The 144179-nt window shown below is 35.4% G+C and overlaps 2 protein-coding genes, 1 long non-coding RNA gene and 1 pseudogene across 3 annotated transcripts in view; 1 reads left to right on the plus strand and 3 right to left on the minus strand.

The window, feature by feature from the left end:
• Positions 1-13036, minus strand: part of LOC144364870 (ankyrin repeat domain-containing protein 26-like) — a 20277-nt gene extending 7241 nt beyond the window's left edge. The window contains exons 1-4 of the mRNA XM_078014898.1: positions 12840-13036; positions 10762-10945; positions 5831-6652; positions 1-168 (exon numbers count right to left, since the gene is read on the minus strand). The exon at positions 1-168 is cut by the window's left edge and continues 105 nt beyond it. Coding sequence (XP_077871024.1) covers positions 1-168; positions 5831-6652; positions 10762-10902 — 1131 coding nt within the window. The 5' untranslated portion in view covers positions 10903-10945; positions 12840-13036. The remainder of the gene's footprint in view (positions 169-5830; positions 6653-10761; positions 10946-12839) is intronic.
• Positions 13037-13645: 609 nt separating this feature from the next.
• On the minus strand, positions 13646-17232 carry LOC144366724 (uncharacterized). Its single transcript, XR_013425831.1, has 3 exons — positions 17175-17232; positions 15336-15409; positions 13646-13739 (listed from the first exon to the last, which is right to left on the minus strand). It is a non-coding gene; the product is annotated as an uncharacterized LOC144366724 (long non-coding RNA).
• A 3190-nt stretch (positions 17233-20422) lies between these two features.
• LOC144367355 (uncharacterized) lies at positions 20423-76067 on the minus strand. Its single transcript, XM_078023317.1, has 14 exons — positions 75823-76067; positions 64129-64243; positions 63800-63973; positions 60354-60460; positions 59172-59309; positions 56677-56741; positions 35275-35308; positions 32635-32707; positions 27340-27421; positions 25143-25241; positions 24517-24548; positions 24348-24420; positions 21985-22058; positions 20423-20560 (listed from the first exon to the last, which is right to left on the minus strand). Exons 1-14 carry the CDS (start codon positions 76014-76016, stop codon positions 20423-20425), a joined length of 1398 nt encoding a protein of 465 aa, XP_077879443.1. The 5' UTR covers positions 76017-76067.
• LOC144366725 (CDGSH iron-sulfur domain-containing protein 2 pseudogene) lies at positions 38543-39291 on the plus strand (annotated as a pseudogene).
• Positions 76068-144179: the final 68112 nt, after the last annotated feature.

Genomic DNA, 144179 nt, shown 5'->3' on the forward strand with positions numbered 1-144179 from the left:
AAAGTTTACTACATTTTCTTCCAACTTCTTTTGATTCCTTTCTATTTTTTCAAATGTATCTTGTATACTTTTTATAAAAAACAAGTTCTGCATAAAACATTCATAGTATGTTCTCAAATGTAAGTGCTTTGAAGATGCATTTTTCATCTTTGCAGTGAGATCATCCATCTGCATGAATAAAAGAAGTATGAAAAAACAATATGAAAATAAGATACTGAAAATACTCGACACAAACTCAACAAATTTTACATAAATTCAACTGCAACAAAACATAATCTATACCAGCATTATGAAGAGTAGATTGAGTTTCTATAACAAGGTATATTAGCTTTTCAGTTGGTAAGGATTTCACATCTATAAATCCCAATTCTGGCTACATAATAAATGTTGAGGAAATCTATATAGAAGATGATTTTTCCCATACTGAATTTACTATTGGGTTAAGTGAATTTAATTTTATATTTTGTCACTGAAATATAGTTAGAATAAAATCTTAATAGGCCTATCTACTAACAAAAAATATTGATTGATATCAAATAGTAATTTTGTTAAAACAACTATTAGGCATTAATATTTTCCATTCATTCTAGAATAGGTGTGGATATCAGATATTACTCTCACCTTGGGAGAATTTATATCTCAACAAGATAATCACCATGCAAACACTGTTGGTGACAGAAAAGTCAGAGAAAGTGCATGAAAAATAAAAATTCATTTTATGTGATCTCTGAATAAACATGATCAAGTGAATAAAAACAGACAAGTCAGAAAGTACAGCATGAATAAGACAGAGATATGGTACAATCGGCACAATTCATGAAGACCACAAAGAGGCAGGGTAATAAAAGCATGTCGAAATATTAACTTGTAAATAGATGCCCCTAGTCATGTAGTACTGGAGTTGTCAAGAGGTGGAAGCATTTTATGGTTTAGCAACTGATAACTGGCTAAGTGATATGGTCATAAAACAAAATTCTACTAGACAACAGAAAGAAATAAAATAGTGATGCTTGCTACAACACAGAGGATCCCTGAAAAAAGTATTCTAAGTCAATGAAACTGGTAAAAAACAAAAGACCTACTGTTGTATAAATTCACTTGTATGAAATATCCATTACAGAGTAATTTTAGAGTTAGAACTATAAGCCAACTTCCAAACAAGATTTCCAAAAACCAAAAGTTAATATCAAGAATCAGAAAATGGTGGCTGGTAGTTCAGTGGTAGAGTGCTTGCTTAGCATGTGTGCAGCTATGGTTTGATCCTCAGCACCACACATGAATAAATAAAGATAATGTGTCCATCTACAAATAAAAATGTTTTTTAAAAGCATCAATATGGGGCTGGGGCTGGGGCTGTAGCTCAGTGGTAGAGTGCTTGCCTTCCATGTGTGAGGCATTGTGTTTGATCCTCACCACCACATAAAAATAAAGATATTGTGGTCTATGTACAACTGTTTTAAAAAAAATCAATAAATGGGTTGGTATCAAACTAAAAAACTTTCACAGCAAAGGAAACCATCAAGAATTATGAACAGAGAATCTTCAAAACGTGAAAAAATCTTTGCCATGTGCACCTCCAATAGAACATAAATCACCAGGATGTACAAATAATTCAAATTTTTTAACACCAAAAGAACACCAACCAATAATCCAATCAATAAATGGGCAAAGGAACTGAAAAGGCACTTCCCAGAAGAACATATGCAAATGGTCAGAAAATATATGAAAAAAATTCAATTAGAGAAATGCAAATGCCACACTGCGATTCCATCTCACTCGGGTCAGAATGGCAACTGAAAAGAATAAAATAATGATAGATGTTGGTGGCAGTGTGGGGAAAATGTTCACTTACACATTGCTGATGGGACTGCAAATTGGTGCAATCATTCTGGAAAGCAGTATGGAGAGTCCTCAGAAATCTTGGAATGTAACTGCCATTTGACCCACTTATCCCACTCCTTGATTTACACACAAAATCCTTAAAATCATCATACTACAGTGACACAGCCACAACAATGTCTAAAGTGGCTCAAATCACAATATTCAAGCTATGAAACCTTCAATAGATGAACAGATTTTAAAAATGTCATGTACACAGGATGGAATATTAATAAGCTGTGAGAAAGAATGAAATTATGGCATTTGCCAGTAAATGGATGGAACTGGAGATTATCATCCTAAGTGAAATAAGCCAATTCTCCAAATCCAAAGGCTGGAAGTTCTCTTTCATAAGTGAATGCTAACACAGAGTAAGGAATGTGGGAAAAAAGAATAGAAGTTCACTGAATTAAGACAAAAGGAATGGGAATGACAATGGAAACAGAAAAGACAGTAGAATAAATCTGAAACAACTTTCCTATATTCACATGTGAATACATGACCAGTGTAACTCCACATTATGTACAAATATAAAAATGTGAAGTTATAATCTATGATGTAAATATTCAAATACAGTCTACTATCATATATATCTAAAAAGAACAATAAAGAAACAGTGTACTACAGGGACATAGCCACATTAATGTTTATCGCAGCACAATTCACAATAGCTAGACTGTGGAGCCAACCTAGATGCCCTTCAATGGATGAATGAATAAAAACATGTAGCATATATACTCAGCACTAAAAATAATGAGACCATGGCATTTGCAGGGAAATGAATGGCATTAGAGCAGATTATGCTAAGTGAAGTTAACCAATCCCAAGAAAAACAAATGCCGAGTGTCTTCTCTGATATAAGGGGGGTGACTCAAAATGGGGAAGAGAGGAAGAGCATGGGAAGAAGATTATATCTACACAGGGAAGAGGGGTGGGAGGAAAAAGGAGGGAGAAAGGGAATTTCAAGGATGGTGGAAAGAGACCTTCATTGTCATACAAAATACATGTATGAAGATGTGAGAAAAAAAATAATAGTGTTACCTTAGATTAGGTAGAGAGAAGTGATGGGAAGGGAGGGGGAGGCTGGGGAGATAGGAAGGATAGTAGAATAAAACGAACATTATTATTACCATGTGTATATATGTGAATGCATGACCAATGTGATTCTGCAACCTGTATACTCAGAAAAATGAGATATTTTATCCCATGTGATTCAAATGTATGATATATCAAGGTCATTGTATTGTCATGGGTAACTAATTAAAACAAATTTAAAAATCACATAAAAATAAAATAGAGTCTTGCCTAAAGTTAAAAAATAAATAAGTAAATAAAAAGTACTATGGTTTACATTTGTAAATTACTAAAATAATATATTGGTAGTTTTCTAGGACTTTGGATGTGTAGGGATTAGAAAACTGACAGCTAAGAGGTTCCAGGTTTCTTTTCAAGAACATGAAAATGTTCTAAAATTGACTATGTAAATGGTTACATAACTCTGTTAATGTACTAAGAGACACTGTATTTTACATCTTATATGGGTGAATTCGATGTCAGGTGCATTACATATATCATAAAAATGCCTTTTAAGAGAGGTACTGAAAAAAAAAACTTAGCTAACATTTTTCATTGTCTAGTTTGGATAACAGTCCAGACATAATACAAATATTTATATGCTTCATAATATATCTAAATAAATGAAAAAATAAAGAAATAGCCTATGTTTTTCAATAATTAAACTAAAACCTAAACATATCTGTATTTTGAGAAAAGCATAAAAAAATTTGTACACATTTTTAAAGTCAATTTAGTAATTACTTTCAGATTTTGAATCGATGCACAAAAATGAAGTAAAAATAAAAAAATTTTCCTGAAACATTCTATTAAATAGTACCTCTATTTAGTTTTCCTTGTTGTAGAGACAGCATGAAAAGCTGCTGGGTTATAGAAAAAAGTCTCAGCTTTTCTCAGACTAGATATTTTAATGAAAGATGCTGATTTTGTAAGAGAAAAATTCTAAAAGAAAATTTTAAGTGTAAGAAATAAGTGCAGTATAAAGATGCCCAAATATAATAAAATCAATTATAATGAAAATATAAAGAAAGCTGTTCATTGAAATTAGTATCCCAGAATAACTTTTATTACTTAAGCAGGTGTTGATTTACAGACGACATGTTCAATTTTCTACATACTTGACTTGTCATTTGTCTTAGTTTCTTCATTAAATCCTGTCTTTATATTTTAAATTTATGTGAAAATGTGCTAAATCTTCTAGAGAAGCCTCTGATACACATTGTAGTTTCAGGGTACCAGCTGGCTGTTTTTCAAGACATCTTGCAACTACCTGATATTTCTGTTAATGATTTTGTTACTCAGCTCACTTTAAAATTTTATTATTATTATTGTTATTATTATTATTATTACTATTGTTATTACTATTATTATTATATAATGATGTTTACTCTGAAAAAATATCACTACATACAACAGTAAGCTGCTGTTTATTTCTGAATTCCCTTAAGAAAATAGAAGATTGTGTACTCCTGCTTAGTCACTATCACATTCCTTACACAAAAGGGTGAGCCCTGTATCTCTACATACTGCCCTTGATAAAGTTGCAATGTTTAACAAACTACTGAAATCTCAATCAAAAATGGTTACACAGGTCTCATTGGTAGTGGTGAATTCTATAGAGGTTATTATCCTTCTCTTATTAGAGACTCAAGTTAATACTCCACATCCTCACATCTTTAAAGCTTTGCTAAAATAATTCCAATATACTTTCACAAAGAATAAAGGAGATGCTAAGTAACCTGGTCTCCACCTCACTGCCTGTCCACATCTCTTAGATTTCTCACTGGTCTTCACACCACTCCTGCTTTACATAAACCCTGCCACCCTCATTAGTCTGGACATGGGGGTTCAGTGCCAAATTAATGGCTACAATTATCTTTGTCACTATATAATAGGAATTAGGCCATGAAATGAAGAAAACTATTAGCAAGTTATCATGAATATATGCATCAAATTACAGATGAAATCAACTGTGGTTTTGCTGCAATTCATCACATTAGTCCCAATTTATGATAATGACAAATAGATGCTTTTAAAGAGGTGGACAAGACATGAATGAAAACAAAAAAAATATATCAGGACAGTTATTTTCAGATTTATGATAAACTTAAATGACTAAAAATAAATTTACCAACTAGAAATATACAAAAATATACTGAAGAAAGTCTATTACAAAATACACCATCTACATTTCAGTTCAACTGTAAAATCTGGAATAAACTGTAAAAGTAACTAATTTATTTGAAACTAGGTATGAGCATTTCCATTATGTGTTTCATTGTGATCTTCAAGTATAGCAACAAGAAGACATTAAAATTGTTATTCAGTAATGGGATGTAGCTCATTGGTAGAACATGTGTTTAGCATGTGCAAACTTTGGGTTGAATTAATAGCACCAAAATTAGATATTGTTTCAGCATTATTGAGACCATATTACTAATGTCAGCATATAAACCTACAAAAAAATCTTAACTCAACCTCTTAAATCTTTATAAGAAACAATTTCTTAAATTGAAGGGTCAGGCCCAAGTTTTAAAAATTTCCTCCTTTTTAAATATTAAAATACATTTTAACTAAGTCTTTTGTGTTTAGTTGACACATGAGTATCTATAGTTATTTTAAAATATGTACACAGTGTGTAAGAATCAGAGCAGGGAAATTGGAATACTCAGCACTTCAAACACAGATTGGTTGTGCTGCAAATGAGGTCTAAGTTATTTTGGCTGGACAACAGGTTGTAGTTCTGTGTTGATACAGAAACACATTCATAATATCTACATTTTTATATTCATCAAGATTCAACATTTAGCCATAAGCAGATATCAATTTGAGTATTCCTTTGAAGACTCTTTATAAAGATATCTTGCTTGATACTTACTTCTTCTGCTTTCTCCTTTCCATATTGATCCAGTTGTTCTTTTAAATGATTAGTTTCATTGATTAATTCCAAATATTTGTTTTCCAGCACGAGACGATATCTGTCATTCCGAGCTTGAAGATTTTTTATAACATCATAAAATTGGGTTTGGACATTAATAATTCCATCTATTTTATTTTCACCTTTGTTCTGATACTCATGCAACTGGTCTTCATGCAATGTACTTTCTCTTTGTAGTTTAGATACCTTCTCTTTAGAAGCTTCCTGCTTTCTGAGACGTTCATTCCTTATTCTTTCTTCATTTTGATACCTGTGTTCCATCTCCTTCAGTTGGCACTGTCTTTGCGTTAGGTGTCTGTTTACTTGATCTGTAGCCAAAGTCATTACTCTTGTCTGATGCAGCTCGTTTTCTAGGTCACTAGTTTTTACTTCAGACTTTGCAATCTGTTGGGAAGGAATCTCACTACTACCGTTTAGGTTAGATACATCAATATTCTTTTTTTCCTGTAAACTATCTGTTTCTGGTCTTTCTGTGCTTTGTTTTTCACTCTCAGGTGTGAAATTTTCCAATGTATTCTCAACTTTACAAATATCCAACTGTTCATTGTCCTGAAATATTTCCATAAGTGTTTCCTCATTCAATTTTTGTGTCCATGGAAGGCTGGTATTCTTTTCTCTTAAAATTTCAGTATTCTCAAAGCACTTCTTTTCCTGGTTCTGATATTTTACTGTGTCCATTCCCAATCTCTTCATAGAGACCTCATCCTTCTTCTTGTGATATTTATGCAATAGCTTTTTCTCTGTCCCATCACTAGGAGAAACCTAAATAAAACCAAGGATACATTTAGCTAGCACTCAATAAAATGATGTTTCATAATTTTCACTGAAATTAAAGAAAAACCTGTTTATTTATATGGTGAAAGGGTTTCAATAAATAGATAACCACAGAAGAAAAATTAGATGCAAACTTCTGAGATTATAAAAATATGAATTCCCAAGAGTTCAAAAGTTAACTCAAGAAGATGGATCTATGAGAGTAAAAGAAAATTATAACTTAAAGAATGTAAGAACTGCCAGGTTCAGGGGCTCATGCTTGTAATACCAGTGTCTCAGGATACTGAGGCAGGAGGATCACAGGTTCAAAGCCAGTCTTCAGCAATTCAGTGAGACCCTGACTCATTCATAAATAAATAAATAAATAAATGGCTGGGATGCATCTCAGTGGTTGAGCACCCTGGTTCAATTCCTGGTTATATAAAAAAGAAAAAAAATAAAGATTGAAAAAATCTGCATTATACCAGAATGAAAGAACAGATTAAGTGATTAGTTAGTTTGCCAATGTAAAAAGAAAAAAAAACTTTGCAGAAGAGAAGCAACAGAGAAAACCTCACACATGTAGTTATCTAATACTAGACAAACACACTATAAAACATGCATTGGGGAAAGGATAGGTTCCTCAACCAATTGTGCTGGGAAAACTGAAAACCCATATGTCGTAGGAGAAATTTAACCCCTATTTCTCAAAAACAAAGTGGATCAAGAACCTACACAATAGATAAAAGACCCTAGACCTATTACAAGATTATACAGGCCCAGCACTCCATCTTGTCAGTGTAGGAACTGAATTCCTCAAAAAGTCACTTAAAGCACAAGAAGTAAAATAAAGAATCAATAAATGGGGTGGTATCTTTACAGCAAAGGAAACCATCAAGAATGTGAGTAGACAGCATATAGAATTGGAGAAAATCTTTGTCACTGACATGTCAGATAGAGCATTAATCTCCAGAATATATAAACAACTCGAAAAATAACTCACAAACAAAAAATAACCCAATCAATAAATGAACAAAAAACTGAGCAAGCACTTCAAAAAAAAATATGTACAAACAGTTAACAAGTATATGAAAAAAAATGTTCAACATCTTTAGCGATTAGAAAAATGAAAATTAAAACTACACTGAGATATAAAGAATGCAAGTAACAATAAATGTTGGTGAGAATGTGGGGAAAAGACTGACTCATACATTGCACCAAGCAATTTTTCAGGAAAGCAGTATATAGATTTCTCACAAAACCTGGAATGGAACGACCATTTGACCCAGTTATTCTGCTCCTCAGTGTATACTCCAATGATACTATAGTGACACAGCCACATAAATATTTATAGCAGCTCTTCACAAAAGTTAAGCTGTGGAACCAACCTAGGTGCCTTTCAACACATGGAAGGATAAAGACAATGTGTTATATATACACAATGGATTCAGCCATGAAGAATGAAATTATGGCATTTGCTGGCAAATGAATGGAACTGGACACTGTCATGCCAAGTGAAATAATCCAGTCCTCCAAATCCAAAGTCTGAATATTCTCCTTAACATGTAGTTGGTAACACACATAAGGGTGGAGGATAAAAGAACAGAAGTTTGTTGGTTAGACAAAAGTGAATAAAGGGCTGAGAGGGGAGGGGATATAGTAGAATGAATCTGACATTACATTCCTATGTTCACATATGAATTCATGACCAGAAAAACTCTACATAGAAGAAGTTATATGCTATGTATGTGTAACACACCAAAAGAACTCTATTGTAATGTATACCTAAAAACAATAAATAAAAATTAGAATTCACTACTTCTTTGTTGATCCACTTTTAGGATCATATGATCTATCCTTTAAACAGTTAAAAATTCCAAATATTTTATTATGTACCTATCTGTTGGGATGGCTTCAGTGGCAAATAAAAGGACACTTAACTTTAAGAAGAATAAGTTTGCAATCTGACACCTCATGTATTCAACCAGTCCATAGTAAGAGCCTTAGCTCTACATCTACTGAGACATAACAAAAGTTCTCCAAGGTCTTTTCCTAAAAATATTCCTAGCATATTCTGTTTTCTAACATTTTGTAGCTGTGAATGAGAATTGCATCTATTGATAAATTATAAATGTAGGAACAGCATTAAACACATGATCTATATCAATGAACAATGTATCACAATTCTGAAAAGGAGCACAAGGCTAAAAACATAGGCAAATTGCATGATTTTTCTCCAAGTCTTTTGTCTCTGCTTCTAGTGCTCATCCACAAAGCCAGTTACTTCTGTCCTATGAATGGATAAACACCAAAGAAGGCCTGTGTTTCAAAATACAAATGACAAATAAGGCAAAATGTGTAAGGCTCTACTCAGAAAATCCTGAGATTTATACTCAGTAGCATTTGTTTCATCTCAGTGAACATTGAAACATGAGTCAATATAAAATAAAGGAAATAAACAGATCTTATGTATTAGGAACAAATACTTACCAGTAATTTATTTCTAAGAACATATTATGGTATGCCATTTTTTCCAAAGGTGTTTTGTACTGAAGTAGGAGATTACTTGAAGCAAAGTGTTTGTTTCTCTTCTTAAAAGTGAGAAAATGATTTACAAAACCAGAGTATTTGCTGGCCCCACTTTTCCTCCTTACTTAACAGTGGAAGTAGTAATGCACATTAATACAACAAGATAGCAAAGTCACTTCCCCAAACTAGAAGATCTACTATTAGAAGCAAGGGTTTTGAGATCATAGAAAAATCAACTATTCCTCTGGAAAATATTAAAAGTCTTTTCTCTTTATAAGGCTACTCTGAAAGTCATCATGGAACTGCTGCGGAGAAATATAGTTGAATTAAGAACATTACTTAATTCAATGGGACAAAAATTGCACCCCTCACCTCCAAAATATGTACATTATGGTTATAAATATATGGATTTAAAACCCTCTATACTTTCCCATAATTAATAGATTTACTGTTTAACTATATTACACACACACTCTCTCTCAATCATTTGAAAACAGAAGAAAATAATTCAGGAAACATTTCCTTTTTGTTTGCAAAAAAATGTGTTACTGAAATTTCATATTGTAAATTCTGGCATTATGGTCTCATGGAAATTGTAGGTTTCATTTTGTTCTGCTAAAATCTACAAATTTATTTCAGCAAGGTTTTGGCTGTATATCAGCAGGTGACAGAAGTCTAAAAGATTAATTTAAGAGTGGGACCTTCAAGATTAAAAAATAATTCCAAAAGATAGATTTATTCTTTATGAGTAAATGTCTTACATTTCACTTGCACAAATGACAGATAAATTTGGGTGAGTGAAAACATTTCTTGGGGTGGGGATGTGGCTCAAGTGGTAGCGTGCTCGCCTGGCATGCGTGCAGCCCAGGTTCAATCCTCAGCACCACATACAAACAAAGATGTTGCGTCCGCCGAAAACTAAAAAATAAATATTAAAATTCTCTCTATCTATCTTTAAAAAAATTTAAAAATTAAAAAAAACCATTTCTTAAATGCAGACAGAAATGTAATTGTCAAACATTTTTTTTAAAAAATGATTTAAATAGGTGCATAGATATTTAGTTTGTATTTTAACATAAAACACCTAAATTTATATTTATGTCAGTGATTAAACTAAACTTCTTCATTCAGAAAACAAATGCTGAACAACTACCAGATGCAAAGTTTTGCTGTAACTAGTTTTGTCATAAATATCATCATTTAATTTAAGAGTCAGATAACATTGTGGTATTTTTTTCTGGTTTGTTAGATCTTTTTTTAATTTTTTTTATTGCCAAATAATGAACATTGTGTTTTAAATCAAAATAGTAGTTCACACCCCACATACCCATGCTTTGGGAAACAGCAGACTGCATATAAATGGAGGTCCTATAAATCTGTGTTTCCTGACATTGTGGGAGATGTCTGAAGTGTGTAAAAGTACACACACATGATGACTGCATGTTGGTGAAATTGCCAAACAGCACATTCCTCAGACCACATTGCCATCATTAAGTGAAACATGGCCACATAAATAAGTTAAAGGGATTTTATAAATAATTCAAATGAAATACAGTAAAAATTTGAAACTTTACTGAACGTTCATTTACCTGATTAAAATGATTTCTTGCAGTCTCCAATTCTGTATCTATTGTACAAACAGAGATTTCAGCTTGCTTTCTCACTTGATCCTCTTTGTTAAATTCTGTTTCTTTTTCTTTTAGTGGGTTCTTATTTTTTTCATGTAACATATCATCATTTTTTCTCTTCACCTCATCTTCTTTTAAGGTATATCTGAAGGTAATATGGATGCCTTTTAATTGATTTTTGCCAAAAACCAAAAATGTCTTTTTATGTTCTGGCTCTTTGTATGCTGATTTAGTATCTTAATAAAAATTTTATGTTCTCTGAAGCTTTTCTAGTTTAACATTTTAAATTTCTCCTTTAATATTGTGTAAAACATACATAATTGAAAGTCAATAATAAAAGATTGTTTTGTTATTTGATAAGTTTCTGTTACTAGCAAATCTTTTAGATACCACGGAAAAGTAAATTAGAAATGATTTGGTAAATTGACAAGTTTAAGGTAATTTTTTTTTGCACAATCATAGGTCCTCCCCAGTTAAAAAGATAATTTCATGTCAAATAAGTTTTAAAGTCATTGTTTATATACAAACTTATGAATTCAGTAGTAATATCATTTATCTTCATAAAATATGTCAGACATACCTATAATTGGCTTACAATGTAACAGCATATTCAGACATTCTTTTTTCAATATGTGTCTTTTGGGGCTGGGGCTGTAGCACAGTGGTAGAGTGTTTGCCTAGCATGAGTAAGGTGCTGGGTTTGATCCTTAGCACCATATATAAATAAAATAAAGATATAAAAAATATGTATCTTTTGTATTACTATAACTCCGAACTGGAATAAATAATCTAATACCTGTTATTATGCTTTTTATGTTTCTTTTATGGTAACACTCTCAACTTACCTTTTTGATCATTATGTATTTTACAAAAAACTCAAAATCCATTTTTGAACAAGATGGGACCTAATATTTAAGACAATAATGAAGAGTAATGTTCTTCAACAGATGAAGGGATAAAAAAAATATGTGTGTGTGCACACACACAATGGAATATAAGACATAACAAAAATAAATTTATGTCAACATATAGTCTACTGTCATGTATACCTAAAAAACATAAAAAGTATATGTCCTTTCAATACAGAAATATGAACAAATTTATGAATGAGAATGAATTTGAATAAAAAAATAATCTGTTTTCATTTCATTTATTAATGAATGTTAATGTTAGAAGTGTAGCCTAGTATCTAGCTCAGCACTAGCACATCACACTAGTAACACAAAACCCTGAGTTTGATCCCCAAAATCAACCTAAAAACTATAAATGTATAACATGTTTCAGGGCAGTGAAAAATGCCTCGCTGGTGGAATACAAACTTTCTTGAGAGAAATTTAAAAATCCTGTCATCTTTTTAAAGTTTCCCAACTTTAACCAAATAACTCTATATTGAAATTTTTTTCAAAAGTAAACAGAAATATAGAAAGTTATTTTTTTTTCTTTTCTTCTCATCCCCAAATTTGGTACCAGAGATTGAACCCCCAGAAGCTAAATCCCTTAGATACATCCCAAGGTCTTTTTCATTACTTTTTGTTGTTGTTGTTGTTGTTGTTGGAGACAGGGTCTCATTAATTTGCTTAGGACATTGCTGCCCATGTTAATGAGAAATATTTCGAACTTTTGATCCTCCTATCTTTGTCTCCCAAGCTGCTGGAATTATAGGCACATGCTATGGTATCTGAGTAGGAAATGATTTTTTTATAAATGATATTTTTTGAAATATTAACTGTAATAAAAAGTTAAAAATATAAACAAATAACAATCCCAAATTATGCTTGTTAAATAAATAGATTACTAGCAGATGGGGTTCCATAGAGACATTAAAATTGTGATGGGGAAAAATATGAACTTAGTTTTTAGAAGTAATCATATTTAATAATATGCTATCATATTTGTAAGAATTTTATAATTTATTCACGTTTTCTCCTTTGCAAAGTGCTAACAGATGAGGCAGTAGTTAAAAAAAAATTTTGTCCTTTTTTATTTTACTGAATTAAAGGAAAAGATTCCACTCCTTCTTTCAACCTAGGAAATAATACCTCAAATTGTGGAGTTGTTGTTTCAATTCTATATTTTCTTGCTTAAACTCTGATACACTCTTTTTTAGCTCATGAATCTCATTTTCCAGTTGTGCATTTTTTTCAAAATGTAGTGAACACTGTGTGCAGTGACTTTTTTTGCTTTTTATTATTCTTTGAAGTAATAAAACTGCTTTCTGGATTTTCGAAAGGCTAACAGAATCTGTTAGAAAAAAGAAGATAGAAATAAAATATGTGACTAATTTAAATATATGAATGCTGTATATTTCACATGCATTATTTATATACTAAAACAATGAGTGCATAAAACACGTGACACAATATGCTGAACTCTGAAGATTATAGCAGATGAGATTAGACCCCTATTGTTCTTTAGCTTAAAATCTAATGGAGAAGACAGACACAAAAAAGATCATTATAATTTTAGACAGATATTAGAAAGAAGGTTTGTGATCTAATACATAAATCTGATCTTTAGAAAAGATTCCCTGAAGAAAATAAAAATACACTGAGAAATGAACAGAAATCAGGTAGAATGTGAAGATCATTATTCTTTCAAACATAAAAATTCAAGTTTTCCAACTCCCCTGTGGTCTATACTTGTCTTGTACAGAAACTAAGAGGGACACTCCCACTGTAACCTGCTGCTGGACTTTGGTCTTGAGAGAGACAACTCTTTATCTTTCTTGCTTTTTCTTTATTCCCTGTTTACTAGGTTCATTTCTCCAAGTATTAGAATATATCAGCACTCATGTTATAAATAAATATTCTATCCAAAAGAACTGTGTAGAATATGTTGTTCTTACCATGGACATGTCCATCTTCTTTCTCTTTTGCTTTATGATGTTTCTCTCCAGATGAGTGAGAAACACACATCTGTGGAGAATCCTCAGAAAATACCTGCAAAATAAAGGACCCCAATGAGCTGCATGACGACTTCACCATCACTCTTTTAGACATCACCCAAATTTTGGTCTTGAAAGCAGCTAACTAACATGTAGATAACTGCAGACTGAGCAGTCATACTTTCCATAGCGTGTCTTAGCATTGTGCTCCAGATGAAGCTGAACACTTATCTTCCAATGGCTCCTGATTTGGTAAAAGCAGGGAGGATGTCATAGAAAAGACATTCCTTGACAACATGCTAACAAAGGTGTATACACCCCAAAGGACGGGAGGAATGATATTCATTGTAACTCATCCGACTTTGCATTCACCATCAAATGTGAGAAGGCTTTCAAGTCTTATTTTAAAGAATTTTGAGGAGTATGTTTCATATTAAATAGGATTACACTTTTTAAACAATGAACTAACAAAGTTTTTGTTTGAAAATATGAGACTTAGGTGTTCAGTTGGGGATTTGACACTGAGATATGGCTCCTGCCCAGGATACACCCCAAAGGGAAAGCTGTAAACCCAAGGACCTACATATGCCAGCCAAATAAAATAAATCTAGATGTGTGCTAAATCTCACACCAGGAATGTTGGCAATGTGAGAAAAAAGATGAGATAGCATCTCTAAATTCCATCATCCCCCCATTAATGCACACAAATACATTTCTTTAATATACTAAGACATTTTGATAAAATTATTCAACATATTGACTGAATTTTCTGCAAGGATGAGAAACAAAATGAAAAGGTCACCACAGAAAAATTGTTTAATACATGTAAGAAGACAGAAATTGCGTCAACATACTTTATACACAAACAGAGATATAAAAAATGTGCTATATATGTGTAATAAGAATTATAATGCAGGGCTGGGGATGTGGCTCAAGCGGTAGCGTGCTCGCCTGGCATGCGTGCGGCCCGGGTTCGATCCTCAGCACCACATACCAACAAAGATGTTGTGTCCGCTGAGAACTAAAACATAAATATTAAAAATTCTCTCTCTCTCTCTCTCTCTCTCTCTCTCTCTCTCTCTCTCTCTCTCCTCTCTCACTCTCTTTTTTTTAAAAAAAGAATTATAATGCATTCTGCTGTCATTTATTTTTTAAAAAATCAATAAAAAATAAACAAAAAATAACAAATAAACATTAACCAGGATTTAAAGTTTATAAATATATATATATTTCAACTTGTAGCAAATAACTACTGATTTTCACTAGAATTTTGAGCCTTTGACAACATCACCCTTTCACATGAATGCAGTCAGTGACCATTATTACCATTCATAACCCAGGTGGTTATTCGTCAGTCTCAAATTTAATCTCAACTTTTTATTTTTCAAAATGTTTATGCAAGTGGAAGCACAAGCAACATTTAGAATTTTTTTGCCTCCATTACATAGTAAATTTAGCTATAAGTTGACAGGACTACTAATGCTATTTTCAGATTCTAACCAGTTCAGAGTGGTTTTAGATGTAATTAGTAATATATAATGCCTGGATTCCAAAAGACTATTTAAAAGGTATTTTCATTTGGCCTCCTTTACTTTCCTCAAGAAAGAAAAACAAGAAGGAACAGGAAGAAATGCTTTATATGTTGACAAACCTGAGACTGGGTGCATTGAGCGTCATCAGAACTTTTGTGCTCTTCTTCTGAAGTCATGTCAAAATGGGTCTCTGCTGATAAATGAATACATTTACTCACATTCCTTAGAACTGCATTAGAAAGCGTGAACATCAATCCAAATAGAAAAGGATGATTGTAACACCAAAACAACTTAATATTCCCAAATGTGATTTCCAATTAAGTTTAATGTTTGGTAAATAATTACTGGTTTCAACTTTCCACAGTTTTTCTTTTTTCTTTTTCTTTCTTTGTGTATACACCTTGGGAGTGGACCCACAAACTTATGCATTCTTGTCAAATACTCTAACATTTAGTTCTATCCCATGGACACTTTAATTGGCAACTGGAGTCCTCTGAGTGGACTGAATACAGCCATCCTTCAAGGCTTCGACTTCCAAGTAGTTGTGAATAAAGATGTACCCATTTGCACCCAACAAACATTGAGTTCTCAGGGAGTATTTTTTCTTGATCCAAATCCTCAACACACATCTTATAGAGACATACAGGATACAAGGTTCAGTGCAAACCATATTGCCAAGATTTGTCTACTCAAGATCAATGAAATTTGCTCAGAAACAAGCTTGAAAATACACATGGAAAGAAGGGCTGATTCTGGGAAAATGTTAGTATAGAGTAAGCTGCATTCTAAGCTGCACTATTGCATGGAGACCAAAGAGTTGGTGAAGAGCTTCTCAGCAAAGTGAGTGAAAGAGGGATTTAGTCCTGAGATTCAGTAAAATGTGTACCATAAACAAAAAAAGCCTACAACCTGCATGCAGATCTGCCTCAGACAAAGGGGGAGAGAGAAGAGGAAGTTGCATTCTAAGTTGTACCATGATGTGCCCTGCTAAGGAGAAACCTGAGATCAAAAATATTGCCTTAACTGATCTGACCAAAAGGTGCACTATGCACTGGTGCTTAAAAAGCATGCTCTTCTCTCAATGAGTGATGGGAGTGCTGAAGCCATAGCCATCCTCGGAAAGAGTGCAACAGTAATTTCTTTGATTCAGTTCCTCTAAACAACACACACACACACACACACACACACACACACACACACACACATGCACACGCACATGAGGATCCTGGAAGTGCCTATCAAGGGACCTAGGTTGTGCCTCATGGAAGGTAGAAAAAACTGGTGCAGGCTAGACTATATCCATGTGACTCCAGTGAGAAGGGCAAAGGGGAACCTATGTGTCTGGAAGCTAATGTGACCAGCTGAAGTGTCAGAGAAAATGACCTAAGAAGGAAGAGAAAATGTGCCCCCAGGGATGGTGTTTTTTCTGGCTACTCACCCCTCAAAAAGACAGGTGAGAGGTGAGTAGCCAGAGAGCAGGAGATGGCGAGAGCATGAAATTCTGTAGGCCCACACAGAGAAAAGTATGAAATAGGTCAGGATTTGTCTCAGAATAAAGGGATAGGTGAGGCCTAATGCCAGAGGACAGTTGAGGCAGAAGAAAGGTATAAAGATACAGAATGAGGCTTGGCTTATGTCAGGAAATATTTCTAAGAAATTTCAGAAGGTTGACCTTTCACATTCTAAAGAGATGCTTATGGTGACATTTGCATGGTAGCTAGTTCACTCCAAAGGCTGGAAATAGGGAGAATGTAATAGTATGATATGTAGGGGAAACAACTCAGAATTGAGGGGATATTCCCAGAAACAGAGGAGAGATCATTTTCTATGACTACTGATGACATTGTGAGGAAAATCCTCCCACCTCTTTGGGAAAACCACCTTACATGTGAGAACACTGGTAGCATTTCAAGTGTTTTAACATTGTGTTCCCTGGAGTGTTGTAATGTAAAACTTACCCAATTCGACTGTCTTTTCTTTCACCTTGCCTAATCCTTTCCCTGGAAGCGCCTTTTTTATTGTGATGGGATCGGTGCGCTTAGAAAGAAGATAGTACATAAAGAGTGTATTTTTCATTGACTACAAAGTTAATAATTTAGAATAAATATAGAAATTTCATTACCTTTCTGAAATCAGATGAATCCCTAGAGGCTGAAAAACAAAAGGGGTATATAATCAAGCAAAGTTGAAGAGGACAAAACAACTCATACATTACAGATGCCTCCACATACATCTGAGGTCCATGGTTCAGCTGTGCTGAAAATTATGCTATCTCCTGGGTTTCTGTGCTGGCTGGTTTGTCTGACAACAATCATGTGACTAAAGGAATTTTGTGAATAGGTTTTGTGAAACATGCTGTTCATTTCACAAACCTGAGATTATTTGTCCAAGGACCATAAATAAAACAGACAAGGAAACATATACCAATGCAGAGATACAGATTGATGGAGAATCCAACAATCCTCTAGTGGAGAAGCAAAGAAGGTCCCTAAGAGCATCAATGGCAAAGGTGAAGTCAAAACAAAAACAAGCCATAGAACCTATCTTACTGAAATACTATTGAAAAGATTTAATCTTTATAATTTTAAGTATGTATATTTTTACTGCCTTTGTCCTTTCATTTTTGCTTAGTAAGGCCAAAGCTGTGTTCAGATCCCAGGGAAATGTTAGGTTCATTTCTCAACAAAGATATCTGAAGGAGTCAGTTGATATACATATTTTGACACTGAAAGCTATGACATCTATTATTTGTTTCTTATATTCAGGTGGGATGCTGGTTCCTCTTGTGCATCCTCTATTCCTGTATTCTCTGGTTTAAACAGATTAGATTTTCATGATCCCCTTGTGTGAGAACAGATAGTTTCTACATCTAAGAAATAAGGGTTAATTGGTTTAAACTTTTGAGACATAAAAATTTAAAGGGAAAGTTGAAATGGAAGAGCACAGCTTTATCTGATAACAATAATATATTATTACACACACAAACACACTCATATATGACAAAGATTTTGGGTATTCAAAGAGGAAACTGTATAAAGAGTTCTGTTTGCAAATGAATTTGGTTTGGTGTGACTTGCCAGTGTTTTAAGTGTATTCACAAAAAGCCAGGCCTATATAATATATAATTATATATATATAATTATAATTAGCTTTTGAAGGATGAGGATGTAGCTCAGTAATGAAGTGAATTTCTAGAATGCCCATGATCAAAATTTTATTTTCAGGCAAATAGGAAAGAAATACAGAAAGTAATTATGTAAGGAAAAAAGAGAGGGAGGTAAGGGAGAAGGAAGGAAGGAAGGAAGGAAGGAAGGAAGGAAGGAAGGAGAGAGGGAGGGAGGGAAGGAAGGAAAGAAGGAAGGAAGGAAAAAAGGAAGGAAGGAAGGAAGGAAGGAAGAGAGAAAAGAAGAGAAAGAGTAGAGCTGTCATTAAAAATCACTAATGATTCTGAAATGTAATTTTGCTCCTCAGAATGACTCAATTTAAACCACAGCAAGCAGTATGTCTGAGAGGTATGGAGAAAAGATGGTCATGGCTGGAATCTTTCCCCAACTTACAAGCCCCTCATGATTCAAATGATGGACAAGTTACAGTCTCTCACATATTGTGAAAGATAGATATACTGATAGCCCCTGAATTGCAAGCTCTCAGTTTCCCCTTCATTCCCTCCAAGATTACCCAGCTAACTTATTTTGTTTCTTCCACATTTCTCCTTCCCAGGCACTTTTCAAATGCAACATCTTGATCTCTGGTCTTGATTCTTTATATTTTCCATTTTGTCAATGAATTATCCCCACTCTTTCTTTTTCTTTACTTTTTTTTTTTTAGTTGAGGATGGACACAATGTCTTCATTTTATTTATCTATCTATCTATCTATCTATCTATCTATCTATCTATCTATCTATCTATTTATTTATTTATTTATTTATATGTGTTGCTGAGGATAAACCCAGTGCCTCAGGCATGCAAGGCAAGCACTCTACCACTGAACTACAACCCAAGTCCACCACTCTTTCTTAATTCCCAATTTAAGGATTAGACCTAAGAAATATAAATTCTATACTTTGAGTTCTTATCACTTGCCAAGAGACAAGATCAGAATAAAAACTAGATGTATGCAATAACTTTATTATATTTGATGTTCCAGTGGCTCTGCATTTAGTTTTGCTAAAAGGAAATCCTCTCCTGGCCTCTTTACATGGTGGCCAGCAGATAGTGATCATTGGAATCACCTTACATGAAAGAAAACATAGATGTGCAGGCCAGGTAAGTCAGAGTATACATTTTGAATAGGGATCACCACAGATGATCTATTAGAGTCTGAGAGTCTGGGTCTGCACTTAGTCTGCTTCTCATTTCCCTGCCTTCAAATGCCTTACAGTAATACAGCCAGTTTTCCACCCAATGATGTTCCCAAACCTGAACGATGAGAAGAAGTCCTTTCTCCTTCATTTACTCACTGTATTCTCTCTGCTTTTCTCAGTGTCTATTCTCCCTTCTCCTTTCCAAATTGTCCAAAGAATATTTTAAAAACCTATGAATTTAGGTGTCAGTCCATAACAATTTGCACATTTTTCCACTTCCCATACTTCTGTGTCTGCCATCTGTGCTTCATCCCAGGTAGTGGCAAGAATGTCTATGATACAGGTATTTTTATTTTTTATTTGTTTTAATTACAATATTGTTTTACATAAATTTATGACCAGACACATGGATTTATGAACATTTCACTTAAACAGAAAAAAACCTTCCTTTCTTCATGATCAGTTCTTCACATGTCAATTGCTTTCTAATGACAACTCAGAAATGAGTGGTGAGAAAAAATATTCTCACCTTGAGTCATTTGCACAACTGGAAACTCTCACTTTCCTTCCACATTTTGAACAGGTGGTCTTTTTATTCTGGTACATGACTGAAATTTAGCAGCCTTCATGGCTTCTTTTTCCTTCATTTACTCACTGCACTCACTCTCTCTGCCTTTCTCAATGTGTATTCACCCTTATCCTCTCTACTTCACAATTGCCAACTCCCCTATGATCTATGCCTGTCTTGTATAGAAACTAAGAGGGACACTCCCACTATAACCTGCTGCTGGACTTTGGTCTTAAGAGAGACAACTCATTATCTTTCTTACTTTTTCATTATTACCTGTTTACTAGGTTCATTTTTCCAAGTATTAGAATAAATTAGCACTCATGTTAGAAATCAATATTCTGTCCAACGAACTGTGTAGAGTATGTAGTTCTTACCATGGACATGTCCATCTGCTTTCTCTTTTGCTATATAATGTTTCTCTCCAGATGAGTGAGAAATGCACATGTGTGGACCACCCTCAGAAAATACCTGCAAAATAAAGGACCCCAATGAGCTACATGAAAACTTCACTATCACTCTTTTAGACATCACCCAAATTTTGGTCTTGAAAGCAGCTAACTAAAATGTAGATAAGTACAGTCATATTTTCCACAGGGAAACCTAGAATTTGTACTTCAGATGAAGCTGAACTCGTGTCTTCCAATGGCTCCTGATTTGGTAAAGCAGGATGGATATCATAGAAAAGGTATTCCCTGAAAATTTAATAACATAAATGCATGTATTCTAAGAGTTTAAACAACCATGTATCACAACCACACAAGATGAGAATGCACTAAATACTTAATTAAACATTATTGAGAATATAATTAATATTATGTTGCATTACATGTTTTAAATAACAGACTTATGAGACTCAGTGTGATAAAGAGATTTGGAATTATGTGATGTTGAGCAGGAATAAGACTTTATTGGACTTGCCTCATTTTGGTCATCAGAGTCTCACAGGATCTAAAGAGCTTATAGTAAGTGTTTCACTGAGAGAAAATTCAGTTTAATAAAATAATAAAGTAGGGTGAAGAAATGTTTCTATGGTACTGTTAGAAAGCAACACACAGGATCTGGGTAGATTAAACAACATGTTCCTCTGAGAGAGAACTAAAAAGTACACCAATGAAGAAAAATGGCAGCACAAAAATGTACAGCACTTCCTGACTATTTTTCAGAGCTTGAGTCATATTGGCTCCTGTATGCATTCTGGATAAAAAAAAAAAGAGCAGCTATGGAAAAAAGAAAACCTGGAGAGGCACTGTAGAGAGCCTCAGACCAAATGAAACCCAGAATTTTGGCTTTTAGAATAGTAAATGAATTCAAGGATTTCACCAGCCATCCATGGGCTGGGTGTGTGAGCTATGCACATTTGAGTGTATGAGAAAAACTGGTCTGAAATTACTGTCTGATTAGGATCTGCATGGATGTGTGTCTTTTCACTCACTCTGCCTGTGATACCCACAGAGCACCTGAGATGGGTGTGATTTTCCATGTTTATATGTAACAAACTGAGCCACTGGGAAGGACCATCTTTTACCATAAATGTACTCAATGACCATCACCACTATATATGTTCATTAATTAAAATGGTTATTAGCAAAACCACTAATTTTAACTTCTTCATCATTTTCAGGGGTTAAAAATACAGAAACCCAAATAATATTCAGAAAAAAAATCTGCCCGAATCACAAGGATAATATTTATCTATATGTTATCCTGAATTTTAATGCTATTTTCAGATTCATAACCAGTTAAATTCTATTAGGTTTCAATATTAAATTATCATCTTTAGATTTCAAACCACTGTTATGAAAGGTAATCAAATTTGTCCATATTGACTTTCTTAAAACAAGGAATACAGTAAGAAATCAGAAGTTTTAAAAAATATATCTGAGTGAACACACCTGTGGCTGCTTATTTTTGGTGTCATCAAGACCTTCCTCCTCTTCTTCAGATGATGAGAACCAAAGTGGTTCAGCTGAAAAATGTATGTAGATTTACGTAAACAACTTAGAACATTTAGAGAGAATGATAGTCTGCCAAAAATAAAAAGTAATAATAAGCTTGAATTTTAGGTGCTATTACCTCTTTAACTGTTTATTGGTGGGGTATACTTCTGTGTACTCAGTGATTTAAAACTAGAACATTGCAACATTGGCAAGAGCTCTGCCAGAGTTGTATATTTGTTTATTTTTGGAAACTGGGTCTCTCTAAAGTGTTTGTTTTGGCCTGAGACTGCCATTCTCTTGTCTCAGTCTCCCAATAGCTGTGTTTAGAGGTGATCCACTGTACCCAGCAGAGAATTTTTTTCAGGGAATGTTTTTAGTGGTATAAAACTTCAATAGTCTACCTGAGGAGACACTATGTATCACCAGGTTTAAGAAACCAGAATATCTCAAAGGTATATTCACTCAAGATGAATGAAAATTTGCCAGAATTAAATTTTAAGAACACTAAAGAAATGTGGGGATACACACAATTTGGTATTCTCTTCCCCATAACAGTAACTTTTAAAAACAACTATTCATCAATAGTCATTTCCACAGTGACTTAGACTCTACTGTTATCAATGAACATCTTGCATATGAAATATTTTTCTACATTACTCTAAACAAATGTGTTCTTCTGTAAGATTTAGTCTGTTCAGTCCTGCATGATTATCAATCTCCTTGTCATAAACTGCTTTTTACCCCCTTGAGGTGTCTCAGCATTTCAGCCACTGTTCAACTGGATAGCTACCAGTTAACTTGTAAATTACTCCTTCCCCTGTCTAGCCCTTTGGCTCCTGAACTTGAGAAGACCTCTTTTATATCACCTTAGCATCAACAGTTTATTTGAACCGAGAATTATTATGTTCCCTATGAGAATAGAGTAAAAAGGTGCCAGGAATAATGGCTTTCCTAGAGCTAGGATTCAGCAGAGACTAAAGGAATGAGGTTACCAGTAAGAGGCAGAAAATGGGGAAAGCTTAAAAGGCTGTAGCTAGATACAGAGTGAAGCATTAAATGGGTCAGTATTTGTCTGAAAATATAGGGATTGGTGAGGAGCCATCAAGATGACAGTAAAATTAAGGGAAAGGATAAAGTGTTAGGCTGAACGCATGAAAGATTTCTGGGTAATTTTAAAATCTGGCCTTTTATCTTCTAGAGAGGTTCATAGTCACATTTGCGTTGTAGCTAGATGGCTCCAAATGCTGACAATAGGATGAGTGTGGAGAGCATATGCATGAGCAGAAATGAATAAGAAGGTGGCAGGAATGCCAAATAGAGGGAAGTAGGCCAGAATGGAAAAAAATGTTCCATGAAAAATAGAGGATATATCATTTTCTGGGACCAGTGTAGAATGAAGTTCCATTAAGTAATAAAGGACAAAGCTGGGTCTCTGGAATAAGAGGCTCTGTACTGTTACACAAGGTTTCAAATGGCATGTAGAATAAAACACACCAACTGTTTAAGTTCTTCGGGTTTAGCATGTAATATTTGAATTTCTCATTTTTGTATGTTAAGGGACTCATTTTAGTGCTTGGGGGTCAGTTTCCTGAATCTTGGATTTACCCAGCCTTCCAATGAATAAGAGAAAAAGCTTTGTGGCAGAGCCACTGCTTAGCATGCCAAAGTATCTGTGTTCAGTCCCCACCATTGAAAAGTAAACTAAAACAAAAGCAAACAAAAAAAGAAAGAAAAGCATGAAGAGGGAATATATAAAGTGGTTTGTGTAAGTAGTTTTGAATTTACAACTCTGGGTCAATAAAAATCATAAAAGAGTAATTTCCTAAAAATACTCTATTAGTTTTACAGAAAATGAATAATATAAAGAATACACAATAATACGTATGGTTTAATACAGAGATAATCACAACTGATGAAGGACATAGAATCCACAGCTGCATAAAGTACAATGTAATTGTTCAATAAAGTGGGTATTATATTAGAATTGAAATTAAATTTTGATTGGGTCTTGTTTCACACACTATACTTAATCTCTGGGTTCAGACACATATTTTTATGTTCATCTCCCAAGATTTGGAAATTATTGGCAGCTATGCAATAAGTTTTTATAAAATTTTGGAGGAAAATAGAGCCTCATAATTCACCTAACAGGTATAAGAATTCCGGGAAATTTAATTTTAAAAATGTCTGAGATAAAGATTTTTTTAGAAATCATTTTGTTGTGACTTTAAATATACAATTTTAAACTTGTATGCCAATATAGACACTGGAATGTGTATGTATGTGTGTATGTATGTATATGTATATATATTTTTTACCTGATTTGCATATCCTTTCTTCTGTTGTCCCCACTGTATTCTTTTGAAGAAAATACCTCCTGTCTAAGATAGGCTGTATGGGTTTGGAAAGTAGATATTAAATATGTGTTGTACATTTTATACTATACACGGTTAATAATTCAAGACCAACATAGAAGTTTATAATTACCTGCACAACAGGATGTGTGAAATTCTGGAATACTGAAAAGCAAAGGGGATACACAATTCACAAAACATGAATATGACAAAATCACCCACACCTTCCTGCTGAATTGACATGGAGTCAAGTTCCAAGGGTTAGCTTTGATAAATAATATTTTAACATTTGGACTTCTGTGTTTGCTGGTTTTTGTTGAGTACAGCAGCATGATTCAAATATATTGAAGAGAAACATCCAATATTAGTTTAATTAAGCATAGAGTTAAGTTTTCAAAAGTGAGATTACATTTCCGATTACCACAAATATAATAGGGAATGCACACATGCCAAGTAAAGGTGCGGATTGATTGAGGGAATGAGGATATCTAATCAGAGGAGCAAAGGAGAAACTTTGGGGCATAAATATATAAAATAAAGAAAATAATTTAACAGCAGGTATGTTTAATGTAGCCTATCACAATCATTTCGTTAACTTTATTACAGGTATGTATCCTGTTCCTCCATTTGTCCTACAATATAGTAAGTCCAAAGTTGTGATAACCATCAAGTGGAAAGTATAATTCATTTGCATTGAGGAAAGTTCTGAGAAATGATCAGCTTTGGTATACACTTATTAAAATAATCATTTTTCCATACCCATGGAGGACAGTGGTGTATCTTCTTTTAATATATCCTCTGGTCTGACCCACTGAAAGTTTCTTGATTCATTCATTTGAGAAGACATAGGAACTGTATCTAATAAATAATTTTAATAATCATAAAATATTAATATATGGTAATCCAAAGGGGAAAAGTGAACTGAAATGCAGAAGAATTATCAGACATGAAAAACCTTTTATATTTCAAATTCATTAGCATATATACAAAAAATAACAGCTTTGGTATTCAACAAATTAACCTAAAGAGTCTGCTGTTTACAAAATGAGCCTTGTTTGATATAACTTCTTAGACTTTCAAAGATTTTCATAAAATATCTGTCATATCAGAATACTAGCTATTTAGAGAAAAGGACTTGGCAGAGTAATTGAGTGCATTCCTAGCATGCCTAAAGCCATGGTTTCATTAAAGAAAAAAACTGTCTTTTTAAATGCCCCATATTTCTTAAATGCTATGTTTCTGATCTCAAATACTGATATCAATACATCCCTATACTTGGTGGTTATGCAGCAAAGGAATTAAAGTGTCTGGTTGCCCCAATTCTAACAGTTTCCCCTGCTTAAAACCATCTCTGGACTAGTAATTCTCACTTTTGTTTGAAGGCAAATATAGTGAAACCAGCTGAAATGCATTACCTCAGTCTCTTTATTATTACCTTCAAAATTACCTACCTAATTTTATTCCCTCCTCACTACCCCCTCCCTTTGATTTTCAAAAGCTATCTCTAGACCTCTAGTCTTGATTCTTTTTTGGTTGTTGTTGTTTAGATTATTCCCACTACTTTTTCTTCCCAATGCAGTAACTGTATCTTAAAAATACAATTTCTAGGAGCTGGGTTTTGGCTCAGTCTTAGGGCGCTTGTCTAACACATGTGAAGTACTGGGTTGAATCCTCAGCACTATATAAAATAAATAATATAAAGGTATTGTGTCAATTTACAACTCAAAAAATCTTTAAAAAAATACAATTTGGGGGCTTGGGTTATGGCTCAGCGGTAGAGTGTTTGCCTTGCATGTGCAAGGCTCTGGGTTCGATCCTCAGCACCACATAAAAATAAATAAATAAATAAATAAATAAATAAATAAATAAATAAATAAATAAATAAATAAATAAATAAATAAATAGAGTTATTGTGTACAACTACAAAAAATATTTTAAAAAATACAATTTCTATGTTTCATCCATTTGTTCTTCCCCTTTGCCAACAGACATAATCAAAAACAAAGCAAGATTTATTCTCTAATTTAATATAGTTATGCCATGAACTAAGACACAATGGCTCTTAATTTAGATTTTCTAAAGGGCAATTCATTCAACTGCTCTTGCAAATCAGAATGTAGTCTGAGAATCAAGGAGCATTGGAAGCATCTTTGAATGTATTCAGGAGGTAGAACCAAAGACCTGCTGAGTCAGAACATACATTTTGTACATGGTCCCCAACATATGATTCAATAAAATTTGAGAGCTCTTAGGCATGCTTAATCTTCTACCAATTCCTCTAAATTAACATGCCTATTTGATGTTTCTTTTTGCTTTGTTATTTTGTTATTGGTACTGGGGATTGAACCCATGGGTGTCTAACTACTGAGCAACATCCATATCCCTTTTTATATTTTATTTAGAGAAAAGGTTTTGCTGAATATCTGAGGGCCTCATTCAGTTACTGAGCTGGCTTTAAAATAAAAATTATTTCTCCGTCTTCAGCCTCCAGAGCCACTGGGAATAGAGGCATGCACCATGTGCCTGGCCATTTATTTCACCTATTTAAAATTCTCCCTATTTTGTACTCTAATTTATAGATGTATTAGAAGTCATAATCTTTCCAAGGAATGTTTCATCAGGCCATCATCAATGTGCATCTGCTTATTTTTTCTTTTTCTTTCTTTCTTTTTTCTTTTGGTTGTTGTTGTCTATAGTCTTTTCTCATTCTTCATTTCCGAATTCTTCTCTCCCCTTTCTTATGTCCCAACTTTTCTCTAATTTCAGCAGGTCTGGACTTAATAACTCAGCTCCTCTAGGACCACTCCAACTTACCCTGTGGTTGCAACTTGATAAGATACACTATTTCAACTCCCATACTATTTATTATTTTCATTTCTTCCACTATTAAATCATACTAGTGCTCATGTTTTAAACATGCATTATATCCAATGATTTTATAATGAGTGGTTCTTACCTTCTGTATGTCCATTTATACCATCTTTTTCTCTTTGATGTGCATCACCAAATGAATGACCAACATTATTCTGAGGAAGAATCTGAGAGAGAGTCGTCTGGTAAAATTAAACAACTAATGAATTATATGAAGATTGCCTAATCAGTATTCTAAGGAGACACCTAATTTTCCAGATTTGAAATAAATTAGATGAAAAACTAGAGAAGTACACATTAAAAATTGGAATATTTTATATCACAGTGTTATATATACTCTGCAAATCAGCCAAATATTATATTCATTTGTCTACTAACTCTATAAAACCAGGATAGAAGGACAATAGAGAACTATCAACACGAGGGCTAGGGTTGTGGAATATATATATATATATATATATATATATATATATAATAATGGGGTTCATTATAACTTATACAGAAATGCATATAACATATTTAGACAAATCTTACTGCCCAGTACATTTTCTAACCCTTCAGATATCTCTCCACTAATCCACCAAAAGCAGTTGTACGAGGACAGTTTATACTAAGGGCTACCTCCATTTGAAAATCTAAGATATTTCAATTTAAAAACCTCATAATGCATCCCAAGGTCTAAGAAAAACCTCAGTAAATGAATTCTAAAACCAATACAAGAAAAGAATTCATTAAAGTCAGAGCCAAAATTATAAAAGATAATTTTTTTAAAAAAAACATAGTAATAATGGAACAAATAGTTTGTTTTTAAAATGGTAAATAAACTTGATAAACCCTTGGCCAAGAGAACTAAAAGAAAAAAGGAGATACAGATGAATAAAGCTAGAAACAAAAAGTGAAATATTAAAACAGATACCACTGAAATCCAGAAGATCTCTAGAGACTACTAGAGAACTTATTCAATGAATGGGAAAAAATTTAGACTATTTTAAAGAATAAAATCGAAAGATAAATAAATCTAAGTGATATTAATGAAATATGTCATAAAATGTTGAATCAAATAGATAGAGAATACCGTAGCTCAATAACAAGCAATTAGGTTGAAGCAATAATAAAAAGCCTTATGGATCAGAGGTTCAGAGGTGAATACATGGCTAAATTTTATCAGATATTTAAAGAAGAACTGATATTAATCCCCCATTACATTTAAGAGCAAAGGAAAGATGCTTCCAAAGCAATTTCCTGAGTGGAAAAGTGAAGATTGGACAGAACAAGAAAAAACTAGATATCAATATCCTTGAGGAACATAGTATAAAAATTCTCATAAAATCTTTGCAAACCACATTCAACAACACATTACAAAATAACATACATATCAGGCATAGTGCTGTAGGTCTATACTCTCAGAAAAGCATCAGGTTGTTTGAGGAACACGGTAATTTCAAAGCCAGCCTGGGAAATTTAGTGAGACCTGTTATCAAAGTGAACAATAAAAGGTGCTGGGGATGTGGTTCCTTCGTACCATGCTCCTGGTATGAGACTCTAGTCACATACAAAAAAAAATCCATAAAAGCTGATTTTGATCCAGGATGATTCAATACATGCAAATCAATAAAACTAATACATCACATATAGAATCAAGACAAAATTACATGATCTTTTAAGAAGCAGCAGGAAAAGCCTTTGACAAATTCAATGGCCCTCATGACAAAGCCCTGAGAGATTAGAAATAGGAGAATTTTATTAAAATAAAGACCAAGTATACCAAATCCAAAGCCAATAGTAAAATGAAGAAGAATATTTTCTCTAAAATCAGGAAATACACAAGGATGTTCATTGCTGCCAATCTCACTAATCACAGTACTTAAAATTTTAGAAAAAGTGGGGCTGGGGATGTGGCTCAAGCGGTAGCGCGCTCGTCGGGCGTGCGTGCGGCCCGGGTTCGATCCTCAGCACCACATACCAACAACGATGTTGTGTCCGCCAATAACTAAAAAATAAATATTAAAAAATTCTCTCTCTCTCTCCCTCTATCACTCTCTCTTTAAAAAAAAATTTAGAAAAAGAAAAAGAAATAAAAGGGATTCAAATAGGAAAGTTAAAATGTTAAATTATTTCTATATGCAGATGATTTAGTCCTATTCTTAGAAGAACATAAATAATATATTATGAAAATTCTACTTTGATGAATGAATTCATCAGAGTAACAGGATACAAAATAAACATATAAAAATAAACTGTTTGTCTATATACCATAGCAAACCTAGAGAGAATAAAGCAAGAGTAATAGCTCATTCAAATAACTTTAAAAATAGCTAGGAATAACCCTAAACAAGAAAGTGAATGACCTCTTCAAGAAAAATTACACATTGAAGAAAAAAATAAGAAAACAATAGGAAGTAAAAAGATCTGCTATGTTCATAGAGAAGCAGAATTAATATTGTGAAAATGGGCATAGTACCATAAATGAATTATAGATTCCATGTATTCCCATTCAAATTCAAATGATACTGTTTGCAGAAATGGGGGGAAAATAACTACTTCTAAATTTGTATGGAGGAAAAACAAACAAAAAAATACTTAGACAAAGTGATATTGATCATAAGAGAAACAATGGATAAACCACAATGCTCAATTTCAAAATATAAAACAGAGCCATAGTAATAAAAAACATGGTCCTGGTGTAAAGAAAGACCCATAGACCAATGGATAGAAAAGAAGTCAGAGAGCAAACCCAGGGGTACAGTCATGTGATACTAGGCAAAGACACCAAAAACATATTTTGGAGAAAAGACAAACAACATTTTAGAAATAGTGTTGGAAAAATTAGATATCTATATGTAAAAGAAGAAACCTAGATGCCTATTTTCTAACACTGTACAAGAGTTTATTCAGAAAGGACTAAAGACATATGTACCAGACTAGAAGGTTTACAAATACTAAAAGAAAATATATGGAAAACACTTCAGTATGTAGGCAATAACTTCCTGAATAGAGCCCCCTACAGCTCAGAAAATAAGAGCAACAATGGATAAGAGAGGGTGCATCAGAGATCCTCATTGTTATACAAAATTACATACAAGAGGTTGTGAGGGGAATGGGATAATAAACAAGGAGGGAAATGAATTACAGTGGATGGGGTAGAGAGAGAAGATGGGAGGGGAAGGGAGGGGGGATAGTAGAGGATAGGAAAGGTAGCAGAATACAACAGTCACTAATATGGCAGTATGTAACAATGTGAATGTGTAACCGATGTGATTCTGCAATCTGTATTTGGGGTAAAAATGGGAGTTCATAACCCACTTGATTCTAATGTATGAAATATGTCAAGAGCTTTGTAATGTTGTGAACAACCAATAAAAAAAAGAGAGGGTGCATCAAACTGAAAAATTCCTGCATAGTAAGTGAAACACAAAACAGTAAGAAATGGGAGCCTCCAGAAATGGAGAAAAGCTTTGCCAGCTATTCTTCTGACAGAGGATTAATATCCTAAAAATATTAATGCAAATATCTTCCTACCAGAAAAACAAAAACCTTTTCAATAAATGAGCAAATGCACAGCTAGTTCTCAAAATAAGAGATACAATGGCCAACACTTCAGGGGAAAAAATAAAAACCATAACATCTTTATCAATTGGGAATATGCAAATCAGAACAACATCAAGCTCCCATTTTCCACCATTCAAAAAAGCAATCATTAAGAAGGCAAATAATACTGGGAAGATGAGGAGAAAAATCTCTTACATGTGAATGGCAGGAACATAAATTACTATATCACTATGGAAATTCATATGAAGGCTACTCAAAAACTGAACATAGAACTACTTTATTATTCAAATATACTACTCAGTACTTACCAGAAAATATTAAAGTCAGCTTATTTTAGAAATATACATATGCCCATCTTGCCATGACACTATTAATTAATAGGCAAGTTATAGAATCAGGCTAGATGCTAGTTAATAAAAGAATGGATAAAGAAAATGTGGTATATATAAACAAGGAAGATTTCTATGCATAGAGAACAACAAAACTAAGTTAATTTTAGGAAAATGAATAAAACAGGGAAGCATAATGTTAAATAATATAAGCCAGACTCAGGAAACAAATATCATATATTTCTCTCACATGGAAAACTAGAGGTGGAAATGTTCAACATAAAAATAGATGAATAATAAATTTTATCCATTAGCTCTTCATAACTGAAATAAAATTAAAGTAATTTCAAAAACAAAAGATATCGTTTACATTTAACCTTATTTTAGCTTCTTCAGGATATTTGCAAATATATTTCCTAACCTGGAATAGATCATAAAAATAGTAGTGTTTTACAATAAACATTAAAGTAAGTAAATACAGAAACATCTAAAATTTGAAATTTCAAAATTTGACATAGAATCTATATATTTTAAGAAACTATAATGGAAAAACAACAATTCTGAAAATAAAGTATTACCATACAATTATTGAGTGTTTCTGCTTCTAGAACTGGTTATTACTTTGCACACACCATTTATTCTTTGATTAGATGAAGAGTAAATTTTTAGAAAATTTCATTACCTCAAATTTCTTTAGAATTTTTATTGGTTCTTTTCAGTTATACGTCAAAATAGAAGTTATATACTAGAATATAATTATAAAAGCATAGAATATAATTTGTTCTAATTCAGGACCTAGTACTTCCTTCTGTTCTTCTAATCTTTCTGCTATTTACTTAGAGTTTTTTTTTTAATTACTGTCACTTTTAGTGGAAAGACTCAAAGTATGGATATGCAAGCCATTTTAATACAAGTATTAAGATACAGATTCTAGATTTCTAGGTTGCCATAATTCCCAATATTACTTTAGTATAAATATGAAGCCACGGAAAGAAATAGAGAATATAGGTCTCCTCAAATGCTATGATACCAAAATATCAAGGGTCCAAGTAAAAAAAGAAGTTATGTGCAATGTATATTATATATTCCAAACTAAAGGCACCAGGGAAATTCCACAATTTTGTAAAAATTAATTTAGGCATGAGTATTGTAAGTCATGTAAGAATGATTTAAAAACCACAGTAATGAAAACTGATACAAAAAATCCTTGAATAAATATTATGTTTCCTCTACAGTTAGAAAGCTGTTTCTAATGCAATTTTTCTTTCACTATGCATTTCACAGCCCATTGTTACTTCCAGCCCCCACGATCCCCAAGTACTTGAGAGAACAGTGATACAAAAAGCATTTTTTAAAAAAATCAACATAATTCTTTAAAATGGATTCTTAGCAAATATTCATATAAAATATAAGAAAAAATATAGCTAAATTTTCAGCATTAACATCTTAAAACACAAAATTCAGAGCAAGAACATGAGATTTTTTACAAAAAATCACTTTACCTTAATAGGAGCTTCATAGCTGTCCTGAACCATTGCAAACAAGGAATCATCTGAGTGTGATTTTTTGATAGATCTTTAAAGCAAAAATGTATAACAAAAATGGTGAATAGTTTTATTTTTAAAATAAACTCTGTTTAATTTAAGGTATAACTTATTAAATGGTGTTTCTTGATTGATTACTTAAAATATGACCTCCAATCAATAAAATAGCTTGTGTTCACCTCTTTCTGACTCTACTGCTGTGAATCTATAAAATATTCAATATAGATATTAAGGCACTCTTAGTTCCAATTCAGAGCAATATCCAGTACATGAGCAGAAACAGATAATAATTTGTTCTTGCAAATTGCCTGTCTTGAAGGCTGAATTTAAAAACCCAATTAATGGCTGACTTTTTTTTTCCACTTGAACTGAAACAAACCTCTGGAAACACAAGACAAGATAACAAGAGGCACAGTTCTCTCTCGTGAATATCCGGGAGTCAAATACTAAGCAATATTGTTCTTCAGCATAGAAATCACCAATAATAATACACTATTTATTCCCTCTACCCATAAATAATGCACAGAGTTCTCTGGAACTTTAAAAATTATTGAAAGTTAAAAAGTGAATATATGTTATTTAGAATACCTTTGTCAGAAACATTGAAATAAATTATAAAATTGATTTTTCCTGTACAGGTCTCACTTTATTCAGGTCCTCATAAACTAGCAAGCCCTTTAAAACCTTTACAAGCACTCAGACACCCAGGGGAAAAGACTGCCAGAAAAGCAGAGTCTTGGTATTTGTACCTCTGTTTCCCTAGCAATTATGTAAATACCCTCCTTCCTCTGGGAATCCATTTCCCAGTCACTCATCTGTAAAACTCAGTGGCAGTCTCTAAACTTGAAATCTACATCCCTTGAATATTCAGATTTCTGACACAAGGTTAAACTAAATGGAGTCTCAATCATTGGCCTGTCTGAATACCTTTCCAACTACTCAACTGAAGCTTTATAATAACTTTCCCTGCCAATCACTCCTTTGCCCAGCACTACATGTACATTTTAAGGACATCAGCAATTTGGAAAGAAAGTGAAGGTGAATGAAAACCTGTTTTGTGCCACAGATTCATGTATTCTAACAATTTCCACAGTCTGTTTCACTAGTCTCTAATCCATTCTTGCATCGCAGAGATGAAAACAGGCAAAATACAAGCTATTAAGACTTCCTCTAAATTTTGTATTAATATGCCTTTATAGAGAGCTTTTAATATTCTGTGTCCTTCATTCCTGTTTTGTGCTCATCAAACTAATCATAAACCCTAAGATTTTGGTCTCTTTTTTAAAATGCTTATTCCTACCCAACACAGTGTTGTTACTCTGGGTGAATACTTTTATAGCCCTTTCCTTCACTAGTTAAATTTTGATCCTCTACCACTGTGTTCACTTAAAAATTCTAGTCTTGTCCTCTTTAGTTGGGTTCCTATAGTCAATCTTCAATCTATTATTTAAAAAAAATCACCTTAAAAATGATAACCAGAAAATGTACTGAGCTCAGAATTAAGAAACTGGAGTTTAAATCTCATTGTTGTCATTGTTTGTACCCAGAAAACTCCCTTTAATATATTTAAGTTCCAGGTACATCCTCAAAACTATCATTTGGCTGGCATGTAGAACACATGCTGAAAGACTAGAAGGTTTCTAAAATTCCTTAAAATTCTGAAATTTCTAAACTTTTGATCTGTCAAAAGAAAAAAAAATATTCAATTGACAAAATAAAGCAGAAACTCAAAAGAGAACAAAACAGAAAATACAAATAGAAATTAAATAAAAGGTTATAGTCATAAAAAAGGAAAAAAACATAAAAGTAAAAGTCTTCATAAAATTGTTATGGGTAGTAATTGAAGAGAAACTAACTGGAAAATCAGGAAGTAGAGAAATTAGAATGTCCTCTAAGGATTAATATAAGTAATACAACATTGTCTAAATAATGTTATTCATAACTTTCAGTAAAATAATTTCTCTACAACACTTGCCTGATATTCTTGTTTATTAGAAACCATGAGGCCATAGCTCTGTGAGATTTTCCATAAACGCTTTTGATACATTAAGAAAAAATCCTGATTACTAGTGGAACTGTCAATATCAGGACAAAATCTTGAACTACAACCTGGCTTATCAGGTAAAATATAAATCAGAATTAACACACAACTGCCTTTGACTTTCTAAATTGATGATACACAATATGAAAGTTAAAATGTGAATATATATGTTATTTAGAATACATTTGTCAGACACATTGAAATAAATTATAAAATTGATTTTTTCCTGTATAGGTCCCACTTGGTATCAACCTGTACAGTGGAACAACACAATGGAGTAGTCAGCCAGGTAAGACTACAGTCTAAACACAGGCCTGAAACTTATTAATTATACAAATATGGGACAAAGAGTCAACCTCTATGAATAACAGCTCTTATTCATAATTAACAGATTATAATAGCACAGATACTTTCAAAGTGCTTATAAGATACCTTTAGGAAACAAGTGTTAACTGAATGTGGTGTCTATCCCACACTAGAATACTCAACAAATCCTTCTACCTTAACTCTCCACTTAGTTAATAGACATTTTTTATTTAAAATCTATAAATTCATACCTTCTTAATGAGTCATCTTTAGGACTTTCTTTCACTATTAAATAAAACAGTAAAATATATAATTAATCAAAACAGAAATATAAAATTTTATGACTCTGATGTTTTGTTATAAAATGTTCCTCCAAACCCATACTCGGAGACATTTTTAGAATTCATATTAATTGTATTTATGACAGGTAAGTAATGAATGCATTAACAACTCCTATGTTTCCCACTTTGTACTTATCAAATGCAAGGAAGAAACAACAGGAATTATAAAAGTTTGATACTTAAAAGTAAATCATTGGTCCCATAATCAAAATCCTTATTAAAAGTTGTAAAAATGAAAGAAAACCTTATCATTGTCAAATAAAGTAGCATAAATATATAAGTGTCAAACAAGGGGAGACATGATGGTGAATTAGCAGGAAGTGGATTTTCTCACAGCTCCACCATATGGGACTCAGAGAGTGAGAAAACTGCTTCTCTGTGAGGCGGGAGATAAAAGCATGCCACTGATTCTCAATATTGGACAGAGACCTTGAAAACTGGGGAATTTGGGGTATATCAGACAAAGATGAGAAACAGAGCTGGAGCTTAGGATCTGATGTGATTGGGGGAAATCAGTGCATTAGGACAAAAAAAAAGACTGAAAAGTGATGCAGACAAGGGGCTAGGGTTGTGGCTCAGTGGTAGAGTGTTTGCCTAGCATGCATGAGGCATTGGTTTCAATCCATGTAAAATAAAATAAAGATACTGTGTCTACCTATATATGAAAAGTGCAGCAGACAGTCTTGAAATGCAGAATGTGGGACCACAGGGTCAAGCTATTCTACTCATTAAACTGTGGCAGGAAAGTCACCACCAGTCTGCCTGGAATGTACACAGAGTTGAAGCTGGAGACATATTTAAACATGTGCACTGCAATAGCACCAACTCAGACTGGGAATTTATATCCATGTGTTGGGGCTCAGTCCGATATATAAATCTGGCAGACACCATCCACAAGACATAAACTGAGCCTAGCAAATCAGGAGAATTTCTGGCATGGACAGTATTTCTCCTGGGGGTAACACTAGTCAGAGAGGCCAAAGAGAGCCTGTCCTCCTCTCCTCCCTTGACACAGCTGTGCCCAAGACCAGTGGCAGTTACTTCAAAATCTCAATGAGCAGGAGTGATGAACCTTGGTGCTTGAGGGCAGACCTAAGGAGGTAAGAAAGAACAGTACCCTGAAAAAACAGAACTGGTAAAGGACTGGCATCCCTGTCCCATGAATGTAGCCCTGAGGAGAAGAGTAAAGTAGAGTCCTAGGTGTGCACTGATTTATTTATGCCCAGTAACTCCCCATGAAGTGAAACATCTGGGGCAAAGACAGGACCTCACTGCCTCCCCTGAGAACATATTGTACAACCTAGCATGACCTATTCCCTGGGGGTGGAGCTGACAGCACCTTTCACAGCTCCCCATACCATCCCATGGAGAATGGAAACTGAGAGATGGAAAGACACTTTGGAAGAGACAGAAAGCACATACTCTCAGTAACAATCCTTTTTGTTTTTCTTTTTAGTTTTTGTATGTGTAGTGATAGATACATGAAGGACATTCATACACCTGTACATACTTGTTTATGCTTTCTCATTTGTACTATTCTAAAACATAGTTATTTTTCCTTACTCTGTTGTTAAGGGTTAAAGTTTTCAATTAGCCTATTTTGGATTGCATTTGTGTTCTGTTTCAAACCTTTTATTTCTTTTGTTTCTATTTCTTTTCTCTTACAAACAGTCAAATTCCATTATTCTCACTTTACTCTTTATTTCTTTTACTTGTTTTTCCTTCTTCCTCATAAACAATACATCGTATATCACTTTGCTTCTGCCCTACTCATATCTTGAAACTGCTAATCCTTTTCTATCACCATTGCTTTTTTCTTCATAGTGAACTCTATTTTTAATTTCTCCCAGAACTCTTGGTTTATAAAACTCCACACACCACCACTAATGCTAAAGCAACAATTAATACAATTGAAGCTATAGAAAACACCTATTCTTTTATTTTATGAAAGATATAACTCATGATTACTTACTGTCGTTACTGATATAAGTTGATACATTTCTGTTTATTGTGCCAACTAACTTTGTGTGAAAATAAAAATTAAGTATGCAATTTAGTTCTATGTTTTTATACACATTTGGGTTGCAATTACTTGGCTCCCCGCCTCCCGCAATCTGTGAGCCACAATTTATCTACAGGATCACTAGAAATGCACAGAATAGAAGTTCTGTTGTTAGAGATCCATTTTGACACATGAATAGACACACAAACAATATGAACAAGCAAGGGAACAAAGCATGCCAAACAAACCAGAATGACTCAAAAGCAGATTCCACAAAAACCACAGTGAAGAAAATATCAGAGAAGGAATTTTGAAAGTTTATATTTCAACTGATCTATGAGATAAAAGATAATGTAAAAAGTAAAATCACAGAGAAGACACAAGGAGTAAAAAATCAATAAGGAAATAGAAGTTCTAAAGAAAAATCAATCAGGAATTTTCAAAATTCAGAAATCAATAAACCAAATTAAAAATGCAATGCAAAGCATCACCAATACACTAGATGACTTAAAGAACAAATATTCAGGTAATAAAGAAGTAGTGCATAATCTTGAAAATAAAGTTCATCATGGAGAAAAGATGTTACCAGACCATGAACAGAATTGAAAAAAATATATATATGGGATAATAAGAAAAGGCCAAATTTAAGATACACTGTGATAGATGAAGGTATTGAATTTCAAAACAAAAAATGAACAATCTTTTCAATGAAATAACTGAAAATTTCCAAAATCTTAAGGATGAAATGAAAAATTAAACACAGGAGGTATATACAACTCCAAATATATAGAATTACAACACTCCTAGCCACAATAGTATGAAAATGCCTAACATACAGAATAAGTATAGAATTTTACTTATAATAGAATTTTAAAACCTGATAGTGAAAAATGATTAGTCATTTTCAGAGACAAACCGATCCAGATCTCAGCTGATTTTTCAAAGACCCTAAAAGCTAGGAGGTCTTGAAATAATATATACTAAGCTCTGAAAGAAAACGGATTCTGCATAGAATACTAAATTATATCAGATTTTAATATGAGATAATAACATCCATAATAAACAAAAGTTAAAAAAATCACAACTAGAAAGCTGTCATTATAAAACACACTCAATAAATATTTTATTAAGAAAAAATAGGCAGGCGCGGCAGCCCAGCCGGAGTGCGGAGGGGGCTCGGAGAGGAGCTGATGCCGCTGGCCAGGATGGTACTTGAGAGCGTGGCCCCCATTGTGAAGGTGCAGCTCCCGGCTTATCTTAAGCGGCTCCCAGTCCCAGAGAGCATTACCGGTTTCGCCCGGCTCACAGTTTCAGAATGGCTTCGGTTATTGCCTTTCCTTGGTGTACTTGCACTACTTGGCTACCTTGCAGTCCGTCCATTCTTCCCGAAGAAAAAACAACAGAAGGATAGCTTGATAAATCTTAAAATACAAAAGGAAAACCCTAAAGTGGTGAATGAAATAAACATTGAAGATTTGTGTCTTACTAAAGCAGCTTATTGTAGGTGTTGGCGTTCAAAGACGTTTCCTGCCTGTGATGGTTCCCACAATAAACATAATGAATTGACAGGAGATAATGTGGGTCCACTCATACTGAAGAAGAAAGAAGTGTAATAGTAATGATTTAGGATTGTCAATTGTGTGCTGTAAAATCTTCCAACAACATTTTCTCATTCTTTGTGTATAGAAAATCTTTGAAATGGTGGTTTTAATTATTACCACTGGCTGAATAATTATTTCTGCCAATTTATTTTCTTGCTACACTACTGTTTATATTTGATATTTAGTATATTCAAAGTCATTTATGTAGAAGTTATCTGTCAAGCCTCATTCTGACTTCAAGGAATTAATGTATATTTCGGCAATAAAATCCATACTTCTGGTTTTAATTAATTTAGAAATTAAAATTTTGGCAATGTGTCCAAACTGTTTCTTTTGATGATTAATAATTCAACAGAATCTGTACTTTAAAATTTCACTACACTGTTAAATATTTTTTATATTGCTTTGTTTTGATCCTTTGAAATGATTTTATCTTCCTTTGGCCTTCACACTCTGATTTTTTAGGTGAATTAAGAAAAATATTACCATCAAGAATTACTTAAGGTTACAGAGATAAGCTTTTTTGCTTTATAGAAATTGTTGTTTCATTAATACCCCAATTTCAAAAAAGAAGTAAACTGGATATAAAAAGTTCCAATGAGGAATAGTTATTTACATTATAAAAGATTTGTTTACAAAAGGCACGTTGTGTGTGTATGTATTGTGTGTCTGAGCTAGTGACAGCTGGGGGTAGGGTGGCAAGAACATTTAATATCTAAATGTACCTGCTGCTGCAATTTGAGGTCAGTTAGAAATAAAAGCATATCTGAATTCAGATTAAAATGTTAAGTAGTTCAAACATTTTTCTCTTAATAGTATAAATCATTAAAACAAAACATTAAAATATTTTCAAAATAAATTTAATGAACAATCTTCAAAATATTTACAAATATTTTCTTTTTAACATACACTGAGCCATATTCCCAGCCCTTTTTTGTATTTTATTTAGAGACAGGGTCTCACTAAATTGCCGAGGCTGGCTTTCAACTAGCGATCCTCTCGCCTTAGCTTCCCAATCTGCCAGGATTACAGGCAGTACCAGCATGTACAGTACAGTTCTTATAATAATAGCTGCTTAAGTTAGGCTTTTTCTTTTCTTTTTGGTATTGGGAATTGAACTTAGGGGTGCTTTACCGTTGAGCTACATCCCCAGCCCTTTTCATTTTTATTTTGAGAAAGGTTTCACTAAGTTGCTTACTACCTTGTTGTGTTATTGAGGCTGGCTTCAGACTTGTGATCCTTCTGCCTCAGCCTCCCAAGTAGTTAGGATTATAGGCGTGTGTCTGTTTATTAAAGGTACAATCCATTCAGTTCACTGTTTTCTTTTTTATATGTAGAGGTGCCAGGAGTCAGGCATTTAATTCTTCCAGTAATAAATCTAATAATTATTGAGCATTTATATGTATCTGACACTTCACTAACATGGTACTTGGATTTTGAATTACATGTAATGTCAAAAGGCTGTACTGCCTGATCTTAACTTTCTTGTGATTAATAGCAAAAATTTTAGTTAGAAATCTAGTCTGTAGTTTCTAAGAAGTCCAAAATTATTGTTCTTTCCTCTTCCTATTTATCAGTGAAGGAAAAATACAACATTGCTCTTTTTTTTTTCCCTGTGACTTTTATTCAATACCCTTAAGGGCTTCACTGTCAAGACTAATCAATTATTTTTTCTAAGGTTGGTCCCAAGACTTGGAGAAAGTCCTCCTTACCAAAAGTTTATATATTCTTGTCTGTGTTTGTGGTCATGAAATGTTGGGTTTTTTTTATTTTTTTTTGGTAAACCCATTCACTGTAACTCAGCAACATGTCTCTAAACATGTTCTAGTGTTTTCCATACTTAGATTTCACAGAAGATAAATTTTCTGAGAATATGTAGTCTAAAATGAAATTGTCAACTTTTAATTTTGTCAAATAAATAAGAGCACTTAAAATATTTGAAAGTGAATTCTGTCATAGAAAGGTAATTCTAATGCACAAAAAGTAAAATGGTTAAACTCTCACAATAAAGGGTTTCTCCCCCTCCACATTTTCCATTTTAAAAATATGTTTAAAGAGCTATGCCAAATATTTTCCTGCCTGTGAAAATTTTTCAGAAGCCTGAACTGGTAGCAAGCTGTTATTTTCATAATTCTTTTACATAAGTAGTATTGTCAGTTGCCACCACTTCCCAGAATACTGCTATGTGAATCTTAAGAAACAGACATTAAATGCCTCTGAGTTGATACAATAAAAGTAACTTAGCTCTTGAAAAAAAAAATAAAAAATAAAATATGCAAATAAAAACATACAGAAACTAAAACTAAAAGAGTAGTTAATCAAAGTAGAATCTATTTCAACTTGATAACTAGAAATGAACCAAAATAACAGGAAGCATAAATCATCTCTCAATAATAACACTGAATGTTAATGGACTCAAGTCATCAACACAAATACACTGGCAGATTGATTTGGGAAAAAAAGAACCCAACAATAGCCTGTCTCCAAAAGACTCACCTCTTAGACAAATATATACACAGACTAACTGTGAAAGGATGAGAAAAACATATCATTCGCATGGATCTTATAAACAAGGTTATCAATTTTAATATCTGATATAATGGACTTTGAGCAAAAGTTCATCAGAACAGATAAAAAATTCCATTTTCATACTGCTTAGTAGAGTAATACAACAGAAAGAAATAATAGTGGTAAATATATATGCTCCAAACTATGAAGCATCTAAGTAATCAAAGAGCTCCTTCTCAATATAGAGAATCAAACAGATCACAACACAATAATATTGGGAACTTTAAGATGTGTCTCTCATCACTAGAAAGATCATACCAACAAGAGTTAAATATAAAATTAAAATTACAATAAATAATTTAGACTTAACAGAAATGCATAGAATATATTACTCGTCAATGACTGAATACATCTTCTTCTTAGCTGCACAGGGAACATTTTCCAAAATAGACCATATTTTAGTACATAAAGCAACATTTCACAAATACCAAAAATAGAGCTAATACCTTAAACTCTGTCAGACCATAATGGAATAAAACTAGAAATCAACAAGATGAAAATTAAAAAAAAAAAAAACTAACACTAGGAGACTAAATTCACTATTGAATAATGAACAGATAGATGAACAAATCAGAGTTTAAATAAAAAATTAAATGTAAATGAGAAGAGTGATACAATATATAAAAACCTTTGGGACACTATGAAGGTAGTTCTAAGAGAAATGTTTATAGCATTGAGCCCATACATTAAAAGAATAGAAAGTTACTGAGTAAAATAATCTAACATTATATCTTAAAGACCTAGAGAAAAACACTAAAATAAGCAAAATAAAGGAAAAAATAAAAATCAAAGATGAAATTGATAAAATCAAGATGTAAAAACTGAAAAAGAAATGAATCCAAAATTTTTTAAATGAACAAAATATATAAAAATTAACCAAGCTATCAGAGAAAAATGAAAAGTACCAAAACCTATGGTGAAAATGGAAATATCAGCACAGAGCATAAATTGAAGCTATTTTTTCAAAATCTATACTCCAATAAGGTAGAAAATCTAAAAGACATCAATAAATTCCAGGAGACATGAGCTACCCAAATTTAACCAGAAGTATATAGAAAATTTAAAGAGATTAATTTCAAATAATGAGAATAAAAAAGTCATCAAGACTCTACCAACAAAAAAAAGCCTAGGGTCAGATGGATGCTCAGCCAATTTCTACCAAACCTTTAAATTCTTTCATGAAATTGAAAAAGAGGGAATTCTTCAAATTCATTAAATGAAGCCTATCTCACACTGATACTAAGTCCAGACAAAGATACATCAAGAAAGGAAAAATTCAGACTAATATCCTTGATGAACATAGATGCAAAAATCCTCAATAAAATACTGCTAAATCTCATACAAAAATAGATTTTAAAAAATAGTGCACATGACCAAGTGGTTTCATCCCAGGAATGCAACACTGATTCAACAAATGGAAATCAATAAATGTAATTCATCACACAAATAGATACAGAGATGAGAACACTTGATTATCAAAATAGATGCAGCATCTATTTTTTGCATAAAACCCCATCTTTTCATGCTTTAAACACTAGAAAAAATAGGAATGAAGGAATCATACCTCAACATTGTAAAAGCTATACATGACACACCCAAGGACAACATAATTATGAAGGGAGAACAACTACAGAATTTCTTCTAAAAATTGTAATGAGACAGGGATACCCACTTTCATGACTTCTATTAGTACACAATGCAACTCTTAGCAAATACAAAATGTAGAGATAATACTCTGCAATTTATCAGATCATAAGTGAATAAAACACCAGAAGACCAAATTCACAACTGAATGATAGAGAGCTGAACAAATCAGGTCCTTTTATCTCTTGCCAGAGCAATTTGGCAAAGGAATGTAATTAAAGGGATATGAATAGGAAAGGAAGGGCTAAAACGAGCACTGTTTGAAGAAAACGTGATTCTATATTAAGAAGATCCCCTCAAAAAAAATACTCACTAGAAAGCTTCTAGAACACAAATGAATTCATCAAATTTCAGGATACAAAAGTAACATTCATAAATCAACTTTGTTTCTAAACTCCACTAAAAGATGAGGTAAACGAGAAATTAGGAAAATTATCCTATACAAAACAGCATAAAAAAACACTTGGGAAACAATCTAACAAAAAAGGTAATAGATCTCTACAATGAAAATTACAGAACACTCAAGAAATAAATTGAGGAAGGTTCTAGGAATGGAAAGACTTCCCATGTTCTTGGATAGGCAGAATTAATATCATCAAAATTACCCTACTACCAAAAGTGCTATAAAATTTCAATGCAACTCCCTTCCAGAGCCCACAGAAAGAGATAAACAAGAGACTCAGAATACCCAAAACAATACCTAGCAAGAAAAATGAAGCAGGAGGTATCACAATATCAGACTTCAAATTACACTACAGAGCTATAAAGACAAAACCAGTATGGTATTGGCAACAAAACAGGTAAGACCACCAATGAAACAGAAGACAGAGACAAACCCACATAAATACAATTACCTCATTCTAGACAAAGGCACAAATATCATATACTGGTGCAAAGATAGCCTCTTCTACAAATGGTGCTGAGAAAATTTGAAATCAATATGTAGTAGAATTAAACTGAACCCTAATCCTCCCACCATGCACAAAAACTCAACTCAAAGTGGATCAATTACTTAGGTATTAGACCAGAATCCCTGCACTGGATAGAAGAATACTTAGGCCCAAAACTCCAACATATCAGCTCAGGAACTGACTTATTAATAAAATCTCTAAAGCAAAAGAAGTTGTTGGTTGGCCTGACCTTGGATCTACATGGAGGAATGCTCATCTTTCTCATTGTGCAGCAGGGATGTCCTAACATACAACACTATGTTTTGGCATAAAGTGTTGTCAGAACACTGGCAAGTACCATTTACCTGCTCCTTTGACAAGAAATTACTCCCCAGTTGGTACAAGGCAGTTGCTAGACTCTTGGTGGCAGGACTCCCATAATATTATATGTTGTGTATCCCCTCTGGCCTCTCATGACTGCTATATGTAAATTGGAACATAGCCACTATGAAAGCTAGTTTTGCTGCATAATATAGCAAAAGCAATTATCTGAATCTGTTTTTGGAGGGGTTTCTGTATGCCCTCAAGCTCCCAAGAGTAGATGCTGAAAGGGCAGGCCCCTCAACACAAAGTGAAATCAATTTTAAATAAATGGTGCTCCATCAAATTAAGAAGCTTCTTCACAGCAAAGACAAAAAACCAGAACATGAAAAGTGAGCCAACACAATAGGAAAAAATACCTTTGCCACCTGCACCTCAGAAAATGCATTAACTTCCAGGATAAATAATAATAATAATAATAATAATAATAATAATAATAATAATAATAATAAGCTTAAAACTAATAATAACACCATCACCCATCTCTACCCATTTAATAAATGAGCAAAGAAATTCAACAGGCACTTCACAGAAGAAATACAGATGGTCAACAAATGTATGGAAAAAAACATCTACAGAAATTAGAGAAAAGCAGTAAACAGATCAGGAACAGAAAGCTTACGAAGACATTCCAGTGTAGGAGACAGCAAATATGCTCATCTCTTACTTCCAGCTACTTTTTCTATCTTATGTGTGGTACAAACAAAACTTTACTTCCCCTAGGGACAAAAGTGTTGAAAGATAACAACCTTCAGAGTTTATACACTCTTATCTATCCATACCACATGGTCATAGGGAAATACAGAAAGAAGCACTACAGAGGTAGCAGCAAGTTGTTATGTAGTAATAGTTGATATTTAAATAGGCTATGAACTCACTCATCTTTCAGAATGAGCCAAACACTGTTTCTCCATATAGAACAAATTCTTTCCCACTTCATTAAAACTATAAAACAAAACAACAACAACAAACGAATAAGACATTTACTCTGTGAGAATCTACTGGTAGGGCAGAGGAAAGAGCTAAGTGGTAATGTATTGCATAGAATGAAGGAGCTCTGGCTTCAATCTCAACAGTGAAATAAATAATGATGATGATGCTGACAATGATGGTGATGATGTGAAGGAGGAGGAGTAAAAAAGACTTGTACTATTAAAACTATATAAACTGAGTTTATATTCACCACTCAAAAGGAGTATTTCATTTCATGCATGCTATTCACATTCTAGTCTTATTTCACATGGCAAGGTAGATGTAAAAGACCATTTGATGACAATTTTATAAACTATAACTTTTTTAAAAAATATTTTTTAGTTGTAGTTGGACACAATTTCTTTATTTTATTTATTTTTATGTGGTGCTGAGGATCGAATCCAGTGTTTATCATGTGCTAAGTGAGCATTATACTACTGAGTCACAACCCCAGCCCAAACTATGATTTTTTGAGACTTTTAAATTCCATAACGAAGAGTTTATCTGGTCCCAGGGGAGCGGGATGGTCCATTTAGTACTGTGTTATACAATATGATGTCAATTTTCTCAATCCTCCTCATAAGTGGAAGATGTTTATAGACTTCACACTTCTTCAGCATGCAATCTATATGTCCTCATGTCCTATACTGATGTAAAAAAGTACTGAAAGTGGAAGACAACAGCTTTAAATGTAGCCCACTCACAGAGAATGTGCCTCAATTTCATGATGTTATGGGTTCAATCACTGGCACCACAAAAGCACTGAGATCTATTTTTTTTTTGAAATATATTTTTCCCTTTCCTGTTTAATTGTTACCTGAATGATTCATGGACATTTATACATATTCATAATTCTTTTTCTCATTTGTAGTTTTTTTTTTTTGGTACTGGGGATTGAACTTGGGGATATTCAACAACTGAGCCACATCCCATCCCTGCTTTGTATTTTATTAAGAGAAAGGGTCTCACTGTGTTGATTAGCACCTAGCCATTGCTGAGGCTGGCTTTGAACTCACAATTCTCCTGTCTCAGCCACCCAAGCTGCTGGAATTATAGGTTTGTACCACTGAACCCAGAGATTTCTAGCATTATTGAAGCAACTTATTTTTAATAGATCGATATTTTGACCTACCAATAAAGAAAAGTCCACAACTAGATAAATTCTCTGGCAATTCCTACGAAACCCTTAAAGAAGAACTAACACCAATACTCCTAAAATTATTCCATGAAATAGAAAACGAAATAGAAAAGGATGAAACCAAGGAAGAAAAGGAGTACAAACAATGCGGGACAGCCTAAATATTCAGGAGGACCTAGAGGCATCAGAAAAATGGTCAAATAAAGAACTCAAAAAATACCTTAGACAGATGGAATAGAACCTTAAAGAGGATATGAGACAGCAAATGCAAACAGTAAAAGAACACATTGAAAATGAATTACATAAAGAGATAAAAGAAGAAATTAAGCATCTTTATCAGGAGATAGAGATTATAAAGAAAATCAAACAATAATTCTAGAAGTGAAGGAAACTATAAACCAAATTAAAAACTGAAATGAGAGTATCACTAACAGAGTGGAGCAAGTAGAAGCCAGAACATCAGATAATGAAGACAAAATATATCGTCTTGAAAAGAGTCTAGCCAACTCAGAAAGGCTGGTAAAAAAATCACGAGAAAAACATCCAAGTGATATGGGATAACATAAAAAAACCAAACTTAAGAGTCATCAGAATAGAGGAAGGTATAGAGGTTCAAACCAAGGGAATGAGCAATCTGCTGGAGGAAATAATTATAGAAAACTTTCCAGAAATAAAAAAGGAAATGGATATACAAATTGTAGATGCATACAGGACACCGAGCATACAAAATCACAGTACACCAATGCCAAGACACATTGTTATGAAGATATCCAATATACAGAACAAAGAGAAAATATTAAAAGCTAGAAGAGAATGGAGGCAGATTAAATTCAGGGGTAAAGCAATAAGGTTAACAATAGATTTGTTCATAACAGATGCTGAAAGCGAGAAGATCCTGGAACAACATATTTCAAACGCTGAAAGACAATGGATGACAACCAAGAATTTTGTATCCAGCAAAATTAAGCTTCAGGTATGACAACGAAATAAAAATCTTTCATGATAAACAAAAGTTAAAAGAATTTGCAGCCAGAAAACCAGCATTGCAAAGCATCTTGAGCAAAACACTACACAAGGAAGAAATGAAAAACAATAACCAAAACCAACAGTGGGAAGTGCCTCAGTAAAGACAGAGGGCAGGGGAAAGCTTATCATGGAGAAACAAACTAAATTTTTAAAAAAAGACAAATAATCAAACATGGCTAGAAGTACAAACCATATATCACTAGTAACTCTAAACGTTAATGGCTTAAACTCTCCAATAAAGCGACATAGGCTGGTAACATGGATTTAAAAAAACAAATCCAACAATATGCTGCCTCCAGGAAACACAGCTTATTGGAAAAGACACACACAGGCTGAAGGTGAAAGGTTGGGAAAAAATATATAACGCACACGGTCCTTATAAGCAAGCAGGGGTGGCCATCCTCATATCGAATAAAATTGACTTCAAGATTAAGTTAATCAAAAGGGATAAGGAAGGACATTACATACTGTTAAAAGGAACCATTCGCCACAAGATATAACAATTATCAATATTTATGCACCAAATAATGGTGCTGCGACGTTCATAAAACAAATTCTCCTCAAGTTCAAGAATCAAATAGACCACAAAACAAAAATTATGGGTGACTTCAACACACCTCTCTCACCATTGGACAGATCCTTGGGAATCAACCTAACAAAAGAGGTGAAAATACTTGGGAATCAACCTAACAAAAGAGGTGAAAGATTTATACAATGAAAACTACAGAACTCTAAAGAGAGAAATAAAAGAAGATCTTAGAAGATGTAAAAATATACCCTGTTCATGGATAGGCAGAACTAACATCATCAAAATGGTGATATTACCCAATGTTCTCTATAGGTTTAATGCAATGCCAATCAAAATCCCAATGGCATTTCTTGTACAAATAGATAAAGCAATCATGAAATTCATATGGAAAAATAAAAGACCTAGAATAGCAAAAGCAACTCTAAGCAGGAAGTGTGAATCAGGTGGTATAGCGATACCAGATTTCAAACTATATTACAGAGCAATAGTAACAAAAACAGCATGGTACTGGTACCAAAACAGGCCGGTGACCAATGGTACAGAATAGAGGACCCAGAGACTAATCCATAAAGTTATAACTATCTTATATTTGATAAAGGGGATAAAAGCATGCAATGGGGGAAGGATAGCATCTTCAACAAATGGTGCTGGGAAAACTGGAAATCCATATGCAACAAAATGAAACTGAATCCCCTCCTCTCGCCATGCACAAAAGTTAACTCAAAATGGATCAAGAAGCTTGATATCAAATCAGAGACTCTACGTCTGATAGAAGAAAAAGTTGGCTCTGATCTACATATTGTGGGGTCCGGCTCCAAATTCCTTAATAGGACACCCATAGCACAAGAGTTAATAACAAGAATCAACAAATGGGACTTACTTAAACTAAAAAGTTTTTTTCTCATCAAGAGAAACAATAACAGAGGTAAATAGGGAGCCTACATCCTGGGAACAAATTTTTACTCCTCACACTTCAGATAGAGCCCTAATATCCAGAATGTACAAAGAACTCAAAAAATTAAACAATAAGATAATAACCCAATCAACAAATGGGCCAAGGACCTGAACAGACACTTCTCAGAGGAGGACATATAATCAATCAACAAGTACATGAAAAAATGCTCACCATCTCTAGCAGTCAGAGAAATGCAAATCAAAACCACCCTAAGATACCATCTCACTCCAGTAAGATTGGCAGCCATTATGAAGTCAAACAACAACAAGTGCTGGTGAGGATGTGGGGAAAAGGGTACTCTTGTACATTGCTGGTGGGACTGCAATTTGGTGCGGCCAATTTGGAAAGCCGTATGGAGATTCCTGGGAAAGCTGGGAATGGAACTACCATTTGACCCAGCTATTGCCCTTCTCGGACTATTCACTGAAGACCTTAAAAGAGCATACTACAGGGATACTGCCACATCAATGTTCATAGCAGCACAATTCACAATAGCTAGACTGTGGAACCAACCCAGATGCCCTTCAATAGATGAATGGATAAAAAAAATGAGGCATTTATACACAATGGAGTATTATGCAGCACAAAAATTACAAAATCATGGAATGTGCAGGGAAATGGATGGCACTAGAGAAGATTATGCTATGGGAAGCTAGCCAATCCCTAAGAAACAAATGCCAAATGTCTTCTTTGATATAATGAGAGCAACTAAGAACACAGCAGGGAGGAAGAGCAGGAGGAAAAGATTAACATTTAACAGAGACATGAGGTGGGAAGGAAAGGGAGAGAAAAGGGAAATTGCATGGAAATGGAAGAAGACCCTCATTGTTATAGAAAATTACATATAAGAGGTTGTGAGGGGAATGGGAAAAAAAACAAGGAGAGAAATGAATTACAGTAGATGGGGTAGAGAGAGAAGATGGGAGGGGAGGGGAGAAGGGAGAGTAGAGGATAGGAAAGGTAGCAGAATACAACAATTACTAATATGGCATTATGTAAAAATGTGGATGGTTAAACCTATGGAAATCAACACAGGATTCATTAATAGACTTAAAAACATGACATAATTATCTCAATAGTTGAAGAAAGAGAATTTGACAGAATACAGCATCCATTCATGTTCAAAATGGTAGAAAATATAGGGATAATATGAATGTAACTGAACATTTTAAAAGCTCTATACCAAAAACCCCAAGACTAACATGATTCCAAATGGAAAAAAATGAAACATTCTTTCTAAAAACTAGAAAAAGACAAGGGTGCCCTCTTTCACCACTTCTATTCAACATATGAACTTTGAAATTCTAATCAGAACAGTTTGAAAAGAGAGATTAAAGGGATATGAATATGAAAAGAAGAGCTCAAAATATCCCTATTTGCTGACAACAATATTTTATACGTAGAAGACACAAAACTACACCACAAAATTTTTAAAACTCATAACCACACTCAGCATAGTAGCAGGATATAGAATTAACACTCATAAATCAATTATGATCCTGTACACAAATTGTGCATCAGCTGATGAATCACAATGGATTCAAAACAATTTAAAAAATAAAATAATCAGGAAACAATCTAAGAAGTGAAAGACCTCTATTATGAAAATTACCAAACACTAGAGAAAGAAATTGAAGAAGACTGTAGAAGATGAAATATTTCAAATGTTCATGGATTGGCAGAATTAATGTTACCAAAATTGACATACTACCAAAATGCTATAGTTTTAATGCAACTCCTATTAAAATGTCAATGATATTTCACAAAGAAATAGAAAAAGCAATCATAAAATTCACTTGGAAAAACAAAAAGCCCAGAATATTCAAAACAATCCTTAGTGAAAAAAAGTGAAGGAGACAGCAGACATCACAAGATCTGCTCTCAAATTATACTATAGTGCTACAAAAATGGCATGGGATTGGCACCAAAACAGGCAAAATGTCCAATGGAACAGAAAAGACATCACAAAGACAAAAATCACATACATTCTGTCTTGTTAATCTAGACAAAGGCACCAACAACATACATTAAAAGAAAAGACAGCCTCTTAAACAAATGGTACTGAGAAAACTGGAAATATGCATGTGGCAGAATCAAATTGAACCCCTACCCCTATCCCTGCACAAAACTCAACTCAAAGTACATCAAGGAACTAGGCATTAAACCAGACATCCTGTACCCACTAGAAGAAAACATAGGCCCAACTTTCCATCATCTTGGCTTAGGAACTGACTTCCTCAACAAGACTTCTAAATTGCATCAAATAAAATCAAGAATCGATAAATGGGAAGGAAACAAAGTAAAAAGCTTTCTCACAGGAAAGAAAATTATCAAGAACATGAACAGAGAACCTACAAACTGGGAGAAAATCTTTACCACCTGCACCTCAGAACATTAGTCTTCTGGATATATAAAGAATTCAAAACAAACCAGCACAGGAGGCTGAAAGAGGAGGATCAAGAGTTCAGATCCATCCAGCTTCAGCAATGGTGAGGCACTGAGCAACTCTATGTCTAAATAAAATGCAAAACAGAGCTGGGTATGGGGCTCAGTGTTATAGAACTAGCCTTGCAGGTGTAAGACCCTGTGTTTGATCTTCAGCATTACATAAAAATAAATAAATAAATAATAAACAAGTAAATAAGTAAATTGTGTCCATCTACAACAAAAATAATAAAAATAAAATAAAACACAGGGCTGGGGATGTGGCTCAGTGGTTGAGTGCCCCTGAGTTGAATCCCCACTACTTGCCCCCATGAAAAAAAAATAAAAAAACTTAACACACACACACACAACCCAATATAGTTAATATTCTCTTCTAGTGGTCATAGGATGTCAATAAATGTGCAAAGGATCCGAAACTGGTTGTTCACAGAACAAGAAATACAATTGGTGAGCAAATATATTTTTTAAATGCTCAATACCCAACCAGCAGTGTATGAGGATACCCTTTTCCTGCATACTCACCAGCATTTGTTGTTGTTTGTCTTCATCATGGCTGCCATTCTTACTGAAGTGAGATAGTATCGTAGGGTAGTTTTAATTTCCCTTTCTATGATTGCTAGAGATGGTGAGCATTTTTTCATATATTTATTGATTGATTGTATATCCTCTTCTGCGAAGTGTCTGTTCCGGTCCTTGGCCCATTTGTTGATTGGATTATTTTTGTGTGTGTGTGTGTGTGTGTGTGTGTGTGTGTGTGTGTGTGTGTGTGTTTAGCGTTTTGAGTTCTTTGCATACCCTAGAGATTAGAGCTCTATCTGATGTGTGAGGGGTAAAAATTTGTTCCCAGGATGTAGGCTCCCTATTCACCTCACACATTATTTCTCTTGCTGAGAAAAAACTTTTTAGTTTGAATTCATCCCATTTGTTAATTCTTGGTTTTAACTCTTGTGCTACAGGCATCTTATTAAGGAAGTTGGGGCCTAGCTCCACATGAGGAAGATTAGGGCCTACTTTTTCTTCCATTAGATGCAGAGTCTCTTGTTTAATTCCTAGACCCTTGATCCATTTTGAGTTAACTTTTGTGCATGGTGAGAGAGAGGGATTCAATTTCATTTTGTTGCATATGGATTTCCAGTTTTCCCAACACCATTTGTTGAGGATGCTATATTTTCTCCAGTGCATACTTTTAGTACCTTTGTCTAATATAAGGTAGTTGTACTTTTGTGGGTTAATCTCTGTGTCCTCTATCCTATACCATTGGTCCACCAGCCTGTTTTGGTGCCAGTACCATGCTGTTTTTGTTACTATTGCTCTGTAGTATAGTTTAAGATCTGGTATAGTGACACCATCTGTTTCACTCTTCCTGCTTAGAATTTCTTTTGCTATTCTGGGTCTCTTATATTTCCAGATGAAATTCATAATTGCTTTTTCTATTTATGTGAGGAATGTCATTGGGATTTTGATCAGAATTGCACTGCTGGTGAGATTGTAAATTGGTGCAGCCAATTTGGAAAGCAGTATGGAAATTCCTTGGAAAACTGGGCATGTAACCACCATTTGACCCAGCTATTCCTCTTCTAGAACTATACCCAAAAGACCTAAAAGGAGCATACTACAGGTACTCAGCCACATCAATGATTATATTAGCACAATTCACAATAACTAGACTGTAGAGCAAACCTAGATGCCCTTCAATAGATGAATGGATAAAATTATGTGGCATATATACACAATGGAATATTACTCAGCACTAAAAAATAATAAGATCATGGCATTTGCAGGGAAAAGGATGGCATTAGAGCAGATTATGCTAAGTGAATTTAGCCAGTCCCCAAAAAACAAATGCCAAATGTCTTCTCTGATATAAGGGGGTAACTCAAAATGGGGAAGAGAGAAAAAAGCATGGGAAGAAGATTACCTATACACAGGAAAGAGGGGTGGGAGGAAAGGAAGGAAGAAAGGGAATTGCACGGATGGTGGAAGGAGAGCCTCACTGTTATACAAACCACATGTATGAAGATGTGAGAAAAAAAAGGAATAGTGCTACCTTAGATTAAGAAGAGAGAAGTGATGGGAGGGGAGAGGAATGGTTGGAAAGATTGTAAGGATAGTAGAATGGAATAGACATTATTATTATTGGTGTATATATGTGAATGCATGATCAATGTGAATCTACAACCTGTATACTCAAAAAAATGAGATATTGTATCTCATGTGGTTCAAATGTATGATATGTCAAGGTCATTGTACTGTCATGTGTAACTAACTGAAACAAATAAAAATAAAAAACGAATTGTAGTGCAAAAAAGTACATGTAAAATGGCATAAATTGACATAAACATACTTTATATTCAGAGGTAAAATTGTGCTTTATATGTGTAATAAAGATTGTAGTGCATTCCACTGTTATCGTGCACTTAAAAAATTATAAAATCAATAAAAAGTAGAAAAAATGCTAAATTTCTCTAGAAATTAGAAAATGCAAATCAACACTACATTGATATTCCATTCTTGGTCCAGTCAAAATAGGAATTATCAAGAATACAAGGAACAATAAATGCTGGAGAGAATGTGAGAAAAAAGTTACACTCATACTTTGCTAGTGAAACTGCAAATTGGTGCAAGTACTCTGGAAAACAGTATGGAGATTCCTCTAAGAATTTGGAATGGAAACACCATTCAACGCGTTATCACCCCAGTTGAATCTTGATTTTATTTGTTGCAATTTAGAAGTCTTGTTGAGGAAATCAGTTCCTAAGTTGACATGATGGAGAGTTGGGCATGTATGTATATTATACACACACACACACACACACACACACACACACATATATACACACACATACACACACATATACACACACACACACACATATATATATATCCAAAGGACTTTAAATCAATATACTACAGTGACACAGCCACATCAATGTCTACTGCAGCCCAATTCACAATAGTTAAGCTAAGAAAACAACCTAGGTGAGCTTCAACAGATGAAAGGTTAGAGAAAATGGGGTACATATACACAATGGAGTATTTCTTATCCATAAAGAAGAATGAAATTTATGGCACTTGCTGGTAAATGGATGGAACTTGAGACTATTATACTTAGTGAAATAAGCCAATACCAAAAAAACCAAAGGCCAAAAGTTCTCTCTGATCCTAAATAGAATCAGATGTAGCCCATGTATGTAAAAAATACACTCTACTGTCATATCTAAAAAAATAAAATAAAACCTGGTGCTGAAAAAAATTAAAAATAAGAACAGTGATAAAAAGCTTTAACCTAACACACACATTTAGTAATGGAAAGAGATGACTAAAATTCAGTGGTCTGGACACACTAAAGGAAAACTAGAAATAAATGAAGAAACTCTTACAGAATTTTGCAAGTTTGAGATCTTCATTTATGCAGGTTCTCAGCCTAGGTATCTCCCATATATTTGCAGACACCATATTATTGACAAGTATGGAGGAACCACCACAGAAAATGCATTTCAGATACTCTACTGCCTATATCACTATTTCACTAACATGACTCCACTCTCACAACACTGACAAAGAAAGTTGTTACTTAACAGTGCAAGCTATCACCATTCAGGAGTCACAGATTGGACATAGGAAATTACAACAGAGACACCATTTGGAAAATAATTCAACATCACACATTTAATCAATAGCATAAGACACATCATCCAGGGAAAACAGTTTCCTAAGCAGACACTCAAATAAATGTGGAAAAGATATATATCCTTGAAGATGTACAAATTTCAATATAGAAAAATAAGAAAGATAAAAAGCAAAGTAGCATGACTGTTTTATAGTTAATTACCCTAGAAACTATTTCTAAAGATAATGCAATATAAAAAATGCCAGAATAAAATTCAAAAAAAATGTTAAAATAGTGAATTATTTCAAAGATGAAGCAAAGAAAAACTGAGTAGATTAAGGAAAACAATGCATGGCATGAGAAAACAATTCAATACAGATTCTGAAAAAGAATCAATTAGAAATCTTGAAAATAAAGAGCTCAATACCTCAAATAAATATATCCAGTTGAAGTTAGACCCATAGACTAGATCAAGTGAAAGAAAAAATATCAGAGCTTGAAGTTGATGATGAAATATCACATTCAGACAATATCAACAACAATCAAAATAATTGTAAACAAATTACAAAACCACTAGATACAATTCATAGACTACTTTTATGAATCACTGGTACACATAATGGAGAAGAGGTACAGGCTACAGGCAATGAAAGCTTTCTCAGTGAATAAAAGAAACTATTTCTTATCTCTTGTGAAAGTTATGGACATCCAGGTATAGGATTTTAGAATACCAAATGGACATGGCCCAAAAAGTATTTCTCCAAATCATAGTCTATAAAATTACCAAAGGTAAACTGAAATCTATAATAAGTGCCAAAGCAATTATAAACAGATCAGAAAAATATTAGACTTCTGAGTAGAAATTTTAAGGCTCAGGAAATGGTATATTTCAAACCCCAAATAAAAATGTTAAAAAAGAAACAAAGACAATAATTGTAAAATGGATGGAAAAGGTGATCATCGTGTTAAGGTGAAAAAATCAGAAACAAAACCCCAATTATCACATTCTCTTCCTAACGTGGAATCTGGGAAAAAAATAAGAATGACTAGAAAATGATGGAGGGAACATTAAGGAAGAGGGAAGGTAACTGGGGATGAAAAAGGGAGTAGAGGGGAAAATGGAAGTAAGGAGAGTGATCAGGATTCAAGTATTGTATATGTGTGTATAGAAATATCACTGTGAAATTCACTAATGTAGGCACTCAATAGGAACTGATATTAACAGTTGACATTATAACAAGTCCAATCTGCTATCATGTGACCATATATGAAACAGAATGTATAATTTAAAAATATTCTTACTTCTGCAAAGACATAAAATTTCAGGGTCAAAATTAATGTAAAATTTCTTCAGACAATATCATTTAGATGATAAATTTCTTATAGTTAATTATTAAGATATCCTGGATTCTATATGAGTAAGAAAGATATAAAAATATGAATGGAATTTGAACATTTATTTTTTTCCACTCTTCTTTTGTGATCAAACATTCTTACTCTTATTTACACAGGGCATGAACACCAAGAGTAACTCATTTTTTTAAGTCTTACCTGGATTGAAATTTACTGATGTTCTAGATTGTTCTTTCATGTATTGAAGAATTAAATCCCTGTTTCTGTATTTGAAAAAAGTAATAAAATTGGTATTTTAACACTCATATGAAAACACTAACCAAATATAATTCAATACTTTATAATGTTTTAGATCTAGTATCAGAACTTTTTCATATGCTCTCCTAATCTGTATGCCCTATAAACATTTTGTTAACTTGAAAATTATTTGTACAATGTTTTTTTCTGTTTTGTGAGATGGTATTTCATGATGATGGTCAGGCTGATCTTAAATACCTGGGCTCAAGCAATTGTCCTGCCTCAGGCTCTTAAGTAGCTGGGGTAAATGTATGTGTCACTGCACACACAGCGTGAAGTTAAAGAAGAAAAAAGATGAAATGATCATTAATTGAGAACAGGACAGGTAAATATATTAACTAGTGTAGCTTGAACTCAGAAAATGCCCTGTCTCTGTAAAAAATAGTTTTTTGTTCTTGCACAACTTCTTTCTCTTAGGCTTAAGGCCTTTTAAAAAATAAGGGTAGTATCACTTTAGTTCACCAGGTTGTTATGGAGATTTACTAAGATAATATTGAAACATGTTAAGCAAAATAGTAAAATAATGGCATACTTAACTACTTACAATCTCAGCTAGAACTAATGTGCATTTTTCATAGGTTCTAATATTCAAAAGTTAAAATTATTTTTAAAAATGCTTGTGTCCTAATTTTCATGATCAATTGGGCTTTTCTTTGTGCTTTGTAACTCAAAGCAAATCAACAATTAATTTATAACTATTTATAAATATCTCCTTAAATTAGAGAATATAATCATCCCCTCTGTGAGACTAATCAATAATAACAAAGGCAAGAAATTAACAAATGCCAAAAACTTGGACTACTACTATTTCTTCTCTACCTAGTTGAACAGAATCAGCAGATAAGCGTAGCTACATTTCCATGTTGATCTCCAACTGACTTGGAACACAAAATTTTCTTTAACACAATGGATACTGAGGAGTCATGATGGGGCTCAGCTCTCTTAGATTCAATGAATCTGCTTCATATATTCCTTTTGAGGCAGACCTTAATAAATGCTGAAAACTTTAGGCAGCAATTCCAACAGCTTGGAAATTTCCATTACTTGGGAAAACTACTAGAAGTGCCAATCTAAATTGGCACTCACCATGGAAAACAGTGATGTGGAACCCGCTGCAGTCAAAGGAAATCTATTTCAAGGGATGGAAGGATTTGGGGCACAGATCTGTTAGCCAGGATGACAGAAAACTCTGATTTCTTCCAGAGATTACTTGAAGCTTTACTTGAAGTTTTCTAATAGATTTGAATGATTTTAATTTTATGACAGAAAAGACAAAGTCCTAAAAGGATAATGCACCAGAAAGGGCAAGGCTAATATGGGGATTCCACATAAGGTTCCTAAAAGGGTGAAAGGGTCAGAGTGCTTAGTATTTGTTGGCCAAAGCTAGAGGCCAAGCTGTCAAAGCAGAGTGCTTCTGCTGGAAACAACTGTTGAATAAAAAAGCGTAAGTGCATGAGAAATAAAAAGAGTGTTGAGTCTAAGTGTGGGTTACCATGAAGACTCAGGGATTGGATCAGTCAGGAGATTTTGAAATAAAAGCTCTTCATTACCAGACTGCAGGGCCAGGTCTGGCAGAAACACCACAGCAACAGAACTGACAAAGGAACAATTTAAAAATCTATTTATTCCCCTCCATCTGACTACAGAATTATCTTCCTTACACTTCAAGGATATCATTAGGTCCCTGATAAATTAAAGGGGGATGGTAGAATAGCTAACTTCAGCTAAACAGGGAATTTCAAGACTCAAATAGCAAATTATAAAATCATAGGTGTGATACTATCTCTCCCTGTGAGGAGGGGTTATGCTTGAAATGAATTGGATAATGCTGGAAACCCTAAGGATAAAGGTTTACAAAGTCCTAAGATATTAGCTAGTGGTATATCTCAGTGGTAGGAAAATTTCCCAGCATGCATGAGAAGAAAAAGAAAGGAGAGGGGAAGATAGAGGAGAGAACAAACCTTGAAGGTGACTCATGCACACATCACTACTTATTTTTTTTTAAATAACTAATCCATTTTAATTATGTATATATGACAGTAGAGTGCAATTTGATTCATTGGACACAACTGCAACAACTTTCATTTCTGATTTCACAGGATGTACCATTGTATCATATATGCAGTCATACCTGTACCAAGGTAATAATGTCTATCTCACTCCACCATCTTTCTTGCCTCCATTACCCCTCCCCATCTTTCTCTTTTCCCAATCAAAGTATCATCACTGCTTCTTGGCTAGACTTTGAAGTGTTTCTGACTAATGAACTGTCCTAACTCACTAAGGTTCCATACATAGTAATGCTATGAAATCTCACCTCATATATAAGATGCAACAGGTGTAACTATTGTGTATGTACATCTAATGTTGATTAGTATTGTAATGTAAATACTTACGCAGTATTTCCACTAGCAATGGCATAAGACAAGGCAATCTCTCCACAATTATCTGAAGCAGACACATTAACACCACATTGAAGCAGCAGCTCAGCTATGTATGTTGATTTATGTTCCACAGCCAACATGAGGGCTGTTCTAAAATAAGAGAGATAACTTCAAATTTAGATATTTTAATAAGTTTATTTAAAAAGCCATTGTAATACATTTTACCAATTTGACATCTAGCTTTACATACACTAACAGACATATACATCTTGGAAGATCAAATCTTTATCTTTCTAAATCATTTGTAAATCTAAAAGGAAAACAAACACATAAAAAAATAAATCACGTGTCCCAAAAGGGGAGGGTTACAAACTTAAAATCCTTCAATGAACATTAATTATGATGAGGTCATTCATCTGGAGTTGGCAAAGATTTCAATGAATAAAGCTCCATTTCTTTCTTAGAGTGATGTAATATATTGTAACTCACAGTCAGCCAAAGGTCAAGGAGTAAAAAAGGTATTTGCAGGTATAACATAATAACAGTAGCACTGGTGATACTAATAATAATTGTTGCTTCAGTCATTCACTCTGAGAAGCATATGCCAGGCATTGAAATCAATGCTACATGTATAATCTTGCAACCAGATTTCAAGCATATGTTACACTCTTTTTCATTATAAATGTTCAAAATTTGTTAAGACTAATTAGACGTCACTTAGGAAAAATCTGAAATCAATATTCTACAAATTAAGTAATTTAAAGCAAATAGTCATATAAAGGAAAAAATAATTCTCAATGTCCATCTGTACTCAACACAGCATTTCCAAAAGAAAACTATACCAGAAGATGAAATATTGCAGAGAATTTAAAAAGTTCAATACTGAATAAAAGCACAAACTAAAAGTCTATATTTTACAAAACTAACATGAAAACTCTAGCTAACACAAGATTATGTGATCAACAAAATCAAATAGTAATCATCAGCCAATAATTATAAGGGCATGTGAATCATACTACATACTCTTATTTGTGTTGCTCAGTTTGAATAATTGCTTTTCTCCTTAATTTTAGTGTATGTTCATAAATTTCACTCTATTCCAATGATTATGTCATTCCCATTAATTTAATATTTTTAACTTGAGTGATTTTACTACAATATTAACCTTTTTCCAAAAAATATAAAGTACTATACCTTCCCTTATCATCAACTTCATGTATGTTTGCTTTATTCTTAATAAAAAATTCTACCATCATCTTTCTGTTTTTCTTTATGGCGAGTAAAAGTGGTGTTTGGCCACTCTGAAAAACAACAAATATAGTTTATTCACAAAATTACTATTTTTCAACTGAAGTTAACCTTACAAAATACTGTATGAACATCAGCATATAATAATAATGTAAATTAAGAGTAGCCACTCTCTTCTCTTCCCATTCTGCTTCCATACGTGCTGCTCTTTCATTTTGAGATGCCTCTCCTCTGCCTAGAGTGGCCACATGAACTCCAGCATTTCTAAAACTGCTTCATACATTTACTGTTTCCATGGATCTTTGCTGCTGTCAACCATTCATCCTGGCATCTTGGAGTTATGTAACATGAACCCTCCTCAACCAAGAGCATCTTTAGAACATAAACTGTATTTTATACCCCAATAGACCCATTCCCTAATACATATTAGTAAAGGACATAAGTATTATATTTCACTAACAAGCCAAATTCTCAACTCACTAGTAGGGTGTATAAATCATATTCTGAAGAACGTCTACTTTTCCAGTAATACCAAGCCTCATAGAAAAGATTCCTTGTTTTACTGTTTGAGAAAATTTACACAACTGTGCATTGTATGTTCAGTAGTACAGAAATACCTTTTCCATTGCTTAACACCTACTTGACACTGATTTTTTATTGGAGATATTCACGTGTGAACAATTGAAGTTACAGGAATATATTTCTGAGAGCTTTTCCAGCAACATGGAAGTTTTCTCCATGTTATACAAGTCCACTTGATTCTTTTTTATTTATGAAATCAGAATCCCAGATTCCAATGTAAGGAATTTCTGCTTAAAATTGATAGAGTCTGAGTAAACTATGTTGCTTTTTCATAATTGTTCCTGTGTCTTCTCTTATTATAAGTTGAAAGATATTTATCTTACATGTCAGAAAGTTCAATACAAAAACATATTATTTTTATGCAATTGGAGAAAATTTTTCCAACTAATCCACTGAGAGGGGATTAACAAAAAGAAATAACCAACTCAAAAAAAATTAACACAGAGCTGGGATTATGGCTCAGTGGTAGAGCATTCACCTAGCACATGTGAGGCCCTGGGTTTGATCCTCAGCAGCACATAAAATAAATAAAATCAATGTATTGTCTCCAATAAGAATTAAAATATAAATATTTTTTAAAACTCCAAACAAACAAAAAAACCACCCAGTCAATAACTGAGCAAAAGAACTAAACAGAAATTTCTCAAAAGAAACACAAATGTCCCAACTATATATTAAAAAAAGTCTTCTACATCTCTAGCAATTATGTTAATGCAAATAAAATCTACACTAAGACTTTATCTTACTCCAGCCACAATGGTAATTATCAAGAACACAAACAGTAATATATACTGGTAAGAATGTGGGGCTGGGGATGTGGCTCAAGCGGTAGCACGCTTGCCAGGCATGTGTGTGGCCCAGGTTCGATCCTCAGGACCACATACAAAGATGTTGTGTCTGCTGAAAATGAAAAAATTAATAATAATAAATATATTCTCTCTCTCTTTCTCTCTCTCTCTCTCTCTCTCTCTCTCTCTCTCTCCCCCTCCCTCCCTCCCTCCCTCCCTCTGCCTCTCCTTCTCTCTCTCCCTCTCCCTCTCCCTCTCCCTGGTTAAAAAAAAAAGAATGTGGGGGTAAGGCACACGTTTACACTGTTGGTGGGACTACATACTAGTACAACTACCCTGGAAAACAGTTTGGAGATCTCCCAAAATCTAAGAAGGGAACCACAACATGAAACAGCTATCCCATGACTCAGTATTTTCCCAAAATTAGTAAAACAAAATTTTACGTGTAACTGTATATTAATACAGTCACATGTGTGTTTACAGTAGCACAATTCACAACAGGTAAATTATGAAATTAACCCAAGTACCTGTGAATGGATGAAAGGATTAAGAAATTCTGGTGCACATACATACAATGGAGTTATAACTCAGCCATAAAAATACATTATGTCATTTGTTGGTAAATGAGTTGGTATCCAAGAATATCATGCTAAGTGAAATAAGTCAAATAAGAAACTCAAAGGTAAAATGTTTCATATGTGGAAGCTGGAGTTAATTAAAGAAAAAGAAATGAAGAACAGAATATCAAAAGATGTAAAGAAGATCATTAGTGTAGAAAAAGAAGATTGAGAGACACAGAGATAATGAAAAAGGGAAGGCAATGAAGAAGGAAATCTTTAAAATTCATGTTATATGCATATATAAATATGCCACAGGTAATTGCACCCTTATGTATAAGTAAAAAGAATCAACCAAATATAAATAAATAGACAGGTGAAAGGAGGTCCAGGAGAATAGGAGGGGGAGAATGGAGGAGGAGGGGTAGACAGATGGAAAAGAGGGAATCAATGACTCAACTGGAATTCCATGCATGCAAGATTTGGGGGGAATGAATTTAACTACTATGTAAAACTATAAACTCTAATAAAAATAACATTGAAAATGTATTCTCACTTGTAACGACAATCCTGGTAACATAATGCTTGGTTATCTTCCAAAATTCTTTTTATTCTCATCCACTTTAATTGCTACTTAAAGTTACTTATAATTTTAGGAAAAATTTAATTCAGAAATTTTGTGTATCATCAAGATTAATGCTGATCTACACAGATTACTTGTAGCATCATGAAAGGCACTAAACATTTGCATTTTTAAGGAACAAAGCGGAAGACTGATACATAGTACAGCTGGCAAAATCCATGAGTTATCTACTTCTAGTAATAATTTATCCATTCTAGCAATGAGTGACCTAATCAGCCTTTCAAAAATTCCAATGGGAACATGATTTTTATAGTATATATATAGAGAAAACTATTTAACTTCCAAATTCTAAATTCAAACAATTAATCCCATATGAAAGACATTCATAATATATTATGTAGTCCATATTCTTGTATATCAGTAGAAAACACCATGAAATCTTTATCACACTATATTAAAAAAGAGGAGTTGTAACCTCATTTATAGAGGCAAAGTAGGTGATTGGAGTAAGTGCTGCAGTTGCCAGAAGCAAACTGAAGAACATGTGTGCCCAGCATGTGGGAGGCAAACCCTGTACACCACACCACACCACACAGTACTATGGCTCAAAGGGACCGCATCAGATTCCTTCACAGAAGCTTGAAGTTCAGATTTCTGCATGAGTCTCTTGAATTCTAAGTGTGGATTCAACTGATGGAGGCAAACTAAATACACACATGAGCTACAAAAGGAGGAGGAAGAATATGAGGAGAACTTCCAACATTTGCTAGTATTTTAATAAAAAGAAAATTTGCTTATGATCAGTATTTTTTAACATGCATTACTGTTAATTTTAAGAAAAATTTTAAATATTTTGAAAATAACAGTGATTGATGTATATACCGTGTTTTTGGCTTCAATATCTGCGTTGTATGAAAGCAGTTTTGCTGGTATTAATGTGTTCCTATAAAAGATAACATAGTGGAGCGGAGTTTCACCCTTGTTGTTGTGAACATTTGGATTGGCACCATGTTCTAGAAGAATAATTGCACATTCCTCTTCCTCATATTGTAGAGCCTGTTGGTTTTAACCAAGAAATAGATTGTAAATTTTGGAAATCCAAGAAAAATATTTCACGTTTTATTCATTAGTTATAACTAAATGGCATTAACCAATTTTTCTTCTAAGCATTTCATCAAATTCATTTCCTGCAAAACCACTGGTATATCTACCTTCATCAATGGTGTGTTGCCATCACTGTCACACAAATCGACATTACATTTCCTCTTCACTAGAAGAGCCACCACTGCTGGTCTGCCATAGGCACAGGCATAATGTAGAGGGGTTCTGTGCAAGTAAGAAGCTTTATTAGGAATTCATAAGGTACCTTTTGAAATATACAACTATTAATGCAATTATAAACATTAAGTAGCTCATAATTCCTCTATTTTCTTATGAAGAAGGTACAATATTTAGTAGCTGTCATTACTTATTTTATTAATGAATGATCAGCCTAAGGCACTGACATTTTCTTCTTATTTCTTGTTTCTGATACTGCTGAGGATTGTACCCTGGGTTACTCAACTAATGAGTCATATCCTAAGCACATTTTTATTATATCAACAATTTTGATGCAGGGTCTCACGAAATTGCCCACTGTGGTCTTAAACTTCCAATGCTCTTGCCTCAGCATCCTAAGTCACTGGAATCATGGGTATGTGCGACTGTGCCTGGTTCCATTGAATTTACTTATTTTTGTTTGCTTTGTTTTCATATTGCTGGGGATAGAACCCAGGCCTGAAGCATTCTAGGTAAGGAAGGGCTCTACCACAGAACCACATCCCCAGAGCAGAGCAGCCCACTTGCCTAGAAAGAAGATGGACTTGAGATTTAGCTCATCTTCAGTATGAATTCTACTTTAGACTCTGTGATGTACTAGTTATCCCACAGTCTTACTCTCCCTCAATTTCCTAAAAAAGTAAGGATTAAAATGAGTATCTCCCTGGATACTACCAGGATGCTTAATGGAGAATCTCTGTAAAACATCTGAAGGTTTTGTAGCACCAGCAACAGCTCCATAATTGGTAGCTATTGTAATCAATATTATTGCTTTTTATCAACTAAGAGTATTTCAATTAATAATTAGTAGTATTGTAGTGATTTTTTAAAAATATATATTTAAAAATATGTATTTCAATGAGTCTAAGATGATTTTTTTTCTTATCATTTTAACAAGACTGACAATGGAATCCCACTAATAATTCGGGCTGCATTACAACTATAATTGGCAGCATTTAATTTTTTCTTCATAAACAAAATAAAGAACCATCATAATTCATGGTGCCTTACCTTAAGTGAAATGTGAGACAAACAATAGATTTATGGCAGTTCTCATGACATGGATGGCATTTAAATTCAGTTTTAGAAGTATGATAGGTAAAGTAGGCTGAATAATGACCGTAAAAGGCCAAACCGAAAGCAAACTTAATGCCAAAGGAAAAAGAACCCAAATGAATTAGTATGGTTAAATTAATTCAGTATTTATATATATGGGATTTATATATGAATCAGGCATTTTCAATGTTCAGTATTTAATACTGTCTTAATTTTTCACAAGGGACGTTTACAATTTCTTACCTCCATGAATGCATGATTGAAAAGGAGGAAGAACCGTTTCATTTGAAATTGAGTCCTATCACGTCAGTTTTAATTAACTGGTCACACCTAGAAAGTTTTTATGTAAGAGTTCTCTGAGATAGTAGAATATGTCAAATACAAAATAAGTAGCTGTGCAGTTCTTGCACATTAAAAACGTATTCATTTTATGAGTACAAATGAATAGAATTAAAGAATAATTCTTTAATGCTTTACTTTATAAAAGTTTCACTTAAAAATACTAAAGTTGAGAAGTTTAGTATTTTTATGGGAAACTTTTATAAAGTAAAGCAATATTTTTTAGGAGTAATAATCTTTTATACTTGCTCTCTTCTATTCTCACCAAAACAAAATTATTAACCTATAATTGCATATGTAAAATAAAATATACATATATAAGAAATGTATATATAGTAATATCTACAATAGATGAAATGCACTATAGGACATCTATATAGAAATGTACTAGAAGAAAACATAAATGCTTTCTTCATGTTGGCAAAGGCGTTCTAAGAAATAATGAATTTGAAAGAAGACTTCTTTTTTTTCCTACCTCTCTTTTTAAAATTTATTATGTTGATGATGATGACAATGTTGTTGTTGTTGTTTTGCTGGGGATTGCACCCTTACCCTTTGCTTTGACAGGCAAGAAGTGCTCTAACATTGAGCTACATTTCCAACCTTGGAATTCTAATTTAATCAGATAAAATACTCTAATTTTACAGATGCTCAAGTGACAGTGACATATGAACATAGAAAAAATATTTATGTCCTTGGCAATAGAAGGAATTTAAGTCTAACAAATGAAATAAATTTTGCAGCTACAATATTTTGAAGATGAAGAGTAGTGGTATTGGGCTGTTGATTATGGCTTGAGCTGTTTATTGCTCCTCAAATAGATGATTTACTGACAACTGCTGTGCCACATTTAAAACTGTGCATGCCACTACCTACCAATTCCATTTTACTCTCCCTTCCAGATATTTGAGTATTCTTTTTATCCTGTTCCAGTCACTAATCTTTTGGCCATTGGCAAACAAGTAATTTGTGAAAGTTAATAATGTATTTTGATACACAGAATGGCAAGTCTTTGTTCATTGCAAACATTTTCTTAGTGTCATCATGACCCTAAATGACTGCGTGTGGAACTAAAAAATGTACAGATATTTTATTTGTTTTTTGTGAAACTGATAACCACAGAGAGAGCTCACATTTGGGGTCAGTGAGTATTCTAATGCACAAACCACAAGCAGGGCCTACCTTTGATACTCTTAGTCCCTTCAGAACAGAGTAGGGAAAGCTACAGTAGGGCAGCAGCAGGCAGCACTGTACAGACTAGGCACCCTTTGTGTGCTACTCCCTTGGCCCTGGTGACTGAGAGCTTGCACTGCCTGGATGCTCTCAACCAATGCTCTACTCTTCATGCTTGTACAGATACACAGTAATGGATAACTACAGGAAAGGGTACTGGAACAGTGGAATCAGCAATTTTGGAATTTTGTGCGAGAAGCTTTTGGCAGATGTTTTTTTACTTTAAAGTGATAACAAAATTGAAAAAGCATGCTGTGTTTGGTGTTTTGGAAAGTGTAAATGCTGCCAGTGAACTCTAGTGTCCTCTGTGGAAAGGTAGTTAAAGGTAGTTAACTTCACTAACTGAAGTTAATGAATTATTTGCAGAAAATTCAGGGCTTGTCAACACTGTTGTTATGAAAATGGTTGGATGATCAAGATGACACCAAGTTATCCTAAGAATTTCATAAATTAGTGAGTGAAGCATGTGAGAAATTAGTAAAATCTTATTTTTAGAGGTGGAAGACACACCCCTAATACTAGTGTGAAGGAATTTTAAAAATATAAAAAAGAAGAAATAACATGGAGCCATCTTCCCAATTCAGAGTTCTTGTGAGGCTCTTGAGACACAACAGGTAACAGATTACATCTGAAAATTTTTCAATGCTTTTGAAAATGTGTACATTAAAAGCTGTTGTGTGTATTTATTTAAAAAAAAATCAGTGACCTTATAGGGAAATTTTAAGTTTCTGGGAAACCAGTTAAAAATTTGGTTTGTTTAGCTGCCCATTAGAAGTCCTGGGTACTGAACTTCCAAGGTGTGCAGGTCCTGGATATTGAGGACCCCACAGAATATTAAAGTCAAATATTCTGGTGAAAGGAGAACTGGTATCCTTTCTGCTCTGCTCCCATTGACACAGCCTGGATGGTGCAGGCTTCAATTCCATCAGCCCATTGGTCCCTTACCCCTCAGTCCCTGGCCTCCCAGACCCTATTACCTATTTTTACGATCAATGCGGTTAACATTACATCCACGTCCCAGATAACGCTTAATTCTTCCCAGTTCACCATTTTTGGCAGCCTGGTGGAGCTTATCAAGAGGGTTATATCCGAAAAACTTGATTCCCAGGCTTATATAAATAAACTGTCTCCAGGCTCTATCCATCCTGAATACAATTAGGTAACAACCTCTGTCAAGTGTCCTGCTAAAGCAGGTCTGCCGTTGCCTATCTGCCAACCAACTGGCAAAATAGTCGTTGCCAGGTGACACTGATAAACACAAATGCACATTCCACAATCTGCATGGCCCTAGGTGATTGGCTCCTGGAAGGTCCGCCCCCTGTACTGTGATCAGCGCCTGGCTATTCTGTACAGAACCCACCAAGAACCAGGTGGGACTGCTCTGAGACCCCCCCAAGACCCATACAGTGAGTGAGATGCCCCACCAGAATCAGGTGGGCCTCAATGGCAGGCAGGTGAGAACTCCCCACACCCAGACCTGGGAGGGCAGGACTCATCCTCTCTGCCATTGCACAGCTGCCTATGTCCACAGCAGGAAACAAATACTGCACTCTTCCTATTACTTTATTCAGTAAATGGCAGAAAAGGAGATCCCTGACTTAAGATGTCCATTAAAAAAATCTGGAAAAATTCAGGAATGCATTTAATTTAAAGCAACAGATTAGAAGAAAACAATAGAATCACTGCGCCAAAAGCAATTTTAGTGTCACTCTGCTGCATCAACCACTCCCTGACATAGCTCTGCTCAACACAAAGAGGGAGTAAGCAGCCCATCAGTTCCACTCAAAAGCAAAAGGAGAATACTGTAACAACCATCACCCTAGGCTTTCCAGTGTAGTACCAAAATGTCCTGATTCGGTTTCTCCCGACCCAGATTACTGAGCAGAGAAGAAGAGATGAGCTATTTGGAGATGACCTGAAACAAAGAAGTGGTGCAACACATGGATCAACTTGCAGCCGAAGAAATCATGGTCCCTAGTGGCTACTGTGCCCAGAACCCCCACAACCTCTGCACTGTCTCCTGTAAACAACTCTAGCCTTCATTTCTGGCGTTCCCTCAGGGTTTGCCATTACATACTTCAGGTGCTTGCTCCAAACAGACTGCAGCAGTTTTTGCCACTGAGGAAACCAACAGCCACAGAGAAACCCTGCATCTTTCCCTACTACAAAAAGCCTCAAAGGTGTTTGCATTCACAATCTCCAAGCACCTGTACCACTACCTCTAGATTCTGCCTATCCAAGGTAACCTCAGCTAGAGTTACCACAAATCCAGACTCAAGGTCACCAAACAGCCTTTTCCTGTGCAAGAGAACATGAAGACTGCAGCCCATACTGGAGGCACAATCCCATGTGATGGGTGTACACCTGCAGCCATATCCATGCACACTGCCAGATGTTGGACTGGCAGTTGCACATGCACAATACCACTTCCAACACCTGTCATGAGCCACTGCTCACCATATTTAGCAGCCTCTGAAGTTACATACACATGTGTCACCAGCTCTGTTTCATGGTGTTATTAACATATGTAAGCACCCAGAGTCCCATTAACCATCCCCACCACCATGTAGCTTTGCCTGAAGAGAGTTGTTCTGTGCCACTGCACACGTTTCTCCTCAGTTCCACTCACAAAAAAATAGTGCATGTTTACAGCCATCCTCAACACCTCCATGTCCCTGCCACCATACTTCAATTCACAGATGAGGTTTCTAGCTTTATGCATCCATGATTAGGCCCCAGATCTATAGATACACAGCAGCCAGGCAAAGCTCTACTTCTGGTCCTTCCCTGAAGCCCTATGTGTCTACAATCAGATCTGATCTTACAGTCCTGTGCTTTAACAAACTAGGTCCCACCTCGTAGGAACTCTTTGCCAGCCCTGGTTTCTGTCCTTGGTCCTGGCTTTTCCTTACTACTTCTCTGCCCACAGGTAGCCTGTCTACATTGCACATGCCTGCAGCTGACACTGCACCAAAGTGTGCACACTGCCTGGCCCATATGTCTTTCACCTTTTCTAGTCTTCTCTTCATGGATATAGAGGCACTATCTATGACACAGCTAGTCCTCATAGCAACTCTAGATTTCCCATAGCTCTAGCCACCAATGACCATGAAGGTTCTCATGTTACCAACAGTTGTGCCTGCTAAAAGAGAAGCATCGCATCCTTCAACCTCAGATAACAAAGATGTTGCTCCATGCCACTAGACCAGAGCTATACTAGGTCAGCATGTCCTCCCATACTGCTCTGCAGGAAAAAGCTTTCCCATCCTCAAATAAGTCCTTAAGTCTAGAAGAAGTAACGGTTTCTTCAAATGTGCATGCACCTTTTCAAGCTACTAGGGTCAAGAAGAATCAGAGAAACGTGGTAACTCAAGGAACCAAAAATTCTTCATTAAATGAATGGTCCAACAAAATTAGAGACCTTGATATAATGAAAATGGGAGAACAACATAACAGTTGGGCTAAAACAAAATCAGTTCAATGAAGAAAGTTTATACCAGGAGCCAACCCATGACACCCACCCTGATTCAGGCACAGATGACTTCCTATTCCTCTTAGAATAAAGTTCAAAATACTCACCATGGTCCACAGTCCCCATGACCAGGCAATGATCTCCGTAATCCTTTTGTACCCTCCCTTGATCTTGCTCCCTCCCCTCAGGGCCTGTGGCATTATTTCATATCCCTGCACTTAATCCAATGCCTCTGGTAGCACCTTGTCCCACTTTTCCTGCCATCACAGGATAATGAAGCCCTCACTCAGAAGCAATCCAGTCTTGGAACCCTGAACACTGAATGCCTAGTTTGTGTCCTTTACAGAGCCTTCTTTATTGTATTTATTGTACTTAATTTATTTTACCCCTAAATATTAACTGAAATGAAGGAGACCAGATACTATCTTGGACACTGTTCTAACCTACATAACTGACTTGCACTTTATCTTCCAGGACTCAGTCAAATTTGCAAAATGAGTGAATAGATGCATGGAGATACTCATGGTCTCGGCTTCTCTAGGCTTTCAGGTCAGGACCTCCACATATGGCCCACATCAGCCAGTATCCCTCAATCTCCCTTGATAAGCTTTTTCATTGGCAAAAATAATTTTGGCAAGTCATTTTTTTAAAGAGATAAGCACCATACTCAGGTTCTCATACATGCTAAAGCACTCTACCACTAAGCCATATACCCAACACCTGGGTCAATGCTTTTAAACAAAACAAGATTCCTATAAAATGGTCTAGTGTTGGGGGCGTGGTTGAGGTGACAATTGGAGGGAGCCATATATGGAACACAGAGGTTTTGTGGCAGATGAAAGGCCTTGTGAAGACCACACTGCATACTCTTTGCACTGCTGAGGTTTGGGGAAACATTTCTGTACCATGCCCACCCAAAAAGAAAAACTTGCCAGCCTAGATTCTTCAGAACTAAATGGAAAACATTAATCAGATAGACTGAACAGACATCTATGGACTATTTAATCCAGCAACAATAAATTCATTTGCTTCTCCATGAAACAATGACCATTCTTTGAAATAGTTCATATTGTCAGGTGTGGTGGAGCACACCTGTAATCCCAGCAGCTCAGGAATCTAAGACAGAAGGATTGCAAGTTCAAAGCCAGCCTCAGCAAACAAAAGATGCTAAGCAATTCAGTGAGATCCTGTATCTAAATAAGGCTGGGGATGTGGCTCAATTGTCAAGTGCCTCTGAGTTCAATCCCTTGAACCAAAAAACATCATATTTTTGAGTACAAGGTAAATACAAGAAATAGAGGTAACTTCTTGCACCCTATAAGATCATAAATGAAAGAAATAAGAAGTTAATGACAAGAAACAAACCTTTTAATGCCTGGAGGTTAAAATATACAATTCTGGATTAGGATTGGATAACAGATACAATCGGGGATAAAAAATTTCAAAAATAAACGGAAACAGGGATACAATATGTCAAAATTCATTGGGTTATTAACACCCATAAATAATTTATGTACCTACATATCAATGGCAAATGAACTGAAAGAGAAATTAGAAAAATATCCCATTCAAAATAGCCTCAGAAAACAATATAATACTTTGGAATATATTTAAGAAAAGGTATGAAATAGTTCTACAATGAAAACTACAGAATACTAAGGAAAGAAATTAAAGACCTTTGAAGATGGACAGATCTCCCAGGCCCTAATTCTGCCTATCTTAGGCATAATTAATATTGTCAAATTAACCATACTAACCAAAGTGCTTTGCAGATTCAATGCAATTCCTATAAAAATACCAGTTAGTTCCTTTGTAGAAATAGAAATCACCCATAAAACTCATTTGGAAATATTAGAGAATCAGAATAGGCAAAGCAGTCATTAGCAAGAAAAGTGATGCAGGAGGCATTACAATCAGTACCAGAACTATGGTAAAGAAGAGAAGACACAGAGAAAAACCCACATAAGTACAGTTATCTAATATTATAAAACAGCACCAAAAACAAACACTGAAGAAAAGATAGCATTTTCAACAAATGGTGTTGGGAAAACTTGAAATACACATGTAGCAAAATGAAATTAAACCCCTACTTCTCACCCTGCACACAACTCAAAGTGGATCAAGGACTTAGGCATTGGAACATAGAGACCCTGCAACTAACTGAAGAGAAAGTAGAAATGTAAGCTTAGGAACTTACTTTCTTAATAACATCAGTACAGCACAAGAAGTAAAATCAAGAACCAACTTGAATCTAATGTATGAAACATGATATGTCAATAGCTTTGTAATGTTTTGAACAACCAGTAAAAAAAAATCAATAAATGGGATGGAATCAAAGAAGCAGCCTTTAAAATTCTTCTCAGCTCAAGAAACAATAATATGAAGAGAAAGCCTACTGAACAGGAGAAAATCTTTACCACCTGCACCTCAGTTTCAGCATTAATCTCCAGGATATATGAAGAACTCAAAAACTTTATAGTACTCCTAATAATAATATTAATAATAACAACAACAATAACAACCACCCAATCAATAAATGGACTAAGGATCTAAACAGACACTGCACAGCAGAAAAAAATACCATCAACAAATATATGAAAAAATGTTCATCTTTAGTAATTATAAAAATGCAAGTCAAATCTACACTGAGATTTCATCTCACTTCAGTCAGAATGGCAATTATCAGGAATTCAAGCAACAATAAATGTTGGGGGGATGTAGGAAAAAAGGTTCATTCATACCTTGCTGGTGGGAAGGCATATTTTCAATTTATCATTATAGAAAGCAGCATGGAGATTCCTCAGAAAACTTGGAATTGACTCAGTTATCCCACTTCTCAGTTCATACCCAAAGGATTTAAAGTCAGAATACTACAGTGATGCAGCCACATCAATGTTATAGCTAAATTATGAAACCTGTCTAAGTGCCTTTCAACAGATGAATGAACAAAGAAAATGTGGTATACATACACAACCAGATATTACTCAGCCTTAAATAAGAATGAAATTATGGAATTTGGTGATACATGAATAGAGCTGGAGAATATCATGTTTAACAAAATTAACTAATCCCAAAGAACCAAAGGCTGAATGTTTTCACTGAATTTCAGATGCTAATTGACAATAAGGGTTGGGGTTCCTAGGGATGAACAGAGGTACTGTGGATAAGGCAGAGGGGAGTGAAGGAAGGGGGAAAGGAATGGAGGTAGGAAGAATAGCAGAATGGATCTGACATAATTACCCTATGTGCATATATGACTACGAGACCAGTGAGTCTACGTCATGTACAACCTGAAGAATGAGAAGTTATGCTCCATTTATGTATGACGTGTCAAAGAGCATTCCACTGCCATGTACAACTAAATAGAATGAATAAAAAATGTTTTTACGTGCTCAGAAAAAAAGAAACACATATCAAATAACTGTAAAAGATTAAAAGGTGTATCAAAGATGAAATCAGAATTAGAAATCACCTGATCCAATCCACCTATTTCATTAATGAAAATCCTTATTACAATACTAACATATCCCCAACCAGAAAAAAATGAGAAAATCAAATAATTATCAAAATTATACTACATACAGAATTATAGTTCACATGTGAAAAATACTGTGATACATACAAGAAGAATAAAATTTTATAAGATGAAGGCAATCCTCATACTGCAGACATTTTGTAGCTTAAAATTGGCACCCACGCTTCTCAAGGAAAAAAGATAATGGACATAAAGTCAAACTAATGGAGTTCCCTCCACAGCCATCTGTTTCCTTCTCTGGCTTAGTATCCTTCATCCTTACTGCAAGTTATACTATTCCACCACAAGCATGAAAGATCACCCAAAGGATCATGGCAGGCACACATGAGGAACACCAAAATTGGAAGCGAACGAGAAAGGAGGGCTGTGCTATTACTACCATCAATATGATGGACTAACACTAGCTTCCCTGTGTGCCTAATGCTAGGAATTCAAAAAGAAGTGAGATAATATGAAACTTTACTCAGCCATAAAATAAATGAAATTATGTCATCTGCAGGAAAATGGGTGGAGACCATAATATTAAACAAAATAAGTCAAACTTAGAAGATCAAAGATCATATGCATTCTCTCATATGTGAAAGCTAGAATGGAAAAAGAAATAGAAAGGTGTTGAGGATAATCTCAGGAAAATCAAAGGGAGAAAATTAAAGAAAAAGACCAAGGGTTGAGAGGTAGGCAGGGAGGGAAGAAGTGCTGGGAAGCAATATTGGCCAAATTATATTGTTAAATTTTGTGCATGTATAAATATATAACACAAATCCTTGTTATGTACAATTATAATGCACAAATTTTAAAAATGTTGAAAATAAATAATAGCCAGTGTGAGCTGATTGTTTCAACTTAAAAATCTACAAATATCTATAATCATTTGATAATGCAGGGTCTCTTAGAAGATCCAGACACTATTCTAGCTCCTGTGATATCTTGCTTCTCAATTGCTTGGCCTCCCTGATCCAAGCCAACTGCCAGCATTGAGGGTTCCTTCTTCCCTTCAAGCACAAAAATGGAAGAGGCTTTGCTCCTGGAGCTGTAGGTCTCACCAAGATAGGATCCTCCGTCTTGACATGCTGTGGTTGTTGGGGGTTGAGGGTACAAAGTGCAACACACTGGCATTTACACCAGGACACCTGGATATTCAGCTTTTCAGTGGCAAGGTAGTTTTTAAGATGGGTGAGCTTAAAACATTGAATGGGACTGACAGCAAAGTTACTGAGTACTCAGCTTGCACAACTTGATGACAAATGTCAGTGGAAAGACATTGTTTATTGGCAAAGGTAAAATAAAATTCAAAGTACGAGAAGAGATATAAAAAGAGCTTTGGGCAAGGTAAGCTTGTTTTAAATTACAGGAGTCACTGGTATACAAAAAATTCACAAGTTTGCAGGAGACTCCTCATTGAGGAAAAAAATGTGCTAAATGTTTTTCAGAACCTGGATTTCATATTTGCTATTTCAATATGCTTAATAACAAAAGGAAGTTTCTCTCTAACCAATGCCCACAATCAGTCACCATAAAATACTTCCTCCTCCATGTAATAACCCTACCTCACCCCCAGGTACAGGCCCTACATCCTTGAGGACACACATCCTTACTGGTGTGTGTCCCCAGGCTTGGCATTCTCTAACCTCTTCAAAGATCAATCAGCCAATGTCCAGACCCAAACTGCTATTCCTCAGCCAGTTGCCCCTGCACTGCCTCCCACTGCTTCCCCTCCCAGGACTCCCAGCCTAATCCCCACAAGAACCCTGTCCTGACAGGGTCCTGCATTCTATCAATTCCCCTTTCTGGAAGCTCCCACTGCCTCCCACTTTCCTACTGCTCACTAATACCTAGACACACATCCCAGGGCTTCCAGGCATCCAAAGCACTGTGGTACATGTAGAAGGCAGGTGGTCCTCTCAGTAGCAATATTCAGGAGCACACTTCCCCTTCACGTAGGCCACAACTAACCTCCAATTTGCGTCATTCCCCTGGAGTCGAGCAGAATCCAGATCGGGGGGGCTCTCATCCATCCTTAAGCACTGGTGATGGTGTCTGCCAAGTGGATGTTGAACCAGAGCCCACACTGCCTTTCTGCTCAACTGCAAACCAGTGCCTCCTAGCTTGCAGCAGGGTCTCCAAGTGTCTCCAATCCACTGATTCATGGTCAGCCTCAGATTCTCTCTCCAGCACCTGCAAGATCACACTTGGTTTGAGTGTGAGAACTGATGTTTCTAGGAGTCATTCCCTTAGCATTGGAGCACCATTCTTCCCATTATACTTGGTGTCCCATCCCATCAACACAACCTCTCATACACAGAAATGAAATTTAGAGTGCAACCCTATCAGGAAATACTCTTCACAAGAAACCAGTTCACTGACTTGAGGCTCATAAAACTTCTACTCAGCAAGCAAGCCCTAAAAACTACCAGGCCAAGGATCAGAGGCAACAGTGCTGCTATTTCCATACACTTCCAATATCAAACACAGTGTGTTACTAAGCATTCAGACAACAGGGATACATTTATCAAAACTGAGCACAAACAGAATGAGCTAAAATAACCATGTTAATATATTTAACTACCACAAATATGTACAACTCTGGTACATCTAAGTTTCTACTGGTCAAAATATAAACATCATTTACAAAAGAAGGAGAGAGAAAATAAGAACTTCACTCACACTCGACTTTTTTTTTTTTTTTTTTTTTAGGTTTACATACAGAAGGAAACTGGAAGCAAGAAAGATAAGGAAAGGAAAGGCAATGTCCTCATCATTATTACAGTACTAACAGATCAAGGCTAAACTAAAACAATTCTAGATTCTTCTACCTAGAAAAGATACACACAAATCTTAATATATAGCTAATTTTTTTCACAACATATAATGCTTTTCTGTTCAGAGATATCTTGAAGGATCATACTGCAGTATCCTTTTTCTTTCCTACTTGAGAATGCCATGGTCCCCCTCAGGTTCAAAATACTTTTGAGTACTTAATTGCACATGTGTGAATTCTATTTGGACTAAAAGTCATCTCATCACGCACTTCAAAAAAGGATCTACAGTGGTCTAAATGTCTGTATAGACATTGGGGACCATGTTAATAAACAACATTGGACAGCTACTCTGCTTATTGGAAAAGACCAAATAAAAGTCAAGAAAGAAGTACGCAAAATGCTTCTGACAACATTAAGTTGTGCATGGATGTGGAAATCTTTAGCATACAAAAGAGTGAACCGCTGCCATTCAGTTGAACTGGGATGAACGATCAGTGAAGAAGAAGATAACCACTCCTGAGACTAATCAGGTGAAGTATAGACCTGCACTAAAAACCTGCAAGTTCTTTTTCAGAGTAAACACAACTACTGTCAGCTCACGTTCTAAACCTTGACTTCAAATGACACCACTTCAGGACACTTAATTATGTAAGAAATCTCTCCTTTATTCCAGTCCAAGTGTGCTTCCCATACCCTGAAGCCCTTCCAGTTCCCAAGCTTGGCATGCTATCACCTCTGAAAACCTGCTGCCCCCAACAAACACCCAGCCTCCACTTCCTCTGCTCTGCACAGAACCCCTGAACAGGCTTCAATGGTCTCTGCTCCCCCATCTCCTTCTCACCCCAACCTTCCTCAGCAACACTGTGCTGGTCCCCTGGAACTTCTTTTGACAAAGACTGACACACCTCCCACTCCCCCTGGTCACCCTAGAGCCTTCCCTACCTGCTTCTGGATGCCCTTCCAGGATGGGGTTGGGCTGGCAGGTGATGTCATCCAGGATGATACAGAAGACTCCAGCTACCACAGGCCAGCCTCTTGGGAATGTAACCCTGCTTACATGAAGCAGAAAGTTTTTAATTCTTACTGAATTGAGATTAAATGTCATTTGTATTTACCTTGGCTCCCCATCCAGAATCTGCTAAAAGTTTACCTCCTGTTTTTCCATGAGCTCTTCTTGTCATCTACATCGTTCCTCTTCTATCCATAATAAAGTACATATGAAAAAAGGTTCATTTTCAGAAAAATTCAAAAACTTGTACATTTCTTTAAATTAAAAGTTTTTTTAATCTATATTGTATATTTCATCATATGCTGGCCTGGTCAAGAATTATCCTTCCATATTTAGTACTTTAGAGCTAAGTTTTTAAACAGTGTGATAACAGAAAAGGGTGGGACAGTATTCCATGTACTTATATTTTTGTGAGTGTTTAAACATTTTAATAACAATATATTTAAAAATAAAAATAAGGACTGCTTCTGTGTAACAGTCGCCACCCTTATCCAGGTGCACTGGTGTATACTTGTCACCTCATCTATTCAGTAGGCCGAGACAGAATATCTCAACTTTGAGGCAAGATTCAACAACTTAATGAGAGATTAGAACAAAAATGTTATTTAAAATTAAAAATATATAAGTTCAGTTGTTTGTTAAAGTGCCTCTGGATTCATTAAAAAATATCAATGAAAAAGGTGGGGAGGGGCTGGGGATGTGGCTCAAGCAGTAGCGCACTCGCCTGGCATGTGTGCGGCCCGGGTTCGATCCTCAGCACCACATACAAACAAAGATGTTGTGTCCACCGAGAACTAAAAAATAAATATTAAAAATTTCTCTCTCTCTCTCTCTCTCTCTCTCTCTCTCTCTCTCTCTCTCTCTCTCTCTTTCTCTCTCTCTCTTTAAAAAAAAAAAAGAAAAAGGTGGGGAGGACATCACCACTGGGAGCTTTCCTAGGTAGTTACTTCAGCTTTCCTCCTGTGCACCCCACAGAGTTGCACCCTCTCTTCCACACAGGTTTCTAAATATTGGAGAGAAGCTGTGGCTAACTGATTAAGATGTGAACTGCTGTATAATGTTCCTTTAGATTTACAAAACCCAGAATATCTGGTGATTCTCAGATAAAATCAGAATGTGTCATGCCTCTTCTTAGTCTTCAGCTATATACCAACACAAAACAAGCAAATTTCTGTGACATTTACCATGCAGAAAGAAATATGTTGATTCAAAAAAAGTATAGGTACTAGCCCCAGAAAGTCAATCTCCATTGTGATGGTCCATTCAGAAAGAAAGAAAAGGAAACACACCCTCAATGACAAAAGTTCTGCTTAATGAAACCTCTCCCACTGCCTCACAATCCCATCTTTCTCTCCCTATAAAAATCCTTTGTGTCCCTGAGATTCCCAAGAGGACACTATGAGGTTGACAGCACCCTCCCTCTACCAGTGTGCTGGATCTTCAGTAAACCTGATTTCTTTCCCACTAATTCACATCTCCTGACTACTGGTTTTCCAGTAATGAGGAGCCTGGACCTGGATCTGGTAACACTTGGAGTCTGCCAATCTTCTCTATCACTGATGATGATTCCAAATTCCTTTTTAAAAACTCCCTTTTACATCATGTCTATAGGTTCATGTTTCAACAAATGATTCTTTTCTATTTTCAAAGAAGCCCTTTTATACAGATAACGGTTTGTGAAGAAACACTGATTATAGAGTGCTTACACCCTGTAGCAACTCTTCAGGGTGCTAGTGATCAAAAGGTACAGCAAGGCATTGCATATACTTCCATAAGTGCTCAACAAGCTCACAAAATGCTCACACACCATTTACAGAGTGTAAAGAATCATGAGCCCACATACCTCTTGATGCACCACCTCTAGGATGTAGGAAACCATCTTTATCTTCTCCCTGAAGAAACGGATCATTTTACCAACTAATCTGGAACCTCACTTCAAAATGAACTTCCAACATTCTTATTACTCCTAGGAGGGTACTATTTGGCAGCTGTTGGACAAAAGTCAGGTGCCTCCCAGGATACTAGTTTTGTTTTCATCATGTGCTCTGAATGAAGGATGTTGAACAATCCAGATAGTGGTGTTTTAACCATCTCCTAACTTCTTGTCTTTTTATATAAAAGGCACTGCATGCCCCACAAACTTTTATTCAACTACCCACTGATTGATCTCTATTAAATTTAGTGATCATTTTGAAAGTTAATCAGTGGAGAAATTCACAGAGAGAGGGGCCTTGTCTAGTTATAAACCTGTTACGCTGAAGCAAAATAAAATCATTCCCAGATATAAGGTACAGGAGAGAAGACCCTTTTTACTTACTCTTCCATATGTTTGTGGTCTTACGATTTTCCTTCTCTTATCTGTTCCTGTTTCTTTTTTATGCATTTTCTTCTTTATTTTTTTCTTCTGATGTCAAAATGGAAAAAAAGGGGAATAAAACGGGCAAAAGAAATGACAGTTTGTAATAAAACATATATATATATATATATATATATATATATATATATATTCAATTGAAATGAGAATACAGGCTTACTTCTGAGTTCTTTGAGTTCTTTCACTGACTATTCTAACATCCTTCAGCTATATCTGTCAACTTTTGAATGAGGCAATTTGTTTTTTTTTATATTACAAGCAGAGCCTCTCTCCCTACCTCACCCACCGCAAACATCTGTATTTAGAAAATCCATGATGAATCCTAAACAATATTTTAAATTTTCAACATCTAATACTGGAAAAGAGGACATAATGCTAAACTATCATACTATCTGGGCCAGTGGGTTTTAATAAGAATGTCTTATTATCTCTATTCAAACAAACTGAATTCATTAGATTTTTGGGCCTGTTACTACAGCTTGGCTCAGGGAAAACACAAATAACAGTGCAGAACTAGGTTTCTATCTGTACTGTATGACTTACTGAAACGGGGATTTGGCTAAAGGGCCTACATTTTATGAACCTACTTTCATGATTTTAAATAGGATTATCACTGCCTTTATCTCTTGAAGGTATTATGACTCTTTAAATGAGCCTGACACACAAGTAATTTATATTTTGCTTTCCATGTATCATTTATTATTGAACTGCTTCAAGAGGGGCATGAGTTGCCCATTTACAAATCTTCTTTAGAGCAAAGAAAACAATCAAGCATGTGAAGAGAACCTACAATGGGAAAAAAAAATGTTGCCACCTGCACATCAAGTTCAGCATTCATTTCGAGGATATATAAAGAAATCAGAAAACTTAACACTGTAAAAACAAGCATTCCAATCACCAAATGGGCAAAGGAACTGAACAGGCACATCACAGGAGAAATGTAAATGGCCAACAAATATATGAAATAAAATTTCAACATCACTAAAAATTAGAAAAGTGCAAATTAAAACTACACGGGCATTCTGTCTCTCTCCAATTGGAATGACAATTATCAAGAATACAAGTAATAATAAATGTTGGAGAGGATATAGGAAAAAAGTTCACTCATACCTTGCTGGGTGGACTGCAAATTGGTGCAACCAATACTTGAAAGCAGTGTGGAGATTCCTCAGAAAACTTGTAATAGAGCCACCAATTGACCAAGTTATCCCACTTTTCAGAATAAACCTAAAGGATATAAAATCAGCATAATAGACCCTATCAACCAAAGGCCAAATAATCTTAATGATATGTGAATACTAACAAATAATCAGGGGGGAGAAGGAAGGATACATATTGATTGGATTAGACAGATGGGAATAAAAGAAGGTAGGGGAAATGGGAATAGAAAAGACAGAATGAATCAGACATAACTTTCCTATGTTCGTCTATGAATACACACACACAATGAAGCCCCATATCATGTTACAACCATAAGAATGGGATCCTAATTAGAATAAGTTATATACTATACTCTATGTGTATATAATATTTCAGAATTCACTCTACTGTCATTTATATATCTAAATAGTGAAGAAAATTATTTTTTTAATTCCATACTATAAACCCACATAGGAATTTCAATGAAATTCTAGTAGTCTAAATTTAGAAGAGTAATATTGCAACTTTTGGGATAATTGATGAGTAAATTTGAGCATTGTTATTTTATGCATCAATTCCTGCTCTAAGATTCTCAAAGAGGCAGCTACTAAAAGATTTGGAGTCCTAGTACTCTGGGATTATTTCTGGGAAGCAGTCTCATGTCTACACACGTCTCATTCTTCCTTCTCCCTCCTGATTATTTGTTAGTATCCACATATCATAAAGACTATTTGGCCTTTGGTTCTTTCAATAGACAGGTGGACCCATGCTATAGCTACACTGTGACTACAACCTTGTGTATTCCATGTGCTTCTAGCTGGAGCACAACTTTACTGAGCTTCATATCCTAGTTTATTTGGTGTGAGTGATGCCTATGTGTACCTCACAGTGCTGCCATGGGAAATACAGGGAATAGGGCACATTAAGTGCACAATACATGCTCTGGGTTGAATAGTCATGTCCTTCCCAGCATATCAGCTTATTACCTCATCTGGAAATGAGGTTTTGCACATAAAAATGTTGTATGAGTCCATAGTCAATTAGAGTGGGCTATAATCTAATGATTCATGACCTTAGAAGAGGAAATTTGGACAAGTATACCTGTGCAGAGAGAACAACATGTGATAATCATGAAAGAAAAAGGAGAGATGAATCTACACGTCAAGGTATGCCAAGAATTTCCTACAACTACTGAAAACTAGAGGAGACAAGGAAAAATCCTCCCCTAGACCTTCCAGAGCAGATACCTTATAATAATTCAGTTTGGACTCCTAGACTCCACAACTGTGGTACAATAAATTGATTTTTTAGGACACCCAATAAATATTATTTTTCAGAGTAGTCCTAGGAACCCAAAAGGGCCCATGTTTGGCTCCTCCTTGACACTCAGTAGAGGAGTTAGTCCCAGACTGGTAGCTTCCTTTCATAAAAGGGAAAAACAGGAATCTCATTGTCATCAGCAACATCCTGTGTCCACAAAGTCCTGGATAAAATATCATGAAAATGCAGTGTGGAATTCTAAGAGTAAACGATGTTCTAAAATTCACGTGGAAATCAACAATCCAAAAGATGAGATTCTAAAAACTGATATGAAGACAGTGGTTGAAGTACAGAGATAGGGCTTGCAGTCTTCAGGGAAAAAAATCTGAAATTGTGGAAGGCCCATGAGACTGGAAGATCCCACATGCTCCAATTTATCATGGACATATGCAGGTGTGATCTAAGTAGGAGCTACAGTAGGTTTCTCTGTAGGGCACTGGGAAAAGAGGTAGGGAAAGAAGGTGAAGACTGGACCCAAGGAGGACCTTATGTCACCTTCACTGCCCCTGAAATTTCTAGACCAGGGCCATCAGTTGGAAGTGTTTAGACCAGGAACTTTAGCAAACCCTGAGTGCTTATAAGGAATAAAGAAGGGCCACCCCGGGCCCTGAGTCAGACACTCTGAGTTGAGGCCCAGAAGTCTGAGTTTGAGTGAGCTCTCCAAGTGACTGTCATGTACCCTACTTGAGATGTACTGTTGTATGTTGTAGTCTTGAACAGATGGCCTGGGGTGAAAGTGTCAATTTTATTCTCCATAAGGACACCTGGGAATTACAGAATCATACCAATAGCTTTTCTCTTCCAAGCTTCTGACCCTTCATCCTAGTCTCTCTTAAAATCAAATATCCAAAAGAATATATGGTTATATATACACAATAGAACATTACTCTGCCTTAAAGAAAAATCAAATTAAGGCATTTGGCAATACATTCATGGAACTAGGAACTATCAAGCTAAGTGAAGTACATCAGTCCCAAAAACCAAAGGCCAAATATTTTGTTTTATATGTGGATGCTAATACACAATAAGGGGCAGGGAGGAAATAATCGAAGTACATTGGATTAGACAAAGAGGAATGAAGGTAAGAGAGCAGCATGATAATAGGAAAGACATGAGAATGAATTGAACATAACTATTCTATGTTTATATATGAATTAATGACCAGTGAAATTCCACACCATGTACAACCACATGAATGGGATCCTAATTGGAATAAGGTATATCTCATCCATATATAATATCTCCAAATGTACTCTACTGTCACATATATCTAAAAGGAAGAAATAAAAAAGGAGTAAAAGGACCTGGGGGAGGGAAGGAATAAAAGGGAAACACTGGGGTATAATATTGCATTAGCTGCTGGCTTATTTTATATTAGATTTATAAGGGAATATGTAACACTAAATCCATTGTTCTGTAATACTATAATGCATTTACAAAAATATGAAAAAAATGAAAAAGTGGATAGTGGCACATGAACCTAAATGGAAAATCATGCCTTGGTTCAATTCCCAATTCCAAAAAAAAACTTAAGTACATATATGTGTACATATATACATATGTGCACACACATGCATGAGCACACACACACAAAATTTACTGTATAAACAAATTTAAGTACAAAAATACCATGATAAAATCAGTAGATTCAGAAAAGCCTGTTCACAACACTCAGCACCCATTCATGTTAAAAACACTAGAGGGACTAGTGATAGAAGGAGAAACCAAATGCCAACATCAAACTGAATTTTTTAAAAATGGAAGCATTTTTTCTAAAAACAAAAGCAAAACAAGGAAGTAAACTTTCACCACTCCTTGAATTCCCAGCAAGAGCAAACAGGCAAGAGAAGAAACTAATTTCATGCACATAGGAAAAAGAAGTCCTGTTGCCTCTGTTTACTGATGACATGAACATTTCACTTAGATGATTTAAAATGCTCCATTAGAAAATTTATAGTGCTGATAACAAATCTACTAAAAGAGATGATACAAGAAAATAATACATAAATCAACTGCAGTCCTATATGCAATAGCAAACCCTTTTCAAAACAATTGAGAAAAATGTCTCATTCAAAATCCCTAAAGAAAACACTTTGGAAAATATCTAACTTAGGAGATGAAAAACCTCAACAATGAAAATTATAAAATGGTGAAGTAAAACAAATCAAAGACAATCTTAAGAAGTGGAAATACTTTCAATAATCTTGAAAAAAGCAAAATTAATATTATCCCAATGGTCATACTACCTTAACCAGTGAACAGACTCAGTACAATCCCAATCAAAATATCAATGACATCCTTCACAACACAGACATTCTTCATAACACACAGACAAAACATAATTCTCAAATTCATTTTGACACAGAAGTGACATAGAACATCCAAATGTATCCTGTACCAGAAGAGTGATGCTGAGATCTTCACAGTACCAGATATACAATTATATCACAGAGCTTTAGTAAAAAAAAAAAAAAAAAAAAAAAAAAAAAACAGCATTATATTGCACCAAAACAGACCTGAAGATGAATGGAAAAAAAAACACAGACAAACCCACATAGATAAAGTGACCTGATATTCCACAAAAGGGCCAAAAATATACATTGAAGAAAACAGAAACACTTTAACAAGTGGCGCTATGAATACTGGATATTCATATGTGAAAAACATAAAACTTGATCCCTATCACCCTGCATAAAAGCCAACTCCAAGTGTATCAAAGACCTAGAAATTAAACCAGAAACTCTACAGTTGCTTAAAGAAAATGTGGCCCAACACTCCAACATATTGACAAAATCATCAACTTAACAAGACCTCTAAAGCACAAGAAATAAAACTAACAGTCAATAAATGAGATGAAATCAAATTTCAAAACTTCTGCACAACAAAGGAAACAAGAATGTAAACAAAGAGCTGACCAATGTGGTAAAATATTTTTTATCTGTTCCTCAGGAAATTAATATACAGAATAATATAAAACTAAAAAATATTAAACCCCAATTACTAAACGAAACAGGCACAAAATCTAAAACAGACATTGCTTAAAAGAAAAAATACAAGTGGTATGTGTGTGTGTGTGTGTGTGTGTGTGTGTGTGTATAAATATACATAAAACATATTTAAGAATCAGGGAAATGACAATCAAAACTACAAGGAAGAGAAAGTCTATTATAATGTCCTTGCTCTTTCCCTATACTTCAATAAAACTATTAGATTCAAAAAGAACTGCATGGAGATTTTATCTCACTCTACTCAAAATATCAATTATCAAGAATATTGTGCAGACATCCACATATCAGAGAGAACATTTGGGGGGAAAGGAAGAATAATGTTTATTGGATTAGACATAGAAGGATTAAGGGAAAGGAGAGGATGGGAATAGGAAAAATAGTAGAATGAAACAGACATAACTTTCCTATGTACTTATATGAATTACACAACCTGTGTAACTCTACAGTATATATAGCACAAGAATGGAAAGTTATGGTCCATGTATGTATAATATGTCAAAATACACTTTACTGTACATACACCTGAAAATAATTTTTAAAAAGAAAAAAAGAATAATTCATGGGGAAATGCAGTGTTGGTAGGACTTCATATTAGTACAGCCATTCTTGAAAACTGGATGAATAGCCCTTTCAAAACTTGGAATAGAACTACCATCTGACCCAGTTGTCTCATTCCTTAGTATATACCCAAATATCTGAAATCAGCATACTATAGAAACACACGCACATCAGTGCTTATAGCAATACAATTCATAATAACCTAATTACAGAACCAGCCATCAAACCTATCAACAGAGTAATTGATAAAGAATACATGGTGTATATACACAATGAAGTTTTACTTAGTCATTAAGAAGAATTAAATTATGGCACTAGGTGGAAAATTGATGAAATGAGAACACAATTCTAAGTGAAATAAGCCATACTCAGGAAGCCAAAGGTCAAATATTTTCCCTCATATGTGAATACTCGACCACATAATGGAAAAGAGGGCATTCAACAGAGATATCTGTGGAAGGGGTTACATGGAAGGCATGGAGGACCAACAGAGGGATGAACAGTAGAATGAAACAAACTAAACTCTCTTTGTACATCTATGAATAAAGCATGGTGAATTTCAATGTTGTGTATGTCTATAATGCAGTAATTTAAAAATCTATAAATAAATAGATGTTAAACCAACCGAAGCCAGACTCATTGTTCTCTCTTCCACTCTTCCTCTAATTTTTCTTTTACTTTTATTTCTTCTCTTCCCCCTCATAAATAATGAACAATATGTTGTCTATGGAGCAGCCCTATTTTGAAATCGCAAATCTTTGTCTCCCTAATATATTCTTCTTTACTCTTAATTATCTCTATTTTTAACTTTTCTTGCCACTGGTTAGTTTGTATAATGTCAGACCCCACCACTAATGCAATAGAAGCAGTTAAAACACTGGAAGTGTTTAGGTAATAACAATTGTTTGAGTTTTTGATGGACATAATTCATGATTAACTACTATCTTTAATGATAGAAATTGCTGTCCCTACAATTTCTGTTTATTGTATCAATCAACATTGTACATGTCATAATAGGAACTAAGTACTTAATTTAATCCTATATGTTATATGCATGTTTTTGCAGTTATTTGACTTCCCTTAATCTCTGTGGCACTGGAAAATTACAGGATAACTAAAAGCTGGTAGAATAGAAACCCCACTGTTTCAGATCCATTTGAATAGATGGGTTGATACATAAACAATATGAAAAAAACAAGAGAAGAAAACATCCAAAACAGAATGATTCAACAATACACTCTACTGATACTGCAGTGTAGGAAATGTCAAGGAATAAATTTAGAAAGTTCAAAGATAAGAAGACATAAGAGGTAAAAAATGAGGTAAAGATTGGAATCAGAGAGAAAATATTAGAAGTGAAAAATCATGTCAAGAAGGAGATATAGATTTTGAAGAAGGATAATTTGGAAACTCTTGAAATTTAAGAATCAATAAACCAAATTAAAAATTCAATGGAAAGCATTACCAACAGACTACATCATTTGAAAAATAGATATTGACATAATAAAGGCAATTTACATAATCTTGGCAAAGAAACTTGATCATGGAGAAAAGATGTTAAGAGAATAGGAGCTGAATTTCATGAAATATGGGATAGTATTAAAAGGTAAAATCTAGGATGTATAGGGGCTCTGAGCAACAAATTAAAAGAATGCAAAATATTTTCAATAAAACAATGAGAAAAAATATCAAATATTAAAAATTAAATGGAAAACTCTTTTTGATTTCAGATTTGGTTTATAATCTAACACCTTAAAATATAAAAATCTTCAGTGTGCTCATCAGATTCCCTTATTTCAGGGCTCACAAAAAATACTATTTGACTAAACTTTTTTGAGAAAATTGAATTATAAATTTGGAGAATGCATATGACTTTAATTGGATACATTCAGCTATTCAGCATTGAAAAGTAATTTAAATAATACATATTTTACAAGAATATTGCAACTTGAAAACCCAAAAGGTTTAGGATATTTAAACAATACCACAAATGGCCGAAGTGTATTGAAGCTTTCCTGTAAAAAGAATGTTATGCTACAATGTAGCTCACATTTAAGAAATTATACTTGAATGAAAGTCACATTATAATATGAATAGCCTAGTATCAACTTTTTTATTAAATAAAAATGTTTTCCTTGAGTGATGTCTGAAATTTTTCAGAATATAAAGCCCCAGACCTCACTTCCTCACAAATATTGACACACAAAGATTATGGTCCAATGATCCCATAAGAACATTGCATAAGCCTGTTATGAAATTGGGGTATTCCAGGAATACACAGTTTTATTTAAAGAGGCCAAAAAAAGGCCATTTCCATTCACTTGCTATCAACCCCATGCCCAACCCAGCAAGACAAACATAATTCATGACTACTTTCTTAGGAGGAAGGGTGGATATGCTTCCGATATTATAGGTGTTGTTTAGGGAGAGACAGATTTCTGAGGAAATGATTTGTCTCACTTGTCTCAAGGCTCATATGAGGAAATTTCTTACTTTCAATACCTGAGTTGGGCTGAGAACCAGAGAGAGCTCAAAGGATTGTCTAAGCATCAGACTCTACCATACAGCAATGAGACACCAGGGGGAGGGAGAGAGTATAAGACTTTCTTAAAGAAACCAGCAAACCTAATTCAGAAATCATTTTTCAAGTCCAGAAAAGAACCACTCCCATAAAAGATCCAAGGGGCTTCCAAAATTTCTGGCTAATTTGTGAAATTTGTCCCCCATACAAAACTGATTCACAAAGTCTGGAAGAGGTAGCTGTTTCTTCAATGCAAAAACAAAACAAAAAATTATAACAGAAATAACAAGACACATGAAGAAACACAGAAACACAAATAAATCAAATAAATGAGATAACTCTACAAAGACCAATCCTAAGACTTTGAAGGTCTATGAATAATTTCATGAAATGAAAAATAGTTCTTGTAAAAATACCTACATGTGTTATGAGGAAACAGGGCTGGGATTCTGGCTCATTGGTAGAGCACTCACCTAGCACACACAAAGTCCTGGGCTCAATTCTCAGCACCACATTAAAAAAAATAAAATAAAGATACTATGTCCAACTACAACTAAAAAATAAATATTAAAAAAAATGACACAAAATCAGGAAAATGCATGTAAAGTGTAAAAATGCCAACATGACAGTGTTTTAATAAAACAACAATTGAAATAAATATTTTTTTAATTATTGATTGAAACAAAAAGAAAATTAAAAATATAAAATTTTAAATGTGAAGAAACTCTAAGGGACTTATGAGACAACATCACAAGGACAAATATGTGTTTTGCAAGTATCTCTAAAGAAAAGAAAGAGAAGGGTGAGTAGAACTCATTTGAAAAAATAAGACTTTTTTTTTCAATTCTGAGAAACAAAATGGATACCCAAATTCAAGAAACTCAAAGAAAAATAATTAAGATGAATACAAAAAGGACCCAAAGTGAGGAAAATTGTAACAATCAAAATTTAAAAATAAAGATTTCTGATGGGTTGGGGCTGTGGCTCAGCAGAAGCACACTTGCCTGGCAAGTGTGAGGCACTGGGTTTGATTCCCATCACCACATATGAATAAATAAATAAAAGTCTGTTCAATTCTCAGCACCATATATAAATAAATAAATAAAGTCTTTCAGCAACTAGAAAATAAATAAATAAATAAGTACATAAAATGAAAATAAAAAATTTTGAATGCAAGAAGTGAAGAGTGATTTATCTCCTAAGATGGAGCTTTCAGAAAAACATCAGCAGATTTTTTGGAAGAAAACTTTAGGTCAGATATGATCTATTAATTTTTCAAAGAAAAAGGATGCACACACACAAACTAAAAACAATTTAACAACTGAGAAGAGAGCACCAGCAATAATTTCCTTTAAAAATTAAGAAAAAATAACAACTTTTTGGCAAAAAAATAAAAGCTGAGTGAGTTAATTACCACTAGATTTCCTTTTTGGAATTGCTACAGGCAGTCTTTCAAGTGGAAACAAAAGAGTGGTATAACAAAAAAAAGCAAATGATCATATAAACATTCTAGGAAAGGAAACTATGCAAATACTGATTCTTTTTATTTATCAGAAAACATTATTATATTTCTCATCACTGACAGCATAAAATATGTTAATTTGAATACAAAACCTATATAAAATTATTTCTTCTTTTTAAAATTTGTTTCTTTTTACATACACATGACCCTAGGATGTATTTTAATATATTATGCACATAAGGAGTGCAAACCATTCCAATTTTTATCCCATTCTTGTGCAGGTATACTGCTCATGTATTCATATGCACATTCAAAAATCATGTGCAATTCATTCGACTCTTTTTCTTCTTCCCACCCCTCCCTTTATTCCCTTTTGTCCAATTCAGTGAACTCCTATACTTCCCCTCCCTTGTTATGGGTTAGCATCCACATCTCAGAGAGAACATTTGGCCTTTGGTTTTTGTGAAACTGGTTTATATCACTTAGCATGACAGCTTCAGTCCCATCAATTAATAAGCAAATGCCATATGTTCATTCTCCTTGAGACTGAGTAATATTCCATTGTTTATATATACCATACTTTCTTAATCAATTCATCTGTTGAAGAATACCTAGGTTGTTTCAACAATGTGAATTGTTAATATTACTCTATTACACACTTAAAATGGCTAAGATGTTATTTTAGAGGAATTACTATTTGATTTTTATAAGTATCATTTAAGAAAATTTATTCCTAACTGAAAATTATAGATTTAAAATACCAGCATATTTTAATACAAAACAACTATTTACATATCTAACTTAAGAATGTTCAAATGATATTACAAAATGGGATACTTAATAGAGCTTGGGAATGTAAAATAAAATACGCAATAAGCCTGTCACTCTTATAAGTTGTTTATTTTAAATTATAATTTGAACAAAATTAATCTGTCAGTCTATAATAATGGCTAAGATGGTAAAATCCATTATGTTTTTATTACTTGCAGTAAACATGAGGGAATTAATGTTGCCCCTTAAACAATATGCTTGAAGGACTTATATATAAGATATGGGCATAGAGGAACCTGTGAGAACAGAAGCAGATTGGAGTGAGGCAGCTTCAAGGTGACAAAAATTGAAGAGAATTAATGGTTATCACCAAAGCTAGGAAGAGGAATAGATGGATTTTATCCAGAGTCTCGTAAGGAGCACAGCCTTGCTCAAACCTTGAATTCAGATTCTGACAGCTAGAATTTTGAGAGAATAAATGTCTGTTGTTAGCTACACAGTTTATAGTATTTTGTTATGTAACTTCCAGGAAACTTACATAGCCCCATTCAGGGCTGCTCTGTCACATAACTCTTAACAACACATGGGCAGAAATAATAAATAAACCATAAAGAAATTACAAATTGAAAAAATAATTTTGGATTTTAAAAAAATAACATTTACCTACTATTACTACTACTACTAGAAACACTCTTAGTTATTGCCAAGAGTTACCATGGAATCTGGATAGAATAAGTATGTAATTAGATATTGTGACAATTTTAGCTAGTACACTGTGGATTTAAGTATTTTCATTGTTATTTTGGACTCGTGTGCAAAAATGAAAAGAGCTCAAATATTTGAAAATATATACAGATATGAATTTGAATTCTAATTTTAGTACCTTGCTATTTTTTTAAATATTTATTTTATTAGGTGTAGATGGACACAACACAATGCCTTTATTTTTATGTGGTGCTGAGGATCGAACCCAGGTCCTGCCCATGCTAGGCGAGCGCTCTACCGCTGAGCCACAATCGCAGCCCCAACCTTGCCATTTTGTAACATAACAGGTAGTTTTTAAATTAATTTAGAAATTATAGTTTTCTTTGTTTCTATTAGTTTATGCTGTATTGAGAGAAATACATCCATTTTAGCTTCCGATTTAGAATTTAGTGTAAAAAAATCTGAAAGAACTCCCTAGATACTTCTGTTCTAGAACATCAAAACATTGCTTTATATTGTACATATATATACATATATATATGTATATATATATACACTAAAATATTTACATATATGATTATATGTATTTCATGTGTATATAATTCACAGTGTTCTTTGAAAATTGCATATTATACATTGTAAGCTAACAAAAAAGTATTTTTATTACTTTTCACAAAAATCCACTTTTTCTTATAGATGCACATCTGAAAATAAGATGGAAGTAGGTATAAATATGCATTTTTGTTTTCAAATACCATTTTTAGGGAAAAATATAAACTAGACTGATCTCTTATTAATATTGAATTAGCATAATATTTATAAAAATGTTTTAAGGATTATACAAAGTTTACTAAAGTTTTCACTGTGATGAGACTGGAATAATATTTCTGCAAAATAGTTGAAATTCTAATGTTATATTATTGTAGGAAAATTATATATTAATCACATTTCTTTTTTTCCCCAGGTTTTTTTTAATTTTATTTTTTTTATTGGTTGTTCACAACATTACAAAGCTCTTGACATATCATATTTTATACATTAGATTGAAGTGGGTTATGAACTCCCAATTTTACCCCAAATGCCGATTGCAGAATCATGTCTGTTACACATCCACAATTTTACATAATGCCCAATTAGTAATTGTTGTATTCTGCTACCTTTCCTATCCCCTACTATCCCCCCTCCCCTCCCCTCCCATCTTATCTCTCTACCCAATCTACTGTAATTCATTTCTCTCCTTGTTTATTTTTCCATTCCCCTCACAACTTCTTATATGTAATTTTGTATAGCAATGAGGGTCTCCCTTCATTTCCATGCAATTTCCCTTTTCTCTCCCTTTCCCTCCCATCTCATGTCTTTGTTTAATGTTAATCTTTTCTTCCTGCTCTTCCTCCCTGCTCTGTTCATAGTTGCTCTCATTATATCAAAGAAGACATTTGGTATTTGTTTTTTAGGGATTGACTAGATTCAATAAGCATAATCTGCTCTAGTGCCATTCATCTCCCTGCAAATTCTATGATTTTGTCATTTTTATTGCTGCATAGTACTCCATTGTGTATAGATGCCACATTTTTTTTTTATCCATTCATCTATTGAAGGGCATCTGGGTTGGTTCCACAGTCTAGCTATTGTGAATTCTGCTGCTATGAACATCAATGTGGCAGCATCCCTGTAGCATGCTCTTCTAAGGTCTTTAGGGAATAGTCCAAGAAGGGCAATAGCAGGGTCAAATGATGGTTCCATTCCCAGCTTTCCCAGTAATCTCCAAACTGCTTTTCCCTCTATCACCACTTCTATTCAATATAGTTCTCAAAACACTGGCCAGAGCAATTAGACAGACAAAAAAAATTAAAGGCATAAAAATAGGAAAAGAAGAACTTAAACTATCACTATTTGCAGATGACATGATTCTATACCTAGAAGACCCAAAAGGGTCTACAAAGAAACTACTAGAACTAATAAATGAATTTATCAAAGTGGCAGGATATAAAATCAACATGCATAAATCAAAGGCATTTGTGTATATCAGTGACAAAACTTTTGAAATGGAAATGAGGAAAAACACTCCATTCACAATATCCTCAAAAAAAATAAAATCCTTAGGAATCAGCCTAACAAAAAAGGTGAAAGATTTATACAATGAAAACTACAGAACCCTAAAGAGAGAAGTAGAAGAAGATCTCAGAAGATGGAAAAATGTACCCTATTAATCACATTTCTAATGATGGCTGATAAAAAACTACATAAAAATTACTGTCATCCTTAATTAAATGTGCATTCAACTTGAACTTTATTGAGATGCTTATGCAGTTCTACTAAAGAAACAGGTGATAATGTCATGAAGAAGAATTTACCTACAGCTTGTTCTTCTGCTGCAAGGTGCTTAATGTCATGCCTGTAAGAACTTGAACACCAATGTGTTCTACTGTTTAACTTACAATGCGTGTGCTCATCCATAAGATGTCACACGTTTTTTTCTGTAACTTCTGGCAAGATTTTTAGAAATGAAGTTAATAGTATAAAAATTGCAAGTTCTACAATTAATTTATTAGATTTATTTTCAAAAAATTAGAAATTTTCTAGTTATCCTTTTTTATTCTCATATAATAGACCTGCTACCTTGTGTTCACACTATAATGCTTTACTATAGTATAATGATACAGTTAAATATTTTGTAGAACTACTCCTTTTTATTTTCAAGGTATCTCTATTATGAATAGTTATATTTGATGCACACTTATGCATCCTATACAAATGTTTTTGTTAAATTTAAATTATTTAATTATTATCCTTTATAGCTTAAATTTATAACTTATTTTTTAATTAAAAATATCCTGAGTGTTTTTTTCTCAAAAACAATAACAGTGCTATTTATTTCAGTGAAGTGTTGTAACATTTTTTCAAATACCTTAGATCACTTTTTCAAATTATTCTCAGAAATACTGATAACGATATTTTTTTAAAAATTTATTTTTACCTCATATCTGACTGCTGATACTGAGGATTTTTAGTATACTATTCCCTTAACAAAGATATGCAACATGAATTTCTTTTATTTTTAGTATTTATTTTCAGTGCATAAAAGCATATTAAGTTCTAAGTTGCAAGAAGGAGAAAATAAACTGACAGATTCTTCATTAAGTCTCAATAACAAAGAAAAGATGATGCCACTAAAACATGATTCATCTTACTTCTGCCAGTCTCTTCAGCAGTTAAAATTGGGAAAACAATCACCCATATTGAAGAATCACTGGAAGGACTAAATTAGAGAACTATATGTTTAGCTTATCAACTATCAAAAAGAATTCATTATCATTATATTTATGTTAGTTTCTTTTTTGTTTGTATTTTTATTCCAAAGGTACATCTGAAGTAATGTGACAAGAGTGAATATTTTTAGAAAGAAATTTCTGATGTAAGTAAAAATAATAGGAAAAGCTACAGAAGAGGGGTGTCATGAAGACAATTGGGAGAGGAGCTCTTAGTAATAACATTTCAAATAGCTGCAGTTGAATGTGTTCTGAGAATGTCACCCAACAGTGACATTCACAACAGTGTATGAACAATGCATAAAATTTTTCAAACATCTTTGTGGAAAAGGAACCATTCGTCACCAACTGATTTATGACAAAGCAAACCCAGAAAGATTAGCTGTCACAATTTAGATCACAGAGAATTAATGATACTGTCAGGGATTAAATCTCTCTGATACTTCAGGACTGTTGTGATATGATGACAAAGGACCACAATATAGATGACAGTGGCAAGAGTCGCTGCTATTTTTGTTGGGCACTGACTACATGGCAGCTTGTCTCCACATCATTTATTTAAAACTAATGGAAATTATAAACAAGCTTCTATATTTATTACTACCTTTTAGATAGAGAAATAGGAACAGAAAAAAAAAGTAAATTGCCTCAGTTCCCAAATAGCAAATGGTTCAAATCTTGATGACTTGTCATGACAGAACACCCATCTTGGAGTCCTTTGTAGAGGACAAGGTGACTTTTTCCTCCATTGTCATATTAAAAGAAATAATATCAAATTGCATTTTCAATCTCCAAACATGTTAATAAATAAATGGATAAACATATAGGTAGACTCATATCAATCAGAGAAAGAGAGAGAAAAATAAACATTTTCCAAAGTCCTTGTTATTATTTTCATAGTTCATTATTTGCCACTCACACCCCAGCTTCAGTAAGCCTCCAGATTAGGATTCTTAAGCCATATTTATGATTAAATGTTTTATATAATCAAAGAATGGTGGCCAAATCATGCCCATTATACACTAGATATAACTAGTTGACAACTAGTTATTAACAAAAAGAAATATAAATAACTAAAGTAATATACCAATTTTTCAGTAATTTAAAATTATCAAAATCAATCCCATAAGTCATAAATATTATGATTAGGACAAAATAACCTTATCTTTTTGTTTGTTCAATCTAAATAAAAAAACAACCTTTAATGTGTTATCTTATACAATACACATTTATTTAATGAAATTGTTATCAACTAATTGGTTCTTTTTTTCATTTATTTTTATTGATTTATTTTCTAACACTGGAGATTGAACCCAGGGATGCACTACCACTGTGCAAGATCCCCAACATTTTATTTCAGTGAAGCAGATGAAACCATTTTTGAGAAAGGATCTCACAGAGTTGCCAAGGCTGCCCTTGAACTTGCAATCCTTCTGTTTAATTGTCGTTATGTCCTATATTTTCAAATTAATGTTATTCTCTGGTAAGTATATAACTCTGTATTACAACAAGTTCTGTGATTAAGACATTTAAAATTTTCAACATTGAAATATAGAGATATTACCTCCCATTACATGTATTCTAATAAAAATTTTTTAAAAATTGCAACATTGGAAAAAAACATAAAAAGAGTTGAAAACATTTATCTCAAACTTTAAAGATCATGTAACATACTGGAGAATACATTATAAATTTTCTAAACAATTTATTTAGGTAGCTATAGTATATGAGAAAAGGAGGTGGTGATAGTTTATACTTTGCAAAGAGTAAAAAAACTAAGATAAAACTAATAAAAGAAAAACAAAATGGAAACATAGCTGCTACTTTGGACTTCCCAAATGCATTTAATATTGATGATCTTCCCAATAATTGGTCTCACTGTGTACTGATATTATCTGATCAATATCTAATATTAAAAGATCAATTACAAAATAAAGAATGTACCAGCAGATAATACTTTTTCAATTTTCATTTTTCTGTTTATTATCAGATATTTCATTTTTCTGTTTATAAACTATTTATATCAGATACTTCATTCTTAAGTTCAAATTTTATAGCAAAATTATACCAGAGTTTCCATACAAATACAAATATATTTACCTAATATAGAAAGTCTTTCTGTCCTTCTCTCTCCCCTCTCTCTCTCTCTACACACACACACACACACACACACGCACATACACACACACACAGTCATACACGTTTATGCACACAAACATACACACACACAGAGAAATATTCAGAAAATTCTGCTTTAGCTGGAAAACATTATTAATAAGAAATAAAGGGTTTTGTATAAGATGTATTAAATAATATAATTTGTGTTAGGAAACAAAGGAAAAAATGCCAAGATATGATAATTTAAAAATTTGATGCTCAATGGTGAACATAGATTATTATTATATGTTTAATGGAATTGTTTTACTTCTCTTCATTTTGTTATCACTTTTGTAGAATATTTTTGTTTATGTGGTTTATAAATATATAACTTAAAAAAAAAGTGTTGATGAAATAAAAATAGATTATGCAAGCAGGAAAAATCAAAAGGACAGAGTGCCTGGGATCCCAATTGCCAACTGTGGGACCCCGGAGATCCAGGCCGACTGATTCGGGCGGCCTGCCCCGTGGCTCCAGAAGGTGTGGTGCCCCTTGGAAGTCATTAATTAGAAAGCAGGGAGAGACGTGGCTGTGATCAGTTGGAATCCTGCCAGCCAAGCCCGCACTGACCCCCAGGCTGAGTACGGGATTTTAGACGGGGAAGGAAGCGGTACAGTCCCATCCCCCACAGCGGACACTCCACCAAGGCAATCAGCAGCCAGCATCTTGAAAAGCTGAAGTATCCACCGCCACTCTACGACAGATTGCAAACAACAAAACAGGTGTGTGGCACTCAGTCCATCCCCCCATACATCGGGAACTCACATAAAATCTCTCCTAGGCTTTCCGGGGGAGGGAGCATCAGAGTGAGCCTGCATAAAGACTAGGGGGAAACTAGAGGCACCTGACCTGCAACCCCCCTCCCCATTGGCAGCCAAAACAAAACCTGTCTAGCTAGCGCTGGAGGAGGGGCAAGCAGGAAAAATCAAAAGGACAGAGTGCCTGGGATCCCAATTGCCAACTATGGGACCCCAGAGATCCAGGCCACTAATTCGAGCGGCCTGCCCTGTGGCTACAGAAGGTGTGAGAGGGAGTATCAAAGTGAGCCTGCATAAAGGAAGGAAGCGGTACAGTTATATCACCCACAATGGAAACAAAACAATAGAGTGCCGGGGTTCCCAATAGTCACCCTCCACACCCAACAAACGGCAGGCCCAGAGTACAGTTTGAACTGCCGAGAACCATCACTCAGGGAAAATCTGGTCTAGCAGGAGAAACCAAGACTAGCAGGAGAAACCAGGAGGCTAGAGGCAAGGCCCTTGAGACTGGGCAGCGGGAAACCGCAGGCCCACCGGGGACAGTTCACCCACTGCCTGCGTAGCTGGGCGGTAGGAGAACACCCGCCCGCAGGCGACCGATCACCCACCCGCGGCCTGTGATACTGGGCAGCTGGAGACCGCCCGCCTGCCGCAACCGGGAGCTGAAACCAAACAGAGACAGTCCAGTCACACCCCCTCATCAGGACACCCCGGCAAGGAACTGGGGCCTGTCATAGCAAAGTAGTGTCCTCACTGGAGCTCGGATGTCAGAACTTTCTTCACAGCAGAATCCACGTTAGCAGGCATAGTTTAACAACACAAAGGAGAGACTTCATAGGAATACAGAACCAAAACAAATCTATAGAAGAGAGCAGAAACACGACAATCAAATAGAGCTGGAAAGCAAAGGGGACAACATGAGAAAACAAGGGAAAAAAGGAGTACAAACAATGCAAGACAACTTAATTCTACAAGAGGATATAGAAACATCAGAAGCAGGGATAGGGAAAGAACTCAAGGCATACCTAACTCTAATGGAAAGGAATATTAGAGAAGACATGTGACAGCAAGTCCAAGCAATAAAAATATATTTTGAAAATGAATTAAACAAACAAATTCAAATGACAAAGAATGAGCTCTACCAGGAGATAGAGATCTTAAAAAAAAAAAAAAAACAAACAATAATCCTAGAATTGCAGGAAACTATAAACCAAATTAAAAACTCAAACGAGAATATTACAAATAGACTTGATCAAGTAGAAGTCAGAACATCAGATAATGAAGACAAGGTTTATCAACTTGAAAAGAGTATAGTCAACACAGAAAAGATGCTTAAATCCCATGAGCAATCTATTCAAGAGATATGGGATGTCATTAAAAAAACAAATTTGAGAGTCATCGGGATAGAAGAAGGCACAGAGATTCAAACCAAAGGAATGGACAGCATATTAAATGAAATAATTGTAGAAAACTTCCCAGAGATGAAAGATGGAATGGATTGCCAAATCCTGGAAGCCTACAGGACCCCAAACATTTAAAACTTAATAGACCAACTCCAAGACACATAATTATGAAGATAGCCAACATACAGGACAAGGAAAGAATATTAAAAGCTACGAGAGAAAAGAGGCAGATTACATTCAGGGGTAAACCAGTTAGGTTAACGACTGATTTTTCAGCACAGAATTTGAAAGCGAGAAGATCCTTGAACAATGTATTTCAAATGCTGAAAAATAATGGATTTCAACCAAGAATACTGTATCCAGCAAAACTGAGCTTCAGATTTGACAATGAAATTAAAATCTTTCACGATAAACAAAAGCTAAAAGAATTCGCAGCAAGAAAACCAGCACTGCAAAGCATTCTGAGCAAAATACTACAAGAAGAGGAATTGAAAAATAGTGCCCAAAACTAACAACAAGAGGTATCTCAGTGAAGGAGGAGGAAAATAACCAAAAAGTAAAACTAGCCAAACTAAAATAAATAAATAAAGAAGCATGACTGGAAGGACAAATCATATCTCAATTGTAACCTTAAATGTTAATGGCCTAAACTCACCAATCAAGAGACATAGGCTAGTAACCTGGATCAAAAAAACAAATCCAACAATATGCTGCCTTCAGGAGACTCACATGGTAGGAAAAGACATACACAGGCTGAAGGTAAAAGGTTGGGAAAAATCATACCACTCACATGGCCCTTGGAAGCAAGCAGGATTGGCCATACAATCAATCCACAAGTACATGAGAAAATGCTCACCATCTCTAGCAATCAGAGAATTGCAAATCAAAACCACCCTAAGATACCATTTCACTCCAGTAAGATTGGCAGCCATTATGAAGTCAAACAACAATAAGTGTTGGCGAGGATGTGGGGAAAAGGGCACACTTGTACACTGCTGGTGGGAATGAAAAATGGTGAGGCCAATTTGGAAAGCAGTATGGAGATTCCTGGGAAAGCTGGGAATGGATTCACCATTTGACCCAGCTATTGCCCTTCTTGGACTATTCCCTGAGGACCTTAAAAGAGCACACTATACGGATACGGCCACATCAATGATTATAGCAGCACAATTCACAATAGCTAGACTGTGGAACCAACCTAGATGCCCTTCAATAGACGAATGGATAAAAAAATTGTGGCAGCTATACACAATGGAGTATTATGCAGCACTACGAAATGACAAAATCATAGAATTTGCAGGGAAATGGATGGCATTAGAGCAGATTATGCTAAGTGAAGCTAGCCAAGCCCTAAAAAACAAATGTCAAATGTCTTCTTTGATATAAAGAGAGCCACTAAGAATAGAACAGGAAGGAAGAGCATGAAGAAAAGACTAACAGTAAACTAAGATGAATGGGGGAAGAGAAAGGGAGAGAGAAGGGAAAGCATATGGAAATCGTAGGAGACCTTCAGTGATACACAAAATTATAAGAGGTAATGAGGTGCAAGGGGGAGGGGGGAAAAAGGGAGAGAATTGAACAACAGCAGAGGAGGTAGAGAGGGAAGATGGGAGGGGAGGGGAGGGGAGGGGGGATAGTAGGGGATAGGAAAGGTAGCAGAATTCAACAGTCACTAATATGCCATTATGTAAAAATGTGAATATGTAACAGAAGTGAGTCTGCAATTTGTATTTGGGGAGTTCAAAACCCGATTGAGTCAAACATATGAAAGATGATATATCATGAGCTCTGTAATGTTTTGAACAATCAATAAAAAAATGAAAATTAAAAAAAAATAGATTATGCATGTCAAAATATTTTTACATATTAAATGTAAATCTTGAGGAGTCTGTGATGCAAGTTAAGCAGAATACCTCAATAAATTAATACATTATGACTACTAGAAATCCTTACAATTCCAGCAAAAAAGAAAAGATTAACAAAAAGAATTTTATTTAAATAATGCAGCAATAGTGATGTGTGACATTTCTTAACTTTAGCACCAAATAAAAGCCAAATATTTTTAGACCTTACATGGATATATATACTGCTAGATAATAATGCATGTGCTCATTTTCTTGCTGACTAGGTTGATTATTTGTCTTAAGTGCTAGAAAAATAGACATTTTAATTATTAGTAAATCTTAATTTATATCATCATTATTGATATTATTTTTGAATAATCTCAAATTATTCTTTATTCATGACTCATGTGGCCATTTTATTTATTCTTGCATCTCAATACATAAATTCAATGGTATCTATGAAATTCTCCATTTTTATAATATAGTCTGTGGCTGGGGATATAGCTCAGTTGGTAGGGTGCTTTCCTCACATGCACAGGGCCCTAGATTCAATCCCTTGGGATACAAAGGTAAAATTGAGGTACTATTAACAAATATGGTAAAGTAAAAATGACAAATCAATTTTATAATAACACAGTAAACACTTAAAATTAAGTAAACTACTGGGAGGGTTATTTGGCATCCCAGGTATTTTCCTGGTCTCATGCTGATTGGTGGTTACTAGGGAATTGCTATGAGTCCCCACCTAGCCTGACTGAGTCAGAAACACCTGGCACAGCAGATCTCTCCTGTTATTTGTAGCTAAACAACTTAGCAGGGTGGTTTGGGCCTAGGAGTACTCTGTGTGTCTTTCCAATGACAAAGGTCATGCCCTCTTCTTTGGACAGGCTTTGTTCTGAGATAGAGGCTGGCTTTTCAAATGCAGGCATAAATCTTTAGTATAAAGCAATATTAGTGAATGTGACAGTACTTGAAACATTATATTATTTATGATAAATAGACTCAAATTTTATCTCTGTTCACTGTGAGTCAGTCTAATCTGAATAACACGGGGTGTGGGAAGGGAGTTGGGTTTGCATTGTGTTCTGTCCTTTACAGAACAGTTCACAGACATGATCCTATTTGCTCTTCAGGCTACCTTAAAACCCATTTCATAGAAATGTATTTGTTTTTTGGTGGGGACACAATGATAAATGGACAAGGTTTTCAATATATAAACATCTAAGCTCTTAATGGGATCTTCAGTTTTAAGAAAAGCCATTTTGCTAATATGATAGTTCTTCAAATTTATTCTCTAGGCTTAAAAATGTTCAAATAGGGGCTGGGGTTGTGGCTCAGTGGTAGATGGTTACCTAGCATGGGTGAGGCACTGGGTTCAATTCTTAGCACCACATAAAAATAAATAAATAAAAATAAAGGCATTGTGTCCACTACAACTGAAAAAAATATTTTAAAAAATGTTCAAATAATGAAATAGTAGCATTGCTACGTTACCATTATTAGACTACTACTTGCTATTATAGCTGCACTAAATGAGCTTGTAAGGTCAGGCACTGGTGACCAAAAGGAAGCAGATTAAAAGCAGCTGAACAAGGCTTTATTGAGATTCACTCCCAGGCAAGACCCTCCAGTCCAACAGAACAGATCTGGGGAAATCGTGCCCAGCCTCAGCCAAATTGGAATTTTATTGGGCTGAGGGCAGGAAGGGAGGGCTTGGGACAGGAAAGGGAGGTTTTTAGAGTCCCTTATCCTCCTGGGGTTGGTTGGGGGAATCTTGCTGAGATCCGTATCCTTCCAGAATTGGTCAGAAGACCCTGCTGATTGACAGGTGGTTATGGGGCCCCTGATTGGTTGCTCTTTCATGCACGGAGTTGCCTAGTGCTTTGTTCCCTTAGCCACCTCAAACCAACCTAACAGAGCTCAGTAATCATATTTCAGGTTTGATTAAGGATTTCTACTACTCCTTGAATCCACGCTTTAAATGGAATGGCTTTTCTAACTCAAAGACAAGTAAAAATTTAATGTCAGCTTTCCTATGAAAGCTTGCCTGAAATAGTGAGTTGAAAAGGATTTTGATTTTGGGAAGAGTGTAGTTCAGCCATATTATTCTTCATTTTTTGGACTTTGTGACTTTTGGGGGAAGTTATGGTGGAGTTGAGATTTTAACATTGGCTTGAAGAAAGTCTTTTGTGGGTACTTGTTTCAGTCAATTTTTCACTGCTGTGACCAAATGATCTGACAAGAATAATTTCAGAGGAGGAAAAGTTTATTTGTCAATAATGGTTTTGGAGGTCTCAGTCAAAGGCTGATTCCATTGCTCAGGGCCCAAGGTGAAGCAGGACATCATGGAGAAAGGATATGGTGGAGGGATACAGCTCAAGAAGCAAAGGGAGACATAAACTCAGATCACAAATTATAAACCCAAAGGCAATGACCCACCTCTTTCAGCCACACCATACCTGCCCCACTGTTACCATCCAATTAATCCCTATCAGAAGATTAATGCACTGAATAGGTTATAACCCAATCATAACCTCTCATAACCCAATCATTTCAACTCTAAACTTACTTGCATTGTCATGCATTTGAGCTTTCAGGGTCACCTCATATCTAAACCATAATAGTGCTGTAATTTTGGATGTTAAGTGTCCCACAAAGGTTTGTGTGTTAAGGCTTGGTTTTCAGCCTGTGGGATAGTGCTGGAAACCTCAGGAGATGGAGCCTAGTGATAAGTTTTTAGGTGTTGGGGACATGCTCTTGAAGGGGATCCTGGGACTATAGTTGGCTCTTTTTTCTTTTTCTCCTGCACCTGCTCACGAAGTGAACCAATTTCTTCTGCCACATACTCCTTCCATGATGTACTGCCTACCCATGGTCCAAAAGCCACAGTGCCAACTGATCATGGACTAAAACCTCTGAAACTGGGAGCAAAATAAATCTTATCCATTCATGAGTTGATTATCTCATATATTTACTATAATAATGAAAAGCTAATACAATGGCTAAAAGAAAAAAGAAAAAACAGTTGAAAAAAAATCTTTAGACCTTCAATTTGTTAGAATCTATGACAAGGAGATCTACCTCCATACTCTAGCACATGCCTGTGGAATTCCACAGATGTGGATTCACCAAGAAGGAAACCTATCTCATAAAGTAAATTTGAATTTTGTGTTCATCCATATGAATTTGGAAAATATACTTTATTGAGTGGTAGGCCTTTTGATTTGCATGTTATTTAATGTGTTCATTGCAATTGTTTTAACTACCTCTAAAAGGTAGGATAAAAGGAAAGGTATCTTCTCCCAGAGAAAAAAGGGTGAGAAGCATGATACTGAGTAATTTTTTCTCCTCGTCTTAAATGAGGCCATGATGTCATGTTGATTGATTTGTTACAAATCTCTTCTATCTGACCTGAAAAAATCAGAAATGAATTTTGCTGACTCTCCTTATTGATTCTTGAAGAGGAGCAGCCTCAAATCTCTGCAACTCTTTCTTATTCTTATTTCTGCCCTCTCTAAACAGATGACTCCTAAAAGTTCTAGAAAATGCAGGGGGTGGGGTCAAGAGGTCAAGGAATTTTAGGCTAGTTCTGTTGTAGGGGACAGACAAGGCAGGATACCTAAGACAGCAAGAAATAGTTTTATTTGGCTGCAACCAGATTCAGAGGGTAAAGCTTTCGCTGTAATCAATTAATCCCCCTAAGAGTTCCGGCAGTTTCAGAACTTTATACCCAGTGTGTAAGGGGAGGGGCTCAGAAGTTCAGAAAAGTAGCTTTTTCTTTCATTGTTCTGGGCAAGTTAACCTTTAAGGACTGTGCCTGAGAAGGGGACAGCATCTTCTCCCCTTTCTTCCTTCCCCCTGCCAGCTGTTACCCTGGAGCCCAAGTAACATCTTCTCTTCTCTTTAAAATGTAAACATCTCTGTGAAGCTCAGGCCAAAGGCCAGAGGCCCACTTAAAAGAATCTGTTAATCTGTTTTTCTTATCACACTCTGCATTTGCAGACAACTTTCCTTGAAAACCTTTACAAATGGATACACACACACACACACACACACACACACACAGACATACAAACACACTAGATAGTTCATAAATGTTTGTGAAAAACTAGTAAACTAGTGTTTAGCACCTAGAGTGCTGATCTCTTTCAGGCCTGTGGCCAAATTTAAATATTGTAAGATAGAGTAACAGGAAATAGGAGGCTTAATTACATTGAACTCTTTTGTTGTTGTTGTTGTTGTTTTGGGGGGAGGTACTGAGGATTGAACTCAAGGGCACGACCACTGAGCCACATCCCTAGCTCTGTTTTGTTTTCACAGTATAGACCACATGATCCCAATTTTAGTGGCTAGGATATATCTGGATGAAACTCTCAAGGAACTAGTAAGTGCGTTTTGCTTCTCAGAGCCATCAGCTGTTTTGCTGCTCTTTTTTTTTTTTTTTAAATTGATTTTATTATTTTTTAAATGCACGACAATAGTGGAATGCATTACAATCATTATTACACATATAGAGCACAATTTTTTGTATCTCTGTATATAAAGTATGTTTACATCAATTTATGCCATTATACATGTACTTTTTTGCATTACAATTCTCAATACACATATATAACCACAATTTTTCATATCTCTGTTTATGTATAAGGAATGTTGACACCCAATTCAAGTCTTCATACACGGACTTTGTATTTTGCTGCTCTTGTGATTGCCACTTGCTTACTGGAACTGACTGGTGCCCAACACAGTCCCCAGCTCTCTCCTGAATCCTAAGAAATAATTCACCATAGCCTTCTGACTTGGCTTCACCACCGTAGGTATTCTATTGTGCATGATGGAACCATTGTCAGAGAGGAATAAGGGAGGCACTGCTCAGCAAAGACCGACTTTCGTGGTGAAATGAGCCAATATTGCTTAGTCCTTAGCAGTTACAGATTGCTTCTCATCTATTGTCTTGAAAATTTCATCTGTACATCAATGCTATGAAATATATCCAGCAAGTATTTTTATTCCTCTTTATCCAAAGTTTAAGAATACTGTCGGAGAATGTTCTTACACTCTTTCATATTTTCCTTCTTATGAAATGTATATGTCCAGTGTTTTGTTTCTGTGCAGGTACCAGGGATTGAACCCAGGGGTACTTGACCACTGAGCTACATCCCCAGCCCTATTTTGTAGTTTATTTAGAGATAGGGTCTCACTGAGTTGCTTAGTACCTTACTTTTTGCGGAGGCTGACTTTGAACTCATGATCCTCCTGCCTCAGCCTCCTGAGCTCTGAGATTACAGGCGTGCACTACCTGCCTGGCTTTATATGTCCAGTTTTTAAATGAAATAGTTTGGTAACTAGTTCCAAACAAAATGGCAAAGCTTCACCTCTTAAACCCCAGTTCCTCAGGGGATACTTTGGGAGGTCCATTGCATGTATTTAGGGTATTCTTTACCCCAATTGCATTCAAATTGCATGTATTTGGCTTGAATGCTTTGTGTTTTGAACCAGTTTCTTACAATAAGCTTTTGTGTTGCCCACTTGGGATAAAGAAACTACTTCATGAGTAAACCATATTAAATGGGCACAGTATTTTTAAAAAAAATCAACATTAACAGTGATCTTATTATAATCTTGAAGCAAGCAAGGTGATTTCTGATCACCTTGCTCTGGCAAAGGGTCTTGAAAAAAATTGTTGCAGAATCACTTGTTTATGATTTTTCTTTTATATCTTCTTAAGCTTCTGAAGCCAGATTTAAAGTTAGGTAGTCAGTGTAGTTAGGTAAATCGGGTCTAACATCGAGTGAAATCTAAAATGGAGGCCATGCTGGGAATGACTCAGGGAAAACAGGACAACTCATGAAATGTTAATGAAGTTCCGAAAAGGCCCTAGGCCAAAGTCCACCTGGAAGAAGTGTTAATGAACAGCCCCCAACAGATTTGGAGATAGCCCATTCTAGAGAAGTGATAAGCCCATCCCAAAAGTCCTTCCTGCCCTTTTGGCCCACCGGTGTCCCACCCCTCGGGCCCTCCAACCTACATTCCATCACCAAACCTATAAAAAGGGGAACACATTGCCCGTTAACTGGATTCCACCTTCTGGGTCCCCTTCTTCCTCCGGGAGAAGTCTTTTCTTCTGTCCTTTAATAAATTTCTAATCTCTACTCTGACCTTGCCTCGGCGTGCTTCTTTGGTGTTATTCTTCAACATCGGGGAAGCAAGGACTCATCACCGGTCAACAGTGGTAACACTTCTACCCCAAAGAGTAGGCACTTTGTAAATATTTGTTGAATGAATATGTAAGTGAATTGCGGGAGATCCAGAAAGAGTCCTCTCCTTGTCTTGGGTGTTGAAGATTAAACACCTGAGAAACACCTAGACAAGCATAGAAAGCAAGTTTTATTTAAGAAAAGAACAGAGATGGAGAAGTGGGGCCCAGAGCTAGATGCCTACAGGAGTGGGTGTGTCTTGCTCTTTTATAGACCTCAGAACCTCCCACCTTCCCTTTCTTCTCTAGTATGTGCCTGAGGGCAGTAAGGAGGGGAGGTGGATAATCAATTGTGTTAGGAAAGGAGGTCTTAGCAACCTGTTGAGCTGGGAAATGTGATCTCGGAGTTTAGCTGTTAGTAACCCAGTGATAAACAACCATCCTCATTCCTCATTCATTCCTTAACTTCACTGACTGCCAGACCTTCCAATCCCCTGCCTCAGTTTGTTGAGCAATGTGACATTTCCTGTCCCCTTGGGCTAGGCAGGGCTGCAGGCAGAATTAAGTTTTCTAAGAACACGGACTGTGTTGTTCATCTCTGTACCTCACACTCATTTTTAAAAAGCGAAGTATCACATATATTGGTTTCTCAATCTTTTTTGTTGAAAGAATTTTAAGTTTATAGGGAATTAACTCATCTTTCTATATTGTGATACCTAAAGTTAAAATTCTCATCCTTCATAAAAAGTTTTCAATAAAGATACTGACAAATAGGAAAAACTTTGAGATTTGGTTTTCACTGAAATTTTAAAATCCCTGATAGAAATATCAATAAATAGTAATGGGACAAGACCTTGGGAGAACTAAATTTTTTAAGACATAGAGCAGACAAATCTGTCTCCCTTAAATGGGGACCAACAGAATCACTGTAAGGACCATGGATATTTAGTCTAAAAACTTGGGAAGATATAGCAGTATTTTTCTTCCAAAAGGAGAAAAATGTTAATTTTTAAAAGCTTTCTAGTTTGCTGTTCAGCACATGGCTCTTGTATGCTTTCCAATTTATTTCTTTAAGTGACAAATTCAACACAGCAATAACAAAAACAACCCTAAAATATTATTTATAGTCCTGTAACAGAAAGAACTAAAAATAAGTGGTTAGTCTGGGGCTGGGTGGGGTTGGAATCTCAAGAAAGAAGCTGTAGCAAAGGTGTAGAGTGCATTATTTCTCTGTCACTGTTATTCCAGAAGGTAGCCAATTTGGGTGGATTATTTATAGACCAATCTGCAGTGTGACAGGCAATTCCCTGAGTGAAGCCTCAGACAGCAAGGTGCCTATGAAATTGGCGTGACAGTGCAGATTTCCTCCAGCCACAGGGAAAGGACAGCAGGGCAGCCATGAGCAATACTCCCCCATCACCCTTCTGTTGTCTCCTTTTAACACAGAATTTCCCAGGGGTTTTGCAAAAACACTGATGCATTTTAAAAGGTGTGATAGTAAATTCCCCAGTGCAGGCTTCCTTCCTGCAGAGACAAGCCTTAGAGCGGGCAGAAATCTGGGTTCCTGACTTGGAAAACAAACAACTGGGGATGAATGAAGTGCAGAAGAGTGAAGAAGCTCCACATAATGAAAACCTTTCTGAGTACATCTTTCATGCTGGGGGAAATTAGCATCCGAACAGAGACAGCCCTTGGGCTTGGGTTGCCAGGTAACCAGGGTACCCGCAGATTTCCATTTTTACTTTATTTTTTATTCAGGAAAGCCCTTTTTTTTTTTAATAGAGATATAAAAGAACACTCCCCCTCATTCCTTCTTCTTTAGGTTTAACAAATCACAGTCACCTGTTGGTGGACAAAATGTTTTAAAGGACACAATTGTTTTTAAAGATTTAAACTGTTAGAAAATTCACAGGGGATGTTAGGATGGAATCAGAGTGTGATAACTGAAGGGCAAGCAATGTCCCTGCTTTGTATTCAGGCAGCCAACAGGAAAGCCCTGTTCCTCCCTGGGGGGATTCTCCTTTGTCTGAGCCGATTGATCTTTTGACTGTAAAAATTATGGCTCTTCAGCCCCCTGCTATCAATCCCCCCACACACAGGAAACACCCAGGACTTAATAGTGAGGTGTCTGCTCCCCTTGGCTCAATTTCAAGTTTTTAAACACTTAAAGGTAACTCATACTTTTCTAAAAACAGAAATTGTCAATACAATAATTAACCAAGCAGGACAGCCCTCCCTTCTCTCTTAAGGAAGGAATGTGGATATTTAAAGCTTCAAGTTTAAGGTTAAACAGTTTTTTCCCAACTGACATAAAAGCCAACAAACAGGATGGCTTTTGTAGTCCTATGAAGCAACAGTTAAATTAAGTCTGCAGACCAAATCTCTTGTGGGATTTATGCCTTTAGAAGGTACCCAGCTGGGCTTGTAAGTGCGCTTGGGTGGACAACCAAGATTTTGCTAGGTGTGCATATAATTAGTCATCTCTCAGGATACCTCACAAGAAGCTTGCCATGATGATGTGCCCATGGTGTGGCAGACAGCATGAGGCTGAGCTGTTTAAGGCTTATCAACCATACTCCAATGTTCTTCCTCTCAGCCAGGCAATGCTCCAGGAAACCTCACAGGGAAGGTTCTACAGTTCTGATTTTTGAATATTAGTGAAGCTGAGAAGTCAGAGCCTCTATCTCATCACACTGCCTACCTAGGAAATTTGTGTCTTTAATATCTTTGTCATTTTGCAAAGCTATGGACAGAATGAAGGCCAAAGCAAAGTGAGGCTTAGTCTGGTTGACAACTGTTGTTAACACTTTGGATAGGTAACACTTGATGAATCAATGAGATGATTTCTATCAGAAAAGTTAGGACATTTAAAGGATTCCATTGAAATGAACAGAGTAAAACACTTTGGGGTTTAGTGGAATTCTTAAAGTCACTAATAACTTGCAGTAAAAGTAATCTTGGTTGAATTCTTAGAGCCCACAAGCAGACAACAAGCAACAACAATGGCCAGATGTTTGTAGATGCCCTTAACCCTTTGTCCTCTGATGTTAGAGACAATTCTTGGGTTAGTTATAAATTACTCATGCAAATTCACAGTCCCAAAGTGGGACAAATTAAAGAACATTGCAAAATGTTATTTCTTTCACAACATTTCTATTCAAATGAAATCTGAGTAAGATGAACATCAAAGGTAACATGCAGAAGATGTAGAAGGGAAAAGATTTTATGAAAGGCAAAAAAAAAATGTTTGGAAATGGTACTTGGGCAGGTGTGGTTTCATTCCATAGTTTTCTAGGCAAAGAAGATGATAAGCAATATATAACTGGTTATTTCTATATGTTTGTGTGAATTCGTGCACATATATATTTGTTTATAAAGAACAAATATGAATAAGTAAGCATATGTACAAAATGTATAAGTCTCTCTCTCTCTCTCTCTCTCTCTCTCTCTCTCTCTCTCTCTCTCTCTCTCTCTCTCTCTGTATTGAACCCACAGCCTGGTGCATGTTCAACACACATCACTACAGATTTACGCTGCCCAGCCTCAAACCTCATTTTAAGCATGAATGAATACTATTACATTCTCCTCTAATTCTCTTTTAGAGTTTAGATTCTTTCAAATCTGGGGAAATGAAGTCACCCCCTGTTGGTCCAACTGTAGGACAGTTGGTGTGTGCAATAGTCAGGATGGCTAGGATAAATATTTTCAGCATACAATTTGTCCTCAAAAAAAGGTATGATTTATTGAATTGTGAAGGGAAGGCAGACTGGGGTGAGAGCTTCAGAGGAGCTGAAGGATGAGCTACAGGGAATATGCCCACATGTAGTTAAAATGCCAGAACCAGGATTTGCAGATTCAGAGACTAAGAAGAACTGCACTTGCCCTCTGATAGCGAGAATTCCTTGGGAAAGACTTTTTAGACTGATGAAGAGACACTGTTCTGCTTAGGCACATTGCCCTAGCATCCCAAGGTCATCATTCATGGCCACACCCCACTTTTCTCTTCTGCCTGCCACTCTTTTTCCTCTCTAAGAGGAAAAAAAAAAAAAAGAAAAGAAAAAGAAAGGAGGGGTTATTTTCATCCCAATGTGAGTGGATTGTCTGTACAATGCAAAACACCCTCTCCTCCATTTTATCCTTAAATTACAGGCAAATGGCTTTAGAGTTTATTCACAATTTCTCAGAAAGCTGAACGTGTCTCTTAATGTTGAGTGAAAGGCTGGACATGTTGAGTGCAGGCTGTCTGGTCCAGTTATGCTGTGGCTCCCATGGATGATTTCCAGCTGTGTCTGTTTTGCCAGTAATTGGATTTGAATCGCAGAGTGTTTTTGTCTTATTTATGTGCATTATATTGTTTATGCTGCTAAGTTGCAAAAGTGGTATTGCAGTGATTTGTGGGAACTTGCCCTCTTTTAAAGCAATCTGGTTTTGTCTAATGTGAAACTTTTGTTTAGGATTAAAATTGTGTCACCAGAAAGTAATTGTGTCACCATTATTATTTATATTTGGTTTTGCTTTTATACTGGGTTTCCTCAGCAGGCTCTTGATCAAAGTATGCATGAGGTGGAGGACAGAAGCTGAAGAAAAATGACAATGGGATGCAATTTATCCTTGTTTCCCAAAAACTGGAATGGATGTCAAGGAGCTCTCTCCTCATGAAAAAAAAAGGTGGCTGACCCAAAGCATACAGCTTTTAGGAGGATTTTCATCCTGAGATGTTATGACCCACAGCTGCCTTAGAAATGGGGAAGAAACTGGGGCAAATTAAGTACATTATATATATATATATATATATATATATATATATATATATATATATATATAGAGAGAGAGAGAGAGAGAGAGAGAGAGAGAGTAGTTTTGGGGTGGAAGAAAATGGAGGTCAGGGTTATAGTATTTGCTTGTTCAATTCCAGTGCTGCAAAACCTAAATAAATACAATGAATTAATTAATTTAAAAATCCATTAGGTTCTACTTGTGCTCTTCCACAGATGTGATGAAGTCCTTTCTCTCTCAGAAATGTTTAGGAGGAGGTCAAGGAAGGGGTTTGAGAACCTATATCCTAGGGAACCTAACACTTTTCAAAAATTAAAAAATTTTTGCCTCAGAATTTACTACCTGAAAACCCTATGAGAGGTAGGGGAGAATAATATTTTGAGTTTCCCTGTTTAGAGGCAAACAAAACAAAACAAAACAAAAACAAAACCCAAACTGTGGAAATGTATATACATAGATGGCTTCTGAACATCAAAGAAATTAGCTGTTGCCAAGGGCCATGTGCCTTAGTTATGAAATCAAAAAACTTGGGAAATAGAAGGTACCTTTAGAATTATTTAACGTGGCTCTTCCAGTCTACAGTTGAGGAGACAGAAGTCTCATGCCAATTAATGTAGAGAATTTTCCCAGATCTTTTCAATGTGGTTAGTTACAAGAAAGAAGAGCACATATTTTAGGTAGCTTCTCAGGTTATTGAAAGTAAAAAAACAAAACAGGTACATCTCTTTCTTAAGACTCAATGCACAAAAAGTTTTTAAAATTTATTTTTATTTCCTCATTTTTTTGGTGCATTATAGTTGTACATATTGATAGCATTTGTTGTTACATATAAAATATTTTTTTAAGAGCAATTGGTCAGTGTTAAGCTCATTAATTAGCTTTCCCCATGGATCCTTAATATTTCTTCCTTGGCTTTTTTTCAAAAGAAAAGAAATGAGGGGGTAGGAAGGAAGGTGTCTGAGAAGGGTCTTCATTATTATTATTTTTTATGCTTAGAGAAGGAAGCCATTGCTTTTAAATAAAAATCACGGTGTTTTTAACCAAAAATTCTTTTGCAGTCTCATGACTGCTATCTAGAGAGATTTTTAACGTCTTGACTTGAGCACACATAGCAATTAGGAGGTATTACTAGGTTAATTAGAAGCTGTGCCTCTTAATGATTTAAAATTGTTCAGGGGAGAAAATTGCAAGAGAAGAGAGAGTTCAGGGAGAGAACTCATTTCTAAATGCTGCTCTCCTGTGAAGGTCATGTTATTGTTAGAGCAACATACACCTATGTTTTTATTAGAACTGTTCATTAGGCTTTCTTTGTATCAGCTGTATTAATTGAACATTAATGTATTTATCAAAATGATTTCTGCTCATTGACTAAAACTAAAATACTAAACCAGTGTTGACCTTGACCTATTAGTCTCCTTGAAATCTTGGCCTCCTGGATTTTATACTCTTTTAGCCTTTTGGACTGATGTCTTCTGGTCAGCTTTGCTGGACCCTCTTCTCCTGCCTGCTGTTGCAAGATGTGGGTACTCTCTTGGGGCTTAACCCCACCTATGTCCTGTGCACTTGCCTGGCATGTGCAAGTCTGTGGTTCTATCACTAGCACAGCAAAAACAAGAAACAAAAAAGAAAAAATAATAAAACAGATAACATTCACAAGATAGTCACAGTCATTTGTCAATACAACTTTTTGGATTGCAGATTTCAGTGAAAAATAAAAATCTTTGTAGGCAGAGTAATTTCCAACAAATACAAACCTTGACCCCATCCACAGGAATTGCTGGCTATAATGTTAAATCCAGATCTGGACTATTAAGTTTATTCACTTATTCTTTCACGTACAATGCCAGTAGAAGCAGTCAAGGTGTCATTTCTTGGCACTTCAAATAAGTGGAGAAAATAGTTGCCTATTGAAAAAATGGTGTTAGAACAAATAGCTAAAATTGGAAACAAAATTAAGTTAGACTTCTTGTAACAGTATAAAAATAAAATATACATCAATAAAAGAGTTAATTTTTTAAAGATTAAGAATTCTAAATAGAGGTAATTATGTTGATACCTGTTGCTACATTTTGCTTGATACTTGTATGATGAGAAGGAAGCATCCATGTAAAAATCTAAGAGAAAGAACATCTCTAGAAGGAACTATTTGTGCAAAGGCACTGATACTGGAATGGGTTTGACATATTCAAGATCAAAGAAATCTAATAGGGCTATGTTTGAAGAGAGCAAGAATAAAATCATGTGAAACCTTCTACATTTTGTCAAGGAATTTTTTTGTGGTTGTTTTGTTTTGTTTTTAGTTGTAGTTGGACACAATGTCTTTATGTTATTTATTTATTTTTATGTGGTGCTGAGGATCAAACCCAGTGCCTCACACATACCAGCGAGCACACCACCGTTGAGACACAACCCCAGCCCTGGGTTGTATTTTACGCATAACAGAAGTTTAGAGTACTTCGAAGTTTAGGGAAAGGGATGACATGATCTGATGTATGTTTTAGAAAGATTGCTCAGGAAGATTTGAAACAGGAGTACCCAAGTAGAGTCAGGGACCAAAAGGCAAAGAAGGCTGGTGGAGACACTAACAGAACGCGAAGTTAAGAGAGGAGACCAGAATGATTCTTAAGTTGAGTCTAATATGAATGACAGTGTTGTTTACTTGGGGAAAGGACAATTGCTAAGAGATGTTAATAGTTCTATTTTGGGCATGTTACCTTCAAAATGTGTATTAGAAATCTCTGGACTATGCCCATAAATCAGTACAATATTAGCACTGAGGAGCCCAGGAAAGAGATTTGGGTAACAAATATAAATTTGAAGATTGAGCAGCCTATCAATATTATCAGAAGCAATAAGACTAGATCAGCTCTTGTAGAATGAGAATGCAGATTTAAAAAAAAAAGAATAGGACCACAGACTGATCCCTGGGGGATTCCAACTTTCAGAGGTCTGGTAGAGGAGAGGACAGAAGCAGCAAGAAGTCAGAGAAGCAGAGCCCAAGAGGTGGAGGGAATGTGCTTATGTGTCCTTGGTACCTAGAGAGAGCATGTCATCAGTCAAGTCAGCTGCAGTTGAGAGTCAAGAGGGACAAGGAAAGAGAATCAACAACCGACTCTGATTTAATATAAATCATTAGTGGTCTTCGTAAATGTGGTAAGAGCCGCTTCCATAGAGGGATTTGGATGAAATCTCCATTCCACTGAGTTTGTCACAGAAAGAAAATGAGAACAAGTATAGGCAATTCTTTCAAGTAATGAAAGCAGAGATGTAAATAGGGTAGCAATGAGAGGGGGACAATAGCCCAAAGGATACTTGGTAATAAGGCATTGTATTTCATGGTAATAAGGCATTGTATATGCTGCTGCAAATGATTTTTAATAATGTGCCAATTAACATTAATTCAGGATTTACACTGTGCCAGGCACTGGCCCATATACTTTTTCATGTTGCTCATTTAATTACCTAAGTATCACCATTTCAGAGATGAAGTTACTGAGACCTAGAGAAGCCCACTAATTTGCCCAAGGTTACACTTAGTAAGTTACAGAGCCAAGATTTGAAAACCAGAAATATGAGTGTTTCTTGCACTAAAAGATGTAAGAAAGAAACAAATAATAATAGAAAAGTAATTCCTGGAAAGGTACCAGAGAACAGGCTCCAGGACATAGACAGAGGAGCTGGTCTGGGAAACAAAAGGAAATGGAAAACAGTGAATGGACATAGACACAGGTAGTTAGGATTTGACTAGGGATTTCTTTTCTGATTCTATCTTCTACTTGCATAAATAAAAGAAAATAATTTAAAAATATTAAGATTTTCCTTATCCTTCCAGGGCTTCATAGGGGAGATAGATATGTAACTAAGCAAGTGGTTTCATGTAAAGGGCTTAGAATGGAGCCTGGAACATAGCAGCTGTGTGAGTCATCTTGTGGTGTTACCCAATGCTACTGAGATGTTGTATAGAGCATAGTGGACATGTAGAGAAAGTGGTCAGTTCTACTGTGGGAGACTCCCATGGGACAAAGGACTCTCACCTAACACCAGGGACCCCTCTGAAAAATGAGCAGTGGTACCTAAGTCAATTGGATGAGATGGGGGAAGCACAGAGCATTAGAAAGAGGGAAGCAAGAACATGGGGGCTCAAAAGGATCAAGCCAGCAATTCAACTTGAAGACCTAGGAAAGATTCTGGAGAGAGAGCTGGAGAGAGGCAGAGCCCAGGGCTGAAGGGCCCCTGGTGGTATTTGCATTTCACAAAGATCATGGACTCTAACATGGTACATCGTTGGAGGCAGGAGAACCAATTATTACCATAATAGAAGATCTAAACAATGAAGTAGCTGTCATAATAAAAATGGAAACAAAGAGAAAAATCAGGAGTGTCATATGTTAAACAGAGGGAAACAAGTGAAAGAATGGTGAACAGTGAAATAATATATAAAAGGGGAAAAATGCTTAGAAATAAGTAAATATAAGCTCCTCCCAAAGGGCCTCTGCCAAAAGTAAAAATATATGAAGTGTGAAAGAAAGAAAGAAAGGAAAAGAAAGCATAATGAAGGCAGAGAGGGAGGGAGAAAGAAGGAAAAGGAAAGGAAAGAAAGAAAGGGAGGGTCAGCAGTCACAGCCGACTTAGATATAAGAAAGGACAATCTACTTCTTACAAAACTTGGTCTTGGGGCTGGGGTTGTGGCTCAGTGGTAGAGCGGTCACCTAGCATGCGTGAGGGCCTAGGTTTGATCCTCAGCACCACATAAAAATAGACAATAAGGTACATCAACAACTAAAAAAATATTTAAAAAAAAAAAAACTTGGTCTTTGTAAGGAAGAGATAAGTAGGTACCAAATAAGATTTCATGGCACTTTATTCAATATAAAAAAGTAAGGAATTAGAAATAGAATCTTTTATATGGGCAGGTAACTCTTTAAGACTGCCCAGAGAGAGTCCCACATGGGAAGCGCCGGAGTGTCTGAGAAGTCCTGAGGCAGGGCAGCTCTGCTGATTCCAATCCAGTCAGTGTAGATAACAAATCATACCCACAATACCAGCTTGCTTTACCAGTTGGTTCCACTGCAAGAAGAAACCAAACATGAGGAAAACAATGTTCCTGTTCTTAAATACAATGTGATTTTTTAATATCTATTTTTTAGTTGTAGGTGGACACAATACCTTTATTTTATTTTTTGTATGTGGTGCAGAGGATCGAACCCAGTGTCTCATGCACGCTAGGTGAGTGCTCTAACCTCTGAGCCACAACCTTAGCCCCTACCATGTGATTTTTATTAAAAATGGATACCTTCCTTCTCTAAGCATAAGGAAATAATAGTTATTTTCAGAGTACTTAGATAGACATATTCCTTCCCATCACCTCATTTCATTTTTCTTATGGAAAGAGGAAGGAAAAAAAATATTAAGGATCCATGAAAAAAAAAAGCTGATTAATAAGTTTTCCATTGACTGGCATAGGCTGGGGAAGGAGTAAAGTCACTTAAACAGCCTGAGTCAGAAGGAGAACAGGTGTCAACAGCAGCCTTGACAGAGCTGAAAAGAGAGATTGAAGAGTTGTGGAGACAGAGTCTATAGGGATCTGAAGACAGAATAGATTTTCAGTAAAAGGAACAAGGAAGAGTTAGAGCTGGTGCCACTATTTCTAACTTAGAGGATTTTCTAGCTTGGAGGCTTCTGGTGAAATCAGAAACAGTACTTCTTTGCACGATTTATACTGGACTTTCGCAGGTGTACTGTGATGAATACCAAAGTGATCCCTGGTGTACAGATCAGACAGAAATCATCTCTAATCTTGTCACTGCTGATGATATCATAAAATCATCAGGGTAAGTCACATCATTTCACATTTCAGACACTGACATCAGTCTTAATGAGCTGTAATGCAGACTTTTCTTGCTTCGTCTCCTTTCAGGGCATATTTAAGTCTGTTCCATAGAAAATGAGAAGTTCACTTCTGTAAGAAGTAGATTGACCTTTCTTATATCTAAGTTGGCTGTGACTGCTGACCCTCCCTTTCTTTCTCTCCTTTCCTTTTCCCTTCTTTCTCCCTCTCTCTATTTCTTCATTATGCTTTCTTTTCCTTTTTTTCTTCCTTTCACTTTCCATATATTTTAACTTTTGGTAGCTGCCCTTTGGAAGGCACTTATATTTACTTATTTCTAAATGAGTAAAATCTGGTGGAGACAGGTATCAATTCAATTTGGATATATTGAGGCTGAGGATGACGAAGTATCAGGAGTTCCTAGAATAGTTTAGACTGAGAAACTAAGGTTTAGGGTGTATCTCAAGGATACACACATTTTGCAATTTTGCAATTAGGGATATGCAAATCAGAACTACACAAAGATTCTATCTTTCTCAGGCAGGTCAGAACAGCAATTAACAAGAACATAAATAATAATAAATACTGAAGAGGGTGTGGGGGAAAAGGTACACGCATACATTGTTGATGGAACTGCATGCATATTACAGCATACTCTGGATAGCAGTTCAGAGATTCTTCAAAAAACTAGAAATAGAACCACTATATGAGCCAGCTATCCCACTCCTTGGTATTTATCAAAAAAATCTAAAATCAACATACTATAGCAATACAACCACTTAAATGTTTACAGCAGCACAATTCACCAAGAAGATGTGGGATATATACTCAGCCAGAAAGAAGAATGAGGAGTATTTGCTGGTAAATGGATGAAAATAAAGAACATCATGCTAAGTGAAATTAGGCAGAGTCAGAAAATCAAGGTTCAAATATTTTCTCTCATATGTGGAAGCTAGAGCAAAATAAGGGAAAGAAGGCAATTGGGGAGGAGATCAGATATCAAAGATAAAGGGAAGATTAATGAACTAGTGTGAACTAAGAACTAGAATGAACCAAGAAGGAGAATGAGAGGGAAGGAAAATGGGAAAGGGGAAGAAATATGGAATGAATTTAACAAAATCATGTTATATGCATACTTGAGGGTCCCTATCTCTTCCTAGCCACCAAACTAATAATTAAGGTCAACTCACAGCATGACTCAATTGGAAAAAGACTAAGTTTATTGATGGACTGGAGGAATTAGGTGGGTGTGCCTGGGAGTGAATCCCAAGAATGCTGGATTAAGGAGGATGAAATTTAAAGTTGAAAAAAAGACTTATTTTTTAAAAATAAGGTATTCTTCTTTGACCCATGATTTAACACCCTGGCAGAGACCCTGGAAAGACAAGTCTAATAGATTACTGGGAATGGGTCTTGGAAACTTGGAAAAAAATAATGGCCCCTATTAAATTCATTAGAGGTACTTGGCCTACTCTGGAGGAGTTTCAAGGCTCACACTGTTACTTTGCAGGAGGTTCCCTACAATCAGCTAGTAAATGTTGGAAAACTTAAGCTTGGTATATGGAATGGGTAGCCTGGTTATTGGTGCAATTAAAATTAATTGGTGTTGGACCTCATTCTCGATCACAGATGGTTTTAAAAGACAATGGTGAAAAGAAATCCTACTCATGGGCAGAGATTTGAGTAATGTATGTGGTCACCTACTGTGTAAAAGGAGAATTGGCCCAAGGTAAGGATATGTGTGATCCATGAATATAAAATTTCATAGCAAATGCCTTAGCTGGCAAATGACTTAGAGGATTGGTTGGGACTCAGAATAAGTAGTACTGAAAGGTAACAGATAAGGAGTTTCTGCTTAGGTAGGTAGAGGTAGGTAGATAGACATATGGGAATAGATATGAAGTGTGAATATTTTTTGTATCACAGGCTGGTATACAATAGAAAACATCTACTAGGGAAGAGACATTAAGCAGCAAGTAGAGTTAGTCCAACACCTGATGTCAGACAAAATCTGTCGTTGGCTACTCCAATTCTTGTGAAATTGGCTTATGAATAGCATAAGTATGGTGGGAGAATGAAGGCTATGTATGGACCCATTGGCATAGGTCTATCCTATAAAGGCTGACCCAGCTGCTGCTGAATGATTAACCTGTCAATAGAATCTGATGCTGAGTTCTTGAGATGGCAATATTCTTCAAGGTGAGTGAGGCATTTGGTGGCAATTGGACTAGTTTGAACCACTTCTGTGGAAGGAATAACAATTCATCTTGACTAGACATAGTCTGTTATGGGTTTTTCCCTTATGTCTGCAGGGTCTCAGTCAGAACCAAGATCTTTAAAAATGTTTGACTCACCAATGTGGGATCCTATATAACATCGCATGTTAAAAGAAAAAGAAGTGTAACAGGTAGCATGTGACTATAGGATCCATTGATCATACTCCATTCTACATCATTCAGAAGGTGCTGGACTGAAAGTGCCCACTGAGTTCTCCAGGAGATGTGTTGAGATGGCACAGGGGTACAAGAGGGTTTTGGGCTGTTGGAAGAGCACAATGCCTTTGGAAGATCAGAGGGATGAAGTAGATAGGCAGGAAAGTTGTCAAACTGTATTGCTATCTGATATCTATGAAAAATGAGGGAGAGAAAGAGTACTGGGGAGGGTAAAACCCACCTTACAACTGAACAAATTATTTCTCCAAGAAATTTGAGCTGCATGTTTCCATGATGGCCACAGTGTACGTTGAACCTTGTAGGATCCACATGTTCAAGAAGCAGTTCTTTAGCATTCCAGTGGCCTCTGTTCATCAGGGAAAGCTCAGAAGCGGGTAGTTAGTGAGATGAACTATTGCTGCCAATGACCCGCAGGCAACTGAACTGAAGGTTGCTCCTGTGAATTTCCAGGGACACCAAATAAAACACAGACACACGCTTCACCTTTAAACAAGCTTCAGGACGGCTTCTCCGCTCTCAGCCTCAGGCTCCCCAAATGGGAGAGCAAGAGAAAGTCATGAGAGGCTGACGAGAGAGAGTGAGCACATTCGGAAGTGGGCTTTTATTGGGGGGAACCCTTTTTCTTAGAAAGTTCCATACAAAAAACCCCAGAAGGGGCAGGGTTATAAGGGACACGTGAGTGTAATTCAACCCAAGAGGCGTCCCCTACATCTAAAGACACACTCTGAACTTTCTGAACCAAGACAACGGCCAGATCACTAGGAAATGTAGTGATGGTCAAAGCCCCTCGCTTCAGGATGGAAGGCGGGAGTCATTCAGAGTGGCTCCCCACTAACTATCACTTTCATTGCTACAGTTGGTCTTTGGGCTGCATCTGGCACCATTGTTTTCCTCTTACGCCATTCATTTCTTAATTCCTTTGCTCACAGATATCACCTCTGCTGGTCTTAATGACTTACCTAGGGATATGATCCCAATTCTCATTCCTATGGAGTCTGAGGCTTGTACTGTAGTTGAGAGGACTTGTACTGTCAGGGCAGGGATGAAGTCCATGATTAAATACAGTAGAATATACTACATACTGAGAACAGAGCTCCCAGATTCTCATGTTATCTATAGTTAGGGAAGAGATGGGAAGTTTTTTGGGTAAAAAGGTTTATATGCCAACATTTGGGAATATCTCAAGGTAATAGCTCTCTGAAGGTGGGACAAATCTCTTCTAAAACCAAATTATCTGATATGCTTGGCATTTAACAAATAATACCAGTAGACATTTGACAGATATAATGGAGCATGTGGGGGAAATTAAGCATAGTACATGTAAAACTGAGAAAATACATTTTTATACTACTTACTGCCATCTAAATTTAATTATTTATTACATTTATTGTCTCCTGCTAGAATGTCAGAGCTAGTGGGATCAGAGCTATCAATCAGTGCCATATCTTTTTGTTTGTTGTTCACAACTGAATCTCAATTGCTTAGAATAGAGCTTGGTATGAAAGAGAGTTCAAGAAATAATAGTCAACATGGCAGGACCAAGCAAACAAACATAAAACAAGAATATAACAAAAGTAGAAGCAATTCTTAATTCTGGGAAATTTTATATAATAAAGGAAATCAAACTATATTATAGTATGATTTAGTACGCATAAAATATAAACACTATAAAAAGTAAAATGAAGTAATAATAGAATTAAATGTGTATTACAGTTATATAATAAATTATTAATTAAATTTATTACATGGATTTTATTATGGATATACAATTAACAAAATATATTATACATGTTGATATATATTATGACAATACAATTGTTTTTATAATTATACAAAATTTTATAACAAGAAAATGAAACAATAGTATAATGTTTAAGCCTGTCGAAAGATATTTTACATAATTCTAGTAACATAAATATACACTTTAGATTTAAACATAAATTGTTATATTACTATGTGTGGAGGTTTGTGGAAAGGTGATAGGAATTTAGGAAAGCTAAATCATTGCTTACAAAATTTAGAAGTCAATAGATAATATGAAAAATTTTAAGTCAGTAAGTGGCAGAATGAACTTCTTTTTCAGAAATATGGAGGCAAATGTCAGAGGAAAATACCTGAAGCCATTGAGTCCCAAGGACATTGGGGAGGCGTGAAAGAAGTGAGTGGTGTTTTTCATCATGAGCCTTTTATAATGCATCTCTGATTCTTAACTATATGTTTGTATTACTTGGATAGAAATACCAATTCATTCGATCAGTCTTCTGAATAACTCACTTGAGGAAGGCATGGAGTAGTTTTTGTCATCATCTGAGTCTTATTCCTAGAGTTAATTAATCCAGTCCTTGGAATGGTTTATGCCCTACGTGCTTTGCAGAATGAGGGGACCTTCTTTCTGGGTGTTGAGTGCCTAAGGTAGCAGGTGCTAAAGTGGCAATTCTGGAAGTTGTCAGTGGAGGGCAAACATTGCCATTGCCTGAGGGCTATGAAGGGCATTTCTGGCAATCTTCCCCCAAGTGCTGATATATCTTCATAGAATGCCTATCCACAGCACTGTCTACAACATAGTTTCATAAAATGCATATCCAAACACTAGTGTAGTCTGTTTTTTTAACCCTCAGGGCTTTGGAATATAGGAAGCATCAACAGATTTTTGTCAAATAGGGTTATTATTTGATAAAGGCTGAGGAATAAAATCTACCTTGGGCATCCATTTTATCTTTCCAGTGTCACTTTGACTTTTAAAAAATTAGTTTAGTTTCTATAATAGAATTAGGTAAAATATTTAGTTAATGTGATTAAACCAATAATAGGACATTAATGGAAAAGAAAAGAAGTCATTTCAACAAAGAGCACAGAAGATATGCCGCAGTCTGGCTGGGCACAAAATCACGAGCCACTCACAGCTTTGTAGATTCAAACAGCAATTCTTTATTCCCGAACTCACACCGGTCCTCTACAAACACGTTCTGGGGAAATCCAAGTTTTGGGCACACAGTTCACGTCCCAAATACTTTCTGAATTCCACGAGAACTCAACAGGAACTCAGGCAGCAGGATACGCCCTATTCCCAGCAGGAATAACCTTAAACCTGGAACTGCCCTAAACCCAGATTGTCCTAAATTGGGAACGCCCTAAACTGGGAACGCCCTAAACCCAAATTGTCTTAAACTGGGAACGCCCTAAACCCAAGGAACAGGATACTTCCTAAAACCTGCAGGATACACCCTAAACCTGGATCCACTCTGGTCCTTGAGCAGGGTCACCTTCTCAAACATACATGCAATGTCACAGCGAATGTCCAAGGCAAGTCTATTTCCACGAGTCCTTCCTCTAAGCAACATGGGGTACGCTGGCAAGGAAATTTTGATGCGTCATTCCTACTTGGCAATGGCCCTCAGCATCAATACTCAGGTCAATAAGAACACTTATATTAAAAAGCATTTTTGTGTATGGGTTGTTTGCTAGCAGGTAATTATGATTCTGCTGCTTTGAAATTACGTGTTCTTCAACAAATTCAAAGTACTGGCCACACTTAAAATCTCACAACAGGGTGAAAAAGGTACTAAGTCCTGGGAACTCTTAAACATATTTTATAGATGGGAAAAATGGGAAGTCAGAGCAATACCACCACCTCAGTGAGGGTGATATGAAATGGTAGTGGAGTTTAGAGCCAAGGCAGCCTTCCTTCTCCAGGTCCTTGCTCTTCCCCCTGCAGGATTTACCTGACAATGTCTTCTTTCAGTTTTTAGGTAAATCATCAATTGCACTACTTTCCATAGTATTATTTTGTTCTCTTTTCAGTTTCCTGCTTATTCTGTGTCCTCTCAAATAGTTTTCTCTGCATTTTCCAGGGCTTTCCCCTCCTCCTCCTCCTCCTCCTCCTCCTCTTTCTCCTTCTTTTACTTTTCTTTATCTTCTGGCTCATTTGGAACATTTATTTTTACCTTGTTCTTTTCCCATAATCCAAAAGATTTGCTTTATTCAGATCTTTGATGAACTAAGAACTCCCATTTAGGTCCAGAGTAATGAAGTTGTAATTGAATTGTCAACAGAGTTCTAAGATGTTATTGTTTTGAGAAAGGACAAAAGACACTGGATAGGTGACTCAGAGATGGGACACTGAGACGGGGCACCGAGATGGGAAAACAATGTGAGGTATGGACGGCCTAGTGAGGACAGAAGCAGGATGATAAAAGTTCAATACTAAATCCCCTTGTGGTGAAGTATACCTGAAACCCAATGGGAGACTCATGAAAAAGACCAAACAATTCTTTCATTGAAGAGAAGTCAAAGTTAGCCATCAAGGAATGACAGACCCAATCAGAGTTTGTTTTTGAGAGTTCCCTGAATTGTAGGGTGCACATGGTAGAGTGCACAATTCAAATACTTGATCCTTTATGCATTATTGCTAGAGGACATAGCGAAAGTGAATGGGGGATAATATGACTTACAGGAAAGCATTCATGGGAATTCTCACTTCATTCTCTGTTTTATAGCATTTGAAAAGTACCAAAGTTACAAATTCCTTGGAGAATTAAAGATGAATTATACTAGGAAGAAGCCTAAACATCCCATGACTGTGTTGTCCCAAGAAGCTGTTGATTCTACACTACAGATGGCAGTAGATGATTTTGAGTAAAACCTAATATGATTATTATTTTTTTCTGCAGTGGATCAATTTTCAAGTTGGCTAGTAAAACAAAAGTCAGGTGGTAGTGCAGGATGCCTACCGTCAACTTTACGGCCCTGATGACCATTGTTTTGTGGAAATCCTCCTATTTCAGTGTCATGCTGCATTGTATGTTCAATAAATATTTATCAGAGAGGGCTGACATCATAAAAAAGCCTCACACATCTTCTCAAGTGATTGCTATTCTTGAATATAGCATGAGAAATTCCAAAACAACACTGGAATGGGATCACTGTTAAAGATCCATGCATGTGACAGTAACAGAGAAGTATGTAGAATCTCTTCTAATACCCAGAGTTAAGACAAGTTACCATTTTACAACTGAATTTATCGTATGAATATATTGACTAATTTGTGTTCATCTGTGGAAACAAGATCTGTGCTATTTAGAAATGTCAGTGTATATGTTATGTTTCTTTTAAAATGATTTAGCTGTAAAGGTCCTGGAGACAGGCCCCCAACCCCCCACCTGGACATGTGTTAAGGATAGAGATCAATGAAGGTACAAATATTTGCATTATGCAGTGTGAGTGCTTTGCCCATTCCATTTCCCTCATGCTGCCTACTCACTGCTTCTCCTGGAAGGGCTGCCCTCAGGCTGCTGGGAATGGCTTGGCCTCAATGCAAGGGAAGCATGGAATGCTAGGGCATTTGGTCCTTGACAACCAATCCTTAGGTAACTACTGAGAGGTGCAAGGCAATAAATATCAAATTTTTGTCCCTTATGGGACAGTGACCTACACTATTTCCAGAAGTCTGCTGCAGGATTGAGCAAAAGCTTCATTCTCCAAAGATATTCTATCACATCTCCTTTCCTACTTCCCTATAGTTTGCTCCTCAGGATAATTTTTCATCAGTTTCACAGGAATCCACAGCTCATGGTCTGCCTCCAGAAAACCCCAACCCCAAATGTGTACCATATGGAATTGAAATTGTGTTGTAGTTCTGAATTAAATCTCCATTCTTTGACCTTTTTTTTTAATCAACATTTATGCTTATTTTTTCTTACCAAAAAATGCTGAATGGTCTTCTAGAGTGTTTTAAGGTAGGAACGCATTTTTAACAATTCTTGGCATGTTGAAGTAAAACCCCAATGTTATCTATTAGTAGGTTATTTGCTAGTAAATAAAAGACCTGAGTTATTTTTATACTTGGGAAGGGAATTCTTTTTCCCTTTAGCATTCAGATTCATGAATGTACTTTGTATTTTGTAAACAAATTACTTCCTATAGCACAATTTATTTTAGTGGGCTTGGAAGCGGCACTGAAAATATATCTGGCATTTGCATAAATGTATAAATAAAAAAAAGGAAAGGGGAAATGAGAGTTGGGGAAGGCTGTTAATATTTATTGAGAATTTACCCTGTACTAGACTAATGGAGTGACTGCCAGAGTCTTGTTGGTGGGGGGAGGGGGGGAGGGGGGAGGGTCTTCTTCCTGCCAAGGGGGGATAAAGCGACCTGAAAACTTAAAGTTTAAAATAATTAGTGAAGAACAAAATACAAAGAACCAGAAATATATTTACAAAAGGAGGGCCCCTGATACATCCAGTCCACACAAGAGCTAGAACTAGACAAAAGAATGATGCTCTGGTGGTTTATTTAAGGGGGTACATCAAAGGCAGGAATAAGGTTTCAAGGGTGGAGTCTTGCTTTGTGATGTCTTAAAGTCAGCAGGTTGATTGGCATCTTGGCAGGTCACACTCATTTCAGGTACTGTGTGGGATCTTTTGGCAGAACTTGAGGGGAAAGTTCACCTGCATCAGGTGGTCTGGTCTGTCCTTGTGGGGGTGCCATGGGAAGTTCCCAATGCCAGACTTGTCCCCTTTCTAGGCTACAGTGTGCAACACAGTCCACACATAGCCTATGGACGGTTCTCAACACTAAACATTATACATATGTAATCTGAAGAAGAAAGGGCTGAGGAACTTGCCCCAAGATCCTACAATTAGTGAATAGTAAGCTAGGAATTTAAGCCAGAACCAGAGTGAAATGAAGCTAATTTTTAGTTTAGGGGAAACTTGTGCACTTACATGATGTGGTAATACTGGTGTAAGTATCTTCATGCAGCACATTGATCTTCTTGATTTAATGGCTAGTGGCCTGTTTTCTTTAGTAATCATATAGAATTTCTTCAGCTTGTCTAGTTTTCTCCATTCTAAGCCAAATAGCTATGTTGGGTTTCAGTGGAGTGCTGCCTTCCCTCTACTCATTCCCTTTTGTACAAGAGGATGACCCCTGATTCCCTTAGAGAGATATGGTATGTCCGTGTCACTAGAACAGAGCAATGGTTTGCCAATGACTTTTTATTGTCCTATAGATTCTCCATCAGTTGATGGAATGTCCACCTATGCCAGTTCTTATAATCATTTGCATCAGCCTGTGCTTTTGGCTTAGAAGTTTAGACCAATTGCCTTTGATTCATGCACAAAACAGACTTAGGTCTTGGGTGCCCTCTTGATTCTTCCTTACCTTCTGACATTGCTAGATAAAGATGGATTGCTCAATGAGACCTTTCCATGTGATGCCCCTCTGGGCCACAGTGTGTGAATCCTTACCAAGAGAGAGAAGACCATCTATCTAGGCCCCACTCAGACACTCAGCTGGGTGTCTCTGAATTTCTGTAGATGGCTCTAATCTATATGTTTTCTTGTGAATATTTATATGGGTTATTCTTTCTCCTCAAATGATCTCTTGGGCAGTTTCCTTGTAGCTTTCTGTGATTTGATAATTTTGTGTTTATGGAAGTGAAGTTTCAGAGTTCAAAACTTAGAATGGAAAGCAGCCTTAAAGATTATCTAATCTCTTTAATTTATCCACAGCATGATGTAAATAATTTTATAATTACAAATTTTATGTATTTTCAGTTCAAGAAGGTTTGAGAACAGAGAAAACAAAAACAAAGATCACATTTGAATGCATTTTGCATGTGAAATGACATGATCTTGGGGAGGTGGGTGGTATTCTCTAGTGTCCCTTCCAAAACTGAGATGTTGAGAGTTAGTGGTCAATATATATAGTATTAAGAGGTGGTTAGACTATGAGCATTCCTCCCCCAGGAATCAGATTAAAGTCTTTATAAAAGAGGATTCGTGGAATGCTGAATGTCTTGCCCTTGTAATCTTACTTTCTGGTGGGTAACTGCTATGAATATTTTGATGTATATTTTTTAAAAAATATTGTTATATGTCTACAACTTAAAAATATGTTATGAACATTTAGTTTTCTATATTTTAAAAAGATATATTAATTAAGCATCTTATTCAGAAATGTATTCTCATTGTTAAAAATTCTATCAAGGGCTGGGGTTGTGGCTCATCAGTAGAGTGCTCGTCTAGCACATGCAAGGCCCTGGGTTCGATCCTCAGCATCATATAAAAATAAATAAATAAAATAAAGGTATTGTGTCCAACTACAAGTAAAGAATAAATATTTTAAAAAAATTCTATCAATATGGATACATTGAAATTTCTTCCTAATCTCTGTTCCTTGCTTACCTTCTCAGTCTAATTTCTCCTGGGCATAATCACTGTGATCAATCTGTGTGCTTTCTTTCATATTGATTTCTCTATGTTTACATACACATAATGCATATAGAAATATTTAGTCCTGTTTTATATATAATTATGTTGATCATGCAATTATATGTGTGTTCATCTGAAACTTGCATTTTTCACTTAATTAATGCTTTAGACATTTTTCTTTATCAAGCTGCTATGTCAGTTAGGGTCCTGACAGAAAACAAGTGAACCAATTTGAAGAGGTTTCTTTTTTTTAATAGGAGATTTTAAAATATATTTTTAGTTGTTGATGGATCTTTACTTTATTCATTTATTTATATGTGGCACTGAGAAGCAAACACAGTACCTCACACATGCAAGGCAAGGGCTTTACCACTGAGCCACAACCCTAACCCTTGAGAGGATTTTGGTAAACTCAACTTTATGACCAGAGTATAGGGAAACTATAGGAGACAATGGAGTACCTTCAAATTAGTGATAATGAGGGTACTGTTACCACCTCTATACCAGTTACAGGTAATGGTGGGAAGGAGTTACTGGGCAGGAGAGGTTGGGAGAGAGATAGCAGATACTTAGACAATGAAAGACTGAGTCAGAGTCAGAGAGAGCTACATGGAATGGGCTGCTTGGCAGGCCAAGACCTTCCATGGAAGGAGGAGGCAGTTGGTCTGAACCAATCCCACAGGGATAGATCCAAGAAAGAAAAAGCTTCCCTCTCTCTTATGGACTGAATATTTGTGTCCCCTTCCAAATTCATATAGTGAAGCTCTAACCCACAGTGGTGCTATTTGGAGATGGGGTTGAGATGAAGTTTTGAGAGTGTGGCCCCATGATGGGAGCAGTGCCCTTGGAAGAAACACCAGAGAGCTTGCACTTTTTGTCTCCATGTGTGAACACTGAAATAAGGCCATGGAAGCACACAGCAAGAAGGGGCCCAGTACAAGACAGAAAGAGAACTCTCACCAGAAACCAAACCCTGTTGAATCTTGATCTCGGACTTTTATCCTCCAGAACCATGAGAAAATAACATTTCTGTTGTTTGTCACTCAGTTGATCATATTTTGTTATAGCAGCTTGAACAGACTAGGACATTCTTTCTGATCTTGGAGAGAGGTCCTCATTGGCTGAACCCAACAAGAACGTAGAGAGCAAGGGAGCATGTTGAGGCTATCATATATGTCAGCCTCCCAAGCACAGCATGCACATATTCATGTGGATTTGTTAAATGCTTTCAATACATTCTCTATGATTCCCCATGACAGATATTGTTCTAGCGGCAGGGGAATGAGATAAAATAAAGTTACTGTCAGAAGTTCACATTCTATTGGAGTTAGTGCTTCATAGATGCCAACTATTTCCTTGCTTGCCTATACCAGTTTGTTAATTGGTTACTGATGGAAATTTAGCCTAAATAAATTTTTTTCTTATTTAAATAGTGCTGCATAAACCAATTAAAATAATAGAAGGAAGACCAAGAGAGTAGAGGAAAGGGAATAGGGGGAGGGAGGAGGGAGGAGAGAACAAACACTAGGGACTGACATGGAGCAAATTGTATTTCATGCATATGATTATGTCAAAATGAACTCCACTATTATATATAGTTATAGTGCATTAATAAAAACAGTAAAAAACAAGAAATAGTTGCACAAATAGTTTGTGCATCTGTAAAAATATTCTTTCATGTATACACCAAGAAGTAGAATTGTTGGATTGAAGAGACAATGCATATTTTATGCTAACTAGGCTGCTTTAATTTTACTTCTACTAACAGGGTATAAGAACAATACTCTCCCCTTAAAAATAGTTATCTTCATTCTCCCCAAATTTCACAATCTGATGGAGGATAGGAGAAAGAAGAAGGACAGGAATATTAGGTAACTGAATTTGACTATTCTTGTGAGAATTAGAAGTTCTACTGTATTCCTGGACATTTATATTTCTTTTATTCTTTGGCTATAATTTTTTATGGGGGGAACTCGTTGTCTTTTTAATTTATTTTTTAGAATTTTTTTATGTGCTTTACATTATTCTAAGTCTTGTTCTGTTTGCTTTAGTAACACTGCCTACTCAGGCATTAGGTTGTTCTCAGAGTCTCTCAGGCACAGTGCTGATTTTCCTGTTTGGTTAAGCTCATGTTATAATTACAATTTCCCCTTCATTCCCTGTGAGTACTTCATCTCTTGATGACACCCTATCTCCAATGACTAGGGGGTCAATGTTGGTGGGTGGAATACATTAGTAACTGTTCGACTGGGAATGTAATCTCTATATTTTTCCTGAGTATTGGCAGTCATCAGGAACTCATTCCTCTTCTGATACCCTGGTTCACATGCCACTATCATTGCTTCTGTCTGGTGGCAGATGCCTTTGCTTAGGCAAGGAAAGATTATTGAGGGGCAGTGTGTTAGTCAGTTTTTCATCACCATGATCAAAATACCTGACAAGAACAATCCAGAAGAGAAGAAGTTGATTTGGGGCTGACAGTTTCAGAGGTTCAGTCCATAGTTGGCCAACTCATTTGTGCTCAACCCCAGGGGAGGCAGAACATCAAGGCAGCAGGAAGTGGAAGAAAGCTGCTCACTTCATGGCAGCTAGGAGAAAGAAGAAGGAGGAGGAGAAGGAAGAGGAGGAGGAGAAGAAGGGAAAGAGGTGGAGGAGGAGGAGGAAGAAGAAGAAATAAGAAAAAGAGAGAGAGAACACATGTGTGTTAGGGGCCAGGGACAGGTGGCGTACAAGAGCATGTCCATAGTGACCTCCTTTCTCCACATCTCTGTAGCTGCCACCAGTAGTTCATTCAAGTTATTAATCAATCAAGTGGATTAACTCACCAATGAGATCATAGCTGTAATAATCTAATCATTTACCTCTGAAATTCTTCTATTGTCTGACACATGAGTTTTTTTGGGGGTATTAAAGATCCAAACCATAACTGGCAAGCTACCTGGTTGATCCTGATAGAAGGTCTTAACCACACTGCCAGCTGTCCAGGGACCCTTCTTCTCTCTGCACTTGCCTTCCTGAGCCAAGAGTCCACTGGAGAAATTCCCCTTCTCCACGACTGCCCTTTTCCTGGATGTATTATGAATAGTATTTTCCCATTTCCCCCTAATACCATTTTCCTTGAGTGTTTAGCTATTCCTTATAAATTTCTCTGACTATGAACATCTCTTCTGTTTTTTTAGGTCTTTTACATAATTCAAACAAATTTTATATTGTGTCATTTGCAGTCAGAGGGAGAAGGCTGGAACATGATCCAGGCCAGGAGTTACCAAATTTTCTTTATAAAGGGCCAAATAATAAATGCTTTGCAGGCCAGATAGATTATGCCACACCTCCTCAACTCTGATTTTGTAGTGCCAAAGCACCCAGGGATAATAAATACGGATGAGTGGACCTGGCTATGCTCCAAATCAACCTGATTTACAAAACAGAACAGGATTTGAACAGCAGGACTACTTTGCAGATACCTGACCTAGACCTCTTTTTTCTTTATGCAACAGATGAAGCATCTGAGCCTAGAGGAGGTTGAGAGATCCATCCAAAGCTACTCAGCCAGTGAGTGGAAGAACTAGATAGAGCACTCTTCTGCTCATTCACTTGTGATCTTCCCTCTACTTTGTTCTTTGTACAGCATCAAAGAGATTCCCAAATGTACCTCAGTTCTCCCAGGGCCTTGGAAACAGGGAACTTACTTTCAACTTCTCTTCTTTTTTGTTCTGTGATGTGAAGGCACATAAAGTCCAGGCCGAGTCACTAACTGTGGAGCTTACTAGGAAATCACAGAGCTGATGGAGGTTGGCTGGACTGTTAGCCTAAGGAATGAGGAGAGGACTGTTGTTCAGATTTCAGCTTTTCCTTTTGTGAGTTATAGAGAAATTTGGCAAGATTAATGGAGCATAACCTATTTGAGCTCTTCAGAGACATGGATATAGCTCAGGCACAACTGTTATTACTCAATTTTAGTCAATATGGCCCACAAGGGAAAGAATTTGATCATACTGAAAACCATTTCTCTCTTGGTCTAGCTTTGGAACAATAGGAAGGGGATTAAGCTTTCCAGTTGGCTTGAGTTTTGAGTCTGTATTCAGCTACATACAAACTGTGTGACTTTGAAAAAATTACTCAAACTCATTTAAAAAAAATTTTAGTTGTTAATAGACCTTTGTTTTACTTATTTATATGCAGTGCTAAGAATCAAACCCAGTGCCTCACACATGCTAGCAAGTGCTCTACCACTGAGCTATAACCCCAGATCTCTCTGTCATTTAATTTATCCTAAAATGGAAAGAGTAATGTTGATTTCACAGGATTGTTCTGAAGATTAAATGAGATCATGCATAAAAGGCATAAATAGTGAAAAGCATTATAAAAATATTAGTTATTAGTATATGGATTGCATATGGAAACCCTAATGCAAATAACAAATCAGTGCTAATTGCTGGGATTTGCTATTTGAAATGCAGGGAAAGGAGGAATATAAATGAAACAGTATACACTGAACATGTTAACCAGCAAGCCTGTGTTACATTTAGTTGGAAACTAAATGTTAATTTATTTCTGTTTAAATTTCATTGTTCCCAGGGGATTTATTTCAAGTTAGTACATCTACTTTTAATCTTCTTACAATTATCTATGAGAATAAATTAAACTTTCTTTCCATTGGGGTATTTAAAGGAAGTATCTCATTTAAAAATGCACCTCTATCACACAGCTTTAGAGCTGAGGAATGAGATAGTGAAGTGAATTCCACCTGTTTGTTTAGTAAAGCATTCATAATCTTTCATTCATTCAAAGGGAGGGAACAGAACATTGAAGTCTGAGTATGGTCTCTTGAATCTAGATGACCTGGGCTTAAATTCCAGCTCTGCCCGGTACCAGCTGTACCACTTTGAATGAGTTTTTTTTTTTTTTAACCTCTCTGTATCTCATTTTCCCCATTCATAGTCCCAGGCTAATAATCATCTATACTTTTGAAGTTGCTTTAAGAATTAAGAATTAAAGATTCGGTACCAATGAAGAGCAGTATCTGGTGCACAGCAAGGATTCACTAAATATGAGTTATTATTATTTCTTGACAATATATGCCAAGCATGGCACTAAGGACTAGAGTACAAAATTGGCAGATCTGGCATTTTTCAAAAAGTATTGTACTCAGTGATGTGGAGAGAAAGAGTTGGAGGCATCACAAGTCTGAAGATGCAGGAAAAAGCAAACTCTCTTCTGCTTCCTATATTCTCATGAGATGAGAGTATAACGTTACACTTCTGTGACCCAATGTGTGGGAGTTTTCTCCCACACAATAAACAAGCAATCAGTTCTGTAGCAGACTCTTCAGAAGACACCAGCTGGGTATCTTCTAATTCAGTTCTGACACCATCTACCTGGAGCTAGCGTCAGATGGTACAGATTGGGACTGGGTCCCATAGACTGCCCTCTGGCTTCAAATGCTGTGAATGCAATTCCAGCTATGAGTTGGGATGACTATGATCTCCTCCTTGAGTTGATGAATTTGCTAAGGTAGCTCACACAACTCAGGAAGACACATTTTCCCATTTATTATAAAAGATATTACAAAGAGTACAGATGAATAGCCAGATGGAAAACATGCCCGGGGCAAGACACGTGGGAAGGGTGTGGAGCTTCCTTGTCCTTTCCAGGAAGCTCCATATGCTCAGCAATCCAGAAGTCCTCCCACTCCATTTTCAGTCCTTTGGGATTTTTTTTAATGGAAGATTCATTATGCAGGCATGACTGATTATGCCATTGGCCAGTAGTGATCAACGCAACCATCAACTGCTCTCCCCTCCTGGAGGATGAAGGGCAGGACTGAAAGTCCCAATCTTCTAATAATATCTTGTTCTTTCTGATGAACAGCCTCCATCCTGAAACCTCCATCCCCCACTTATCTCATTAGCAAACCAAGTGATATTCTTATCACTTTGAAAACTCCAAGAGGTTTAGGAGTTTTTTTTCTAGGAGTGGGGAAGAGGACATATTTCACAATATCACAGTGGTGAAATACTTAAGGAACGAAGTTGCTGTTTAATTTTAAGAAAATCTCTTCAACAAAGCCTTCAGGGTTTGCATGATGCTTTCCCTTTCCTTTCTTTCTTTCTCCCCCACCTTTTTTTTTGATGTCTTTCTTTATGGCTAAGAAAAATCAAAGCTGCACAAGTGATGAATCTCAGCAATCCAGAAGTGCTCCCACTCCAGCTTGTGGAGTGAAGCCAAGTTTGACTTCAGATCTGTCTCCCTCTGTGGTAGGCCATCACAAGACCTGTTCCATGGAATATGTAGCAGCCTAGTGGCGGAGTAAGGATTGCAAAATGGCAATAGCTGGGTTCTAATAAAGTACTTGCTAATAGCTATGTTATTTTGCTGTCATGCATTGATATATTTTGAAGAGGTTAAGGACGTGCCATCTCAAAATGCGCTGAATTAGGATACTATTATTTCAAGTTGAAATCATTTGAGGAATTATAACTTCAGAAAGGGTCTTTTGATTATCTTTTGCTACATGCAACTAGCTATAAAGATGAGTTTAGGAGGGGTGGCCTCCCATACTAAGGCAAGAAATAGTTGTAATCACAGATATAGGTAATTGGGGGCTGTAATGAACCTAAATAAATAAACTTGTTCAAGTGACCCTTATATTTTGCTAGCTTTTACCGTCCTCCCTCATATATCTCTTAGCCATATCCCTAAATTTACTACTCTAGTCCAGAGATTCATTTGTCCTATCATTTTTATTGTTCTTTGTCCAAAATGAATAAAGCATCTTACTTTGGCCATTTCTTTGGACTTCACTCCCTTGTGGAGATTTACATGTACATAATAAACTTCATAAAACTTATTTCAGTCTTTAGATCCAGCTGAAGAACTCATATAAGAGCTGAAGAGTAGTAGAGATTCTTTCTTTCCCTACAACTTGGACATTAGCTCATTTGACATGTGGTATTTAAAAATTGAGTACTGATTCTTGATGTGTCTTGCCTGCCTCCAGTGTGAGTTTCCAGGGAGAAAACGAGACAAACTACTGGTAAGGATGTGGGGGAAGAGGTACACTCATACATTGTTGATGAGACTGCAAGTTAGTATAATCACTTTAGAAAGCAGTATGGAAATTCCTAAAAAACAAAAACAAAAACTAGAAATGGAACCACCATATGACCCAGCTATACCTCTCCTTGTTATTTATCCAAAAGAACAAAAATCAGCACACTATAGTGACAGAGTCACATCAATGTTTACAGTAGCCCAATTCATAATAGTCAAATTATGGAACCAGTTCAGATGCATGTCAATAGATGAATAGATTAAGAAAATGTGAGATATATACACAATGGAGTTTTACTCAGCTATGAAGAAGAATGAAATAATGCATTTATGGGTAAGTGGATAAATTGGAGAACATCATGCTAAGTGAAATAAGCCAGACTCAGAAAATCAAGGGTCAAATCTTTTCTCTCATATGTGAAAACTAGAACAAAATAAGTGAGGAAAAGGAGAGGATCAGATATCATAAAGATAAAGGAAATATCAGTGGAGTAAGAGCAAGAGATAGAGAGAAAAGGAAGAAGGACCACAAAGGGGTGGAAATGCAGAATGAATCCAACAAAATATACTTACATGTATGTACAAATATGCCACAGTAAATACTACCTTTGTGTGTATCTATAAAGCACCAATCAAAAATAAATAAATAAATGAGTGAAAGGAAAATAGAGGGAGGGAGGAAGGAAGGGAAAGTGGGGATACTGGGGATGGAATGAAGTAAATCAAATTCCCTGCATCTATGATTTTGTCAATATGAACCCGACTATTATGTATAAAAAAATGCTCCAAGAAAATATAATATAAAATAAGACAAAATGGTGACTATCTAGTTCTTGGCCTCTCTTGATTCCAGGAGAGGATCTTTTTTTTCCATGCAGGCTAACAAGAACATCAAAACTCAGATGTACCTTCTTTAGGAACAAGGGAGCTGCAGCCATATTCAGTATCATGAATTCTTGATTTTGTGTGTATTATTGAATCATTTGCTTGTTCAGTAGTAAAACAAAATTAATATAATGAAGGTCAAGCCAAAGTCATTGTTCTCACTAATCTTGTACCCTGAACCATCTTTGTGCTGGCTTCTCTGACTTTAGTGCCTACTACAGTAGTACTACTCTCAAGACTCTCTATGATCGTGAGAAATTCTCTACTCCAAAGTCAGTCATGATTTTTACCACTAGCAAAGAGTTCAGAGGAACCACCTTACTTTGAGAAAGTGGAATTGACTATATAATTTATGATAGAAAGTCTCAGTTTGTTCTCTGAAGCTTTCTCTGGGGACCATTTCCAGTGATTTGAAACCTAGGTTGAATCATGAAGCGTGGGAGGCTGCCCACCCATAAGCTAAGCATCCTCTCTCAGCCTTGAGTTAGGGAGTGTTGATCTGGCATTGCATGTCTTATGCTGCAATGCAAATAGCCTCCACCTTCCCTTGGCAAAGAAGTTTGCTCTAGCTCTGGACTTGGGCATTACACGATCGGATTGGACAACCCCTCTTGAAACCTTATTTCCTGCCTTATTTGGTGAAGAAAATTCTATTGAAACTCCTTTGTGTGTCCCCCTATAAAAATAAAGAGATTCCTGGTGCACGCTCTCTTTTCCAGCTGACCCTTAAAGTCGAACAGCCTTCCTACCCTCCATATGAAAATTACTTCTGTGTCCTTTGCTTTCTTGAAGTTTTCTTAGCTTAATGTAGCAGCTAGCTCTTTTGAACCCAGTTCATCTCACCTGCACAGGTCACTTATTTTAGTGCAGTTGAGATCAACTCAATTTTTCTAAAAATGTTTATATTTAAAATTAAGAAAGGTCAGTTTCCCAATATAGCAGAATGAAGATGATGGTGATCCCTCTTTGAAAAGCAATACTAAACTCAATAAAATTATCAAAAACAGTCATTTAAGAACAATGGAAACAATTTTTTAAAAAAATTAATTATTAAAAAAAGAACAACAGACATTAACCAAAAGCAGACAATAAGTGAGTTTATTTTGAAAAATGAAAGACTTTCGGGTAAGAACAACAGGATTCTGTGGTCTGAAGTATTCTCACACCCCTAGGACAACCAGATAAAAATACCAGATATTCAGTTGTTTGAATTTTAGATAAATGACTTATTTTTAAGCATAAATATGCTTAAAGTATCACACAGGACATACTTATGCTAAAAAATTACTCATTGTTCATCTGAATTTAAAAATTAACTGAACATTATATATTATTATTTGCTAAATCAGGCAGCCTCTATTTTCCCCTGTCCCCACCTACCCCCAACAGCTGGATCAGCAAGATGATGGTATACCACAGAACTTGGCCTTGAATTGGAGGTAGGGATGAGGAATCTGTGGTTTTGCCAGTTGAATGTGATGAACTTGGTTGGAAATAGGTAAAACCATTTGGTTTGCTTATCTAATACTGCAGTTCTTGTTGGGGTATGAGATAAATCAGAAACATAATGGAGAGATCCAGGAAATAAGATCCACTCTCCAAACATCCTTGCTGAATGGAAAACTACACAGATGCATGGGGAGACCTGAGAGGGCTGGGAGAACAAAAGACATTCCAAGAGAGATTTAACTAATTGCAAATTTGAATACATTCCCAAACCACAGACACATCAGCACAGAGTGGAAGCTTTATGGTTGAGATGTTTGCATTCAACCTCTACTAAAATCATTGATCCAGGAGAAACCACTAAGAAGCTAGGGTAAAAACTTAAAATTAAAATTAAAAAATATCAGACATCAGTATCTGAAAATCACAGTGGAGATATATTTTATAGTTTAAGTTCAGGAAACTTATAAAGGAAAAGGAAAAACAAAATTTTAAACAAAAGCAACCCTCAGAAAAAGTAAACAATTAAAAATTTTATAACACCTAAAACATCTAGTTTTTAATTGAAAATTTTGAGATATGCAAAGAAACAGAGATATATAGTCTAATTAATATTCTGGGAAAACTGCAGTCAACTGCAACTGACTCTACTTGGGCCCAATGACTGAAAAGAAGCTATTGTAAATATGTTCAAAGAATGAAAAAAGTCATGTACCATTATTGAAAAATGTTGGCAATGACAACAAACAGGAAATATCAAGAGATAAATAGACACTAAAAACATAAAAGCAAAGGCAAGCTAGAATTGAAAAGTAATCAAAATGAAAAATTCTCTGGATGGTCTCAAGAACATATTGAGATTCTGAAGATACAAATTATTTAATTCAAAGAACAGAAGGGAGAAGTGAGTTGTGGAATAGAGCTTCAGAGACCCAAAGGACAATGTTAAATGTCCCAACATGTCTGAGATGAGAGTTATAGAAGGAGAGAAGAAAATGAAACAGAAAATAATTGGAAGATAAAGTGCTCCAAACTCCCCAAATTTGATCAAAACCTGTGGTCTACACATTAAAGATTATCAATAAACTCCAAGTATGATAAACACAAAGAGAAACACACCTCCATGTATTGTAATTGAACTACTGAGAGACAAAGAACAGGTCTTGAAAGCAGCAAGAAAAAATTAACCATTATTTATAGAGAAATAGCAATTGAAGAAAGTCGGACTTCTTATCAAAATACAATGGAGTTCAGAGGTAGTGACTAATGCAGAAAGCAGGGGAGGTGGTGGTGGGGGGTCATTCAAGATTGATCATATCCAGCAAAAGTATTCTTTAAAAAGTGAGCATGAAATAAAGAACTTTCCAGATGAATAAAAAGCGAGAGTGACATGACTTATAAGAAATACAAAAGGAAGTCCTTCAAGCTAAACAGAAACAACAAAACAAACAAACAAACAAACAAAAAATTAGTAATTTTGAACTACCAGGAGGAATAAAGAACTCAAGAAATAATAAAGATAGACTGGGCACGGTGGCACTGGTAATCCCAGCAGCTCAGGAGGCTGAGACAGGAGGATCAAGAGTTAAAAACCAGCCTCAGCAAAGCTGAGGTGCTAAGCAATGCAGTGAGACCTTGTCTCTAAATAAATACAAAATAGGACTGGAGATGTGGCTAAGTAGGTGAGTGCTTCTGAGTTCAATTCCTGGTACCCCCTCCCCTAAAATAATAATATTAATATAAGATGTAGGTCAATATGTGTATATATGATTTTTCTCTTCTAATTTCTTTTTAAAACATAAGATTCATTTAAATTGATAAAATACTATCTCTGGTTTAAGATATATGTAAGTTTAATATGTATAAAGAATGTATAAAGAATAGTATAAAGAATAGTATGAAGAATGTATAAAGAATGGGGGAGGAGAGGCTGGGGTTGTAGCTCAGTGGTAAAGCACTTGCTTTGCACGTGTGAGGCACTATGTTTGATTCTCAGCACCACATAAAAATAAACAAATAGAATAAAGATATTTTTAAAAAAAAGAATGGGGGGAGGAAATTGAGCTTTAGTAGCACAAATTTGCTACATATCATCAAAATTAACTCAGTATTAAAAACTGAGGTAGATTGTGATGTTAATGATGCATAGTAATTTCTAGAAAAAAACTAAGATAACCCAAGAAAAGCTTAAAAATCAACAAAATAATTAAGTATTAATCTCCAGGATCTATAAGGAATTCAAAAAACACCAAAGAAAATAAAACAACTTGAAAAACAATAAAAAGAATAAGCCAATCCATAAATGGACAAAGGAACTGAACAGGCACTTCACAGAAGAAGCAATACCATTGGTCAACAAATATATAAAAAATTGTTCATTATCTCTAGCAATTAGGGAAATGCCAATTAAAAATACACTGAGATTTCATCTCATTCCAGTCAGAATGGCAACAATCAAGACTACAAGCAACAATAAATGTTGGGGAGGATGTGGGAAAAATAGTACACTCACACATTGTTCATGGGGCTGCAAGTTGGTACAACCACTCTGGAAGGCAATGAGATTCCTTAAAAAACTAGGAATGGAACCACCATTTGACCTAGTTATATGACTCCTAGGTATATATCCAAAGCAGTTAAAATCAACATACTGTAGTGACACGCCACATCAATGTTCATAGCAGTTCAATTCACAATAGCTAATCTAGAGAACCAACACAGGAGCCCTTCAAAAGAGGAATGGATAAAAAAGCAAATCTTATTTTGCTTTTTTAAAAAGAAATTAGAAGAGAAAAAATATATATACACATATTGACCTACATCTTTATTAATATTATCTATCTATCTATTTATATCTTAGCCATAAGAATGAAATTATGGGATTTTCTGGTAAATGGATGGATCTGGAGACTATCTAGTGAACTGAGCCAATCCTCCAAAACCAAAGGTCAAATACTATCTCTGATACTTGGATGCTAACACACAACAAAGGCAGGAAGGGAAGAATATTAGTTCATTGGATTAGACAATGGGGAATGAAGGGAGGGAAGGAGGATAGGAATAGGTAACAGTGAAATGAATTGGACATGACTTTCCTATGTTCATGTAGGAATACACCACATTAAATCTCCAAATCATGTACAACCACATTAAAGGGATCCTAACTAGAATGTTATACTCCATGTATATATATAAAATATATTCTACTTTATGTATATCTAAAAAGAACATACCCCAAACCCCAAAAAGGTACACCAGAAAATAAATATTTAACACAAAGAAAGGGAATAAAAAGGAAGGGGAAATCTAATAGAATATGAGACATAAAGAAAACAAATAGCAATATAGCAGGAGTAAGTTCAACTTTATTAATAATTGCATTAAAAGGTCAAGTTTATCAGACTGGGTAAAAAAAAAGCAAGATGCAAATATACACTGTTTATAAGAGATGCACAAAGATACAAAATTTGTTGGAAATATATGGCAAAAATTATACCTTGCAAACAGTAAGTAACCATAGAGAACTGGAGTGGCTATATTAATTTCAGACAAAATAGATTTTATGGCAAAGAATATTACTACAGGAAAAGAGAAATATTTTCTAATAAGAAAAGGTCAATACATTTGGAAGATATCACATCGGTAAATTATTATATATACAACATACTAGCAAATACACGAAGCAATGATAAAATTGAAAGGAAAATTCAGCAATTATAGTTGGAGACTTTAATAATTCTCTAAAAATAAAAGAACTACTAGATAGGAAATCAGCAAGAATATAGAAGATACAAAACTCACTGTTAAATGACTTCATCTAAATGAAATATATGCAGTATTTCACTTGATAACAATAAAATATACATTCTTGTTACAATGTAGTGTAATAATTTTTGATTGAATATTGGATATTTTGCATAAAAGAACAGTTGAACCTGAAGTCAATAGAATTTATGTGTGGAAATGGCATATCTTTTCTTCTATAGTCTGAACTTGAACCAGACCAGCTTTCTTTTTTTTAATGTGAATAAATCTGTTATTTATTTACTTTTTATTCTAATTTGTTATTACAACAGCAGAATGCATTGCAATTAATATTACACATATAGAGCACAATTTTTCATATCTCTGGCTGTATACAAAGTATATGCAGACCATTTGTATCTTCATACATGTACTTAGGGTAATGATGTCCATCTCATTCCACCATCTTTTCTACCCCCATACTCCCTCCCTTCCCCTCTTACCCCTTTTGTCGTATCTAGAGTTTGTCTAATCCTCACATGATCCCCCTTCCAACCCCACTATGAATCAGCCTCCTTATATCAGAGAAAACATTTGGCATTTGTTTTTTTTTTTTGATTGGCTAACTTCACTTAGCATTATATTCTCCAACTCCATCCATTTACCTGCAAATGCCATAATTTTAGTCTCTTTTATTGCTGAATAATATTTCATTGTGTATATATATCACATTTTCTTTATCGATTCATCTACTGAAGGACATATAGGTTGGTTCCACAGTTTAGCTATTGTGAATTGTGCTGCTGTAAACACTGATGTGGCTGTGTCCCTGTAGTATGTTGTTTTTAAGTCCTTTGGGTATAGACCGAGAAGAGGAATAGCTTGGTCAAATGGTGGTTCCATTCTCAGTTTTCCAATGAATTTACATACTGCTTTCCATATTGAATGCATCAATTTGCAGTCCCACCAGAAATGTATGAGTGTACCTTTTCCCCCACATCTTTGGCAACACTTATTGTTTTTTGTATTCTTGAGAGCTGCCATTCTGACTGGAGTCAGGTGAAATCTTAGAGTAATTTTGATTTGCATTTCTCTAATTGTCGGAGATGTTGAATATTTTTTCATATATTTATCGGTTTATTATATATCATCTTCTGAGAAGTGTCTGTTCAGTTCCTTGGCCCATTTATTGATTGGGTTATTTGTTATTTTTTGGTGTTTGTCTTTTTGAGTTCTTTATATAACCTAGAGATTAGTGCTCTATCTAATGTGCTTGGGGTAAAGATTTGCTCCCATTCTGTAGACTCTCTCTCTATTCACCTCACTGATTGTTTCTTTTACTGAGAAGAAGATTTTTAATTTGAGACCATCCTATTTATTGATTCTTGATTTTAATTCTTGCACTATAGGAGTCTTATTCAGGAAGTTGGGGCCTAATGTGACATGATGGAAATTCAGGCCTAATTTTTCTTCTATTAGACGCAGGGTCTCTGGTTTAATTCCTAGGTACTTAATCCACTTTGAGTTGAAGTTTGTGCATGGCGAGAGACAGGGGCTTAATTTTATTTTGTTGTTTATGGTTTTCTAATTTTCCCAGCACCATTTGTTGAAGAGGCTATCTTTTCTCCAATGTTTTTGCATTGGAGAAAATGGATTTTGCTTACATTGGAGATAATGTAAGATAACTATAATTATGTGAGTTAGTCTCTGTGTCCTGTATTCTGTACCATTGGTCTACCAGTCTATTTTGGGTCCAATACCATACTGTTTTGTTACTATTGCTCTGTAGTATAGTTTAAGGCCTGGTATAGTGATGCCACCTGCTTCATTCTTCTTGCTAAGGGTTGCTTTAGCTATTCTGGGTCTCTTATTTTCCAGATAAATTTCATGATTGCTTTTTCTATTTCTATGAGGAATGTCATTGGGATTTTGATAGGAATTTTATTAAATCTGTATATAGTATTTTTGGTACTGTGGTCATTTTGACAATATTAATTTTGCCTATCTTATGAACAAGGGAGATCTTTCCATCTTCTGAGGTCTTCTTGAATTTCTTTCTTTAGCCTTCTGTAGTTTTCATTATACAGGTCTTTCACCTCTTTTGTTAGGTTGATTCCCAAGTATTTTATTTTATTTTATTTGAGGCTATTGTAAATGGGGTAGTTTCCCTCATTTCCCTTTCAGAGGATTTGTCACTGATATTCAGAAATGCCGCCTTTTATTTATTGTTGATTTTGTGTTCTGCTACTTTGCTGAATTTATTTACTAGTTCTAGAAGTTTTCTGGTGGAATTTTTTTGGCAGACCAGTTTTTATTTAAGTTGACATAAGTTTTTTTGTTGTTGTTGTTGCAACTGCCATTGTACCCAGTATTCAAATCCTCCCAATGGTTGCCACCTTTTATTTTGTGTAAACTCTAGGGTTCTGGAAGATTTTTCTCTATGATCCCAATTCACCCTCAGCTTTAAGTAGTCTCAAATGCTTATACCATAAAAGGACTTTCATATACTATTATCCTTTCCACATTGTATACTACCACGTTTGGTTATTTGGAGGGAGGCTAGAGATGGGGTGGGGTTGAGGGATCTTAATTCTTTTGATTCAGACTTGCTTATCCTAGCTCAAAAATAAAACATTTTCAGCATCACATCCTGTATATT

The sequence above is a fragment of the Ictidomys tridecemlineatus genome, chromosome 1, assembly GCF_052094955.1.
Source record: "Ictidomys tridecemlineatus isolate mIctTri1 chromosome 1, mIctTri1.hap1, whole genome shotgun sequence".
Lineage (NCBI taxonomy): Eukaryota > Metazoa > Chordata > Mammalia > Rodentia > Sciuridae > Ictidomys > Ictidomys tridecemlineatus.

Bases quoted from the DNA above. Each gene is read 5' to 3' on its own strand.
- LOC144367355 (XM_078023317.1), bottom strand. From the start codon at position 76,016: ATGAATCAGTGGATTGGAGACACTTGGAGACCCTGCTGCAAGCTAGGA. The intron at 32,708-35,274 runs GTATGAATTTAT...TTTGCTTTAAAG, and splicing joins AAAGATGACTCATTAAGAAG to ATCTATCAAAAAATCACACT. The intron at 24,421-24,516 runs GTAATTATAAAC...AAACCCATACAG, and splicing joins TCACACATCCTGTTGTGCAG to CCTATCTTAGACAGGAGGTA.